Source organism: Ylistrum balloti, unplaced genomic scaffold (assembly GCF_031769215.1).
Source record: "Ylistrum balloti isolate Yb309-2 unplaced genomic scaffold, AGI_CSIRO_Ybal_v1 Utg370220, whole genome shotgun sequence".
NCBI classification, from domain to species: domain Eukaryota; kingdom Metazoa; phylum Mollusca; class Bivalvia; order Pectinida; family Pectinidae; genus Ylistrum; species Ylistrum balloti.
The window spans coordinates 38,570-177,342 of NW_026782185.1; the positions used below are offsets into that span (position 1 = coordinate 38,570).

General features: G+C 35.3%; 9 protein-coding genes across 10 annotated transcripts; 5 read left to right on the forward strand and 4 right to left on the reverse strand.

The window, feature by feature from the left end:
• Positions 1-9,887: 9,887 nt before the first annotated feature.
• Positions 9,888-12,893, reverse strand: LOC132551817 (uncharacterized). The gene is made up of 2 exons (XM_060215961.1): positions 12,822-12,893; positions 9,888-11,422 (listed from the first exon to the last, which is right to left on the reverse strand). Exons 1-2 carry the CDS (start codon positions 12,825-12,827, stop codon positions 10,466-10,468), a joined length of 963 nt encoding a protein of 320 aa, XP_060071944.1. The 5' UTR covers positions 12,828-12,893; the 3' UTR covers positions 9,888-10,465.
• A 1,208-nt stretch (positions 12,894-14,101) lies between these two features.
• On the reverse strand, positions 14,102-39,777 carry LOC132551813 (BTB/POZ domain-containing protein 7-like). 2 transcript variants are annotated; one of them, XM_060215957.1, is made up of 9 exons: positions 39,690-39,767; positions 34,974-35,173; positions 25,261-26,556; positions 24,709-24,917; positions 23,966-24,041; positions 23,441-23,751; positions 22,687-22,870; positions 20,666-21,042; positions 14,102-20,258 (listed from the first exon to the last, which is right to left on the reverse strand). In XM_060215957.1, exons 3-9 carry the CDS (start codon positions 26,408-26,410, stop codon positions 20,106-20,108), a joined length of 2,460 nt encoding a protein of 819 aa, XP_060071940.1. In that variant the 5' UTR covers positions 26,411-26,556; positions 34,974-35,173; positions 39,690-39,767; the 3' UTR covers positions 14,102-20,105. The 2 variants fall into 2 exon arrangements, with proteins under 2 accessions (XP_060071940.1, XP_060071941.1); XM_060215958.1 differs by lacking the exon at positions 34,974-35,173 and having other exon boundaries at positions 39,690-39,777.
• Positions 39,778-46,976: 7,199 nt separating this feature from the next.
• On the reverse strand, positions 46,977-51,335 carry LOC132551828 (coiled-coil domain-containing protein 97-like). The gene is made up of 5 exons (XM_060215974.1): positions 51,196-51,335; positions 50,254-50,883; positions 49,709-49,754; positions 49,159-49,276; positions 46,977-47,268 (listed from the first exon to the last, which is right to left on the reverse strand). Exons 2-5 carry the CDS (start codon positions 50,848-50,850, stop codon positions 46,998-47,000), a joined length of 1,032 nt encoding a protein of 343 aa, XP_060071957.1. The 5' UTR covers positions 50,851-50,883; positions 51,196-51,335; the 3' UTR covers positions 46,977-46,997.
• A 2,710-nt stretch (positions 51,336-54,045) lies between these two features.
• Positions 54,046-58,073, forward strand: LOC132551830 (uncharacterized). Its single transcript, XM_060215977.1, has 9 exons — positions 54,046-54,198; positions 54,487-54,604; positions 54,753-54,853; positions 55,235-55,376; positions 55,589-55,683; positions 55,988-56,093; positions 56,650-56,734; positions 56,935-57,139; positions 57,945-58,073. The coding sequence occupies exons 1-9, from the start codon at positions 54,046-54,048 to the stop codon at positions 58,071-58,073; spliced, it is 1,134 nt and encodes a 377-aa protein (XP_060071960.1).
• A 2,809-nt stretch (positions 58,074-60,882) lies between these two features.
• LOC132551812 (phytanoyl-CoA dioxygenase domain-containing protein 1-like) lies at positions 60,883-69,253 on the forward strand. The gene is made up of 9 exons (XM_060215956.1): positions 60,883-61,014; positions 64,661-64,778; positions 65,925-66,025; positions 66,238-66,379; positions 66,894-66,988; positions 67,521-67,626; positions 67,859-67,943; positions 68,115-68,316; positions 68,842-69,253. The coding sequence occupies exons 1-9, from the start codon at positions 60,883-60,885 to the stop codon at positions 68,974-68,976; spliced, it is 1,116 nt and encodes a 371-aa protein (XP_060071939.1). The 3' UTR covers positions 68,977-69,253.
• A 3,524-nt stretch (positions 69,254-72,777) lies between these two features.
• LOC132551834 (uncharacterized) lies at positions 72,778-77,835 on the forward strand. Its single transcript, XM_060215980.1, has 9 exons — positions 72,778-72,933; positions 73,255-73,372; positions 73,873-73,973; positions 74,368-74,509; positions 75,295-75,389; positions 75,660-75,765; positions 76,129-76,213; positions 76,998-77,190; positions 77,713-77,835. Exons 1-9 carry the CDS (start codon positions 72,778-72,780, stop codon positions 77,833-77,835), a joined length of 1,119 nt encoding a protein of 372 aa, XP_060071963.1.
• A 1,384-nt stretch (positions 77,836-79,219) lies between these two features.
• Positions 79,220-86,868, forward strand: LOC132551810 (uncharacterized). The gene is made up of 9 exons (XM_060215954.1): positions 79,220-79,369; positions 80,763-80,880; positions 81,508-81,608; positions 81,957-82,098; positions 84,111-84,205; positions 84,733-84,838; positions 85,105-85,189; positions 86,176-86,377; positions 86,752-86,868. The coding sequence occupies exons 1-9, from the start codon at positions 79,220-79,222 to the stop codon at positions 86,866-86,868; spliced, it is 1,116 nt and encodes a 371-aa protein (XP_060071937.1).
• Positions 86,869-88,471: 1,603 nt separating this feature from the next.
• LOC132551811 (cdc42 homolog) lies at positions 88,472-103,277 on the reverse strand. Its single transcript, XM_060215955.1, has 3 exons — positions 103,129-103,277; positions 94,777-94,835; positions 88,472-93,368 (listed from the first exon to the last, which is right to left on the reverse strand). Exons 1-3 carry the CDS (start codon positions 103,265-103,267, stop codon positions 92,961-92,963), a joined length of 606 nt encoding a protein of 201 aa, XP_060071938.1. The 5' UTR covers positions 103,268-103,277; the 3' UTR covers positions 88,472-92,960.
• A 12,410-nt stretch (positions 103,278-115,687) lies between these two features.
• Positions 115,688-131,257, forward strand: LOC132551845 (ribosyldihydronicotinamide dehydrogenase [quinone]-like). Its single transcript, XM_060215990.1, has 4 exons — positions 115,688-115,871; positions 128,179-128,426; positions 129,135-129,236; positions 130,941-131,257. The coding sequence occupies exons 1-4, from the start codon at positions 115,688-115,690 to the stop codon at positions 131,220-131,222; spliced, it is 816 nt and encodes a 271-aa protein (XP_060071973.1). The 3' UTR covers positions 131,223-131,257.
• Positions 131,258-138,773: the final 7,516 nt, after the last annotated feature.

Sequence of the window (138,773 nt, forward strand, 5' to 3'; positions counted from 1 at the left end):
TATATTCCCACTGTAACAACAAGACATATAGATACATATGTACTACGGTTGTATGAAAACACATACTTGCCATGGGTATGACAAAACTAGACACAAAACAGCTTCTGTATATCTGAATATCAGACATAGCTAGGATTTGAATATGGCAAACTAGGGGAAGCTAGCCTTTGTTTACAGGATATAACGGGGCACAACTAAAGGTTAGTCATAGTGGACATATGGAAACTAGACACAGCGACACAGCTAGTGGTGGACATATGGAAACTAGACACAGCTAGTGGTGGTCATATGGAAACTAGTCAGAGCTTGTTGTGGTGGACATATGGAAACTAGACACAGCTCGTGACTTGTTGACATATGGAAACTAGACACATCTTGTTGTGGTGGACATATGGAAACTAGGCGCAGCTAGTGGTGGACATATGGAAACTAGACACAGCTCTCTTGTGGTGGACATATGGTGTTGTGGTGGACATATGGACTAATGTTTGACATGGAAACTAGACACAAGTGGTGGACATAGTGGTGGACATATGGAAACTAGACACAGCTAATGGTGGACATATGGAAACTAGACACAGCTAGTGGTGGTGGACATATGGTAACTAGGCGCAGCTAGTGGTCGTGGACACATGGAAACTAGGCGTAGCTAGTGGTGGACACACGGAAACTAGACACAACAAGTGGTGGACATATGGAAACTAGACACAGCTAATGATGGACATATTGAATCTAGACATGTGGAACAGACACAGCCTGTTATGGTGGACATGAAATGGTGAACATATAGAATCTAGACACAGCTTGTTGTGGTAGACATATGGAAACTAGAAACAGCTTGTTGTGGTGGACATATGGAAACTAGACACAGCTAATGGTGGACATATGGAATCTAGACACAGCTAGCGGTGGTGGACATATGGTAACTAGGCGCAGCTAGTGGTGGTAACTGGACATAGTGGTGGACACATGGAAACTAGACACAGCTTGTTGTGGACATCTTCAAACTAGACACAACTAATGTTGGACATATGGAAACTAGACACAGCTAGTGGTGGACATATGGAAACTAGACACAACAAGTGGTGGACATATGGAAACTAGACACAGCTAATGGTGGACATATGGAATCTAGACATAACTACTGGTGGACATATGGAAACTAGACACAGCTAATGATGGACATATGGAATCTAGACACAGCTTCTGGTGGACATATGGAAACTAGACACAGCTAGTGGTGGTGGACATATGGTAACTAGGCGCAGCTAGTGGTCGTCGACACATGGAAACTAGACGCAGCTAGTGGTGGTGGACACATGGAAACTAGGCGCAGCTAGTGGTGGACACATGGCAACTAGCCGCAGCTAGATGTGGTGGACATATGGAAACTAGGCGCAGCTAGTGGTGGACATATGGAAACTAGACACAGCTTGTTGTGGTGGACATATGGAAACTAGACACAACTAATGTTGGACATATGGAAACTAGACACAGCCAGTGGTGGACATATGGAAACTAGACACAACAAGTGGTGGACATATGGAAACTAGACACAACTAATGTTGGACATATGGAAACTACACACAACAAGTGGTGGACATAAGGAAACTAGACACAGCTTGTTGTGGTGGACATATGGAAACTAGACACGGATAGTGATGAACGTATGGACACTATACACAGCTAGTGGTGGACAAAGGAAAACTAGATCCAACTAGCGGTGGACATATGGAAACTAGACACAGCTAATGATGGACATATGGAATCTAGACACAGCTTCTGGTGGACATATGGAAACTAGACACAGCTAGTGGTGGTGGACATATGGTACCTAGGCGCAGCTAGTGGTCGTCGACACATGGAAACTAGGTGCAGCTAGTGGTGGTGGACACATGGAAACTAGGCGCAGCTAGTGGTGAACGTATGGAAACTAGACACAGCTAGTGGTGGATAAAGGAAAACTAGATCCAACTAGTGGTGGACATTTTGAAACTAGACGTTACTAGTGGAGGAGATATGGAAACTAGACACAGCTAGTGGTGAACATGTGGAAACTAGACACGGCTTGTTGTGGTGGACATATGGAAACTAGGCGCAGCTAGTGGTGGACATATGGAAACTAGACACAGCTTGTTGTGGTGGACATATGAAAACAAGACACGGCTAATGGTGGACATATGGGAACTAGACACAGATTGTTGTGGTGGACATATGGAATCTAGACACAGCTAGTGATGGACATATGGAAACTAGACACAGCTTGTTGTGGTGGACATAAGGAAACTAGAAACAGCTTGTTGTGGTGGACATAAGGAAACTAGAAACAGCTTGTTGTGGTGGACATAAGGAAACTAGAAACAGCTTGTTGTGGTGGACATATGGAAACTAGACACAGCTTGTTGTGGTGGACATATGGAAACTAGACACAGCTAGTGGGGGACATATGGAGGCTAAACACAACTAGTGCTGGACAACAAATGGTGGACATATAAAACTAGACACAGCTAGTGGTGGACATATGGAAACTAGACACAGCTTGTTGTGGACATGTGGAAACTAGACACAGCTAGTGGTGGACATATGGAAACTAGACAGAGCTTGTTGTGGTGGACATATGGAAACTAGACACAACTAATGTTGGACATATGGAAACTAGACACAGCCAGTGGTGGACATATGGAAACTAGACACAACAAGTGGTGTACATATGGAAAGTAGACACAACTAATGTTGGACATATGGAAACTAGACACAACAAGTGGTGGACATAAGGAAACTAGACACAGCTTGTTGTGGTGGACATATGGAAACTAGACACGGATAGTGATGAACGTATGGACACTATACACAGCTAGTGGTGGACAAAGGAAAACTAGATCCAACTAGCGGTGGACATATGGAAACTAGACACAGATAGTGGTGAACGTATGGAAACTAGGCTCAGATAGTTGTGGATAAAGGAAAACTAGATCCAACTAGTGGTGGACATTTTGAAACTAGACGTTACTAGTGGAGGAGATATGGAAACTAGACACAGCTAGTGGTGAACATGTGGAAACTAGACACGGCTTGTTGTGGTGGACATATGGAAACCATGCGCAGCTTGTGGTGAACATGTGGAAACTAGACACAGCTTGTTGTGGTGGACATATGGAAACAAGACACGGCTAATAGTGGACATATGGAAACAAGACACAGATTGTTGTGGTGGACATATGGAATCTAGACACAGCTAGTGGTGGACATATGGAAACTAGACACAGCTTGTTGTGGTGGACATAAGGAAACTAGAAACAGCTTGTTGTGGTGGACATATGGAAACTAGACACAGCTTGTTGTGGTGGACATATGGAAACTAGACACAGCTAGTGGGGGACATATGGAAGCTAAACACAACTAGTGCTGGACAAATTGAAACTAGGCACAACAAATGGTGGACATATAAAACTAGACACAGCTAGTGGTGGACATATGGAAACTAGACACAGCTTGTTGTGGACATGTGGAAACTAGACACAGCTAGTGGTGGACATATGGAAACTAGACACAGCTTGTTGTGGTGGACATATGGAAACTAGACACAACTGATGTTGGACATATGGAAACTAGACACAACAAGTTGTGGACATATGGAAACTAGACACAACTAATGTTGGACATATGGAAACTAGACACAACAAGTGGTGGACATATGGAAACTAGACACGGATAGTGATGAACGTATGGACACTATACACAGCTAGTGGTGGACAAAGGAAAACTAGATCCAACTAGCGGTGGACATATGGACAATGGAAACTAGACACAGATAGTGGTGAACGTATGGAAACTAGGCTCAGATAGTTGTGGATAAAGGAAAACTAGATCCAACTAGTGGTGGACATTTTGAAACTAGACGTTACTAGTGGAGGAGATATGGAAACTAGACACAGCTAGTGGTGAACATGGGGAAACTAGGCGCAGCTAGTGGTCATATGGAAACTAGACACAACTAGTGGTGGACATATGGAAACTAGACACAGCTTGTTGTGGTGGACATATGGAAACTAGGCGCAGCTAGTGGTGGACATATGGAAAGTAGACACAGCTTGTTGTGGTGGACATATGAAAACAAGACACGGCTAATGGTGGACATATGGAAACAAGACACAGCTAGTGGTGGACATATGGAAACTAGACACAGATTGTTGTGGTGGACATATGGAATCTAGACACAGCTAGTGGTGGACATATGGAAACTAGACACAGCTTGTTGTTGTGGACATGAGGAAACTAGACACAGCTTGTTGTGTTGGACATATAGAAAATAGACACAACTAATGCTGGATATATGGAAACTAGACACAGCTAGTGGTGGACATATGGAAACTATACACAGCTTGTGGTAACATATGGAAACTAGACACAGCTAGTGGTGGACATATGGAAACTAGACACAGCTTGTGGTAACATATGGAAACTAGACACAGCTAGTGGTGGACATATGGAAAGTAGACACAGCTTGTTGAAATAGACATATGGAAACTAGACACAGCTTGTTGTGGTGGACATATGGAAACTAGGCGCAGCTAGTGGTGGACATATGGAAAGTAGACACAGCTTGTTGTGGTGGACATATGGAAACAAGACACGGCTAATGGTGGACATATGGAAACAAGACACAGCTAGTGGTGGACATATGGAAACTAGACACAGATTGTTGTGGTGGACATATGGAATCTAGACACAGCTAGTGGTGGACATATGGAAACTAGACACAGCTTGTTGTTGTGGACATGAGGAAACTAGACACAGCTTGTTGTGTTGGACATATAGAAAATAGACACAACTAATGCTGGATATATGGAAACTAGACACAGCTAGTGGTGGACATATGGAAACTATACACAGCTTGTGGTAACATATGGAAACTAGACACAGCTAGTGGTGGACATATGGAAACTAGACACAGCTTGTGGTAACATATGGAAACTAGACACAGCTAGTGGTGGACATATGGAAAGTAGACACAGCTTGTTGAAATAGACATATGGAAACTAGACACAGATTGTTGTGGTGGATATATGGAAACTAGACACGGCTAGTGGTGGACATATGGAAACTAGACACAGCTAGTGGTGGACATATGGAAACTAGACACAGATTGTTGTGGTAGACATATGGAAACTAGACACATATAGTGGTAGACATATGGAAACAAGACACAGCTAGTGGTGGACATATGGAAACTAGAGACAGATTGTTGTGGTGGACATATGGAAACTAGACACATATAGTGGTAGACATATGGAAACAAGACACAGCTAGTGGTGGACATATGGAAACTAGACACATATAGTGGTAGACATATGGAAACTTGATCCAACTAGTGGTGGACATATGGAAACTAAACACGGCTTGTTGTGATGGACGTTAGGACGTCGGTCATTTGGAAATTAGAACGTTATTACTTTGGTTGGTACTCGGTATGTCAACAAGGAAACGCAATATTTCTAAAAAGGGGAACATTCATTGATATGTGACCCAGGTAGACAGAATTTGTAAAAACACTTGCAGCAAATATATCATCTAAATAAATCATAAACTATGTTCATAAATAAGCAGGATTTTGCTGTTTAAACGTGTCATTTGTAACGACACATACAATCAACATACATACACACCATACCTGTGCTGGGTGTTGAATAAGTATGTGCAAGGAAAATGTCCCTTGTAGATTTATTTCATAGAAATTATTATTGTGGTGTTTTAGGAAGTTGATATAAACCTTGCACGTAGTAGGCTATTAAGGTAGAATAAATCTTAGTGCACCTCTTCAGATAAGGTTAAGTTGCCAAGCAGGCATCTATATAAAAATACAATATATAATCCAGCACGTTCTTTGTCACAGGTCGCTGTCTGGAAGCATGTTCAACAAGGCCATTTAAAAGTATCCCAAAGTTTTACCCGGGACGAGAGTACAGTCCTACATACTATTAGTGATAATATATTTATTGTCATATCTTGTATCACTGAAATGTCAATATCACTCTGTCGTTTATATGTAGCTATGTATACGTGTGTTTATTTACTTTTTACATACACAAATAAATATGTAGTATGTGTATTTATCAAAAATAATCGATTCTACTGCAGTTACAATCATCGAAGCAGACAGGTTCTTCGAGAGTGTTATAGGAAATTATGGTGTAATTCAGTGAAGCGTGAAGCATCTGTTAGGCAATATACTGTAATTATATCTATTAGAGATAAAATGACGTTTATAAGAAATCAATTTACAGGTTTTTAAAAACACCAATCTCTATATGTTATATCATCAGTATTTTGTCTGATGAGACCGGGAGTTTAATATCCGGAGATTTTATTATTTCCCTCCTATTTACCGTACTTTGAACATCACACTTTGAAGATATTAACAAACAATTAAATCATGTAAGAATTTTTATCTACTTACCATTATCGGTGAGAAGAATATGGATGTTCCTGGCTATCTTCGGTTGTTGGAATGACGGTTTATTATCGCTGAACTATTTGTTTTCAAACCATTAATTATTCAGTATCAAAGAATAAAAACCGGCTGGAAATAGTGAATCGGACACGTAGATTTTTAAATGTCATACACTGCCAGAGATTCAGTGACAGGATCTGATATTGACAGTCGTCAGTGGCTCATTAAGGACGCAAACTGGAATGCGATTATTTTCAGGCTGCAGATGTAATTAACCATATTTATAGTTTAATATCCTTGGTATAAACTCTTAATACTATTATACATCATGCGCATCGAGCAAATACAAAATTACGTCATGAAAATTAATAAAATAATGATTTCCCTTTTTTGTATACAAACAGACATATGTCACAAAGTTTACAAAAGATCTTCTTACCAATATGTTTGGTATTTTTTATTGTTAAACGAGAACGATAACCGGCTTAGTAGGGGTTGCTGCTTTACATGTAATGTCGTGAACCGAGATGGCGCATTGCGGCAAATTACCAAGAACATCAAAATAACCTTTCAGTATTATCTTACATTGGAATGGCTTGACCAGAGCGTGTGCTTATCTCTATATCTATACTTTTGCACGTATCTATACATTACAAAACAAATGACAACTGGTCAACCACCGTGTTTTACCGGGTACTGTAAATCACTTACATTTTGCGAATACTTTATTTCGTTGATTTACCTCTTCAGATATATTCGCGAAAACTTTATTTCGCGAATACTGATCTAGAAATGACTTTAATGCGCAAATGATGTGTTATTAGAGACATGGATTTAGAGTCAAAGTGGACACCATCCAGAGTTTATAATGATTTCGAGGATTTTAAATTCGCGATTGACTCTCCTCGAGTATTAACGCGAAAATAAATCTCAGCACTCCGAATGTTAGGACCCCGATGTACACTTTAATCAAGGCAAACAAAGATCAGCGATTTGAATTGATATTGTGTTTCAGGAAAATTATACAAACATTGTACAAAAAATGACACTAGTGAAAAGCACAATTTACATCAAAGTTAGAATTTGATGTTGTAGAACCTTAAACTGTATCGTACAGCTGTATCGTCCTTCTAGGACTCGTCAATGATGATAAGGGTCTAAACTTTAAAGCCTAGGAGGCGACTGAGGAAAATTAAAAGTAATTGAAAGAAAAATCAAAATCTACATAGTGAGAGGCACCAGCCTCTTAATCTACAAAAATCTGGACTTTTCATATATCTGATAATTTTAGAGTACATATTCTAAACCGTGTTACAATTTGAATTAATTGAAAAGAAATATGCATATATTTCACTGAAAACTAAAGTTGAGTTGATTGTCATAACATAATCATATAATAACTTACAGATTCAGTCATTATTTTTACAACTATCTATAAATAAATAATTTTTGACGCATTGCGCCGTTTCGCAATACGCTGCTGACATGTGTTCAATCCTATTATAAATTACAGAGCGGTGACATGCAAACAGATGTCGCCAACACGACAATATTACACAAGGAATCGTGATCTATGCAGAGCGACATACAAATGCCAAGTATCAAATTGCTCATATATTGTGGGAGATTCGAATTTCCATTTATTACTAGAACCTTTGAATAATTTGTGTATAGGGTACAATAAAAATATCTGTGTAAACTCACTGTGAATATTATAATTGTCTGTGTATACTTACTGTGATTATTACAATTGTCTGTGTATTCTTACTGTAAATATTACAATTGTTTGTGTATACTTACTGTAAATATTACAATTGTCTCTGTATACTAACTGTGATTATACTTGTCTGTATACTTACTGTGATTATACTTGTCTGTATACTTACTGTGATTATACTTGTCTGTATACTTACTTTGATTATACTTGTCTGTGTATACTAACTGTGATTATACTTGTCTGTGTATACTTAATGTAATACATAGCAGGCGGTAGACATTAAGCCTCCGAGGTTTGCCTTTACCTGCTTGCCACGTTTTAATTAACTTGAATAGAGTCAAGGTTAAGAAAATACATATGTACTTGATGCTTTTCTAAAATTATCTGATATTTAAAATTACAAAATTTATATAATTATGGGACTGCAGCACCTCCCCGTCTTGATTTTGACTTTTCTTTACTTTGGATTTCCCTCAGTCTCCTCTCAGGCTTAAAAGTTTTAGCATCACTGACGAGTCCTAGAAGGACGAAACAGCTGTATAATGCAGTTTAATTAATTGTTTGACTCTACTGTATCTCACTCTAAATTAAGAAAAACCGCATTCACTTGTGTGTCATTTGAACATTTATATATAACCAACTATAAAAGAAACTCACTATCATACCTTCTACGCGAGAGAGTTCCGACGAAAATAAATTGTTGCACTTGTTGGAACCTCTGGACAAATCGATACTCTGTTGTCCCTCCCTTTACTGGTAGATTTAAGAAATTGATATGATATAGAACAAATATTAACATAACATTACAAGTCGTCGATACTCTTAGAGCAAACTAGTTTTGAAGAATCTAAATTATTTATATAAAAAAAGTGTTAAAAAAATCAAGATCAATTGGTTAAAAAGTCAAGATCTGGTATTTCTTCAACGAAACCCAAATAAAAAGTAAGAAATGTAATGTTCTCAAACAAAGATATTGGACATTTTGAAACAAAACAGCATGATATCGTATGGACGACCATGGAAGTTGTGGCTTTTCTTCATTAGTCTGCCTATTTCGAAACCTAATGTTCTCTGTCTTTCAATTAGCTTTATTTACTAGTATCACGGGAAATATTGTACAAAACAAAAGCAAATCAATAAATAAAACATTCACATGAAAACGAAGACGCATCATCACAATTTGTGGTTTATTGATCGGTGTTATGTCCGTATATTAAAAATCTCTACAACTTCTGTCTAATGAGGACCATGCTTTATAGCGGATGAGGAATGAGTGTTTCTTGTGTAGAAATATTAAACTAATAAAATATAGTATATATCTTGATATGCGACGTATGAATTTCAACAACTCACAACATCAACCAATTAATTACACCAAAATCAAACATCAAACAATTAATTACACCAAACTTAAACATCAAACAATTAATTACACCAAAATTAAACATCAAACAATCAATTACACCAAAATTAAACATCAAACAATCAATTACACCAAAATTAAACATCAACCAATTAATTACACCAAAATTAAACATCAAACAATCAATTACACCAAAATTAAACATCAAACAATCAATTACACCAAAATTAAACATCAAACAATCAATTACACCAAAATTACACATCAAACAATCAATTACACCAAAATTAAACATCAAACAATCAAGTACACCAAAATTAAACATCAAACAATTAATTACACCAAAATTAACCAAAATTAAACATCAAACAATCAATTACACCAAAATTAAACATCAAACAATCAATTACACCAAAATTAAACATCAACCAATTAATTACACCAAAATTAAACATCAAACAATCAATTACACCAAAATTAAACATCAAACAATCAATTACACCAAATTAAACATCACACAATCAATTACACCAAAATTACACATCAAACAATCAATTACACCAAAATTAAACATCAATTGGGACCTATCAATATTTTTGCTGATTGATGTATAACAAGACAGTGGCTAAAACGTCACATACATTGTATATCAAAGTGACAGAGACAAAGAATTAACGATGGTATCCAAATCTGCATAATGGAAAAATGGTTATCCAATATATCAATAATCAATATTTATGCGCACATCGACTTGATACAAACAAAAAAAGCGTTAAATATTATAACTGTTCTGTATCTTCTTTTTCAAAATGCTGCCAATATTATTGTTTCTTTCTGAGAAAACAAATGTGATGAAATTTGTGAAGCGTTATCTGCTGAAAGTATTTTAAGTCGTCCATGTCCATATCCAAGAAAGCAGGTGGTCGTTTTGTTGTTACAGCTTGATAGACAGAAAATGGCTATCATTTAACCTTTCGTTGTTTATGTTGTTTCCTCCAAATACAAATACGCCATCTTTACCATTCAAATTACCAGGAGCGATATGCATCCATCCTCTCTCTTCGGGTGTTTCTCCTGTGCATTTAATCAACTCCCATCCGGTTTTGCAACTAACGTCCATTACATACCCGTCTTTAGAAAATCCCCCAGCTCCTAAATGTCCCTTATCGGATGGATCTACCTCCCCAAACCACACAATAATGAAAGTGGATACGGATGTGATTCCAAAGACGGACCTCGGGGGAAGGGCCTTGTCAGTGGTCAGTTTTGACCATGTTTTGGAGACAGTGTCGTACTTATGGACATCACTCATCTCTCGACCTGCAAAACCTGCAACGACAAACACGTCATTTCCAATGGCAATGAGACCAGCACCACCTCGTCCGTCGATGTCTTTGTTGATTGGCTCTTTCTGCCAGGTGTTTGCTTCTATATCATACGAATGCAGATCGTTTAAACGGCCCTCTTCTCCACACCCGCCAAACACGAAAAGACGATTTCCTATAACAGTCATGGCGTGGAAACTCCTAGGGGTAGGTGCGACGCCAGAAGGTTTCAAAAGAGTCCAAACATTGTTGCTGGTATCGAAAGCATACAGCTCATTGAAGCTTCCTTCGCCCATATTAATTCCAGTTCTTCCTCCAAACACGTACATCACGTGACCTACTGCGGTGGCGGTGTGTGCGTTTCTTGGTGCTGGAACATCTCCTGTCGTAGTAAGTTCAGACCAAGTGCACGTGTCCATGTCCAGACAATGGATAATGTTGCTAATTGGTACACGAGGGATGTTTTCACCGCCGAATATATACGCCTTTCTGCCTATAACCACTGTTGAATGGCTACTTCTACCAAGGGGCAATTCCCCCAAAGTCTTAAATGTTGTCCACTCGCACTACAAAACACATATCATATCTATAAAACACAAATCAGATCTATAAAACACATATCAGATCTATAAAACACATATCATATCTATAAAACACTAATCATATCTATAAAACACAAATCATATCTATAAAACACATATCAGATCTATAAAACACATATCATATCTATAAAACACATATCAGATCTATAAAACATTAACAATAAACGTATTAAGGCCGTAAAGAAACGAGATCTTGTTTTCAAATTAAAAAGCGTCATCTGTACGATTCCCCTATCGACCCTGCAAATCGATGTAAAACTAAATGATAATACCAGCATAAATATATATATATGTATACATATATACAGTACTTATATATATATATATATATATATATATAGAGAGAGAGAGAGAGAGAGAGAGAGAGAGAGAGAGAGAGAGAAGGTGGGGGGGAGAGTGGGTGTGTGTGTGTGTGGGGGGGGTGTGTTAACTATGCCATTGCTACTTGTCACGACGTCGGGAAAAAACTAAGCGTCGTGATCATAGTGTGTGTTTGAACACTTTTAGGTTAGTAAAACCTAGAATTCGAATAACTCGAAGACACCCTTTAATTCGAAGTACTTCGGCGGTCAAACTTCCACCAAACATTCAAAGTCACTTAAATCGCCTACTCGTATAACTTTTCCCACGGTCCATCCGACCTCGAACTAACAAGGTTCAACTATATCCAATGTATATATTCGTATGTACACCCTCCACTCTGGAAAAAAACTTACTAGTACGAAGATTGGAAAGCATTATTCAAGAAGTTATCACTCTGATAAGGTTATAAGGTTTCTGTAAGTTAAATCAGATTTCAAACTACAGTTTTTAATCCTTCATACACACCTGTTTTGTTTTGACTATTTAATTGATGGTTCCTTTTCATGGAATATCGCCTTGAATACTTTAGGTTTACTAGTGAACAACGAAGTACCAGATATTGTGTGAAAAGGACTTCGCATTGTAAGAATAGCAAGATAAATCTAGCAGGCGTTATGTGTACTACTCTGACCCCGCGATATGGCTGATCCACTCTTCCATAGAAATGTAGATCGACAATGGTGTGCTATAGTTTAGGACATATGTGTGTCTAGTACATGTGTGATTTACCCTCGATTTTCACATAAGTAATAATCTCTTTATCAGAATAGTTACCAGGCAGATACAAAAGTGGCTGCACCGGTGTTTATTTTTGTTGTTGTTGTCGGCAGACGAATAATATAGAACACTTTCTGACGACAGAATCTTACATTTGTGTGTCAAATGATTTGAACAAATCTACGTTGTCATCTTCAGATGAATTACACAGTGCATATGGCAGGTAAATAACACCAACCTTACTGCATTACAGAAGAAAACTAGGTTAAATAAAGTCAGTTACCTTCATGTTGCTGTCAGCCGGTGACTGTAACAGTATCTGTGTGAAGGTCGTTGGGGCGAATATCGGTGACGGTTTAGGGTACGGTAACTTCGACACGTCAAAGATGCCCTCGGTTCAATTATTAAACGTCTCGGGGTTCATTCTTTCGCTTTCTACTTTACAACATCGTTATATGACGAGATAAGAATAAACGCCTTTAGTGTTGTCTTAGTCGCTAGCTGTCTAGTTTTAGAAAAAAAAATGAAAATGTAGAGCACTTCTTCTTAAAGCTAACTTTGTGACAGCCGACCGTCACGTACATCGGTTTGGTCTCTGGTCTCATTCGTAGTCTTACTAAGTGCAAATGGAAATCGGGGCAATTTTGTAGCATCAACTAAAATGTTTGTCTTCAACAATTTCATGTAATTCTTTGTCACAAAATTAGGACTTATGAATCATGAATGTTTATTTATATATTTTAGCATTTTTCACCTAAAGGGGACATAACTCCCATCGTATAGTACTGGCACTTTCACACATAAAGTAAAATCAATGCCTTAGAATGAATGCATAGCCACAGTTCATTTTTCACACAAATGGACATGAGGGGGGGGGGGGGGGAACACAATTGAAAACTAAGAGAATGCATAGCTAGACGAATTTCACTAACAGAGAGCTGGGTGAACAGCCAGCAAGCTGATTCCATTGGACCAATCATGTCACTCCAATATGTTCTTGTCGAATACTGGCCCAATCATGACATTCCTGTAAATTCTTGTCCAATACTGGCCCAACCATGACGCTTCTTTTTATTCTTGTCCAATACTGGCCCAACCATGACACTTCTTTTTATTCTTGTCCAATACTGGCCCAACCATGACGCTTCTTTTTATTCTTGTCCATTGCTGGCCCAATCACGACATTCTTATTTTTCATGTCCCACCATGATACTCCTATCACTCAAATTTCTAAGAGGTAATAACTTTTGCTACATTTTCCCCTAGGAATAAGAAAGTGTAGGATACCCCATATTCCAGTGTATAACATATAAGTTGGTCACAAATATCTTTGTAAAATTTCATTTCTTTTTTTTAAAAGGAGCAGCTATGTACTACAATAGAAATTTATACCCAAGTCACAGTTGAAATTTATATCTAACAAGCTCTGTGGGAACTGTCGCTGAGCCCAACAGATGTTGGATAGAGAAGGGGACTGCTGGGGTTGCTGAAATTTTGATTATCTTCAACAATTTCCTTCACCAGCCCCATCACAAAGCAAATATCAAGAAATACAACTGTAAGTATTTGACAGTAGGTAAATTTATTCATCTTTTAAATACTGAAGAAATTTATACAAAAATAACACAGAGTGACATGCATTAATGATGCGACAGATAAAGCAATGATAAATAGGTTGATATGAGAATTACTACAAGGAAGTAGTAGAACAGTTATCACATCTGCTCCTCAGGAACCAGAGGCATAGAATATTTACATGTCAACTCAATAGTAATTTAAAAACATCAACATTATACAAATAAATTTAAGTATCTCTCACCTTGGGGAGGGGTTGGGGGTTGGGAAATGAAGAAGGGAGTAATGACGTAATGAAAAACAAACAATTTTAAGCACAAATGGGTCGGTCATGGATGACAATATAATACAAACGCAAGCTTAAAAACATCTTGCGTACAATACTGTATATGTAATATTATTAAAAGATTCATACGCCTGGAACATTTCTCAATATCTAAAATAGTTCTTTTTAAGCAAAATTGATTATTTTGAACATCTTCATATTACCTCTGTTTACAAAATTCACCAACTCACACAATACCATGCTCGGACATTACGTTTTTTCAAATTAACGGGTAAACCAGACCGACTTTTCATGTACATGAACCAGTCAAAATTCTTAATGGAGCTAATGTTTGGCTTAGATTGGTTCTAAAATAAAAATATCATTAACAGATACAATTAATGATGGTATCTAAACTATATGTTATTTCCTACTGAATGTAAATCCTAAACCTGGAAAAATTGTGATTTGTCTCCAGTGTAAAAACCAGAGATCTTCTTAGTCAGATAACTGCAATGAAACCTTAAAAAATATCACTTGTTCAGCGTTATAGTGAAAAATACTAGTTTGACAAATTTTCTCTTTTCAAAAATATCAATCACTGATAAAAACATACCAAATTGATGTATTCTGTCTTTTCATAATACAGAGTTATCTGCTCTTGGAAGCAGATCTTGATTGGTGAGTACCATTAAACAAAATTATAAATTTGTGATAAAATGACATAATATTTTAACTGCTCCCAAATGCAGATGACTGCATTTCAAAAAGACAAAATGATCATATCTAACATGAACTTTCTAGAAAGATGGAGGGTGGAGCAAACAAACCTGAGAACAACATACATATATCAGTTCTATATTCTCTGACTGGATTGTACAGGAAAGTTATCAGATTTGAGTGTAGTTTTTATTACTACTGGAAGCCAACAAAATGCAATCAACAACATAAATATCTCTCTTATTTATACAAAAATAGATGGATCTTTATTTTGAATATAAAGCCATCGTAGGTTACAGCATGACAAGCATCTTAAAATTGGCAATATCTAAAATAGAAGTACAGTACTTAACCTTGATTTTACATTACACAATACCCTTTTGTACATGTACATAAATGTTGTTCTAACAGATGTTTACATTTAAATAAATTGAAGTTAACACTATAATAATATATGTTATATGAACAAAATTTTTGATAGATTTTTCCTGTATCACTAATCCAGCTGAAATAATCAAATTACTTGAATGTACATTAATTGTGTAAAGTGAATCACTTCTGTGATCATTGTAAATCTATCAACATTGTGCTACTAGCATTCTCTTGTCTTATGGACCAAACTTTAATTTGAAGTATTCAAATAGTTTATCCATTTAGTGCTGCTTTCTTTTAATAGTCAAGATCAATTAATGATGTTCTAGATTTGGATGGTGGGGCAAAGCCAGAGTTCCCACAGAAAAACCACCGACCTACGGCCAGTACCTGGCCACATAGGTCTCAAACCTGCAACCCAGAGGTAGAGAAGTAGTGATAGAAATGGTCAGATGCCCTTACCACTTGGTCACCATTGCTCCTGACTCTAATGCATTGGTAGCGTGATAGATATAAAACACACTAGATTGAATTGTTCTTTTTTCAGTGTTCAAATTCATCCATGTCAGCATCTATAGATAGCTGGATTAATATTACAGAGATTTATAATGAGAAACTGAATACATTACAGTGTCTTTGACTATGAAAATTACTGAAGCCAAGAAACATTCAAACTTGACATATGTCATACAGATCAGTGCAGACAAATGAATTGTGAGAGATGGATAGAAACAACTAAGAGACTGCAATCTTTTCAAGATGCATTAACAAATTTCAAAACAGATAAAAATGTTTAAATAATCAACATCAACTAGCATTACAAAATCTTTATCTTGAAAATGTAGAAGCAACATATTACTTCCATAAATTTTAACTTGAACATAGTTTATAAGACAATGTCATGGATTGAAAGATTACCATTGCCCCCAAAAAATCAAATCATGCTATGGTGTGTGTCAAGAAAAGCACCAAGGACCATTATTAATATGGCTCTCTCCAGAGGACCATCATTAATCTGAAGCCTTCCCAAGGACCATTATTTATTTGGACCTCTCCTGGGAACCATTATTAATCAGAAGCCCTCTCATGAGGACAATTATCAATCTGGACCTCTCTCGAGGACCATTATTGATACGGACCTCTCCAGAGGACCATCATTAATCTGGACCTCTCCCAAGGACAATTATTAACCTGGACCTCACCCGAGGACCATTATCAATCTGGACCTCTTCCCAGGACTATTATTAATCTGGACCTCTACCGAGGACCATTATTAATCTGGACCTCTACCGAGGACCATTATTAATCTGCACCTCTACCAAGGACCATTATTAATCTGGACCTCTCCAGAGCACCATTATCAATCTGGACCTTTCCTGAGGTCCATTATTAACCTGAACTCTGTATTACCATAAGAGTATTAAGGTCCATTAATAATTTGGACCCTGCATATCTGGTGAAATTGTTTTCCCTGACTGTCACGTTCCACAATTTTTTTGTTTAAGCTTGTCTTACCATCACCTTCCATATAAATAATGTCCATTTGTGACCCTTCTGGATTAAACAAAAATTTCCAGATTAATGTAGATAAACTATACAGGGAAATGTTGAATGAATCACGATGGGTCATTTACAAGAAAGGTCATTACATAAAATTATTATCAATAGAACTGTGCAAATATTTCAAAATCTGAAATATTTTAGATAAAAACATCATTTAACATTCCGATTACATTTTAATCATTACTAAAATAACTTAATTACAGATATTCGACAAAAAGAAAGGTACAAACTAATTATGAAAATCACAGATTCAATCACAGCTCACTACTTCAATAGACACTGAACATTCTATTAAGAAAGGACACAGTGTAGAAGCCCAAGTTTTGAGAATAACTACAATTCATACCTTGACAAGTTTGGTTTTTATTCCTTAAAATAATCTAAAAATTTAACATTTTATGAGAAAAATGAGAATACAGTTTTGTAATTAAGTACCAACAACCATCACAAGGAGAGAAAATATATCACACAGAATTAGGTAAAATTCCATCTGTATCTTATAGATATCATCTGACCAAAATCACGTGTCGCATTCATCCTGCATTATCATAATGGTTAAGTTCATAGTTATTTGGGGAGAACAGGTTGCGAACAACACACAAACAGAATGTTTATTATAAAGCTATTACAGGTGTAATAGACGTCTTTGGGCTGTAATCTACACATTTAAAAATAAACTGGTAGGCATACCTGATAATAAATGTGATCGCTTTATTTGAATATACTTGAGGTAAGTTTTAAAATTGACAGATCACTGAGGTTTGTATATACAGTATTGTGTACATGTATACAGTAACACAACAATACCTGGACAGGTATTACTGTGATGATACCTGAACACCCTCGAACAATCTAGTTTACCTAAATCATAGGTCTCTGCCATTTTGTCAGTTCAACACATGCTTAATGGTTACAGATACAAGAACACGGTCAACATCAGAAATTTTCATATAGTCTCATAGTTCTTCTGTCACTTTTTGACTTTCGTACACTTTATTTAGAACAAATACGTTATTGTGTTTAATTTGAATGGTTTCAGAATCAACAATTTTTTAGAATTTTTTCTTCTCTTTTTTTCCCTCTGATGGACTAGGAATTAAAATATATAAAATGAAAGGCTTAAGTTGGCCTTCTTTCTAAAAAACAAAAATAGCATTAAACAGGAAAACCTGCAGATATTTGTACAGGCCTCCACAGACTTTGTCAAGATCCATAAGAAAGTAACATCGAATCAGTAAGGTCATCATTAATTTCAGAAACGATTTACCCTTGTCCATCTGTTCAAACTGATAAAACAAAACCAGCCAAAGTATAAACCTGGAAAAACTGTGGAAAACATACTTGTTCATTACAGCTTAGTCTATCATTGACTGATAAACCTTGACTGGAAATCCAGGCTTTGTTTACAATATTCTGTATAAATAAATAATCAACAAATCAAAAATATTTCTTTATCTGTAAATCTTGAACACAAACAGTAGATGCTACAACTTAATCACAACAGTATGTAAACTTATAATAATAATAATAAATATCTAGTCACAACACATGTCCCTAATCAAATTTCAATATGGCACAAATATCACTGACATTGTGACCACGACAAGGAGTCAAATTAGATTCATATCAATCATTTCACTATACCTAATTTAGATATTGCATTCCAACAGAAACAAAGACAAGATCTCAAAAGTATAATATGTCAACAGAACTTATTTTGGATACACTATACAGTTATTTACATACCTATACATACAGAGCTAAAATTGTGGATTTCATTCTTTTCTTGAAAAATAACTTTTTTTTCAAACTACTACAGAGTAATGTAAATTTGTGTTTATTTTGAGGTATATTTGTATAACGGTTGTAGTTCAATTTTGACTTTTTTGCAAAGTTCTTTTTAAAAGAGATTGGTGAATTTTGGCCTATATTGGGCGAGTATACATTTTTCACTTAAATATTTAACAATCAAGGAATTTCTGACACGATTCATACCTAGTGTCTGAAAACGCTGACATCTAGAAATTCTAACAAAGGGAAGTCTTCTACAACACTCAAATGAAAACTCTGAATTATTTCATTAATAGTTACTTGTCAGAGATTTAAAATCTTAAGTAACCTATTCTGAAAAAGATACAGTCTACAAAAGACATGTACTCTTTTCACAGCCACAAATGAAACTAAACATATTATATACAATTAACAAGAATTAGCTAGCTTTACACTTTAAATCACATACATTTTTTACCATCCATATTATTTAAGAGATGTTTTTCATTTGAATGTGTTTTTTTCATCTTACGCTAAGATACTTCAGACCAAATTTAGACAAAATAATTTAAACTAACAGAATGATTTTATATTCCTTTACTTCCCCTGTTGAACCTCACCCCTCTGGTCCAAAGGGGAGGAGGTGTTTATGACACTCTATTTATAAAAATCAAATGACCTTCACCAAAGGATGCTTCAGATCAAATATGGACAAAATCCAATCATTCCTACAAATTTTTTCTAAATCTCCCTTTGTGGGCCCCAGCCCCCCAAGTCCCTGGGGACCAAGGTTCATTATTTATACAAAATCTAAACCTTTTTCTCCAAGGATGCTTCAGACCACATCTTGTCCAAATCTACTTATGAAAAACAGTGATTTTTAGCAAAAAAATTGACATCAATAACTGCCACAGTATGGCATAAGCTCACCAGTCTACAGAAATATCTATACCTACAAACTGCATGTGCACTTACTCTAGAATAGAAAATGGAAAACTGTGAGCCAACAATTTTGTCCTTTCTTTCACTTCTTCTTTATCTGTAGGTTTATAAATATCTAAATATAATTCTGATGATTATTCACCTCTTTCACAACAAAACTGTTAAATGTGTGGACGTAACAGACCTGCATATCCCAGTACTGATTGATCACCAACAGCTCATGCAGTCACAACTAACACAACTCAATATGATCAAATACACAAGGAACCACCATGACTGTTGCCAATGGTTAATTTCACATTTTTCTAAATGATCATCAATGAGACATAACCATGGCAACAATTGCCATTGCTGACATGATCAGATGTACATGGTACCATGGTGACTATTGCCATCTCCAATGTCCAGTTCAAACTCCTCGTGAACACGCACTTGTCCCATAGAAGATGTTGCCATAGCAATATCTGGCATAATGTCACTTAAGGCACTGTCACTGCATGGACTAGTGTTGGACTGGAAAACAAGTATTACATCTCAATTAAGACACACCTTTTAATGAATGAATTCTTAATTCAACCTAAATTATTGAATTACAAATTCAATGCCAGGGAAATCATAAACTAGGAAATATTTAAGTATTTCTTTTTATTCATTGTCACATACAAAATTCTTGTTTTCAGATAAAAGTCAAACTTTGTTAACTCCAGTGGACAAGGAAACTTCCAATTATCCAAGTCAAAATGACCAGCAAAATGAAACTTTGGCAGAATGTCTTAATTCATAGTATGCTTGACTTCAATTTTCAAGTTCTTAATTTTTTTTCATACTTTGTTTGCATTAATAGAGAAAATTTCAATACCAACAGATAGTACATATGGTACATTTTCAACCTAAAACTTTAATTCTAGGACATGTCTTACCTCTTTAGACCTACTGGGCTGTGTGCGAGTGGGAGTGACCGGCACCACAGGCTTTGTCGGGCTACCTAACTTACAACTGTGACGACTGAGCGGTGGACTGGACTTCCGCCGCACTGGTGATGAGTGATAACGTCGACCATGTTTTAGCTGCAGAGATGCCGACGTCGACTCATTCTTACCATAATACATTGGACTGTTTTGTAATATTTCAATAGTGATGTCTGGGAGACCAAACTCTCGTACTGTTCTGAGCTGGACCTGACAGTTGATGGCTCGTCTGTCACTGTAAGGCAGACCATATGCACGCTGGCACAGCTTGCTACTCTGCAGCTCTGCTTCTCGCTGTAGCATCAGCTTCAGCGTGTTGGAGTCTGGTACTGCATAAACACACACAATTATTAAACAAATCAGAAGCTATAATAACTAGGCTTTAGATAAGTACAAATGAACATCTTTTAATCAAACCAAGACTTTTTGCTTGATGACTTGTATTATCCAGTCAGTATCTTTGGGATATTTCAAAACTGCAGCTGACATGACTTTCTTGCAGTCAACATAATTTGGTCCCTGCTGTATATGAATGTCAAATAAAAATAATATCACCCATCTACAACAGACATGGATTAAAAAACGACGACAATCCTAAAAAAACTTCATTGATATTACCAAAATGTTTTCTATATAAAGTAGTTACACCCTCTGCAGGGGTATATAACAGACTTCTGTATCAGGAAATTCATAATTTTAACCTTAGGATCTTTCACCCTATAAAGAGTATTTTGATTCTTCAATATCTGGGTGTTGAGAAGAAGAAATCTGACCCCTTTTGACCATGTCTCAGATCTCTAGAGAGTGAAGATCACATATTTTTGGTTTTTTAATTTAGGTTCATAATTGGCTCTGCAAACTTCATTGATTTTTTGGGGAAGTCAATTTTTTACAATGGATGACAGATAACCCTGGACAAGAAGTGATTCAAACAGGTTAAGTACCTTAAAATTTGCAAGAGAATCAGTGGAACTGATGAACGCTTTCCTAAAACAACTTTAATGGAGACTTTCCAGGAATTTTTATCTGGTCACATTAATAACATATATCTGTAAAAATATATTACAATGGAAAAAATAATAAGGAGTGAAAGTGTTACATATATATATGACATATGTTAATGTCACTGATTGTTACAAGTTCAAGCGTTTATGAATATTTTGGAAATGTAAATAGTGTGAGAAATAATTGAAAGTTTGCAGATTATGGGCTTTGAAACTATTTTAGAAAAATGTACTTGTTATAATAAGCTGGGAGTTTCATTGACATCAATTCCAAATTTAACAAAAGGCAATAACTCTATAATTAAGGGGTTGTTGGCCCTGGCTTTGGAACTTTGTTCATTATCTTAATATGACCAATGTATACACCAAGTTACTTTTTCTTAGTTTAAATCTTCAATTGGCTCTGAACGAAAAAAAAAAAGAATGATATATAGGGCAATAGCTCTGTAAACAAGAAGCTGTAGGCCTTGAATCCAGTATGATGCACATTGTCATAGTGTAACTGATCTACACTATATGCTAGCCTGATAATTTTCAGACAGCATAAAAATATGCAAATAGCACAAAATAAATTTTGTTTAAGATATTGTCTTTGATAACTTTGCATTAAATTAGGCAGCATAAAACCCTAAATATTTAAGTCAGCCACTAATGTTTGGAAATAAACAACCCCAGCTGTCTCATTGAAAGTTAAGTCTGTTATCCTTCGACCCGTCTAGTGAAATGACTGTATGCATGGGATCTCAAATTTGGAAGTGGTTTTAATGATCATTGAGGGGCAACTGGTTGTCTATTTCAAATTTAGGTGACATCATTCAAGTCACGAGTTATCACTTTATAATTTTTCACTTTTGTTACAGTACAAAAACATATGGTCAAGTAAAGCACTGAATCCATAGAATTGTTTGTTTTATACCAGGCTCTCCCTAAGCATGTCCCCTCTTCTAAGACCAATGTAGATACTTTTACCTGGAATGGTGCCAGCAATGATATCAACTGTTGAACTACTGGTCAAACCCTGGTGACCTAAAGTCTGAGGGTACTGTGCCTCATCCACCATATACAACGTGTCTGGGATAGCCGACATCTGAATCGTCCGTACGCGACTGGTGTCAGAATCTTGACCTTGTGACAGAAACTCATCACGCATGGACTACAGAACAAAAAATTTAAAATAGTATCAATTTAAAACATTCATCAACTCCATCAGCCCACATCAGATTTATCACTTCCATCTGATTATATCTGTTTAAAACCATTCCATTTAGATCCTTAAAACAATTTTCTAATTATTTTCATCAACACAAACAAATTCAAAAGCAATGCTTATAATTTGATACCACAAATATCATAAAGATAGATTCAAGACTATTCCAATAAAATACCTACCTGACCTCACAACTCAAAAATATTTTGTTTCTATCCATGGTCAGGTTTTCTACCTATTACTTAATAGCAAATTTTGAATTAATTTCTATGGGTCGCACCCCAAAACAAAACCTGGAGTTTGTGGGTGGGATAAATGTTTTCATGGAAGAGCACAAAAGAACCTGGAGTTCAGGGGTGTGATAAACGTTTTACTGTAATAGCCCTTTGACTATTAGTAAAACAAAGCATGAGGAAACGTAAAACCTTCAGTCATAATACAAAACAAAAATTTAGTTGTAATGTTGGGCAGCTTGAGGGTAAAATGATGTTTTCACGTTAATTACAGCTACTGTACCTTGGCTTCTTCAAAGTACGGAGTAAAGACGCGTGGCCTCATATACATGCCGTTGTGTTTACTTCTGATCCAGGCACAGACCCTTTGTCCCCCTGTAGCCTCGTCTCCCAACATGTGTGAGGGTGGCGTGCTCACCAAACCTCGTTTTATTGCACCACTTAACACTTCACTATTATAAGGAATGATATGATCCACGCGAATCAGGGGAAGTAACTCTGCTAAGATATCCCGCAATTCAATGTCGTTTAAATCTCTTTTCTTTACACCTTTCTTGCTTATGCTGTGTGTTGTGTGGCTCAGTAAGTTGGGTTCTGAAAAGAAAAGCCAAGTCTCATAATACATGTTTGGTCAACGATAGTGTAGTAACTTCCGAGTTCGAAGAACCAGCCATTCAAATCTGAGAAATATCCTTCTAACACTTCTAAAAAAAGTGATAGCAACTTTAATCAGTCAAAAACCAAGATGTCTTCCTTTCTTATCTCTCTCCTTCCAGAAATAAGTAAATACAAAACTGAATCAACTCACCTCTCTCCTCTATACGTCTTACTAACTGATGTTCTCCCCATTTCAGAACAGCTGTCAGTACATCTAACTCCCCTGCCTACAATATACAGAAAAAAATCAAAGAATGAACTTCTGAAAAGACATTTATAAAAATAGAACTAAATCATAAAGTAACTGTCAATCTGGAAAAGTTTAATTTATGTATCACAGAAAATGAATTCAGGTAAAATGCCATGTGTGACAATTACATCCACCTTTAGAATATCAATTAAAACATTATGTAAATATCTATGTAAATAAGGTTTATCAATATCTGAAACTCACAACATCCTTTAGAAATCTGATAAATATTCAATACTACAATAATTTGGAATCTTATGTGCTGAGTTTTATCACCATGCAAACAGCTGCTCTGGGTCATTATTTAGTGGGCATCTGTTGGCGCAGTTAGTTTAGGTGGCTATGTTACTGAACATTATACAGGAAGTCCATCCCAACCTATCAATAATTGGGGTGAAGTGTGCTTCCCTCTGACACAACCACTTAACGATCACTGCAGGATGGTTTCATGAGAAACTCAAACCCTCCAGATCAACCAGTACACACCTCAGATCTTCATCTCATTTGCATAAGCTGATGTTTTAACAATTGCACATATCTCCTTTTTTGCGTGGATCAATTTAAAATAACATTGTTATGTAAATTGCACTGTATATAAAATGTCATGCTAGATAACACACTGAATATTACCACTGGAGATTTACCTGTAAGAAATCTGAGCTGAGTGCCTCTATCAGGTACTCTTTGCTAAGATCCAGAAGTACAGGAGAATGGACAACCTGGAGGAACTCCTCCCTCAGGTAGTGGAGTGCCTGGCGATGGACCCACTGTGAACCGTGTGGCTCCGAACTCCAGCTGAGAATGTTGATCAGATTGTCTATACTGATGTGTTCTACAATGATGTCTTCACAACCTGTATAAAAACACATCATAAATGTTGAAAAATATTTCAGTTATCAGTAAGGCAGGTTTTTATTTTTTTTTTCGTCTAAATCCATCCATAAATCCAGCTGAATTTAATAATTGGTATTTAATTATGTGATTCAACTTTACTGGTATATGGGACAATGATGTGGTTTATGTTTTCTTTTAAAGGGTGTTTGGCTTGTAAAATGTCAATATAGGGAACCACTACTGCAAAATATACATGTCATGCAGAGTAGAAATTCACTTTATTTTTTTTTATACATCAAAATCTAAATTTAAAATATTTAATATTACACATCTATTCACCATCAGTTACGATGAAGACTTACCCTGTGATAATATTGGGAAGTCCAGGAACTGTCCTATTTGGTAAACTTCCATTGCCTCGTCCACTATTGTCATTTGTCCCTTGCCTGCCACGATTGCCTGCGCCTCACTCAAGCTACACATACTTGCACTTCCCCGTAGTATCAACGATAAATCAACAGTATCTTGGTATATTGCATTCAGTAACACTCTCGCATATCGCCTGGGAATCACGGATTCATCAAGCACAATTCTAGTAGGTGTATGTAAGGTACGATCAGTGATTTCCTCCCCTGACCGAGCTCTCCGTAACAGAAGGTTCCTAAAAAATGGTGATCGAGCAGCTAGAATTGCTTTATGGCAGTAGAGTTCATGCTGGGTGGTTTTACAGGTAAACTCATTGCTAGTGTATGATTCGGTCATAGATGCAGACATTGGATCTGGCATGTCTGCCACTAAGTCACATGAGAACACAAGCACAGCATCCCTATAGTCACCTGAATCTAGCAAATTCCTTAAATCCTGTTCTAAGGGATTTGGCATTCCGAACTCCTCCACCAATTTTATCAGCACTTTTTTGTGTTCATGCTTTAAATCCTCTGTCTTGATTGAATCAGTATAAAGGTAACGAAGAAGTGATGCAAACAAGGTCACATCCACACCCGCTGTTCTGAAATTGATGGGAACCTGCATGTTGTAATCTGGGTATCTGCTCAACAGATTCCTGAAATAAGGACTCCGCATGGACAGGAGTGCTCGATGGGCTGGGAAACAAGCCCCTCGATATACAAGGTCAACATCTGATGAGAATTTTTTATCAAACAAGTTAGACAAATCTTGACGAAAAGAACTAGCTGCAGGTCTTGCAAGGTTGGCAGCCAGAGCCAACTCTTTCAAAGAAGCTAATGCTTCGTACTCCTGAATCAAGGCCTTCACCTCAGCCAGGGACCAGGATGCAGTTAGGTCACGCAACGCCTTCCCATAATCCAGAGATCGGCTGTGTCGCCGAGCCCGTGTTAACTTTTTACGTAATGTTGCAAATTTTGATGCTTTCTTTTTCTTCTCACGAACATTTATGTCTGTGTCAGACACTGTATAAGCATGAGCGAGTCTAGAGAAAGCTGCTCGTGCCACCTGTTGGGAACTCTCCGGAAAGGAGGAGTTAGCTCCCATGGTGAAGCCGTTATGACAACCACGTGTATTTATCTGAGCAGTTAGTTACAGATCATCCTGATGGGCAATCAGCCATTCTATTCCTTTCTAGCACAGAAAATGACAGGGTCACTTTACATCTTGGTCACATGCATGTGTCATTGTATCTGAAATTATAAAAAAGTTCAAGAATTGAACAGTATGAAGAAATGTATTAGAATTTGGTATTTCCATACACTTGATAACTTTTGCACAACCTTGATAGGGCTTGGGACTTTTGCGTGCTTAAATCATCAAGCCTCAGAAAAAATTCTTTTCACAACCCGTTTTGAAACCTGGCTGACAATTTATAACTTATAAGAGAAACAACATTTTTTGGCAGCTCTTTTCTGAAGGTAACCTATTTTATAAAAAATAATTCAGAAAGTTTACAACTAATTCATGTCTTAAACAGGATATCAAAATAGGGAGTGTCCATTTTGATATTTCCGTCCTCATTTTCCAACATAAACATTTATATATTATATATAGTAACAGGAAGTTGTATACAATTAAAGTGACAAGTGATTTGTTACAGTTTCCATGTTGTTTATATATGCATGTAGCCTCAACTACCAGGTACTTATGTAATTAGCCATGGGCTGTGACTGACCTGTTATATTAATAACAATATTTATTTAATAATATGTACTTATAAAGGAATAACAAACCATTAACCGCACATATTGGCGTTCTAAAAAATTGATGTTATAGCTATTTTGTTGTCCAGTATAGGCATTGCAATCTGGACTTTGGTTAAAGAATTGTATAACAGCTGCTTGGACCTAATTGCCTGGCATTGTTGACATTGCAGCAAAAAATCTTTATGTGAGTTCAGAGTGTCTTGTACACATAGAAATTTAATGGGAGTCATATACTTTCTAAATTGCTTAAATCTTATAATGCGGGACCTATGGTGTTAAGCAATAAAGATGAAAAAGATGCAAGAAAATAAATGGTAGATTGATCAATGCTTTGGTTACATTGATGGTCTGTATACTGGCTCCCTGGCTTTCCTGGTACCCCGGACTTTGGTCAAAAATTACTGGCTTACATAATTATATTCCCAATCTGGCCTGCAACCTTCAGTTAATGATGAGCTTAAACATTAACATTCAGATCATGTACTTAGGATCTGAAGCAACACTCAATCAAATTTCTTCTTTCATGATAAAAATAAAGTAGTACAATGTCCATTTATGCTCAATTTCCAAGCATTCCAAGAACTTGAAGTGAAATTTGGAAGGAAAAATATTTGAATTAAACAAAAAAATATTTCAAGATGGCTGTCATGATTATGAATGATGGTCATCTTGAATACTTGACCTATCCTAAAAAACAATATAATCTAATGAAAAAGATCAGTGATGACTCATTATCATGTATGGATTGAGTTAACTACAATCACACAAAATCTATATAAAGCTTTATTTTAATGGAGCTGTGTCTATTTCTACCTGGTCTTCATAACAAGTGTAACTATAGTTGGATACACCAACAGATATTTAACTACATACTTAAATATGCAACATAAATTGACTGAGAAGCTCTGGATGAAGAAGAAGGTTAACACATTAACGTGTGTAAAATGATCAGGTACCGCATCCAATTTTATTTTGTTCCACTGACTCCGACACAAAATACACTTGCATGGTTGACTTGAATTGCTGGCATATAGATAAAGTCTATCTTTTCTTTTTATCCCTCTTTTAGGAATTCACAACAACATTAAACAAAAACAGGAAAGTATACATAATATGGCTGTATTTCACCTTAAACTTGTACCTACACAGGTTTAGATTTGTGTATCACCTTGTATCTACACCTGTCTGTATCTACACCTTGTATCTGCACCTGTCTGTATCTACACCTTGTATCTACACCTGTCTGTATATCACCTTGTATCTACACCTGTCTGTATCTACACCTATCTGTATATCACCTTGTACCTATACCTGTCTGTATATCACCTTGTATCTACACCTGTCTGTATCTACACCTGTCTGTATCTACACCTGTCTGTATCTACACCTTGTATCTACACCTGTCTGTATATCACCTTGTATCTACACCTGTCGGTATCTACACCTGTCTGTATATCACCTTTTATCTACACCTGTCTGTATCTACACCTATCTGTATATCACCTTGTATCTACACCTGTCTGTATCAACACCTGTCTGTATCTACACCTGTCTGTATCTACACCTGTCTGTATCTACACCTTGTATCTACACCTGTCTGTATATCGCCTTGTATCTACACCTGTCGGTATCTACACCTGTCTGTATATCACCTTGTATCTACACCTGTCTGTATCTACCCCTGTCTGTATCTACACCTTGTATCTACACCTGTCTGTATATCACCATGTATCTACACCTGTCTGTATATCAACGTGTATCTACACCTGTCTGTATCTACACCTGTCTGTATCTATACCTTGTATCTATACCTGTCTGTATATCACCTTGTATCTACACCTGTCTGTATACACCTGTCTGTATCTACACCTGTCTGTATCTATACCTTGTATCTACACCTGTCTGTATATCACCTTGTATCTACACCTGTCTGTATATCACCTTGTATCTACACCTGTCTGTATATCACCTTGTATCTATACCTGTCTGTATCTACACCTATCTGTATATCACCTTGTATCTACACCTTGTATCTACACCTGTCTGTATCTACATCTTGTATCTACACCTGTCTGTATCTATACCTTGTATCTACACCTGTCTGTATCTATACCGTGTATCTACACCTGTCTGTATCTATACCTTGTATCTACACCTGTCTGTATCTACACCTGTCTGTATCTACACCGTGTATCTAAACCTGTCTGTATCTACACCTGTCTGTATCTATAACTTGTATCTACACCTGTCTGTATATCACCTTGTATCTACACCTGTCTGTATATCACCTTGTATCTATACCTGTCTGTATCTACACCTATCTGTATATCATCTTGTATCTACACCGTGTATCTACACCTGTCTGTATCTACACCTGTCTGTATCTATACCTTGTATCTACACCTGTCTGTATATCACCTTGCATCTACACCTGTCTGTATCTACACCTTGTATCTACACCTGTCTGTATTTACACCTTGTATCTACACCTGTCTGTATCTACACCTTGTATCTATACCTGTCGGTATCTACACCTTGTATCTACACCCGTCTGTATATCACCTTGTATCTACACCTTGTATCTACACCTGTCTGTATGTCACCTTGTATCTACACCTGTCTGTATATCACCTTGTATCTACACCTTGTATCTACACCTGTCTGTATGTCACCTTGTATCTACACCTGGCTGTATATCGCCTTGTATCTACACCTTGTATCTACACCTGTCTGTATACCACCAGGAATCTACACCTGTCTGTATCTACACCTGTCTGTATATCACCTTGTATCTACACCTGTCTGTATACCACCAGGAATCTACACCTGTCTGTATCTACATCTTGTATCTACACCTGTCTGTATATCACCTTGTATCTACGCTTTGTATCTACATCTGTCTCTATCTACACCTTGTATCTACACCTGTCTGTATATCACCTTGTATCTACGCTTTGTATCTACATCTGTCTCTATCTACACCTTTTATCTACACCTGTCTGTATCTACACCTTTTATCTACACCTTGTATCTACACCTGTCTGTATGTCACCTTGTATCTACACCTGGCTGTATATCGCCTTGTATCTACACCTTGTATCAACACCTGTCTGTATACCACCAGGAATCTACACCTGTCTGTATCTACACCTGTCTGTATATCACCTTGTATCTACACCTGTCTGTATACCACCAGGAATCTACACCTGTCTGTATCTACATCTTGTATCTACACCTGTCAGTATATCACCGTGTATCTACACCTTGTATCTACACCTGTCTGTATCTACACCTTGTATCTACACCTGTCTGTATATCACCTTGTATCTACGCTTTGTATCTACATCTGTCTCTATCTACACCTTTTATCTACACCTGTCTGTATCTACACCTTTTATCTACACCTGTCTGTATATCACCTTGTATCTACACCTATCTGTATATCACCTTGTATCTACACCTTTCTGTATCTACACCTGTCTGTATCTACACCTGTCTGTTTACCACCTTGAATCTACACCTTTCTGTATCTACACCTTGTATCTACACCTGTCTGTTTACCACCTTGTATCTACACCTGTCTGTATCTACACCTTGTATCTACACCTGTCTGTATCTACACCTGTCTGTATACCACCTTGAATCTACACCTTTCTGTATCTACACCTTGTATCTACACCTGTCTGTATTTACACCTTGTATCTACACCTGTCTGTATCTACACCCTCGGTATCTACACCTTGTATCTACACCTGTCTGTATATCACCTTGTATCTACACCTTGTATCTACACCTGTCTGTATGTCACCTTGTATCTACACCTGTCTGTATATCACCTTGTATCTACACCTTGTATCTACACCTGTCTGTATGTCACCTTGTATCTACACCTGGCTGTATATCGCCTTGTATCTACACCTTGTATCTACACCTGTCTGTATACCACCAGGAATCTACACCTGTCTGTATCTACACCTGTCTGTATATCACCTTGTATCTACACCTGTCTGTATATAAATCTTGTATCTACACCTGTCAGTATATCACCGTGTATCTACACCTTGTATCTACACCTGTCTGTATCTACACCTTGTATCTACACCTATCTGTATCTACACCTTGTATCTACACCTGTCTGTATCTACACCTTGTATCTACACCTGTCTGTATCTACACCTGTCTGTATACCACCTTGAATCTACACCTTTCTGTATCTACACCTTGTATCTACACCTGTCTGTTTACCACCTTGTATCTACACCTGTCTGTATCTACACCTTGTATCTACACCTGTCTGTATCTACACCTGTCTGTATATACCACCTTGAATCTACACCTTTCTGTATCTACACCTTGTATCTACACCTGTCTGTATTTACACCTTGTATCTACACCTGTCTGTATCTACACCTGTCTGTATCTACACCGTGTATCTAAACCTGTCTGTATCTACACCTGTCTGTATGTCACCTTGTATCTACACCTGTCTGTATATCACCTTGTATCTACACCTTGTATCTACACCTGTCTGTATGTCACCTTGTATCTACACCTGTCTGTATATCACCTTGTATCTACACCTTGTATCTACACCTGTCTGTATGTCACCTTGTATCTACACCTGTCTGTATATCACCTTGTATATCACCTTGTATCTACACCTGTCTGTATACCACCAGGAATCTACACCTGTCTGTATCTACCTTGTATCTACACCTGTCTGTATACCACCAGGTATCTACACCTGTCTGTATCTACACCTTGTATCTACACCTGTCTGTATATCACCTGTATCTCCTTGTATCTACACCTGTCTGTATCTACACCTTGTATCTACACCTGTCTGTATATCACCTTGTATCTACGCTTTGTATCTACACTGTCTCTATCTACACCTTGTATCTACCTGTCTGTATATACCTTGTATCTACACCTGTCTGTATCTACACCTTGTATCTACACCTGTCTGTATATCACCTTGTATCTACACCTGTCTGTATACACCTGTGTGTATCTACACCTGTCTGTATCTACACCTGTCTGTACACCTGTCTGTATCTACACCTGTTGTATCTACACCCTGTACACCTTGTATCTACACCTGTCTGTTTACCACCTTGTATCTACACCTGTCTGTATCTACACCTTGTATCTACATCTGTATCTACACCTGTCTGTATACCACCTTGAATCTACACCTTTCTGTATCTACACCTTGTATCTACACCTGTCTGTATTTACACCTTGTATCTACACCTGTCTGTATCTACACCTTGTATCACCTGTCTGTATCTACACCTTGTATCTACACCTGTCTGTATATCACCTTGTATCTACACCTTGTATCTACACCTGTCTGTATGTCACCTTGTATCTACACCTGTCTGTATATCACCTTGTATCTACACCTTGTATCTACACCTGTCTGTATGTCACCTTGTATCTACACCTGGCTGTATATCGCCTTGTATCTACACCTTGTATCTACACCTGTCTGTATACCACCAGGAATCTACACCTGTCTGTATCTACACCTGTCTGTATATCACCTTGTATCTACACCTGTCTGTATACCACCAGGAATCTACACCTGTCTGTATCTACATCTTGTATCTACACCTGTCAGTATATCACCGTGTATCTACACCTTGTATCTACACCTGTCTGTATCTACACCTTGTATCTACACCTGTCTGTATCTACACCTTGTATCTACACCTGTCTGTTTACCACCTTGTATCTACACCTGTCTGTATCTACACCTTGTATCTACACCTGTCTGTATCTACACCTGTCTGTATACCACCTTGAATCTACACCTTTCTGTATCTACACCTTGTATCTACACCTGTCTGTTTACCACCTTGTATCTACACCTGTCTGTATCTACACCTTGTATCTACACCTGTCTGTATCTACACCTGTCTGTATACCACCTTGAATCTACACCTTTCTGTATCTACACCTTGTATCTACACCTGTCTGTATTTACACCTTGTATCTACACCTGTCTGTATCTACACCTTGTATCTATACCTGTCGGTATCTACACCTTGTATCTACACCCGTCTGTATATCACCTTGTATCTACACCTTGTATCTACACCTGTCTGTATGTCACCTTGTATCTACACCTGTCTGTATATCACCTTGTATCTACACCTTGTATCTACACCTGTCTGTATGTCACCTTGTATCTACACCTGGCTGTATATCGCCTTGTATCTACACCTTGTATCTACACCTGTCTGTATACCACCAGGAATCTACACCTGTCTGTATCTACACCTGTCTGTATATCACCTTGTATCTACACCTGTCTGTATACCACCAGGAATCTACACCTGTCTGTATCTACATCTTGTATCTACACCTGTCAGTATATCACCGTGTATCTACACCTTGTATCTACACCTGTCTGTATCTACACCTTGTATCTACACCTGTCTGTATATCACCTTGTATCTACGCTTTGTATCTACATCTGTCTCTATCTACACCTTGTATCTACACCTGTCTGTATATCACCTTGTATCTACACCTTTTATCTACACCTGTCTCTATCTACACCTTTTATCTACACCTGTCTGTATCTACACCTTTTATCTACACCTGTCTGTATATCACCTTGTATCTACACCTATCTGTATATCACCTTGTATCTACACCTTTCTGTATCTACACCTGTCTGTATCTACACCTGTCTGTTTACCACCTTGAATCTACACCTTTCTGTATCTACACCTTGTATCTACACCTGTCTGTTTACCACCTTGAATCTACACCTTTCTGTATCTACACCTTGTATCTACATCTGTCTGTATCTACACCTTGTATCTACACCTTGTATCTATACTTGTCGGTATCTACACCTTGTATCTACACCTGTCTGTATATCACCTTGTATCTACACCTTGTATCTATACCTGTCTGTATGTCACCTTGTATCTACACCTGTCTGTATCTACATCTTGTATCTACACCTTGTATCTATACCTGTCGGTATCTACACCTTGTATCTACACCTGTCTGTATATCACCTTGTATCTACACCTTGTATCTACACCTGTCTGTATCTACACCTGTCTGTATATCACCTTTTATCTACACCTGTCTGTATCTACACCTTTCGGTATATCACCTTGTATCTACACCTGTCTGTATCTACACCTGTCTTTATCTACACCTGTCTGTATCTACACCTGTCTGTATATCACCTTGTATCTACACCTGTCTGGATACAGGTTTCCATGTGTATTACCTTATGTTATCAGGGTATCACTTTTTGTCACTCCATCTATATTTAGCTGTCAGGTATATCATTATATAGGTAATTACTTACAAATGTGTAGCTCATGATAATGACACATGCATATAAAAAAGTAGAAAAAATAGGAAAGTAAACCAAACAGAAACGCTGAGAAATGAAATCTTCCCACTTACCATTTCACTGACCTATCAAAAAATATCCAATCACAGAAACTGTTACATAACGTATTTTCTCTTTACAGATATATGGTACTATTTATAAAACACACATTCAAGTGTCATTATAAATGTACTACACAATCTAATTTGATTAGGAAACTTTTGGCACGCTGTGTATAGATTGGCCCCTACAGGGCACATGATATCTACAGTTTTAAGCTACAACTTTAATGGCATTTTAATCTCCATAGCCATGAATTCGAAGCAGATTTTTTTTGTAAAGACTTGAATTTACATTATATTTATATCTAAGATGCATTTAATTAAGAATCAGTTTTCACATAGCATTCCCAGCATTAAGTCAGTATTTAGGTAAATATATATGTCATGATTAAAGCAAACGTGTAAAACAGTATGTTGTAGGAATTGGAACGCCTTGGTATTGTATAAATAAGTGTACATTGGAACATCACCCTGGCTTTCCTTGCCAGCCTCAGACTTCAAAGTGCCTGTGGAGATTCTCTGATTTATCAGCAAATGGGCTCCACCCCTCTCACAGATATAGACTGGAGACTCCCTTTCACTTCAGTAAAACTAAGACATGACCCAGGCTGCAACTGCTACTGTCTCATATTTCTTCAATTTATCAAACATGTCCAGATTAAGCTGGCTCCTGTAAATGATTTGATGGGCAAATTGTACACAACTTCAAAAACTGATGAGAGTGAGATTTATCTCAACACCAGAAATTCCATCAAAGTTAACTGTGGATGTTTTACACCAGAAAGCATATGGCTCTTAATTATAGAACATACAATATTGATGAAGATTTTAGTTTTAGACAAAATACTTGGTAAAGAGTCACCCAAAAAATGGTCTACAAAATTAAAGTAAATCTGGTACAACTGTGCTTTTGCTAGCTAGAGCTGTTGTACACATCAGCATTCATATACATGCAGGTAAACAGTGTAACATGATAATTTATTTTTTATTGAATTATATATCTAATTTTGAATTTCATTACTTAGCAATATTTTCTGTGGATATTGTATGCATTATCAATATGAAGTATGGTGTCTGTTTTGTGCTAATGTAACATTTTAAGATGCTAATTACAAAATGCAAAATTGTAGAGCTAAAATGTATAGTAAATAAATGTAGATAATAAATCTGTTTATGGAAAGTACAATAATTTCATACAAATTGAGCTGTAGTTTTCATATATCATACCAATGAGATTTCATTGCCCTGTAAATAAATAGTATATCATCCCCCACCCCCCCCCACCTTTGCCTTCCCATTCCCCCAACCCCTTTGACTCTTGTGAATTTATAGGTCTCCTCGGATTCATAATCATGATAATGACTTCCTTCTATTAACGACAAAAACTTAAGGTATTTGGTCACTTGTAAATATACATATAACACCGGTAAAAACAAAGATGCTATTCTAAACCTTGAATTTTCTACAGCTATGGTCCCAGATCACAGGAATCCTCCAGGATACACTTAAGTTAGCTGTAAATATTCTTCATGCATGACATTCCATTAATTAGCAGTCTTTTAATAAATCTCTTTATCCCAGTATATTTCCCTTTCAATGGAAGCAAAGAAATATGAATGGTCTATTACAATATTAAACAAGAGATCCCAGAGGGATCATGGCGCCCACCATTTGAGGATCTGTTTTCAGTTCTTGAAGATTTGTTTATTTTTTTTTGTGTGTTACAGGTGTTGTAAATGTTCATGAACTGGTCTTCATTGAATGTACTCAATGATGGCACAAGATATTTTTATTAAGCACCTATTAGCAAATATCATTTGAAAAAGATCCCAAAGTATTATTAGATAGCAGTCAGTTACAGGTGGATAATGCTGACAATCCAAGATGCTTGTGCCACCTTGATTTGTATCCAAAAAAGGTACAATGCACAACTAGGGACCAAGGGAAACCAATATCTATGAAATATCAGAAGGATCCATCCAGTATGGCTAACAAGCCTGGTGCCTGGCCACCAAAAAGATATTGATTTCATATGAAATAAGTCCAGTAAAGAAATAGCAGATATAATGCACAAAAAAGGTATAAACTAGGGACCAAGGGGAACCTGCATATGAAATTTGAGAAAGATCCATCCAGTACTTTCCAAGAAATAGCGATAACAAACTTTTACATCCAAAATCCATGATGGCCACCTGTCGGCCATCTTGAATTCGAATCAGTCCAAAAAAGGTACAATGCACAACTAGGGACCAAGGGGAACCTGCATATGAAATTTGAGAAAGATCCATCCAGTACTTTCTCCGAAATAGCGGTAACAAACTTTTACTTCCAAAATCCAAGATGGCCACCTGTCGGCCATCTTGAATTCAAATCAGTCCAAAAAAGGTACAATGCACAACTAGGGACCAAGGGGAAACTGCATATGAAATTTGAGAAAGATCCATCTAGTACTTTTCCATAAATAGCGGTAACAAACTTTTACTTCCAAAATCCAAGATGGCCACCTGTCGGCCATCTTGAATGCGAATCAGTTCAAAAAAGGTACAATGCACAACTAGGGACCAAGGGGAACCTGCATATGAAATTTGAGAAAGATCCATCCAGAACTTTTCCAGAAATAGCAGTAACAAGAATTGTTTACGGACGGACGGACGCCCGGACGGACGGACCACGGACGCAGGGCGATTTGAATAACCCACTATCTATTTGAATAGATGGTGGGCTAAAAAGCCTTCGATCTGGTTCAGCACAAGGATCTCTTATAGTCACAAACTTTAATGCTAGCTTTGGTATTTGCAGTTCATTATATAGCTTTTATGGTTTGAAGATTATCTTCAAAACCAGAAACAAAGAGTTGTTATTAATGGAAAAAGCTCAATTTGGTTTAACATTAATGCTGTGTTCCACAAGGTTCCATACTGGGTCTTCCTTTGTTTCTCATATTCATAAATGACCTTGTAAGAAATATTAGTTCTATTCCTTTGTTTTCTGAAGATGATTTATTTTTATATCTTTCATTAATACTCTTCTCATAGGTGTAGACATTTTAAATAGATATCTAAAAAATTCATGAATGATCAATGAAATCATTGGTCAATTTTAACCCGAACAAAACTGCAACCCTATTAAAAATTCATAATAACTGTTACCCCATATCTCAACCCCGCCTATGAATCTTACTAACATTAATACAGTCACATTCCACAAACATCTTCTTACTCTTATTTCAAGTATTTGGTGCTGAAAAGACAACGTTATTATTATCTAACGTAAAAAATGCATGGAAGGTAAACAGGACCACAGCACTCATGTTTGCGATAACTCATCCTATCACTTGTCACACAACTTTGTATAAATTCCATCATTGGCCTCTGTCTGGAACTTCCTACCTGACCAGATAGAGTGTGACCTTAATATAAATACCCACACTAAAAAAAGAATTCAAAGGGACTTACTATGAGAGTCAACTGATCTTTCTAATATTTAAAAAGACAAACTCTTTAAAAGAGTGTAGCATTTGCTAACTTGTGTATGTATACTTAATGAACAAGCTGAAACAAGACATTAACAAGGACCTAAGTAATATTTTCTGCTAGAGTTACCTTCCTTATATGAACATATCACAGATGTTGCGGTCGAGATGCAAACCAGCTTCACACATTCATTTCATTAAATCAAGATACAATTACATTCATCTATACAAGAATGTACTTTTCATTAGATAAAAAAATTACTTTATATAACTTGCATTTGACCAGAATAACAGAGTAAACTTTGCAAGCTGTATGCTGATCATGATAGGGATTTAAATGCTTTCACTACCAAAATACCTAGGTACCTGAGGAACAATTTACAATGCCTTTTTCCCACTCTTGCAGGAGTAGAACAAGATACGTAGCTCTACTTTCTACCTTTCCTTATAACAAACGTTATTGAAAACTAAAATTTAAATTTCAGATATCTAAGTGATACTAAATACATGTATATACCAAATCTGTATTTCTCAACATTTTTCCACTCAGTAAGATCAGTCATATTATATTCTACATACTAGACTAAGAAAGAGGTGCAGTTCTCTCCAATTTTACTTGTTTCAAAGACAAATACATTGACATCTTATGTGTTCAAAATTTAATGCTCACTCTTGTACTTGATTAAATGTGAATATTTTTCTGTACTAATGTATATCAGCATGGTTTTCTGTCAACTTTCATTCAACTGAATGAATTTTGTGAACACAACTCCAGATTTTCAACATCAAGCTGACAACAAAAATTACTCTTATTGATGTCAAAATATTTCAGTGGTATGCTTGGCAACTTCCCATTCCCTTTCATTACTACCTTTTCTATGTATACAATTTCGTCATGCCTCGCTCAAACGGTTATGTTTCGTAATGGAGATCGATTTTATGTGCAACACTTGTTTTTTAATCCAATTTTATCTCTTTTGCGGTAGGCTTATTGTTTATATTTCATAGGAATGAAATAAACTTTATAGTAACAGAATGAGGCATATGCAGTGAATGAAGAAGATTTTATGTTTCCATGCATTGTCTAACTACAGTAAACAGCTAATATCTTGTCAATGTATACATTTATCCTGCAACTGATACTGCCGTTGTCGGAATACATGTACACCTACCACATATATTTTTATTGTATTCAGCAGTGATGGAAAACAGTTGTATTTTAGCATGTGTATTAATTCAATAGAATTACATTCTGAATTTACGTTTTGAAATAGAAATAGTTGTTGAAATAAGCGATTTTACATGTTGTAATGAACAAGTTGATGTAGCAGGGGTAGATCACTATATATATGATATCTAAATATTGGTAAATATGGTTGAAATGTCCAGAACATATCTAAATCTTTCTCATTATAAATATCAAACTCAGAACCTGTCAAACGTGAATTACGGGTTTTGGGTACCGGCTATTATACGTTAAACTAGGATCGGACATGAACGGAGAATCGTTTGGAAGCCTTAGTTCTTTTGATCAGCCGACCAAATATACATGAACCCCGGGTCCGCAATCAATGCAAGACAAACCGTCACCTGTGAGGCTGTGTACACAACCGATAGTTGTTTACTGTTTAGAATGTTGAGAATAACAGCCACTAAGATACAATTCAACTATCTTCAGTATTAAAGACATAAAATATGTTTTCTAAGAACTCACCATGTCTGTTCTTGGTGGTAATAAAAATGATAAATCGTTGCAGAAAATGATTACATTCCTTTCACCTTTTCCTTCTCGTTCACATTCACTACAATTTCTCATGACGTTAAAACCGCAGCAAATGACATTAAATAAAATATACCAAAATGATCAATAGCCTAAATATTATCATTATTAATTTTGATATAAAAATCAAAATGAGAGGATAGTTCTATGATTAACATTTAGAAATATGGCGATAACTCTATAGATTTTATCATTTTCTGCGGACCGTGTACGGCCGCCATTATACACATTCACGATGGCAGGGGTTATGCGAGGCGTACTAGGCATTGGATCCAAAGTAGGATCCCCCTTAAAATCACAAGTTAGAGGCATGTTGAACCCTGGCCCTCCAGTAAACCCACTGACCAAGACAGTAAGTAAATGGAAGCTATGAAATATGGTTTATGACGACGGAAGTAAATAATTAGTAATCCTTATTCTGAGCAAATGAAGGGCAAAGAGGGCATATACCGTCTATTTTTTAAATTATGCATCGATTATCATGATGCATAAATGGATAATGTACGTGTGGCTAGTGAATGAACTCAAGAAAGATGAGTCCATTCCTCGTATCAATTCACAGAAATAAAACACTTTTAGACTCATACCGCCAAATTACAACAGAGTGTAAATGGAGAATTCAAACAACAGAATTAATCATGTGTTTACATGTTCAGTTGTCCGAATTATTCTGACGTTCCAAAGGACCATTGAGCTTATTCGATGTGTGGCATCCATGAACTGCTTGTCCGGAGTCTGGCGTTCATCTGTCAGTTTTTTTCTGATAATTGCTACTAGTCGTGAACGGCTAGTAATTCTTGACCAAACTTGGTCAGAAGCATCTCTTGGTGAAGCGGAGATCAATTTAGTGTAAATGGTGGGTTTCGGCTCCCTGAGGTGGGAAGGGAGGGGTCCAATAGGGGAAATAGAAGAAATATTTTGAATTCCTACTTCAGTGATTAGGTTTTGTCCAAATTTGGTCAGAAGAACATTTGAGTGATCTCATGAAGGGAAATCAATTTCATATAAACGGATCTGATGCATGTTTAGGTGCAGTGAAAACAGTTTTGTATAAATGTTGGGTCTTTGCCCCACTGGGAAGAAGTGGAAGGGCTCAATATGCAGAAATGGCTTATATCTGCGAAATGGCTTATATCTTTTAAACAGTAGGGATGCCCACCCTATATATTCATATATAGCATTGGTGGGCCTCAAGAGTTAAATTTAGTCATGATGTACAAATCAGTCCTGAGCTGTGGCCCTACACCCAGGGACTTAGTTTCTTAGTCATTTCTTTGAAACAGTCGAGATCCCCACCCAACAACCATATAACATTGTTAAGCATAAAGAAATAAACACATTCATGATGTCATGACTGGCGATGGGGTCTGGCCCCATCCCCAGGGACTTAGTTTGATAATAGTTTCCTTGTTATATCTTTGAAGCAATCAAAATCTCTACCCCAATATACATTTAGCAATGCTGGACATAAAGAGTTCAACACATTCATCATTTAAGTACTGCTCCTTTGGTGTTGCCCCACCCTTTGAACTTAATTTCTAGGTTATATCTTTGAAGCAGTTCAAATATCCACCCCATAACTATATCAATTGCTTGGCATCTGATGATCGAAGACATGAACATATTCATGATGTAGGAAATGATCCATGGGTGTAGCACACCTCTAGGGACTTAATTTCTTGGTATTATTTTTGAAACAGTTCCAAATCCAATAACCATATAAACTCTTACTGGGCATCAACAGAGAAAGTTATATAAGAATTAACCATTGGTCTTGCACAACCAAAACACTCAAATGACTTAGCTGTGAGTTTGAAATATTTGAAATACAAAACCCATTATACATGTAACCCATTGCTAGGTTTTAAGATCCAGATGAGTGATACAGGCCCTCTGAGCCTCTTGTTTTATGTAGGCCTAGATCTGGAGTTGATAAACAGGAGAATTTCATCCCTTTGAAAGTGAAGGAAATTAGTAACCCATACATGGGTTGACATTCAAACAATAATGGTGGAAATAAATTGTCATTTTCACATGAATATCACATATGAATCAAATGTTCTTTATATTATTTTCAAATATGACATGTCTCATAATACTAATACATTCACTGGATTTACATTTCCCCATTTGCAATCATACTCTGTTCTAATTTACGTTTGTGTTAGCCAATCCTCAACTATAGTCTTCCCCTGAGCAAATGCTTAGGCAATAAATACATTTTGCCCTTGATCTTCCATTTAACTTCTGTGCCATATCCCGTGGCGGCCATCTCCTGTTGAAGCAGATGATCAACCTCAATATTTGAGAAATGTATGATAATGACATGCTCAAATAGGTCATCGAAACATGAAGTGGAGAGTGTGATGATGATATGTAATCTTTGTGACATATTCCAATTTCCTTTTCTCCATTTAAATGAACTTATCAGTAATGTCAGAATGTCCACATGATATATGATAAACATTACAACTGGTAACATTAATATTCTCTGTTTGAAGTATATGCTTTCATTGACTTATGTGACTGGGCTATAAGTAATTCTAATATTCTTTATCATTTCAGGAGGCCTACTTAGGAGGGTTTTTGATCCAGGTAATAATCTATGCTGTTCCCACATATTTTCTGTCACAGTACCCAGTGTATGGAAGACATGAATACAGGGAAGACAGATTATAATCAGCCGAGGTGATAGTGATGTGTTTGTTGTACTGTGATGGATAGAAAACCGAGAGTTGAATTCATTTCAGCAGTGAGCTAATCAGGAAAAGATATATCTAGATTTACAGCATGCTTTAAAGACGAAAGGAAATTCCAGACCTATCGAAGTGGGATTGTTACCATGGTTTTAGAGATGGACAAGAAGTGGAGGTTGGACATGGACAATTTTCATTTAATTCTGTAGTTTTCTATCCATCTTTAAATGTTACAATAGTATTTGATTGAATAAATTGAAGAAATTGGAATTGATTTGTTTTATATTTGTATGTCATGGCCGATTTTCATTTTGATTTTAAGGTCACGATACCATCATCAGCCAGAAGGTATGAACACGAAATGTCACTAACATGGCAAGTTGACGATGTAATGGATTCACCTTGTACATAAAAAGAAGGCCAGGTCAGGCAAATGTATCCCTGTAGAAATATAACAGGGAAATATGACAAATATGACAAAATTATCAACTAAAAAGTGGTAAAAAAAGAAAAAAATAGCCATATATACATGTGTGAAGTATGAACTAAACACAACTACATATAGATAACTGGTAATGTAAATGGTAAAGTGTAATGTGGATTTTTTTTTTTTTAGCAACACTGACCTATATTTTGCCATTTATATAAAATTTGTTCAAGATTGTTTAAAAAAGATTTATCTGAAAAAATATGACAGTTCTATTTTGAGAAACAGTGACCTTTATTTTGGCATATGATAATCAATAGTGTGTAATAGTGGGAGTATCAAACATTTAAGGTCATTTCGTTTTAGTGCAGAATTTATTTCTTCTTCAGAAGTTTTCCACATGCCTCAAAAAGATTTTTTGACAGTATGTATATTAGTATGGAATTGTCTCACCATCCGTCCACCTTTGATATCTGTAGATCTCGTACTACAGTTTGTTAACTGATCTTTTTCTAACTTGGTAATCTTGATCGCCATGACATGTTTTTCTGAACAGCAGTCAGATTCAAAAGTATTCGGAGGAGTTATTGCCCTTTGTTGTTAGAATTGATGATCTCACATCACAACCAGCAGAAGATTAAAGATGACTACACGGTCATCTTCATCTGACAAATGAACAGTATGAAGCATGCTTGCACTGACTTACAATGTATGTAGTGTACTACTATGAGATGGTTAGGAATCAACCACTTTTTTGGGCAGAAGGCAGTACTATAATTTAATGTACAATGAGGTAGAAGAAAGTGTGACAGGATTGAAAAAAATTAGAATAAAGCACACAAGATAACAATGTACTGTAGTGGATTCAGCTAAACTCTTAAGGAAATGTCATGTACATATCTTACTTCCATAATGTTAATCTTGTGTAATAGGAAGGAGTAATGAAAAACACCTTGCCACCGCTAGGGTTCGAACTAGTGACCCCTCTGTGTCTAGCTGGACACTCTACCACTCAACGAAAGGGAAATTCTCACTATCTGAGGCTTGCAAGGTGACCTGTGCTCTCAACTTCTACACTACTCCCTCCTCCACAAAGTCAACAACAATCCATGTTCATTATCTCCAAGGAAACATCTCATTCTCCTGTAGCTTCTACCCTTGAAGTGGTCAACAGCACCAAATCTGTAATAGGAAGGAGTAATGAAAAACACTCTGCCATCACTGGGGTTGGAAGTAGCAACCCTTCGGTCTAGCCACCTAGCCGGACTCTCTACTGCTTGACTGAAGGGAAATTCCCACTAGCTGAGGCTAGTAAAGCAACCTGTACCCTCAACTTGTTCACTTGTACAGATTTCTCATGGTCATCAGTTTTCAACCATTTCTTCCAAACTTGGTATTCTTAATCACCATGACATTTGCATTTTAGTAACAATAGTCTGATTTGCCTGCACTAGAGTTGGGAAAAGGTACTGCTCATTGTTGTTTTCATAATGTCATGTCCAGTGATCTTCTCTCTCAGTTGTCAAAAAGTCTCTTTGAAGCTTGGTGGGCTTAATAACAATGCATGAAATTGTGTTCCCTACACAGCAGTTTGATTCAACTACATATGAAGGAGTTTTTTTCCCTTTTGGTTTTGTATTGTTTTCATTTTGTATGTACATAACCTTTCCGAAGTTTTCCACCATTTTCTCTGAAATGGTTGGCTTCATAACAATAGCATGCAATTGTGTTTTTCCTAATAACTGTGATTTTGAAATTTTTGAAATTTGTTCTTTTTTTTATAATTATATTCCAACTGGGCACATAGTAACTGGTGATTTCAACATCATTCAAACTATTAAGTTACAAGAGGTTTTCATGAAGGGTTGAAATTATCATGAAACTTCCTCCATTTATCAGACGATACTTCTGGATTCCATGGAAAATTGTAAGTGATCATTGGATTTACTTTCAGAGTGAATGTGGGTTAAATCTGTTTGGTCCATCATTCTTAGAGAATAAGCAGCTTGAAATCCAAAATGGATACAAAGCATGAGTCGCTGTTCCTCAAACCTAATGTTAAAACCACACTTTACATTTAAATTTACATGACAGGTATGCTATATTTATGCCTGCAGATAACTTGATCCTTGTCTGCTGACATTATTAAATTTGCTGTATACAAAAAGAACTGGGCTTGCTTTATATTGAAGGAAATTCCACCTTCCAAGGAGAAATACTGGCTAATCATGCTTCAGTATTACAACTATTTAGATGACCTATTGATGATAAGGATGCGGACATCCCCAGTTTAATTACTCATACCGTGATACTGTTTAATCAAGAATGGGATTAGTGGCATGTGGATTTTAAAGGACTCAAAAATAGCTTTTGACCAATCTTCAATACCCTCTTCTCAAAACAGTTCTTCTAAATGAACATTTGATTTTTCCATTCTGTACAACCCCATGTATCATCTGTAAGAAAACCTTCATTTTCTTGCCTTGAGAGTTTTATTTTTCAGTAGAAGTAAATGATGGTACAATATATATACATTATTACCATTCTCTTCCTATTTTCAGAGTCTTTGTATACCTTTCTTTTTTCATATTTTGCTCAGTTTTTAGCTCATCTGGTCCAAAGTAGAAAAAAATTGACAGACAACAGTCCGGCTGGTGAGCTTAAGCCATAGCTGTCAAATTTTTCTACAAAGAAAAGACATAAAGAATGAGCAGATTTTGACCTAATATTGGTCCAAAGCATCCTTGGGAGAAGCAGAGTAAAGTTGGTATAAAGGATGGGTCTTGGTCCCCCTTCGGCCTGAGGGGTGTGACCCAATATGGGAATTAGAGCAAATTCTTTAAAATCCTACTCGTGTAGGAATCATTTGAATTTGTCCGAATTTTGTCTGAATTATTCTTGGGTGAAGAGGAATCAATTCTGTATTAACAATTTGGCTTATTCCCCTGTGGCAAGAGAGGTAGGGCCCAACAGGGAAAATAGAACACATTCTTTAAAATCTAACCCCTTCTGTGTGAATGAATGAATTTTGCCCAAATATGATCTGAGACACTCTTGATTAAACTGAAATCAGTTCTGTCTAAATGGTGGATCTAAATCTATGTTCCTTGGAATGGAAGGGTTAGGGCCCATTTGAGGGGAAATAAACAGATAAAGAGGATTCTTCCAAAATCTTCGTCTCCTGTAGGCATGATTCAATTTTGCCCAAATTTGTCTAAAGCATTCATGGATGAAGGGGAATTAATTTTGTATAAATGTTGGATCTCTTGGGGGCAGAAGGGATGGGGCCCAATAAGGGAAATTGGGCAAATTCTTTACATCATACCACAATTTGGTATGAAGAATGAATTGTTTGGCTGACCCCTTAATGACAGAGGGGTGGGGCCAAATGGGAGAATAGCTATTGTGTGTGTTGTGTGCATAAAAATTTAGTTTTCTTTCCCCTTCAGTTTAGATGAAGCAATTTTGTCAAACCAGGGTGAGCAATTCAGGTACTATGAGCCTCTTGTATAGAATTTGACTTTGAATTGTGATTGTATTCAGATGTTGGTATTTTCTTATTTTGTTTTTAATTATTTTTAATTTTTTTCTAGATATATATCCTCCTTCAGGTTTTGACTAATTCTTTGAAACTTGATAGGCTTTCAAAATTCTTTGGCTTTAAATTCACAAAATGATATTGTCTTCTCAATAACATCATGTTGATACATAATTTTAAAAAGTCATTGCCCTTTGTTCTTTTCAGCATTTCAATCTTATCCAGATCTTTTACTGATTTTTCTCCCATCTCTTTTAAAGTTATCATCATCCTGAGCATTTTGGTTATTGCAATATAGTTAATTTTAACACTTGATTCCTATGACTTTGAAAATGGGTCAAGGTCATTCATTTGAACAAAGATGGTATCCCTTCATCCCAACATGCTTTTAGCCTGATATCAGTTCCCTTTGCCTATTGTTTGAATGGAAAGTTTATGCTTGGCGCACAATGACTGATGAAACTTGAAAAATATCATAAGAAGAGATTGGCACTAAATTCTTATAATATGATAAAAATATATATGTTAGGAAGTACATAAAAGACTAAACAAATCAGTAATAAAGTGTATTACAAGTATATTTATGTGACATTTTCTTCCAGGGAATTATCCCTTAAGTTTGTTTTCACTGTTTGTGTCCCTGAACCGGACATGCTAGTCACTGCTCCATCAATGTCTACACCGTCTTTGCTGTTTATGTGATCATCATTACTGTCTATTATCATTGTGTTGGCAAGATCTGTGATTTCAGGAACAGAAATTTCCTCAGGTTCTTCAGAATCAAAGTATCTCTCTTCTTCATCTTTGTCCAAAAGATCTAGGTCATCATAGTCTGTATTATTATCCACTTCACTACAAATAATGAAAGAAGCATATGTTAGCACATTTAAACATGTCCAATCAAGATATAAATTTAATAACTTGAAATTCTCTTTTGGGACAATTCTTGTTGAAGGAGAACACAGAAATGTACATGTGGGAGGTGTCCTTAAGTGAATTATCTGATAAATTAATTCTCTGCAAGCCCACTTCTGGTGCATCAGAGTTTACCTTAATTACTGAAACCCAAAAAAGAGTGACAAACCCTTAGTCCATAATTACTGGAATTGTTAAAGTCTAAAAGGTTTTGACTATCTAAACGAAATTTCATTTTTTACTTGGTTACAATTGATATCACAATGCCCCCCTCTAGAAAAGCAGGAAATTAAAATAACTAATGTATTGGTCTGGATTTTTTAAAAATCTTTTACAAGTGTACCATGTAATAATAACTGTCCAATTAAACATTTCTGTCTTACAGAAATGTCAAAGCTTTGACAATTGTAACCTAAATATATCAACTCATCTTTTCCGAAAACTAGACTTTCAAGCACATTAAGAGATGAGATTCCACTAAGCAGGTTTAAAACAACAGACAAATTTTATAGTGGCAGTCATTATCATAAAAGCTTGTGAGCCTTAATGGTTGTCTCAGCTCCCCTGGTTTAACTTAAGAAATTGAAAATGTGTTTCCAACAAAGTACACATACTGAATTTTGGACCATCTCATGACCATTTCAGGCAAGTTTCAGCTTAATATTACTGATGGAGCTTGAGAAGAAGTTGAAAGATTTGTGTTGCTCAAAGGAACCTGATGATTGCACAATCATATTACAAAATGGTCAATATGGCTGCCATACTGAACATTCAAAAATGTTGAAAAATAACAACACTTAGTTGCTTTCCTTTCCTTTATATTCCCACCAATTTTCAGCACACTGATACCAGTGGAACCTGATTAGAAGTTTTCAAGATGGTGGCCATCATGTATTATGGACTGACTCAAAAAAATAACATTTGGTTAGGACAATCTCAGAAACATTTCAGGCAAGTTTCAGCTGAATCCCACAGGTGGAATTTAAAAGAAGTTTGAAATGTAAAAAGTTTAAACACAGCACATGGTTCACAGCGACAGATGAACTATCATGGCCATAGGTCATATGTATCCTGATCCTTGGGTCCAAATAACCTAACAAGAGAATCATTGGCCAAACATACTACAGCCAACATATTATTGAGATGAAGTTGTTTGAATGGAAAGTTTATGCACATTGCAAGACAACAAGCAAAACACAATGACGATAGGTCATCCTTATCATCCTTTGGGTCAGGGGACCTAAAAATGAGTAATTACATCTATTGAACAGCTGTTAATGACTTTGAAACTTTTAAGTTAAATAGATAAACGTTTTATTTTTTCATCAAAATAGTATGTATATCTAAATATTAACATTACCTGAATGCCAACCCATGTATGGGTTGAAAAACTTCCTGTTTAATATAGAAAGCAATTCTTATTTTCTATCACTCCTAAGTCAAAGAATAAAGCTACAGATAGACAGTGAGAAAAGTTTGATCTCAATTCTTTACATTGTGTACTCTTTTATCTTTAAGGAAAGCAATTTGATTGTTATGCAATCAGAGTGAACAAGGCTGTAATTTTTCAGTAAAAATTATGTACAGATTTGTAAAATTGTATAAATCTGGGCATTCTTAGTCTAATGAAAGTCCAGAATGTAAGCAAAAAGAGATATCACCTTCATTATCAAACAGGGTATACATTCACTGTAACTTTTACCCACCCTTTGTTTATTATTTGGTTGTCATTCAATCGTTACTGCTTGTTATTTGACATTTGGACGTGATGGGAAATTTTAAAATGTGAAAAAAAATTATCACGCAAGAGCTAGAGTTAGTTTGTACCTGTAGTCAAACTGATGTTCCTGCCCTGATAGAAATCTCTCCTGCATAATTCTGTACATTTCCTCTCTCAATTCTAATTTCTTCTCATCTGAAATCTCCTCTTCTTCTTTTTCCATTTCTGTTAGAAATAAGTAATTTTATCAGATTTCAGAAGTGCATGTGGTTAATCAGTCAAAAACCACCTTTGTGATGGAAATACGGCTATTTCATGATGTTGGTAAAACATTTATTGTGAAATTGAAATGTCATCAACAGAGAAAACATTTATGTAGAAATGATGGTATGAGGATATGTAACATAGTAATATTGAAAGGCTATAAGAGAAGAATATATTTTGTGGTTACTCTTCATTAATAGTTTTATGTCGGAGATTTTCATTGTCTCGTCAAAGTTTAGCAGCATTGGTCAATCTAACATACATGTTTCTTTATCTTTTTCTCTCTTTCATTTTTTATGACATATATTTCAAAAAAAGGATAAAAAAGATCTTCTGGCACATACTATCAAAAGAGTATGTAATGTTTCCACATTGTCTATATAATATGATTACCTTCCTCTTCATCGCTATCTTCATCTTCTTCTTCAAACTGAGAGTCCTAAAGAAAAAAATTAAGTCATGAATTCCATTTCAAACTTGACTTTTTATACATATTTTACAGGATCAATACAGTATGTTGATATTTATGAAACAACTATAGTAGGCAGCAGGCCACATTGGATATCACCCTCTCTTGGTTGTGTTATTCAAATTATTTTGAACCAAGGACACCTGGTTGTGTTCTGCCTCTACTAAATTCAAGTTACTAGTGCCAGTGGCACCTACTTATATATACAGGAAAATCATTGAACTTTTAAACTGGTATCAGCCAGTAATTTTTTGTAGGATTTTTTCAGGCGAGTCAAGAACACCAATTCAAAATTATTGATGTGTTCCAAAACCAAGAGATGAAGTGGGTTCTCAAAAGTCCCACAAAAAGAGCAAAAGTCCAGGAATTGAATTCCTGAAACACAAAAATCAATGCACCACACATTCTTGCTTTTTCTTCTCAAGCCTTTCTCAGGAATGAATTTGGCACTTTAAATGTAAAGGATTACCTCGGTGTCCTTCTGTAATTTGAACACCTCATTCTCCTCAAGTTGATCCATATGTTTGAGAAGAATGGTTGAGAAACGGAGGTCAGACTTGTCGACCTGACCTTGAACTTCTTCATCTGTTAAATATTGACCAATCAGCTGCTCATACAGGTAGGGGTCACGATGCTTCATGGAATCTTCACTAAAATACTCTCCTCTCTCAATCAGCTGCTTCATAGCTTTATAGCGACGATTCTTAACCCTATTAGCAGAATAAGTTGTACTCCTCTCTTTCTTTATCTGTTTCAAGTAGAACTGTATTTCATAATCATCAGACTTGTCTCGGAAATATTCCAGATCATCTGCTCCAAGGTAAGCACCAAACCGTGCTAAGAACAACGAAGGACTTTTTTCTAGAATACTGATTGCAATCTCCTTCTTGTCTTCACAGGACAGGTCTGCCTCACCTCGTTGCTGGTGCTTAAAATGAGCTTCTGTCTGAGACAATCTGGTCAACATATTTTCTCTAATCTGGTTGACTGCCGGTTGAAGATCTGTCATTTCATCTGCTTCTGCTCCTAATATGGAGTGTGGATCATCCACGTGAACCTCATCCATTGAAGAACAAAGTTACTTACTGATATCAAGGACCTGTAGGCAAATAATGAAATGGCAAAATTAATTAAATTTAAGCTCAGATTACAGGTGGGTACATTGTCAATCTAGGTCATTAAATATAATATTGAAACATTATCTCTTTGACAACAATTGCAAATTAATATACAGCTTATATTAATTGCTCTTGTTGGCCTCCATGGAAGTGCATGGGGGTCTTATTGGGGAGGAAACAGGAGTACTCGTGGAAAATCCATGTGGTCGGGCAGGTGACCCCATACCTTTTCAAGTTCTTACCGGAACCCCCGGACGGCTAGGGTGTAAAAGTAGTGAGTTCATTGTACTTACGCCCTGTTAAATCATTGTGTCTGTCATGTGTTGTCAGAGTTCTGTTACGTCGCCGCCATGTTTGTTTACTAGGGATATTCCAGTTTGGGGATTCCCTTGGACTTTTATTATTTAGACGGCTCTGAAAGGCTAGTGTGTTACCACTGCACCATCTGACCATCCAATCTAATCTAAGTACATGTAGAAAAAACTATTGCTTTCTATGAATGTTTAATGTTGGTTTTACATGTGTAAATATAGAAAATGTAAACACAAGTATTACATCAACAAAAAAAATCGAACTTTTCGACTCTTTGTGGTAATTGTCTCCGCAAGAAATGGTGAAAATTATTTTTCTGTTTTTTTTTTTTTTTGTTCTTACTTTTCATTTATAAACTATTGGATTAACTTTAACTTGATAAGAAGGCGATTAGAATGAATAGTATATTCAAAGATTACGTACAGCGCTAGCTCGGACTGAAGTATCTACGTAAGCTTATATATCATAAATTTTGCAAAATTGTCGTGTGACATTTGAGGACAGAATGTAAGAATTTATGCAAGGGAAATATAAAGGCAAAAACAATACTTGATTCCTGTTTCCGTGTTACAATTACGTTGATGTGCAGGACAAACTGTAATTTGTAGGACTACTTTACCGTTCATGCGTCCGGAAGTAAACACGGCATTGGAAAATTGAATCCGAATTCGAATTTTCTTTTCCGGAAATATGAAACTGATCTGCATGGTTAACAAATACGTTAAATATCAAATAAGCTTAAGAGATGAATTATATTGAATAATAAAATGTGTTAGAGGCTGAATATAAATGATATAATGTATCTTTTGTTCACAGGCTGAAATATTTGTAATGTAATAGCATTTTTTTCCCATCGTTTATTTAATTTGTGCATAAAAAAAAATCGTTATTTTTAGGGAAGTCAGTAATTGTTGTATGGTTCAATATTGTACAAGAGACACACACTATGTAATGTGATAGCACCATTTCATACTTTAGATCGAATTAGATGTAAACAGCTGTTTCATCTTTCTACGACTCGTCCATACGGCCATAGATTCGGAAGAAACTTAAAAAAAAACTTTAAAATTTCATATGCGATATTTAGATACTCGTTACCGTCATCATAAGTGCTTTGGACCCTCAAAAACAAATCAAAATTGGGGATTAAGAATTTTATTTTAATGCCAAATAATGTATTTAACCCAGTTTACATGACGATAGTTGCATATGTGCAAATGTTTTGCTTGTATGCGCATACATGTATACAGATAAATTTGCAACTAATCCGGCTAGATGCAACGCATATTTTCACATGTGAAAAAAGATTTGGGAGTAAAAATGTGTGCAGATTTCGTCATATGAAGTGGCTAGCAAATTTGAATAACTGTGTATTTGTGTCAAGATTGATTTAGATAACAAACATTACAAACAACACCAAAGTACGCGGAAGGGATGTAACTCTGCAATACACAAACAGAAATATTATCTGACAGGTAAAGCAGAATTTTCATCACTGAACCAAGAAACAATGAATTGGGCATATATCTGTTTACTTTAGATATATCTCTGAAACCTGGTGACATAGGGGTTTACGAATATACAATGTCGCCATGAATCTTTTGGTCATATTGGTTGTCTCCTAGGTCGCTGTCGTCTACATAAACGTCTTTCTCATCGAATTCCCTTCCGAAGTCCTCTCCCCACTCTTCCACGTAATTCTCCAATAGGATTTCAAAATGTTGAATAACACAGGTGGTAACGACTGTACATGCAAAGTATACTCTATTAACATCGAATCTCTTCTATTCTAAGCATTCCAGCGCCCGTTCAGGTGTTCAAATTTCCGATAGTTTAGTGTTCTACTTGTCCTATTAGATTATGACGTCATCAACCACGATTTCGATAGATATGTAGAGTCAACCAGCAAGTCAACTGGCCCTGACGATTCACCGCCTGGTACAATGTATTATGCACCCGCGCAGGTCAAGCAAACTCATTGTCTCTGCGTTGTCTCTGAAGACATATTGAAATAATAATGTCATGTGATGCATCCTGGACAAATGTACGTAGTAGGAATCCGCCTGTTATCTATTGCTCCACCGCAATTAGGAAATCCCCAGCATTCCACCACATATCCTTATATGAATTCTAAAATGTCTTCTTTGAAAAAACAACAACATATTCCTTAAGTCGGGTTTTAACAAAAGCTTCACCAACTTTGTGAACACAGACATATGGTTGACATTTAAATACCAAATAAGTTACTCATTGTTCTGTATTCAGCATACAGGCAATGCATGGTACCAGCACCAAGCTTTTGGACGTCTATGTAAAACATCGTGCGACTCACTAGTGATAGTCTGTATCTTGCAATGTTTCATAGGTAATGTTAAACATTTCTTTTCGCATTTCAATTTTGATTATTTAAACTTAATGAGCTACTAAAGATCCACATGAGCAATCAGGCGAATGCCTTCATCGATTTTAATGATTTAGGCATCCTTGTTTTTGTTTTGTTTTTTTACTTTTTCGAACGATATTTTCAAGTTATCAACTATTTTGTTTTATTTCTGTTCCTTAAGACAGTATATTTAGATCACATTACGATGTAACCTGGCCAGGCTATCAGATCTTGACACTATCTTTACAGTGATGTTATACCACTACCTTGTTTGCTCTGATTACAACGATGACTTCGTTATCTCGAATCATCATCCTGATATTCTACATGTTACATAATGGTAGATAAAGTTATCAAAATCACATACACTCGTATCATCTGTAAATGTTATTTCGTGTCCGGTAGATACAAATTCTTGCATTGATCATTGATATATCAAAACAACAAGATGGCGGATGTTTCCCAACAACAAACAATACCGCATGGTTTCACCGGAGCAGCATACCCGGATGTGTTCAATCTAAATGCAATGCCAACTCAGTCAAATGAACTTAAGCCCGGTCAGCTTTCAGAAAGCAAGATACGACAGTTCTTTGAAGACGTAAGAGAATATAGATATATTCAATGATACCGATAAAGCGTGATATTACAAAGGTAATTAGGGTAGCCGACATATCTACAGGATTGCTGGCAAATCACAAAGGATTCTTCGCAAGTCATTGTTATTATCCTGTCAAAGCTTTATCAATGATGATATTTTTCTATATTTAGGACTTTCATTGTTAAACTATCAAAATGTATTGATCATGAATGTATGGAATCGGCATATAACGCCAGAAAATATTTATTCAACTCAAACTCTCCTACTAGAACTATCTTTTTATTATAGGGATACCTAATAGTGGACAACTTTTTCACACGTGAAGAATTGGACACGTGCAGAAACGCCGTCAATGAACAAGTGGAACACTTAGCACAGAAACTCTATAGGGCAGGCAAAATTAAGAGTAAGATTTCTCGTGGTTAAATTATCAACCATTCTATAGATATCTGATTTCAATCAAACGTGTGTTCTTCTCATTAATATGGTCCTCGATATTGACTCAGACGAGATATCATATGAAGGACTTCAGTTTTCGTCTTTTTTTTTCACAGGTTTGTATACCGAGTTTGGATTCTTTGACCGATTGAGTAAATTAGAAGAGGAATTCCCCGGGGCCAATATTATCCTTCACAAAGGCGATGGTTTACCAGAGGTTTGTTGATATATAAAATCTTCTCGATTTTCTAATTTTAGGATCTGAAGGCTACGAAACCAATCAAATCCAAATAAAAACCGATGAAATGAGGTCAAAATATGAAAATGGCGCATCGGGGATGAATTACTGATGATATAAAAAGTATCGAAGGATTGATCATATATAATAATCCCATTTCTGCGATGTTGCCGCTTTATATTTAAAATCAAGCAAAACCAGATAATTGGCAAATGCTCAAAGTTATTTTTTAGTGAAACTTGAAATTGAAGTTCCAAATTTTGCACATGTTTGCATGGACGTTGCTTGCTATTTCGTTCTATGAAAAACGACAAAAATCTCAATTTCGATATCGTCATAATAAATCTTTTCCTGTTTAAGGCATTTAGAAATTTGTGGACAAATGTACGCTTACTGAATGTAGTAGAACAGCTAATTGGTCCAGACATAGCCGGACATCCGGTCTGGAACTTGCGCACGAAAACACCTCAGAACGAGGCTACCACCGTGCCCTGGCATCAAGGTACACAATGGATATGTTTTGTCTGATATCGTTGGCCACCAACGTCTTGCTATTGGCAGATGGTCCGTATGATGCATAAATCCCTGATTCTCTGTGGGTTTAGATATCCTTCTTTAAGTTTTGAAGTTGAGTTCATAGATTTTCTCTGATACCTTCCTTGTGTTTTACCAATGTTATTATCAACATTATAAACATTGATTTTAAACCTTTAGACTCTGCCTACCTTGACAATGATTCCTACCAAGTGCTTCAACCTACGGCTTGGATCCCCCTTGTGGATGCTAATGAACAAAATGGATGTATGCAGGTAGACTTGAATGAACAATACTTTATGGTTTCCTTAAAATGTCGGCTTTGTATGATGTATTTTTAAATTTATTCTTTATTTTCCAAAAAATATAATCGAAAACGAAAATTTTAAAAAAATCTCGAAATAACAACATTTTTTTATCGAGAAACAAGTTTTTTTTTAAAATAATAGAAAACAAACAAGTTTTACAAAATAAATAGAAAATAGAAGATGCCCTTCACTATTGAAAAATCCGTTTGAGTTTCGGTTGATGGAGGTTTACTCGAAAAGAATCTTAACGTTAACTTTGCATGTTTTCAAGGTTATTCATAGAGGCCACAAAACGGGAATTGTGGGTAACCATCAATGTTGCTATGGTGGCACTTGGTATGTCATGCTCGAAGAAAAAGAAATGCTGAAAACTTTGGGTAAACTATAAATTGTATATTCATACTCGATATTGACAATTAACGAGTGCAGTTTAACCAATCATTTGGGCTCTACTGCATCTAATTCTGAATTTGTAATCAATAGTTACATACATTTGCGTTTATTTTGTGTAGTTATTGAAGCACGTATTTGGAGCTCTCGACTTTTCTTTTGATACATATCTATTAATTATCTTAATAACATAAGTGTTTCATAATGATTTTGCTGCCAGCTTCGACTCAATATTGAACTATTTAAGGCATTCTGCTTTATACATGTAATTTGTATCAGATTTACGGTGGTTTAGTGGTTAAGGCGCCTCAACGTCTTTATCACTGGCCCTCCACCTTTGGGTGGTGAGTTCGAGGGATACATTGGACAATCGCCAGGAACTGGCCGCAAGCTTTCCTCTACCACCCAAACTTAGTATGTTCTGAGCTGACCCTGGTTGTTGTTAGACGTAAAGGGAAAATTATAGTTGAATTTAAACACCGCATTTAACATTCTATATCTTTCCGTGATTACAATAAGGTAGATTTTTCGTGGAATATACAGGTGCAGAGATTCCAGACGACATACGGACATGTCCTGTTCTATATGGCGGCATGCTGCTTCTGAACAATGTAACCCCACATCGAAGGTACAACATGCCTTTTACTATATTATGATGACTAACTTGCCCTTAAATGACCTATCTTAAGTGATTGGTTCCTGTTCATGATCTTTATTGGAGTAAATCCTTAATTATATCAAAGATCTCGGTTTAGGAAATCTACCAAGGATCTCGGTAATGTTAATCCTCAGTTATATGTCAATTATATGGCAACATTTATGTTTTAGTTTACCAAACATGACACAGGAAATTCGTTGGAGTTTGGATCTTCGTTTCCAAAACCCAAATCTCCCTTTTGGATTTTATGGAATGAAGAAAGGAGTGGTCATGCGAAAATCAACCGATCCTGACTACAAGATCCCGTGGCAGGACTTCCTGAGCGTCGATAGACGGGCCAAGCAGAGACAGGCTGTCAAGGACTTGGTAGAAAATGTCTGTATATACTGTAATATGTTTGGGTTTTTTTTTATATTTCTTTTGATATGTATATGTATTCCTAGGGTTGTATATAAGTTAAAAATGTTGTCTCTTTACAAGATTGATGTACTTTCTTCTATACAATAAATCATCTTCCGTAGAAAACTAAAATGTATTATTATTATCATTATATTTCTTCAAACATATACACACGTTACATTTTCTAGAATATTTATGAAGAATACTTGAAAGTGATTTCAAAGTCCTTATTTACGTAGAAAAGATTTTTTTGAAAAAAAAATGTATGCACATATATATCATTGATGTCACCATAACATTAATCCAGGCAGTTGTTACGAATTTTCGAATATGTTTGTAATACATCCGTAGTGTTTTCGTGTGTTTATATCTTATAAAGTGTAACATGGACATTAAATTTGTTAAATTGTATATTGTTTTTTGTTTCCATTCGATTTTATTATGAACTTTCCATCAGGATGAGTAGTTTTCTCTACGCTAGAAATGACGATATATGTAAATCAAGAATATATGTCATTCCTGAATGATTCTCGTATAGCCGTATTTATCAGTGATTTAGAAACATGCCGTTTTATCTTGTTTTTTATGCGTAATCAAGTCTCAGTTAATCATCATTTTAATCAGAGTGATCTTCTGTATGTCGAACCCTCGACAATGTTTTGCGTATCATGTCATTTCTATTTGTTTGATTATTTCTTCCCTAACAAAAGATGACAAACATTAAACTGAAAGGCAATAAAGAAATAATTTCAGAATCTTATAAATCAAAATCTTATTCCAGGAATCGGACCAAGAGTTCAGCACCACTTTGGAAGGGCCTTGGATGAGGAAATGGGAAATTGTACACACAAACCAGCACACAAAACGGGCTGAAATAGAAAATAGCTCGTGGGAGGAATGCAAGGCTTGAGTTACGTTTGGGTGTATAATAAGCATACTAAGTGCTTGTAATAGAAAGTTTAGTGCTAATCACACGTGAAAGTTAATTTTTGATTTTAGTGGTGTGATAAATGAGAATTTCAATGTTTATCACTACTGATAAGCGTTCTACCAGGAGATCGATGTATAACTGATAATGATGAGTAACTCTAAATATTTTGCTTGTATCTGATACTGCTGGACTATTTGCTGATGGCAATAACTTTGATAACACAGGTATGGTCAGTCTCATGTTCGATATCAGTTTGTAGGTGATCTACATTCATCTTATTGTAACAGATTTTTCTTGTGTTGAAATAAGCATCGTTTTTGGATAATATTTATTGCCATTGTGTGATGGTGAGATACATCCTCTGACCATCAGTGTCTTTATCGTTTACTGTAAAAATTATATATCTTCATTATAAACCTTATTAAAACAACTGCAGCTGTTGCGATGGTATTATCTAATGAGAGTTGTAAATATTCAATATCACTGACCTAAATAACACTGTTTTGTAAGATGTCTGTACTGTACTTTTAAGACAAATGACACAGAATAAAGTCCAAAATCAATTATGCACAGTCATACATTTTGGTGTGCTTGACATCAAATAATAAGTATATCTCTAATACATAATGTAAAACTATTAATTTTCGTGGAGGAATTATTTTTATTAATTTCGTGGAACCTTAATCCAGAATTTTTAATACACTCGAACTGTGAAAATAAGTATACTTATATAGCTATATTTATCTAAAATCAAGTGTCCACGAGAAATTGTTTTGTTGCAAACCATGCAAACTGAGCCCCGCGAAAATATGCGGTTTTTCAGAAAGATAAGCACACTACAGACATACAAACAATACAGTAATACCAACTAAATCGTAGTGAGAATATCATAATGAAATAAGGTGTGTAAGAATTCTCCAGAATATATACGACACTATTACATTGGACGATAAACAATGGGAAAGGTCTTCTGTTTTAGTAACAACTAAGGCCAGGTGGACAATATTTAATTAATGCTGTTTTTAAAATGATCAATTTTGCTAGTTTTAAGAAAATTCATTCATTCATACTGATGGGTAGGTACTATGTTATCATGTCCCTGCGATGTTCTTCAACGCGGATGATTAATGATCTCTCGAACTCTCCTATATAAGAATCAGGGCAGGTAGCACATGGGATGTTGTATATCACTCCAACCATGTCCTCCCAGATTTGTCCTTGGGAGATACTAAGCGTTCCCGTAGACTGTTTCAAGTTTTAAAATGAAAACTGACACCTGGGGATCAGTTTGTTGCCGAAGACTGAATCTCTCTTCTTCTTTGATGAGTTCGTTCAATAAAATGTTCCTGCCGAGTGCTGATGTTGGCGTCCTTTATCTTCGTCTGTGTAGTCACTGATGGTTATGTTGGATTTCTGTTGGATTCCTACCACGTCTCGTTTGTGCTGGAATGGGTTTTGGGAGTCGAATGCTGAGTACCGGTCCGTGTGTGTAGCCTTCCGGTAAAGTGTTGTTTTAACCCAACTGTCTGGTGTCACATAAACCTGTACGCTTACATAGGGAGACTGGCATCCAATGACATTCCAAGGTAAACTTAATACGTATGACAACAACTCACTTTAATCGTCAATCTTACCCGTGCGTAATTGAAACTTACCTGGACACGGGTGTCGCTACCGGACACACGGCTGACTTCACTCAGGTGTGACGACAGCCCGAGGCTACTACGTTATAAGGTTATTAATTAGCACTGATATTCACCTGCGCGGATCCAAAAGCTGCTACGCTATAGACATTAATTCGTTATGTGAAATTCGTTATATATTTTGATTTTAACATATAAATGATAGGGCGATTGACGGGGAATGAAAATCACTACGTTATAACCATTAATTCGTTGTAAGCGTGTTCGTTATAAAAGTGTTTTACTGTAGGGGGATCCACGTTGTTGATGTGGTCTAAAAATCTACTGATCTCCGACGACAAAACCTTCACAATTTTATCATCTACTTATCTGAACCAGGCAGATGAGGGACCTGCAGTCTGTTCCTCACGGGCCTCCAGAAGGTTAGCCATCATTGGACAACCAGGTGATCACACGGTAGATCCGTCTTGTTGCTGATGTCCGCATTGAGACAGAACCCAAATAAAATGGAAGCCTGGTTTGCTCTCTCTCTCTCTCTCTCTCTCTCTCTCTCTCTCTCTCTCTCTCTCTCTCTCTCTCTCTCTCTCTCTCTCTCTCTCTCTCTCTCTCTCTCTCTCTCTCTCTCTGTGTGTGAGAGAGAGAGAGAGAGTTATATAAGGAACGTGACAAAGTTCGTGAACATCTGATTTTGTTGATGATACAGATCAATACATCTTGTGTACTATCGTTAACAGTTCATTGATGTATGAATGTATGGGAAAAGTGTACCTGCGATATCAACGACGACAAATACCACAGGAAGATTATTGATTTTGCAATGCAACACAGGTGGAGAAACTACTATCTTTCTGAATTCGACTTTGAATCATTATTGTATTGTTAGTGTCAAATATAAGTGAATAAAATAAATAAATGAAAAGATATTACATACAGTCTACACTTTCTATATCAATTTATTTACTGTTTGAATACTGTTGAATAAGTTATGCAGCATATGTTTCTCACGCAAACTGACCTCTCCGATAAAGACCCGCGACCACCCGTTGTATGTTATGAAGTGGGCCGGCGTACAGACGATAGTACCTTCGATCCTGTGTATATACATTGTATGCGTAAAGGGGTCAGCTATTTCCTCACATAGCATCATGGCGGCCTCAGTGAACGACAGAGATAATGGTAATCCAGAAATATTCAACATTGATGCTATGCCATCTCCTACTTCAAATAAGAAATTAGGCCAGCTACCAGATGACGTAATTAAGCAGTTTTTTATCAACGTAAGTAAGAGGTGTTATTGAGTCTTGACCATTTACTACATGCTCGGTATACAAACTACGCACAACGGTCGCTTGAAATTCGTGTGGATGGATGTTATTGAGATAGACAGTGAAAGTGTTGTTTATACATGTAATGCATAACACCTCCAATCTGTATACCACTTTACATCTTTGTCCATATGTCTATTTCATGTAAATACACGTATGCAAATTTGATACGTACACTCAAACTATTTTCTATGGAGCGTCATAGTTGTCATATATGTTGTATAGCATACGATATGAAATGATATTTTCATTATATCTATATCATTGGGATAGGATTCAGTTTTATTATATGATCCTATTTTATCGTTTTACTTCTTTAATTTTATAAAAATAGTTTATTTCATCAGTATTTACATGACGTCACTAATATATGATTTGGTTTTACGAATTTATCATTTGGTTGATCGTGATATGATTCGATATTTTTTTTATTAATGTTTAAATCTTGCCGTTATTTGCTGTAACTTTAGTATGTGCTTTTTCCATCGCATGGTATGGATATGACGTGAAATTCTGCTTTTAAAAGGAAAATGTGCTCTAACCGGAACCGGAAATCTGACTGATTTTTTTTAATGATAACTTACCTACAAAGATTAGCATTACCTTTAGTTATTCTAATACTGTAACGGCAACAACATATAATATAATAGCGAAGCCGAATGAAAAAACCAAGATAACATCAAAGCATGCAATAATGAAATAAAATGATATAACAATGAAAGTTATCAATAGAACAGTAGAAACAAATACCATGTGAACATAGTATGATGATATACATTAATATATATTTGATATCAAATTATATTTTGATGTATTTAGATTAAATAATGGCAACATCAAAATCAAATAATGTAATGACAAGATTTATAAATATACGAAAAAATCAAAAGTTATTGATGAAATCATATTTTGAAATTATCAATTTATACATATTTCTAGCATAAAATGCTTAATGCACATACATATATATCACGTATTTATCTTGGAACAAGCAAGTCAATGATAAGAATGTTCTTTTAAACATGAAGTAATACAGTTAACACACGACTATTCATTGAAAAAGCAATGGATACCAATATTTCTATTATTTTTGTGAGAATATCTTCATACTGATATTCAGTAGGGACGATATCTTACTTATAAATTATATTTTGTCAGATAGTGGTGCAAATGCATGGATTTAAGAAGTGACCATTAAATAATAATTTAAATCTATGTCATGAACTGTATATGGAAATTTTTATTATTCTTTTTTAGCCTTAATCTCAACTGAAGAATCTGTAATGTTTTGATTTCAGTTTGCAAATATTGAGACCTTGCTACAATATTCTTTTTACATTACATTTTGATTACACTTATTTTAAAAAATCAAATTTGCATGCAGAAAATCCACCGAAAATCATACTGGCGTAGACAAAAACTAGTATTCGTAAATTGATTATTATTATAATTACAAGCTAACCGGTAATAGCTTAGTTTCACTTGCATCTATGGCATCTATTATTTGTTAAACGGATTTTATGTCCGTTACTATTGCTTCTCGACCTGTCAGCGAAGAGAAGAGAGGAAATAGTTTGAATCGACGAGAGTGGGATAAAGAGCTGATGTAGAGTTGAGTAGTCTATACTACATGTCCTTAATTATAATCGTGAAAACGGCCCCCTTGGCCTAATTATAACTCTAATCTTAACCTTGATTAGGCACGAAGCAGCAAAAAGCCGATGTAGGACATAGAAGATAAAGATAATCCCTCACTGTATTGATTTTGATATGTTTATAATATTTTGGAGGGCCGTCAAAATTTCTTGATAATTAGTTACTATAACTAATCTAATCCTAACCTCTGGCCGGCGTTACAACGCCTGCTTTTTTCGAGAAAAAAAAAACAAAACTAACTAAACACAGATGGATCTTATTGTGCGAGTTGGGACCGCCACTTTAAGTCCCATCCAACGGATAGTGTTGAAAATGGTTTTAACTATGGTATTATGTAGAAGCTTATTTTAGAGCAGATGATACTAGTACATTTGCATACTTACACCACTTATTTTAATCAATACATAGAGATAATATCAATATCAATCTGAAGGGAATAATAGTATATTCTGGAAATATCTCGACACACTCACACGCATTATCAGTAATTTGATTATATTCGGTATTGAAAAACGGTTACTTTCGTTTTGTTAAAGGGAGATAACTTGAAAACGACTGGATATGGAATTTAAATAGCGTATAGTCTGCTCATATAATTCAGTCGAAATGTTCTCTTGTCAGTTGTTGTTTAGTCGCCACTGTCTTAAATATGCATTCAAATATCATTACTATTAATGATTTTCCAGCTTCGGTCTCACCTTATTGACTAATTTGCTTCATAATCTGAACATGAATATTGTATGATTTTCACACCTTCTATCTATTTTCCCAGACCACATCTTTATAAAACTTTGAGCTCGAAATACGATTTTAGATACACATAACGATTACAAAGTGTATAATATGAATTAAAAAAGGTTCAATAAAGGTTCAATAAAAATTGTCAAACCAAACTTACAGGTGGCAACATTGAAAAATCCGAAAGGGACGAAACAGCTGCATGATGCCGTTTCAATTATTGTTGTGCTTTACTGTATCTAGTTTTTAAAGGTGCTATTCACTATTGGCTTTTGTGTTATCATCGTACAATTGGCCGGAGATAATGTCATGCCTACGTGACAAATGACATGTTATCTTCTATTTTCTCGCATTGGCTTTAAACAACATAAAATGGCGGACACAGAAAGAAGCATAACGATATTAAATGGCTATACAGGAGAAACACATCCGCATATATATAATTTGGAAGCAAAGCCTCCTTCTTCTAATGTACAGAAGCCAGGACAATTACCCGAAGATGAAATCCGCACATTCTTCGAAGATGTATGGATATTATGTTTAATCTCTGATATGTTAACTCAATGTTTTGAAAAACATGATTTAGGTGAAGTATGAATTAAGTTTTGTTACAAATGCAAATTGAACATTACAGACACAATACATATGCTTTCCCTTTCTTTAAAATTGTTTTATTGTAATCCACATAAACAATTTGATTGAAATTTGTTAACAAAATATGCCATTCATTGTACAATATAAATTTTAGAAAGCGTTTGTGTTATGCGTCATATTCCTCTATTTTAAAAAAAATAATTGAATTGGAAACATTTCCGGATCATGGCTCTGAATATCAAATCATACTTCTATGTGTGTTTTTTATTTTTCATTTCTTGTTTTATTTCATAAAATAATGTTTATTTATTTTCATTTACTTTTTTCATTTGTGTTTTTATTGTTATTATCTGGTTGACAAGGCTATGCCAATGCTTAACTTCCAAATTCGCGTACTACATTTTCCTAACTGTGATAACTTTACATTGAGATTAACCTTACAAATACCTATATTCCGCTTTCACTAAAATGTCAATAATTCATGAATATCTCACATGTTAATTCTAAATATATGTCGAAAACGATATCTATATATGTTAAAGATTTCCAAAAGACACAAAAGTTTTTTTTTATGATTTTGAACAAAACTGATTTGTTTTTATTTTTATAGGGGTATGTCATCGTAGAAAATTTTTTCAAGCCAGAGGAACTGGATCCATGTAAAACTGCAATAAATGATATGTTGGATGAAATGGCACAACAGTTTTTAGCGAAAGGCAAAATTAAAGGTAAGTATGAACTGTTTCACAACTTTTATGATTTTTCCAAACAAAATAAGCATTTTCGTTATATTGATTCTGCTATATAATACTCAGTATTGTTATATCTAGTGCGTTGTTAGCTTGTGTAGGTAATTTCTGTCATTTGACTTTTAATTCGTTCAATTGCTATTTTTTTCTATTTCTGTCAATTTCTTTAGCCTAGCTTATCCCCCTTTATGCATTTACGACCTAGATTAGTATCTCCACTGAATTATCTATAACTCGGTTACCTAAATCAATACCCATCGTTAACGTCTCTGTCAGCCATTATCGCTGTCTTTACATATGCATAATCAACTTGATATGAGACGACGTACTCATTTCATTTATTCGACTTAATCAGAAAATACAACACGAAATATGAGACATGATTTTTTTGTTGTTTAATTGCATGATAATACTCAACTTTATGAGAAACACTGACAGTTATGTAACTATTTAACCTGTTCTGTTTACTTTTATCTGTTATTAAATTACCTTGTGCATAACCTAAATAAATTTCAAGATCATGTTTCCATGTTATAGGTCTGGTTTTATAGTTTGTAAATACAGTCGAACCTCCTTATCGCGAACTCGTATAATTCGGACCACCCGTTCACTTCGAAGTATATAGTTTGCCAAACATTTCATCAAACATTCAATATAATCTAAGTCGAATATTCGGATCACTCGAAGTTTTCCAACGGCCTCGCCGATTTCGAAATAACGAAGTTCAATTGTAGCTTACTCACTTAAAGGTATCTAAACTATGGTCATAAATATGGTTTCTGATAGAAAATGTTGCTCATTAAAACTATACTTACCGTGTAGCATCGCTCTACTTTAACTCCTAATATTAGTTAGCTTATTAGCTGTGTAGCAAGGTAAGTCATAAATTCATTGCACCCTCAAATATACCCCTCTAATCCATCCCAAACTATCTCATCCATCCCTAAAATATGTGAGCCTCCCTCTGTTTCAATGGTATGTTATATACGCAATTATTCATTGCTCTGCTTTTAATTATGATGATAATTGCAGGCATGAAAAAAAAGACAAATGTTATGTTAGGAACGCAAACGTTCATATTCAAATGGGCATACCAATATTGAATCTGTATATTTCCATTGACAGAACTGTACAAAGAATATGGTTTTTACGAAAGGCTTTCCATGATTGAGCGTGACTTCCCAGGGGCAAATATAGTGTTACATAAGCTTGGCAAACTTCCACAGGTATTTTAAAATATATGATCTCTCAAATCATTTTAGTTGTTGTCAGCTGATCACTTGTATTTCTTTCTTCTAAATGTTATAAAAGGAGATGTAAATGTGTGGATTTTCCATTATCTTAACTATAATGTATATTTATATATAATTAATTATTGTATATATTTCCTCATTTTGCCAGACACGCAAAAACTGATTGCATAACTATTCTATTCTAGGCTTTTAAAGACTTATGGACAAATGAACGCCTTTTGAACGTGGTTGAACAGTTAATTGGTCCAGATATTGCTGGACATCCGGTTTGGAATCTTCGAACGAAGACTCCTCAGAACGAAGCAACTACTGTGCCGTGGCATCAAGGTAGACAACTGTCAAAGTTATTTTTAACGACAGAAGATGCCAGCCTATTGGATATGATATTCCTCATATCTGTTTACGCTGATTATATCCGCATACTCTCTAGATTCTTCCTATCTGGACATTTTGATGTAAATGATAATGAAACCTTTTTTCTCTAGATTTTGCCTATCTAGATAATGTTGATGTATGGTGCTAATTTTTCAAACATATTCTTTCTAGATTCTGTCTATCTTTATATAACTGACATGTGTTGATAAGTATACAAACTAACTCTCTCTAGGTTGGATGATATTTCGACATGCTGATGATTTTACAACCCTACCCTTTCAAGAATCTACTTATCTGGAAAATGTTGAAGTATGGTGATAAGAATACAACCCTTCTCACTCTAGATTATGTATATTTGGATAATGCTGATGCATTGTGATGATTATACAAACCTGCTTTCTCTAGATTCTACCTATCTGAATTACATTGATGCATGATGATGATCATACAAACTTACCCTCCCTAGATTCCGCCTATCTGGATAATGACTCCTACAAGGTGTTACAACCAACAGCCTGGATACCTCTTATAGACGCTACAGAGCAAAATGGATGTATGCAGGTATATCTACACACGTGTCCAAAGGGATTTTCTTCAGTTTATATATATATACCACTCAATTTGAAATCAATGGGAGAATGGGAGAACAAAATATGCCTTTTAGATGATATAATCATAATAGAGACACTTATTCAGCTCGTTTCGTTTCTACAAACACACACACGGCGAAAAATCGTCCCCATTGTATCTTTTTTTATCTAAAATAATGTAAAACAATTTCCTGATATCATAACTATAACGCCTTCAATTAGTGTTTCAGTAACCAGTGTAATTAACAGTATATAGAAAAAATCCTTAAACTCGAGTTTAACGATTTATGCTTGAAATGTAACATTAATTACGTGGATTTTCAAAGATTAACATGGCGCGTGTCGTCGATAAATTTGACATATACCATCTAGGACATCTGAACTTCTTCTCCCTGCAGGAGTCTCCATGTTAATCTTTTTTATTAATATTTTGCCTTAGTTTCATCGAAAATGAATTTTTAAAATGGTGTTTTGATATAATTTCCTATCCTAATCTTTATTAGGTGGCTCATCGTGGTCACAAAACCGGAAAGGTTGCTACTCACCAGTGTTGCTATGGAGGCACATGGTATGTTATGCTTGAGGAGGACGAAATGGCGAAATCATTAGGTAGGTATTGATCTATGTCGCTGATTCGTCAGTAGTGATACAGATATGGCGTGTGTGATATACTGTATTTGTCAGATTTCATAAATTTAAATTTCATCTTCCGAACGGGTATTCGTAAAACAAATAAATCTAATCTTTTTGGCAGTATTAAATTTAGATAGAACAGTCGTGCTATTATCACGAAAGTCTTGATAATTCGGCAACGTTATTTGTACATTTTTTTAATTTTCAGATGTAAACATCGAGTCTGATATCAAGACGTGTCCTATTCCATACGGTGGCATGCTACTATTAAACAACATGATACCTCATAGAAGGTAACGCGAGGAATTTTGATATTATTATTTTTTAATACTATTGTATTAAAGACAGTATTTTGGTGACAGTTTTTACTTTAGCGGGTGCCCTATGAAAATGCCAAGTGTACTCTATTATCTTGTGAAGTATTAATTACAATGCAATTTGTTGTATTTATTTTTATTATGCAGCTTGCCAAATCTTTCTAAGCAAATTCGATGGAGTTTGGACCTGCGCTGGCAAAAACCTTCGCTTCCGTTTGGATTTTACAACATGAAGGAAGGCATTTTAATGCGAACATCTAAAGATCCTAACTACAAAGCCAACTGGGATGCATTTGAAGGTGTCGATCGCCATGATAAACAGAGGGAATCGGTCAAGGACATTCTTGAGGTATAATTATACAGTCAAATGTTCATTACGTTGTTACATATTGTCATTTAACGAATTTTAGGGTTTATGGAAGCCCAGGTTTCCACTGTAGTACCGTATGTAGAATACACAATCTCCATTCCTATGTCAAAGTTTGGTGTTCATTTTTCTGTTTTTCGATAGTTTAAGATATAGGTAAGGTATGTAATAGATATTGTATATAAATGCCGACAAAGAAATTTTATTTATTTACGGTCGTAAAGCTACCGAAATGCACAGTTTACAAAATACTGATATTTTATTAAATAGGCAAGTAAAAGTAAAAGAAAGTAAAACCTTCCAAAAAATCAAATTCCAGTGATCAAATACATGAATGCCTTTATAAAATTGAAGGCGGATTTGTTCGGGGTTAAGAACTGCATATATACGTTTGTTCAAATATTAATGTAGGAATATTTTGGCCTAATATCCTAATTTAACCAGAAAATAATGCATAATGCATTATTCTAGTTCTTGTTTGATAAACCTCTTTTTATATCCTTTCAGCCGTCCAGTGATCCTGATTACGATACCACAATACAAGGACCATGGATGAAGAAATGGGAAATTGTTCACATGAATCAACATACTGCTAAATTATCTGACGAGACTCTGAGCACTTGGCATGGCCACAAAGCATAACAAACACCATATAGTTTCAAATTAATGTTCAGTACACTATAGGCCAAATTTTTAAAATCGATCCTGAATGATGATATTGAAAATGATAAATTTTGTGATTTAAAGGTGCATACGCTGGTTAATAACAATTATTATTATCATTATTTTAATTCATCCTGAATGATAATATCTAAGATAATACATTTTGTAATGTAAAGGTGCTTGGGCTGATTTTGTTTAATGTTTTGTATGTACCTGTACCTATTATTGAGAAAGTATTAAAAATTCGTGAAATCAATGCCGTTGTAGTTATTTCAGATCTAAACAATATATGATAACATAAATAAAACTTTTTCTATGCTTATTTATCTTAGATAGTTATGACAAGAAGGTGAAATTCAATGGTAATATCTTCAGTACAGCTGCATATTCACAACGTTAGAACCAGACCACGTTCAATGTTTATGCATTTATCTAAACACTATTTAGACTACTTCGGGTGTACCCAATATAACATCATCAATTTTTTACTGTTATTTAAAACACAGGGCGCTCAAAACACAAAATATATGAAATATGTATAATTTATTAGTGGTACGCCTTGGTGCATTATCGGAAATATTACCGCTTCTTTGTGTTCGCGCTGTCATCCCATGCTAAAAATTGTAGTTTGTTATCCAAATTAATTGTCAATAAAAATGAGAGTAGAAATTATTTGTCTTAAGTTTCCATCTTAATTACGATTTGATTGCTCGAAACAATAAAACAATAAAATTCTTGAATGCAATTATAGTTATTTTTGTGAATCTTTTCAGACCTACGTCGTTGATATATAACATTGTTTTGATAGAATGTCACAGAAATCAAGGGAATACCAGCTAGCAACATAATCAAAATTTAAATTTAAAACCGGGGGCAAGTGATATCAAAACAAAGATTAACATGGATAGCCTTGGTGAAGTACGGGGTGAATCAGACCAGGTGTATATCAATGTGATTACAACAATGAAGCTACCAGGCATTTTAAGGAAATCGAAATAATGAAAAAAAAATAATCATCGCTTTACAAAATCCTATTTCTGTTGTGACGTAATGGCATGTACAAAAAGACACGAAGATATCATCTTGTTTTATTATTGTTTGGTAAACCAAAGCTCCAGTTACAATGAAGCCTGTGGTTGGTATCTTTAACATTGCTATCTAAATATCTGAGCTTGACCTTGGCAAAGGTGAGCAAACAGTCCACTTAATAGCGTGTCATCTTCTACGGGTATGATGGTCGATAGTACATGTTGTCGTTATCAAGAATCTAAGTGAAGCGTTTATATAATAGATAACGCTTTATATAAGCTTTGCAATAATGGGTTTGTTCAAACACGCTAAATATCTAAAATACGTAAACCTGATATCATATAAAAACTGTTAGATATTGCTCCAAAGCAAAAGGTCCTTTTCGCAAATAGAACCTTTACAAACAATTTCCATAATCACAATAAGACAAATACTCATTGTTAAGTTCATAATAGATTAAGGAAAGAATTAAAAACATTTTCTTGTTGGGTACAGTTCATATAAAATGCAATGATATCAGTTATACAATAAAGGACCAACTTGTTGTACTTGATATACTCAACAAAAAAAGAAAGGTTAACATGTTTCCTTGGCGAATACCTGTCAATGAGTGAAAACAAAATGACGTTTGTGCAATATTAGAAAATGGTAATGTTTTACATTACAAAATCCAAGAGGGTTACCAAAATCATTCAAGCGTGAAAGTCTGTATTAGCGAAAGAGCTGCACAAGGTTTTCTGCGACTAACTTGTATCTTCGCTTGAATTTCATAAACATTCAAACTGACAACTGTTCCTTAGATTCTTAGGACCTAGAAGTCACCGAATCTTGCTATCTATCAACTTTATCATTATGCCCCGGCTGTCACAAGCACAGAGAGAAAGGACTTTAGGCATGATCCAGGCTGGGGAGTCTCGCCGTCGAGTTGCACGGCATTTTGGTTGCAATGTTCAGACAATTTGCCAGTTGGTAAGTCGTTTAATCAAACTGGGTCAACATGCGATCGTCCCCGAAGCGGCCGACCCCGTAAAACGACCGCCAGGGATGACCGTCGTATACGATTGATACACTTGCGCAATCGATTCGTAACCGCAGTAGAGACTACAAGGACATTGTTTGGGCGTCGTGTGTCTCCCCAAACAGTCCGCAACAGGTTGAGGGCCTACCAATTGAAAGCGCGGCGTCCCTACACTGGACCCAATTTGTTGCGACGTCACCGTAATAATCGCCGTAACTGGACCTGTGTTCACCATCGTTGGGCCTTACGACAATGGAACAATGTTCTGTTTTCAGATGACTCCAGGTTTTGTCTGCAACACGGTGACGGAAGGCGCAGAGTGTGGAGGCGACGAAGGGAGCGTTTTGCGAACTGCTGCGTCGCAGAACGGGACCGCTTTGGCGGCGGAAGTGTAATGGTTTGGGGTGGTATTTGTGGGGGGACTCGTAACAGACTTGTTGTGTTAAATGGCAATTTGACCGGCATTCGATATCGGGACGAAATTTTAAGACCAGTGGTTCTGCCATTCTTAAGACGCCATGGTATTGGCGCCATTTTTCAACATGATAACGCACCAGCGCACACCAGTCGCGTCAGCAGAACTTTCTTGCAGCAGAATAACGTACAGGTGTTAGATTGGCCATCTAAATCACCTGATTTGTCACCGATTGAGCATGTCTGGGACGTTCTTGGGCGACGCGTGAGAGAACGTCAAAATCAGCCGTCAAACTTGCAGGAGATGGCCCAAGCCTTGATCGCTGAATGGAACAACATCTCTCCTCGAATTATCTGCCGGTTTACGAGTTCCATGCGCCGACGCTGCAATGCTGTTTACTTCGCAAACGGTGGCCATACCCGTTACTAATGGTGTTACCTTTGAATTTGACCCCAACGTCCTTTACAGTCGAATAAAAACAACTGAACGCAAAGTTTTATAATGAACCATGACTGCAGTATTATCAGAATTGATCAATTACTTTATTCGTACATGATTGGTAAGGATTTATGAAGGGGTTAATTAATTAATCACAGAATAAAGTAGTGTTACCTTTCTTTTTTTGTTTAGTATATAATACATATGTATATAGCTATATTACGATACATTCACTATTGCGACGATGAAAACTAATGAGAAATGCATATTTTAAACTATGATTGTACTATTTCTCAAACTCACGGTTAAAGTTATATATTTTAATCAGTTGTTTATCTCTTATCTGGGTGGTCGGGTGGCGAAGTGGTAACGCACTCACCTTTCACCTAGCCGACCGGGGTTCGGTAAAGGGTCACCTGCCCGACTACGTGGGTTTTCCCCGGGTACTCCGGTTTCCTCCCACAATAAGACCCCTCGCACGCTTACATCCGGGCCAACAAGAGTGATTAGTATAAGTTGACATAACTTGTTTCCCAATTGTTGTAAAATAAATAAAGTTTATATTATCTCTTATATCTTATCTAATGCTTATAGATCATTTCAAAACTAATCAACCGAAAGAAATGAGTGATCCTTAAAATTGAAAAAAAAAATATATATGTCATTTTTTGATGAACCAACTCATGGTAACTCGCCTTGCAATTTGCTCGAAAAAATGGATTTGAAAATCGTTCATTATAATATTATTATATATAATTGTTTAATATTTTAGCAGAAATATGTCAGAAGCACACTTATCGCGTACTTTTGATGTAGGTCAAACAACAGATAGCGCGCTGACCCCACATACATTACAAATATTATGAGATGAAACTCCAAGATGGCAGATGTGGCTGTTACTATACGTCCTATAGAGTACGGACTGGTTGGAGATGAACACCCCGAGTTGTTCGACATCCGGGCGATGCCTACTCCCAATAAAGACATGAAACCAGGACAACTTCCTAGTCACATGATCAAGCAGTTCTTTGAAGATGTACGCATGTATCAATGTATACCTTACACATTTGTAGTTTTTTTCAATTTTTTTTTTTTTTTCATATTTTAGCAAAATTCGAAATTAGCATACCTTAATCATTATCAACAGTAAATATTGTATTTTATGTCATAATGTTACGCTATATGGTATTCAAGTACCGGGGTAAGAAGCTTGATGTAACAAACAAATTATGTACACATTATTAGCAATATATGAAAACATTTTTTTATTTATTTCTCAATTTAATTCGCGTATTATGAACAAAAAATCTGTATTAGGGTATTGATAAAGTATAAGAACATTTGTTTATATTAACAGGGTTATGTCCTTGTAAAGGAATTCTTTTCCTCTTCTGAACTGGACCCCTGTAGAAAGGCTGTTGAAGATCAGGTAGAGAGGTTAGCTCAAAAACTGTTCCAAGCCGGAAAAATCAAAGGTAAATTAATTTGCACTGTTAGTTTTTTAAATGAAGATGTTTCTGTATCATATTACAGGTGAAACAATAATCGAAAAAGGATAATAAGTTAACAGTAAGGCATACCTTAATGTATTTCTGATGTAGAACATAAGTCTCGAAGTTGATATCTTTTGCCTTTTGTCTAGAATTGTTCGCCTTTTGCGAAGACATTGCATTGTCATGCAACAGGTTTTCAATAGCTGAAGAATATCATATAAAAAATTATGAGATGGTTTGCTGGACACAAGCATTACGAAGAACCCACTTTTGGACAAAAAATAGTATTCTGTTCAATCTTAATGCAAACCAATTACATCAACAGTCAACATGATATCATTTATATACATATTTCTTAATAGCATCATATCTCATAGTCGTTTCCATGTTAATAGGCGTTTATATTCCCTCAAAAAGTGATACAAACATTAACATACAAATGATAAACTTGTATAGGTATAATGTGTGCTGAATCATTTCAGATCTCTACAATGAATATGGCCTTTTTAAAAGATTAACCCATATTGAAAAAGATTTCCCAGGGGCGAATATCATTTTGCACAAATATCCGGAGCTAACTGAGGTAGGTTTACGCGACAATTGCCAATTTTAGTATCTCGTTATTTACGTATGCAAAGAGTGTTAAATTCCGTATAGACAAACATATATTCTTTCCTGCATGATGAATGTGAAACAATTTAACAAATACATACAAAAAATTTCAATAGATTATATACATAAGTCATTATCGTTCGTCACTTTAAAAGTAAAGCAAAAATAACTCATTTTTATGGATTTCCGAATGTATTGTGCATACACATTTTTATAACTTATTGGTCCGATTAGCAGTGCACCATATAAAAATTTAATTGATCCTTACAAATTAAAATTAAGATCCTTTTCATTTTCGAGATTTCAAATCAAGTTATCCTTTTTTAATGAGGAATTTGACAAAAAGACATTTGAAATGTATTTAGGCATTTAAAAACCTTTGGACCAATGAACGTCTCCTGAATGTCGTTGAACAACTCATTGGCCCAGAAATAGCCGGTCATCCATTATGGAACCTACGTACGAAAACTCCTCAGAACGAGGCTACAACAGTCCCATGGCATCAGGGTAAATGAAAGCAGGATGTTATTGTATATGTGTATCTGGTTGAAAGACTCACGACTTCTTTTTTTTAATTTTTAAGCATCCATTTTTTACGTTTCTTTTACAAAATTAACGGCATTAAAGTTCAATATGATATAGGAAGATTAAAATAGGTGAGACACGTTTAAGTTGGAATGTCACAACAACGTTCCTGCATCCCAAACACGGTGTTTACATATCTTAGTTGATGGACTAAATGTTCAAGCTCCTGTTCCAAATATTACTTTTTTTTGTGCGTGATGTCGTCAACTGCCAGACAAACACTTAACGCATGGGTTTCAAAAGATGCTATAAGTTAACGTAAATCATTGGGAAGTTTTACGGTCGTCATAATGATATCATCGATAGTTATTCTGTATTACCTGTTGGTTCCGAGGTTGTATACCTTGTTCTCATTTGAGAACGTGACATTTACTTGACCATGGCGATTGTCGTTGGTGAAGCAGAAGACGCATACTCGTGGTCTTCTCCTAATTCTTAATGGATCACCGTATATTTTGACCTAGTTTTATTGAATTTGAGTTTAATTATGATAATGTTCACAGGTTGGTATTTTTAGTCCAGTATTTGACTGACAAATAAGCAATACATTGATAGCTGTATGGTTTCCTTTACAAAAATAAACCTTCTCTGCCACATACGATGGTTTTCTACATGCTGTGTTTTAACTTTAACAATTTATCACATGAATGCATGCTGCGGTAATATTTAAGTTGGATATGTGTTCAATTTTAACGATCAAATCTTAGACTCTGCCTACCTGGACAATAAGTCTTACAAGGTCCTACAGCCCACAGCCTGGATACCTTTGTTGGATGCGACGGCTGACAATGGATGTATGCAGGTAAAGAGTAGATTTACTAGCGTACTAGGCATATCTGTGTACAAGACATAATAGCGTTTTATTTGAATATCAAAACTCATTGCACAGTTACAGTAAACAACAAATATAGTAACTATAATTATTTACCATACCATTGTTTAAATCGTCTTAAAATACCCATCCTCGACAAAGAAATGTATTCACAATTAACAAACTTATCCTACTTGAGCTTATCGATGGAATGTTCCTTTTTTATTATCATATTGCTTCAGTTTATTTCTAAATAAACAGGTAATACACCGAGGCCACAGAGCAGGGAAGGTAGCCACTCATCAATGTTGCCATGGAGGCACGTGGTATGTGATGGTGGATGAGGAGGAAATGGAGAAAAGTCTTGGTAAAATTTTGTTTGTCTTTAAGAAGTGTGGGGGTCTTAAAAACTTATTAAAGGTTTTCATAGTGTTATTCCTCTTATACAAATCAATATGTCGCCAATAGGACAAGTATATCAGAATAAGGATTTGTAAAAGGTGTTTTTCATATCACAAAACAACCCCCATCGCCAGCGTTGCAGCATTGCGTACATTAATGGTGTTGTGACATTATGTTCGATAGCACTTTGCGAAAACTTTATGATACCATGACGTCATATGCATTCTGACTCTTCGCAAGTGTCAAACGTATCTGATGAACAGAATCGGACATTCGTTTCCATTCCATATGTCATTAATGAAACATAAGTGTTGTTTTTGTTTTATAGGTATGAACCCAGCAACCGATATTGTCACGTGTGAAATACCATATGGTGGAATGTTACTGTTGAACAACATGATACCACACAGAAGGTAAATGTACAAATGCTTTTGTTTTTACAAAAATACATATCTAGTTAGATACCGTAAAGCTAATCACTGAATAATATTGCATCATACAGCTGTTTTCGAAAGAAATAGAAATGTCAGATACTAGATAGGGAGGTGCGCTCAGCCTACTATTCGATAGTTTTCGTAATTTTCATACATATCTGATTATTTCAGGGGGCGTCAAGTACATGTGTATTTTCTGAATCGTGTCATTTTTCAAATAAATTTAAATTTGACCGATACCCCTTAAGATTTTAACCATTGTAGACATTGATGGTGGTACATATTGATATAAACACTTACTAAATCTGTTGAGAGATTCATGATATATCCTGTCAGATTTTTCATTTCAAAGGTGGTTTAGTGTCAACCTTAAGCAGTTAATCTAGACTGACTACCACCGAAATCTAATGAGGTGTATAATCTGATGATGTGATATCATTGAATGTATAATTCTCTTGAAAGGTTAATGAAATATTACGTACACACTTTCGTTTTATTTTAAAAAGTGACAAGTTGGGCATTTGACCCTTTTATCTTGATCGATGACAACACAAAAGCTAATCTTGATTGTATGATATCATGGTGTCATATGGTACACAAGATAGGTATAACGGTCGCTCAGACGAGCAAAGCGATTCCAATGTGCCACACTGTATTAAACGGAAATTTGCATGCTAGTTCCTATCTCTGTTGAAAAGTCAACATTTAGCATCATGTAAGAAACCACCCTTACTAATTCTTCACATTTGCTTACTTCATGAAGCCTACCAAATGTTTCCGGGGATATACGTTGGAGCCTTGACCTACGCTGGCAGAAACCTGACCTACCTTTTGGCTTTTATGATTTGAAACAAGGCGTTCTCATGAGGACTGCTAAAGATCCTAATTTCAAAATGTCGTGGGATGTCTTTGATAGTACCGTTCGACATTCGCTTTTGAGGGAGGCGACTGTCGAGGTTAGTAAATAAGACCAGCAATCTGGTCTCAGATGCCATTCGGATTTCATGTCGTTTAACCTTACTCATGATTATAATCAGTTCATGTTTTACAGTGACAATATTCAATCGTCCATAACTATAGAAAAATTGATCACTAACATTGATTAGTGTATAGATATTTAAGATAGTTGCAACTCGCACTTTGGCTGGAATAAGGAGTGTGATGCGTTTACTTTGAATGTTTGTTCGTTTCAAATATATTGTTTGGTTATATTTTGTTTGAAATGTAAATTATTTGATTTATGTTTAAAGTTATTTTCGTAAATGTGATATTTCTGTATTGCGTTGCTCTACATTGCAAAACCTCGTTACTGAAATCTTATTGTTTAAGAAAATGGAACGAAAGCAGGGTCAATATCCAAATACAGCTGCTCGTTGTCTGTGATATGACAAAAAAGAAACAAAAACAAAACAAAGTATAATTTTTTTACCGGATTTTGATCTCTTTCACATGATTTTGTAACTTTTCCTTTTTGTTAGAATACAAATGAGGACGAATTCGACACGACTATTCAGGGACCATGGATGAAAAAATGGGAAATTGTGCATGTGAACCGACATGTTGAAAGCTACAGAGAGGATCGCGTTGCAGACAAGTCCTAACTTTTAAATCACCGACTGAAGACTTGATAGCTTCACTTTGTTTTGCATCATAGAATATTCAGATTTGTCGTCGGAGTTCGTAATTTAAATTTCAAGAAGTTCTAACTCTAGTTAAGAAAGTTTATTTATAATTGTACATACTTTTTTCAACACTTTTACATTTTTATGCTTGTCATGTTAAGCTCACTTGCGAAAGTTGTAATAAACATATCAAACTCTCCCTTGTTCTAGTATTAATCACAATGCATACTGTGCGATGCAATTTCTGTTCCCTATAAGAATAGGACAGTATACCATACTTATCACAATATGTAAGTAACGTTTAAGTACAAGTGAATGAAAAGTATTAAAAGGAATGATTGATTTTTATACATTTGACTTTGCAACGCAAAGCCTGAATTTTTCATCTCTCCTCCTGGGCCAATTAGAAATCCATGAGCTTAGCTTTCACCCTGAACACTGGTAGGTGTCACTCGTACACATCAAAAATATACATAATGAAAACACGATGGGCTTTATAAAATATACGGAAAATGAAATAAACCCGATATCCTTTCTAAATAGTCAATATAAAATGTAATATTGTAGCAGTGGAATGAAGGCGAGTGATGTCAGCAACTTATTGATCAAGGACTTAATCAATGGCTCTCCAACCCCAGCGGCCTCACTGAAAATATGTACATGCTGAATATCAGAAAATATAGAGATTTGCTGAATAAATAAAAAAAATGTTTATCTTTTACAAAAAGAAAATGTTATAAACCCGACATCAACTTTTAGTTTTGTTACAATAACTAGTTCAAATTATCCTGTTAAGTATACGTGCAATGATATTACGATATCTCTTGTGTCTGTGATAATCTCCATTATTGTTATATTAAGTAAACGTTATATTTGAACACATGAAATAGGAGCAAGTCACAACATGTCTTCACATAGTAGGGCTCTCATTTAACACATATCATCTACACTGTCAACAATCGTTCGTACACATATCATGATACATATGTACTTCATATACACATGTTCATACACTATAGATCAACCTAATTTAGTATTATATTTAATTTACATAGACACGATTTCCACAACCTTTTCTCTCACGGTTCTTTTTATAATAGAATTCTACAAAATGACAAAAAGAATATCTTTTCTGATAAAAAAAATTATCAAGGTAAAATAATCTTGCCCTTATAGGAAACCAGGGAACGAACAAGTTTTCGTAATGTTACATACAGAAAAATACTTATACAGAAAAATATAATATGAATACAGGTAGTCAAGAATAGACTTTTCTGTTTACACGAGGTGATGTTTCGTCACCGATTCCCCTGTGTATACACTCCGCTATTGCAGCTGATAGGACGAAGGAGAATTAATGAACATGGCGAATGTGTTCATCGAGCCTGTCCTTGCGGGGTACACCGGAGAGGAACATGCTGAGGTCTTTGACCTACGAGCAATTCCAAAACCTACAAAAGAACGGAGAGTGGGGCAACTATCGGAGGACGAAGTGCGGAGGTTCTTTCTAGAGGTGAATACGCTCATTTTGAGTTTCATTTAGTGATTTGTCTTATATATCTTGACTACATCCAAATTGATATTGTGTGTGACCGTAATAACAACACTCATCGCTGATTTACGTCAAATCCAAAATATACCATTGTTTGAAATATTCATTGTAAACGGAAAAATGTCGTCTCATCACAAGAAGGGAGAAAAACAAAAAAAATAAGCTTATTTTTGATATTATAGATGCAGATGGGTGTAGACTAATGTTTACACCTAGTACACTTATACCTCACAAGATAAAGACTAGGTTTACACGATGTTTATACTACTGGTAAACTATTTACACAGTAGACCTGGCACAGGTGATGGAGCTATCTCCCCAAAAAAAGTAATGGACAATAATTTTTACCTGTGTAATATTTAAAGTTCTTACCTGTATAGTATCCTACTGTTATGTCAATGACCTCGTTTTTATTCTTATGTAATTTTTGTACAGTATGTGCACACTAGGAGTTGATTAACAATGTTTTACTGATTAGTTATTTGCTCTTTGGTTTGGTAAAGAAGACCAGGTGGTAATTTTTACATGTATTTACCTGCATTGTAGTTATTACTATTAATATGAGCTGGTAAAAACAGGACTCCATTTAGGGTTTTGCTGCAAGAAATTGTGGGGGGGGGGAAGAAGGGGGACGCAAGCAACCGCTGACGCAGGATCCTCCAACGAAATGAAGCATTTGCTGTTAATATTTGAACGTTGAATTACGAGGAGAGAGTGTGAGGAATGTGAAAAAGCAAATGATTAATATTAATCTCAAAATATATCTGTTAAACAAATAATCTAACATTCCAAAATAAGCCTGTTTTGCCATCATAAATATTAACGACAGTGGACAGTATGTTACATAGACTTTTATTTTTTAAGTCGTATCTTATATAATTAATTGTGATATTTTTATTTTGTCAGTAAAAGGACTTTCATGATCATGAATAACATTTTTTAAATTTAAAACATTTACCTTTTATTGTGATTAATATACATCTTTTAATATTTACTGAATACGTTTAATTATATTGTACCAAACAGGTAGTATTGTAATATAAGGAATCTCTAGAACCATACAGGTAAAAACCAAACGTTGCCTTGACTTTTTACCTGTGTCTACTCCTAGTTTACATGTAATCTGTTTCTTGTAAACTAGAAGTCTTTTTATCGTGCATAACCAATGAAGTAGGGTGTAAAGAGTAGTCTATGTATATCATATTCAATACATGATTCAATCAATATTTGTTAATATTTCAAACATCCCCCCTCCCCCTTTCGGTACAGAAATACGTTTGCTAGCTAAATAGGATGTAAGAATACGTTAAATATCAATATAAGTCAACTTTAATGTAAACCATATTTTGAACAGGGATATGTACTTGTGAAGGATGTCTTCCGAAAAGAAACATTGGAAACCTGCAAAACGGCTATAAATGAAATGGTTGATGAACTGGCTCAAAAATTATACAAGGCAGGCAAAATTACAGGTAACGCTACCTTAATGTTTGCCCCTTTCATTCTTTATGTTTTCTATCTCTCAATTCTAATTTCTGTCAACCGATATTTTAATGATAACGTGCAGAGCGTTTGGGATTTAAGATTTCCATCATGCGTTTGTTCAGTAACAAAATTGTCAGTTGTGTAATAAGTGCGGAACAACTTTTTCAAATTTATTTTGATTTGAATTTCTTCACTTATGTGTCTTTTGTACAAGCAGATGGTAGACATTGCTTGTGGACTTCATGTCCACGAGGATTGTCGTACCATGCATGTTTTAATTCATTCAAATAGTGGCATGGTTCAGAATATACACATATATTTGAAGCTGTTCAAAAATTTCTAATATATGAAAGTTACGAAATGTATTTTATACTAGGGCTGCTTCACCTCCCCGTCTGGAATTTGACTGTTCATTCGATCACTTTGGATTTCCTTCAGTCGTCTCCTTGGCTTAGCGTCACTGACGAGTCCTAGAAGGACGAAACAGCCGTATGATGTAGTTTAATTTATTGTTTGGCTCTACATTATTGCATGTCTCTTGTATAATCTTCTGTAATTGTCCTACGATTACCCATTCAGATCACATTGAAATAAAGTAACTTTTTCATTAACAGATCTATGCACGAACTTTGGATTCTCCGATAGATTGATCCGTCTGGAAAAGCAGTTTCCGGGAGCAAATGTTCTCTTTATAAAACAAGCGCGATTAACTCAAGTTAGTATGCGTCTTAACATTATTTAAGACATGTCGTCAGAGCGGAAAGCAAGAGCAACGAAAAACAAGAAACAAAACAATAAAAATTAATAATAATGATATTAATCGAAAGAAAAGTATGATTATTCACGATTACCTAGTATGACTTGAACATTATTAAAAAATATAATAATTTTTTTTCCATTATGCAGATGATTATGAACTGTTTGGATTTTGTGGTCCTTTCTTGGCACGTCTATACAATTTCTAAAAAGACAAAGCACATCAATATTTTGTCTCAATATATAAATGATTTTGTACATTTTATATCAAACAAACTTCCTTCTTCCTATTCACATATTTCACAAGGCTTTTAAGGACCTCTGGACAGATGAAGCCTTATTGAACATTATTGAACAGTTGATAGGACCAGATATAGCCGGACATCCAGTTTGGAACCTGCGTGCAAAAATACCACGTGATGAGGCTACAACAGTGCCTTGGCATCAAGGTATCGATAGAAAATATTCAAACTATTCCTCCCTGATCCAAACTAATCGTTAAAAATATCTGATGTTTTCACTTACTCAGACAAAAAAATAACATAAGATTCATCTTAAATTATAATCGAATATTGTAAGGATTTTACGGTCAATTATATCTTTGTAAGCTACATAATTTCATTTAATCCATTTTTGTCTGTTTCTAAAAAGATCTTCAAGTTTATCATTCATAAACAATTCACGATCTGCTAGATATACAACATAAAAATATAGCTCAATATCAGATTGCCTGTCTCTATAGTAAACATAGTATGTATGCATCAATTCATCTCCCCGTTTGATGTTTCATAAGATCCATATAAGTGATAAAGGTCAGCAAGCACATCAAGAAAATACCAACATGACAACATAATCATAATCCAAACTCAAATTCCATAGAATTAGGGCAGAATAGGAACAAAAGTACAAGAAGAATAAGACCAAGTGTTCCGAAAGCGTAAGCGTCTCCTGTTTCACCTACGACACCTGCCATGTAAAACAATGGGCATTGGAACTGCATTCCTCATGCTAGACGTTGATAACTATTATATGCAACAATATATATATAACAAGCATTCATTATCTATTTTACTATATTTTCTATGAGAAGTTTTTTTATCATACAATCAAACACCTTTACAGTTAAGTTGAATGCCATCCAATAGTGGTTCCTTTTTTAATGTATCTATATTTTCAAAACTCTAAATTAAAATGATAAAAATCAGTATGATAAAAAATGAGATAAATGTATTGTGTGAAGCAAATGTACATTCTAACAATTATAATTTAAAAAGTGAATATCCAAGCGACTCTCCTACTTAACCATATCATAATTTACACGAGAACATCATACAGTATAACAATATATAAAGACTTATTTTATATATGCATTTAGTTTCATACACAGTAGGGCTATATTGCCATTTTCAAGTCAATATTACGGGCGTGCATTAATATCCGAATGAGTAAACTGATTTTGTTTTATCATATTATTTTATGATATAGACAATATTGTTTCTGATCTAAGGGGATTGGTAAGTATGAAGGAGACCATGACATATCATTGCATAACTTTAAGATTAGTAATTAATGTTAATAAAATATTCGATTGAGTTTTATGTCAATTGACCACATCCAACCACCATAGGTGCAAACTCTTAGTATTGACAACAGTGAAAGATTTACTATAACTCTGTTTTTTCTTGTCTTCATACGTTAAGACAAATTGGTGTACAGCAATGTCGACAAGACATCAATTTCTAAGTATTTTATACATCTATGAATGTTATTTACTAATAATGTCATCTGTCCTTATAATGCTTTTTCATCCTCGATACTCCAGGGGTTACAATCATTTGCGCCATCTCTGCGCCACTGGAACATTTAATGGCATAATTGAAGGTTTCTTGTGCGACACCTTATGAACAAGACAAAAAGATTTTTTTTGATCCTTTGATGTACATCAAATGAATCTAGAGGTCGCAAAACAGTGTATTGTGATGGCTTTGAAGTTGATTGTCGCTCCTTTGTAGTCTTCAAAAGGAATGCATCAGCCTGTAATTGGTCAGTTTGTTATTTCCTGGAACCAATCAGACTACTTTGCTTGTGCCTTCAATTTTGCCATGACATGTTCCAGGGATGCAAAGAGCCAAAGTGATCATCCTAACTCCTGGAGTATCGAGAGTAAAGTTTTATCGGCAATATTATAAAATTATCATTTTCAAAATCGGCTATATTGATCGACTGAAATTCACCAAGTTGCAATTTTCATTGTAGCTTTGAACACGTGTATTAGAGATGATACGCGCATTTGGACAGCATTATGCATGTAGCCATATAATTTATTTCAAGCATGTTCATGTAAACATAAGTTACTTAACTTAATGTAATATATTTTAACGATAATTTGTAGTAACATCCACTCTAGATAGCTGTAAAATGCGTTATATTTAACTTTTCAAAATAAATGTAATGGTTTCAGATAGTGGATACCTAGACACAAATAGTTATCGTGTGTTACAACCAACGGCGTGGATTCCGTTTGTGGACGCTACCGAAACTAACGGCTGTTTACAGGTGCGTATATCTACATTCTAAATGGTCGAAGAAACCGATGGTTGTCATACAGCAACATCTTTAAAAGTAATAATTTCTTTCATATTTCATTACATTTTGTGAAAATTGTTTTTATGTCATCCATAAAAAAATAGCTTAATATCAAACAGTCTAGTGTTCATATGGTGAGAAATAAATCACATGTTTGTCGTTCAATATTTAGAAAGAAACAGAAAACAGTAGCTTTACAGCATGAACTTCTGCTAACTTTGTTGTGAGAAAAGCCAAATAGCATGTACAGGTAGTAATACAAAATGAAGCTTCATGATGTTTAAAGATCTCTCGACTCTGATGAAATCATATTGTGACAGAGAAAATGACAAAAAAGTTATAGAAAGAAACAGGACACGAGATTCAAAGTCTCACGGCTCAGAATATACACATGTACTTGACATTGTCCGAAAATTATTGGGTATTTGAAAACATGCTATAAATGTGTTCGTCATTTGTACAATTAAGGAGAAATTACTTGTCTCTGTAATTGATAGATTATGCAAGGCGGTCACAAATCAGGAAAAGTTGCTACTCATCAGTGTTGTCATGGTGGCACGTGGTACGTCATGTTAGAAGAAGACGAGATGGAGAAAACACTAGGTAACACAATCCTTTAATAAATACTTGAATTGGTTTGAAATATTTCTTATTCTTTACACAGAAATTGTTTCCTTTTGTCTTTAACGAGGTGTTTCATGTTAACAAGTCAAATGTTATCATAGCCTTCATCAGACACGGACATATGTCTTTAGAATTGTGACAGGATATTACACGACAATTAAAACTGTTTGAATATTTATATATTTGTGATGATCATTGCAGAAGAATTTGTTTTGATACATAAAGGGACATTTTGATGTGTTTAGGTATCAATGTAAAGACAGACATCAGGACGTGCCCAGTTCCGTTAGGGAGTATTATTCTATTCAACAATTTAATTCCTCATAGAAGGTATGTACATGTACGTCACTAAATACATATTCAGTACCTGCTTGTTTCATTTTGCGTAACATTCTTCGTTTGTAATTATCTTTACAATCGGTAGACGAAAATATTAATTAACATTGTAAGCCTACATTAAATTGCTTAATTTGAATGGTGCAGTGTTCAGAACTCAATTTATACCTATGTACTTTACGTTCATCTGACATCACCCAACACTGAAACGTATTGAATTACAGGTCAGCTTCACCTACTCAACGTTAAATCCGGTCAATTTAATTTGCCTTATTTGCCTCCTATGTTTTGGTTCTTAAATTTCCTATCATCATTGACGTATCCTACAAGGACGAAACAGCTGTACTGTATCGTATTATAATCATAAATTTGTATTGAACATTGTTATTCATTTGGGTGTCGTTTGTACATTGTTTTGTATATCAATTTGCTGAAGCATTTTAGGCAAGACCAACTTACTTTGAAATATTTTTTATAGCAAAGTTCGCCCAAGAAATAGTTAACAAATATCAAAGACGGTTGAATTTAATACAAAATGTAATGGTAAGGAACGAAATCAGTTTCTTTGCACTGCAAAGATGTCAAAGTCATGTATTTTTCACATTCCCGCAGCTTCCTTTTGCAAACTAAAATTATATAAACAGAGTGTCATAAAATTTGAAGTAAAAAACACTAAACGGATTAAAACAATGTAAGGGAGATAACTTTGAACCGCTCATGTTGTCAAAATTACACTAAAGTAAAAAAGCATAATTCATTGATTATTTATGTCCCTCTTACGATCTTTCAATTGAAATCCTTATTATTGAGAAGCTAAAAAAGCATAAATATTTGTTTATATTTTTGTTGTGACAATATCAATGATTCTATATTTTCATTTTGTTCCTAGTGTCCCCAGACGGCTCTTCTCATGTTGAAATGGTATCCAGTTAATTCTCTTGTTTATTGTGATATTTCTTTTCATTCTATTCCTAATCAAGTTTGAATAACGTATCAGACCATGTCCGGTGGAGTGTTGACCTGCGCTGGCAGAATCCGGGTTACCCTTATGGGTATTATGACCTCAAAGAAGGGGTCATATTTCGGACAAAGGACAACCCTAACCCCGTGGTGGATTGGGACACGTTTGAAGGGGTTGATCGGTTCCAGATCAGTGCTGACGCTGTTAAAGAAAAAACGCAGGTGAATATGATTGCTTCTGAAAAAAGAATATTTTGACGGTAAACGAAATAATTTTTGCTAACGGTAGGTAGTATTTTCACAGTAAATGAAGTTAGATATATTAAGCAGGTAAAGTTGTTTTCCTTTCAATATAATTCACTGAAACAACATCCACTGAACAATGTTCATCGGAATACATTTTCGGATTTCGATCGAATTTACCACAGCATGATACATTCTCTGTGCTTCCTTTAGTCTAAAAAACCTATAGGAACTTCCATTATTCCGTTTTTTAAAAACTTCATCAGAAAATATTTTCATTGCTGTTTGATAAAATTTATGTTCTTGCTATAAACTGAACCATAGATATTTATAGATATTGTTTATGTTCGCAGGATGAAGAGGCAGTTGAATTTGATACCTCTATTCAAGGACCTTGGATGAAGAAATGGGAAATCGTCCATATCAATCAGCATGTGCTTAAAATGCAGAGTGAAGAAAAATCATCTTAACAGTTCTATTTCTGCTTATTTTATTGACAATTCAAATTTCATAGATTTAAGTCGATCAAATAACATTTACAACAGTATTGAAGCCCTGGTAAATACTAGCCACAATATACCACTCGGCTAGACAGAACTTCTCTTAAGCACCAAAGGTCTCGAGTTCCTAGCGGAGACATTGAAATAAAAGATAACCTCTGTTACAGTAAGAAAATTGTTTAAGAAGTTTACCGCACAAACCACACATTAACCGACTGTAGGATAAGAACAGCTTCAGAAGCAAGACTGGTTTGTTGTTTTTTAATCTTCGTTGTTTGCAATTCGTTGTTAACTATCTGGATGTTCTACTAAAACTATTGCATGACCATCACCTACAGCATTGCTTTAGTACGAAGTTCCACGATGGTTGCATTCGTCAGGTAATGTAGATGTTTAAAATTATCCGGTCAATATCTGCATGATTGCAATTAATGTTAATTGGCGTATAACTAGCTCTTTTTGTGTAAGTACGGTAATTGTTTTCTAACTTTGATAGATTGCTGTCTGTTTGTTTGTTTGCTTTTTTTTTTTTTTTTTTTTACAATTTCTATTTTCCTTTTCGGATATGTATATAATTCCATATATTACTACATTTACGTATCAAAATATCTCAGTGTCGAAGATTACAGATTACAGTGAAGTAAATCAATGCAAATACTTGTACTTTATATCATGCCGTTGACAGTATAGGACACTTCGGCAGGTAAGGGGACATAACTCGTGTGTATTTGGCTTAAAATACCATGCCTAATGTAACATATCTGTGCTGATTCAGGAAGCGGACTATTTTACTGTAAATAACATGTTATTATGTCTGAGCATTAGATGCTGGTGTAGAAATGAAATACGATACCGAAATGCTTTTAATGTTTAATAAATGTTTCGGGTATCAATGGAACCATGTCAGTCCCCCCTCCCCTAAGCATCGAGAATACACAAATAAGTGTTTTACTCTGAAGTTACTGTAACTACCATGGTGGTCTGGACAAATACATCCTGTTGTTGTCAGTATCCTTATAAATATATTCTGAGCTCCCACAGTTACTTCCCTTCGTTTCATACTGTCAGTCTGGATGGTAAGCGATAAACTTGACAGCTGATTGGTGGATGCCGATAATGAATTAATCCGCCTTGGCCTGTTCGAGCTGTCAAAATCAGAATTTAGTGAAGGAGACAACTTAATTAGCGACACACGGAAACCACTAACCATTACAGAGTACCCATGAACTTCCAATGTTCTTCATATTGACGATGTGTAATTTGTGATGTCAACATGACTATGTCCGAAAGGTTTTAATATGGACTCTTTACAACGTGTACTTAACAGTTTAGTGACGTAATAGGCACTGAATGTAACGTAGAAAGAAAACCTGTCCACCGTAATGCAAATTCATAAACTCAAGGAACGCCACGAAACAATTTGTCTTCATTTTTTTCAACAGCTGATCGAATATTTTGACAATCTGAAGTTATATTCTGCAATCACAACTGTATGTTATTAATTTTTGTAATTCAACACAAGTATGTCTGATATTGTTGTTATTCATCCTGAAACAAAAAAGAGAACAACATGAGGATTTTGTTTCCTTTTTATTTACTCAATTAGATCTGAATCGTTTAAAAATAACACAATTAAAATAAATCCATGTGTTATATATAGTCAACAATTGATTCGTAACATAATCTGTAATTCTCTTTTCTGTCATATATTGTTTTTGAATCCATTGTCTATGATACTGTCGATATATTTACATACGTTATCTGGTACTTCCTGTAAAACAAGGTCAGTTAAATATAATATCAACGCATGACCAACCGGATAACAATGAGAGACATATATGTTTTATATTTCAATATATTAACAGAATATATTTTTAAACGTTTCATATGATAAAAGTAACATTCTAACGGAAGTATTGATAAAATATCTATGATTAGGTTATCTAAGATATTTTTTAAGTTCAGAAAGGGCGATTTAAAATGATCGTTTTCGTCTGAGTAAGAATATACCATCTTCATAAGGAAGATATCTCTAAAACGGAAGACAGGAAAGGAGAAAAATCAAACATTACTACACCAAAATCGTATACTTGTCAGCATATTTACTGACAAAACGTCACACATACCCTTAAAATTGTCTTAATGTTAAAAATAGTCCCGGAGAGATATAAAAAAATCATACGTCAATAGGTCATTATAAGATAACCTATTGATCACTTAAAGGTCACGGAAAACATTTCAAATGGATACGGTGGCTTTCATTGTAAATGATGTATTATAATTCTCTTGACAGTAAAAAAAATGCAGAACGAAAAAATACATGTAAGATAAATAATGAAATACTTACATATATAAATCCTACAAGTGACAAGACAAATTTGGATAAAAATTCCACAGATCTGAATTTTACGATCATTTTAAAACATTCTTTGTAATCAGAAGGAAAAATATATCTTACGAATTTGCAAAAATATACAACATTTGCTAATACGTTACTGGTATTATTTGTTCATAAAATAGGTGTGTGTGACAACAATAATAATTTGAGATAGAAAACAAAATCGTTTAGTAACGTGTCCGGAACAGAAAAATTCACAATGTTTATCTATTTTGATGCGGTTTTTTTCCCTTCATCACAATGACGATTTCTATCATGAGTCAGGAGTACGTACTTATCACTCATATAGAATGATAAAAACAATACACTTTTGATCTCAATGACTTCTACTTACATACAGTTATGTCGTCTATTTATAATTCTTGAGAAGTCTCGTTATGAACTGTACTACATGTGTAGTACGCCCTGGGAAGATATTGATAAGAAGCATCGAATAAAACTACAAATATGTTTTATAATGATCAAATAAAGAACTTTTTGTTTACACGATTTTACATATAAAGTATTCGCTTTAATTGTGATTTTTTCTATTGGCTAATTCACAAATATTTCTTTCCTGACTGGTTTTTGTGTCCTTTACATTTGTTTCACAATAGCATATACAATGTTAGTTATCGACCAAGCATCGCTTAAAATTATGCCCAAAAAACTATTTTTCCTTTAAAAATCGATGTTTTTATAGATCTAAAGGCACTGATAAATAAACAGTGTCAATTATGAACATTAATAAATCCAGTGTAATGTTTAACCTTACTAAATATATCGATCGAATAATGATATCATAATGACATTCTACCATGTTAACACTGAGGTATTCGAACTCTGAGCGGATATTATATAAAAATCGATATTGACCGTGGTATTCGGCGATGAATATTGTCGTTTTGATATATATATAATATGTTATGTTATGTAATTGACGTTCGGAGGGCATTCTCAGCTTTGTGACGTCATCACCAGAGGTTATATCGTAGAAGTGAACGTTCTTTCGTTTTAACTTATGATAATTCAAGGTGATATTGTCTAAGATTTTCTATGAATCACGAATACTTTTATGATATATACACTGTATTTCATATCAGAATTATCTAAACGTAAGCAAAATATGATTTCTAAATTTAACAACCGAAAAAGCTTTTATTTCAAACCCGAAATTTTTATTAAACAGCAAAACGTCGTGCAAGTGCTATGAGTAATTCTACAGACTGGCTTGCTAAGTTTACTAAATGCAGAAACTGTAAACTAGGGCATGTACAAAAGTAAAAAGATTTTTGTTTACAAAATTGAATACTGCAATATTATTGTACATAAAAATCTTTAAAATGTGTCATAGAAAAACAACTTTTTTAATTTAATACAAAACCGAGACGTTCGTTTTAAGGACTAGTATGGTATATATTCTGTTGAAGATCAAGTTTCTTAGAATTAAAAACGTAAAGTACAATTCTCAATAACACAGACTTATAACTAAACAAATGGTGAATGATTCAAATGTGATTTTTAAAACATGAAAAACGCAACGAATATATTTCTAAAAATACATTTTTGACAGTTTCGTGTCCGTTGATCTAACCAAGTTCTAGTTCACCAATATCTGTAGTGTTCAGATTTTAGTATCAAAGTATATTCCACCTTGTCAAAATACTTAGTCCGGCCAATGAGAACATTGATGATGACCATGCGATATACTAAAAACGATGATGCCTGACTTTTGAATCTTCACCACGAGGATAACCTCATCATGCCCATGAGAGTGTATTATTATTTGTGCTTCAGATAATCAATTTCCACAAAACACTTTAACTGATCAAAAACGCTTGGTTAACGATTTGAGTATAAATCTGGACATTAGTCTTGTCATTACAAAATATAGCTAGTTTTGTTTATTGTTGCTTTGCGTCCTATTAACAGCCAGAGACATTTAAGGAAGTGCCAAGTTTGGGTGGAGGAGGAAATACGAAGTTCCCGAGAGAAAAAAACACCAACCTAAGGCCAGTGCCTGGAGAATGCCCCACGTAGGTCTCGAACCCGCAACCCAGAAGTAGAGCACTTAACCAATCTACCACCGCGGCTCACAAAACATCGCATCTGACTAACTCGCCAGATCCCGTAAATCGTGATAGGTGTCTGAATTCCAGATTATCACCATGATTCTTATTTTTACCTTAATCTGATTAAAATTACATATATTTATATCTAAATCCAAACGTATAATATATCTGTAGCGAGTGAAATATCTTTGATTCGATCACTACATCTACTTCTAGAATAACTATTCAAACTGTCTTCCGTTTTCTTGATTAATAAAAAATACTTACAACACTATCATTACATGGCATACTGTATACTCTCAAAGGGTACTATTATTTTGCACGATTGCTAAAATGCATTTCCAAATTGTCTTGAAATATATGTCTACAAACATTTCTTATCATTTCGTATAGAAAATAAAAATCACGCCACGCTGAATTCACATATATGGATTTGTAACATTCCGTCTTCAATAAGATATCTTTCACTGAATTTGCGAACACAAATCACTAAGAACACATAGTATGTAATAAAATTATAAAATATAATTTCAAATGGTCTATTTATATATGTGACGTTTATCAAGTGACATAAGAAATGGTATTAAGTATCTATTGTTGAAAGAAATAGAATAGGAAATGTTTAAATATTTGACCACGTAAAATCTAATCAGCGCAATATTCAGGTAAGACAAAAAGAGTGACTCGTGACACTGCTCACCACAAGGTCAACTCCTGGTACGACTGCACCAATCTATTCCGATATTCTTCCAGGAAATGTGGCGGTCTGACGTTCAGTATACAATTTTAATGTAATTTTCTGTACAGACACAGACTTGTGGTAAAGTCTTTTTCTTCCAGTGCTGATGGGGAGGTGGATCAGTGCAATAGGCAACGCATGAAAAGAATATTTAAGCGAGTCGGGATTTAATTTTAGCACCAAGGTGACATGAACGTTTGAAATCAATATAAACATCTCAACATGACCAAAGCACCATTATGACCAGGATTGTTCATGATTATTTAAGACGAAGGAATGAAGTTGTATTGCACACATGAATGAAATATATGAGGAATGTTTTGTATTTAAAGATGAAAGTATATCTCGGTTTTTATACACCATATTCGTTGCTATGATAAACTTATGAACATGGGATTGTAAGAATACCAATATTTGATTATTGAAACAAGTTATAAATAGGTTGTTGTAATCTTTTCAAATCTGAACAAAAGATATGTGGATGATTATAAGAATAATGCTGATATTCAGGCTGCTACCAAAGTGTACAGAATATTCCATATCGCTCCTCGATCTGTGATAAAATTCTCCTGAAAGATATATAAAACTGGGTATTATGCTTGCATCACATTTCGTTTTACTGGACAGCTCCAGAAATCCGTCTTCCTGCCAGTGAGGAAATAACAGTGTGCTTTAACCGGACGTTGGCCATAGTTCGATCACCTGCATCTCCTTAATGGTGATCGTCCAACGGCTATTACGTACACACTAGAGCTATCCTAACCTCTGGGGTCAGATAAGTTAATATCCGGCTATAAACTGACCACACAATGGGTTTGTTGACCAGTGGATCAGAGGGATAATATTAACAACTGGACAAAGACACATCGGTAGCTCACAATATAACACATTTCAGGCGCCGTTTTTTCGGCGGTCGTCTCTGTTTCTTTGGGTCCAGTACAGCGATCATTGCCTCATCGAAGACATCTTTCAGTCCTTGTCTTGTGAGGGCCGAACACTCGGCATAACAGTCCGCATCCACACGTTTGGCAAATCGTTGCCCCTCCTCAATTGTTACAGGTTTTTGTCTCCGTTTTTGTAATTTCTGTTTGATGTCTTCGTCATCTCTCAGATCTACCTGGGTACCCACTATAAGGTAAGCAGCCGGCGGAAGTGTCTGTAGTATTTCAGGAAGCCATTTTAGTTCTATATTCCGAAGTGATTCCGGCATCACTACAGAAAATGCCAGAAGGAATACATGTGTTCCGGGGTATGCTAATTTTCGGAGCCCTTCATACTCTTCCTGCAAAGAAAAAGTCATAAATAGCCAAACATAATGACAGTCCTGTTGTAACAGATTTCGCCAACTTGTATCTTATATATGGCGAGAAATGTTATACGCGTAGGTTTTTTTTTAATATTTAGTGAGTCTATGACCTTCAGTTCTATACCGACCATAAGATCTACCCGAGACCTGTTGATTTGAATCAGAACTTCAGTAAACCTGGTCTCAAATACTGTACAAAAAACTACAGTTTGTGTCAAATCCTAACAGCTCTAATAAGAAAAGTAAATGCCAACATGTGAACAGACACAATTTTTTTCAAAAAATTTTAGAGCAAAAATTGAAGAAAAGAATAATTTCCACGGAAACTCCTGTAAATGTTCAAGGAGAATAAGACAAGATGTTCCTGAACAGTAAGCGGTTTTAACTTCATCGCCGACATCTGCCAGGTAAAGTTTGGTCAATCCAAGTAAGTAATGTCACCTTCTCAAATGAGAATAAGGTATACCAACGACACCAACAGGTAAATTAACCAGCATCATACACGTCCAGATCATAGGTTTCCTGGCTAAACTAACTTGTACCAAGTTGTCTTTCTCGTAGACAAATAACAAACAAACGGACATACAAAGTAATAAACACGTTCAATTTCAAATATGACATACATAATACACAGACCAAGTTTATGAATCATCCGTGAAATAGATAGCCAAATCTATTGCAATACTATAAACAAAAAGCCCTTGTTGAAATCCGGCACGAAAACAACTGCATGAACGTTTAATGCGTGTTTTAAAACATCCAAAAATGTGTCTTACATATTTAAAGAACAATATGTCTACTGACACAAGAAACACAAAGAACAATAAAATTTGAGAACATCTTTTAATCAAGCCTGCTTATCATCCATTTTTATTACAGTTAACCGGTAATAAGTATATTTGTATTTAGATATGACCACACTATCTAAAATACCGCCTTGTCTACGAAACGCTGATAATCTACTTTGGAAGTCCCAATATTTGTGGTCCCGTGACGTATGATACGCGGTGTGAAACACTTTACAGAAATAAACGCGATCGCTAAGAAGCTTTGGAATATTGACTGTTTCAAACGTGCGTTTGACTGTGCTTTCAACCAATATGGCGATGGAATGAAACAGACGATATTAACTGTATATTAAAGTATATTTCGTTAAGTAAACATTGTACAACGTTCACGTGTAGTCAGACCATCCAATTTAGTAAAGATGTATTCAGATCAGCTGTTTAGTCGCTGCGATCATTAACATACAAACTAATATTTTTATGTAAACTTAGTTAATCATCATTTTCAAATTGTTGAAACTTATTTTTTTTAATAAAATTCCTGTTTTAATAGGGAAACTGTCTAGTCCCTTACAACATCCAGTGATGACGTCACTCACCTGTCCTGCAGTATCGAAAAGTCCCAGTTGGTATTGTTGGTCTTTGATGGCCACCGTCACTGAAACAGGAAATTTGAATAGATATTAATTTTCTCATAATTTTCTCATAATTTTCTCATTTGCTGAGTGTAGTCATAATTTTCCTTTTTATCGTCACTCAAGTTGGAAGACGTATAATATATGACAAGCCAATTTATATTTATTTTGATAAATATTAAGTTGTAGAAAAGCAGGTAAATATATCCTATTTTCATTCAATAAGGTGTCTATATATGATCAATGAAGTAATAGCAACAGTACGGACAAGCGAATGGGCAATTTTTTAAGGAAACCTGTCCCTTTATCAAGGCACAAATATTACATAAATTACAACATATACATAAAACATAAAACAAATACAAAGTTAGGGACGATACGGGCACAAACAAAGACACAAAGACAGAAAAAACAGACGAACAATAATTTGGATATACTGGATCACAACATAGGTTACAATACGTATTACTCAGTGTGAAAGATAGGATCTAGTAATGTCGACGGTCCACACCAATAATAGCATCCAGCATCAATATTGGACCTTACCGTCCATGTATATATATAACCAATATACAAGAGGTCTGTACGCCTTAGCGGTCGTCCCACTACAAAAGCACATATACATGGCATCTAAAGTGGTTGTGTGAACAAAAACAATCGTTATTTCAGCAGTTCAGTTAACGAAAATAACAGTTTTTTCAGTTCAGTTCTCCCTATAGAATAGCTTTGAAATGTGTTTTTTCAAGAAAATGGCCATATCAGGATGATTTCAAGCAAAGTCGTCCTGAATCTCCCCGATACTTGGGAAGAGGTTTTAATAGGTGGTGTTCGAGAGAACCATGCTTGCGAAATTATCTTACAAATGGCCAACTTGGCTTCTATGTTGAACTCCTCAGGATTAGAGCGATAAAATTAAGAACACTTATCGGCTTCATTTCCTTAACATTCCACAAACTTTCAATACAATGGCAGCAGTAGAAGTTGAAATGAAGAGTTAAAATATATTTTTCAAGAAGGCGGACATGTCGGCCAGATTGGATTCAGTACAAATGAGAACACTTGGTCAGCACCACCTAATGATCATTATTGGCAGGGTATAACCGCATCCTACCAGTGAAAATCAAGTTCGAATTTGCATTTGATAAATGTTAAGTTGTCTTGTAGCATTAACTCATAGAAGAAGAAAATATTTTTCAGGCAACAGAGGGATCTGTGAGATGTCTGCTTAACACAGACGTGCCTTGTAGTGTATGTATGACACAAGCAGATAAATTCTAATCCCGATAATCACGTGACCTTTCCAGTTTGTTGGCCCTTGACCTATCGGTAGTGCTGTATCACCTCGGATGATCATCCAGTCAAGATTCCGTTAAATATAAGTCATACTTTCAATATATTCATGCGAAGTTTACCGACTTAACTGAAAGTAGGTAGGGCAAATGTTGTGCAACAAAATTTCCGGAGATAGAAACTAACCGCGAAAACGACTCCGGATATGGCTAACTCAAAGGTCAGTTCTTGAGATGTAGTAAGTGTGACTTTTCAAAACTATTTTTAGTGTAAAGATGAATTCTGGGGCAAAGATAAACAAATATATTAAGTGTATGTATTCTGTTGAAGCACTTGTCACAACCCTTTATATTCGAAGGTACTGAATGCAACTCAACATATTTCCAATACATGTTTTTTAGGTGTGTAGGTCATAATCTGTCGTCATTGTACATTTCTGTTTTCCCCATATGTTTTGTAGAGTAGTTGAGACCCAGACTGTCTTACTGCCAAAATTGTTATCAGTGTATGTTTTCCCGGTTTTATCAGTCAACTTTCCGGATTCGTGAGATGTGCGATGTGAAATATCGATATGAAATTCCCCAATGATGTAATATTTCTTAAAACTTACATCTATCAAACCGCAAGTTACCTTCAACATTTTGAAGCACGTCTTAGAATATAAATAAAAAAAACTGATCTCGAGTACACGTTGTCTAACACTTCTCGCTGCCAACATACACAGACTCATCAGGTATGATAACATTAACTTTAGCAGGATAGTCTACTTTGACTCCGCCACCAGCTGTTGGCACGCGCATTGCTAAGTGGGGAGGAGGAAGGCGCTTCAGGTGGCCGATTATGTGGCACGTGTACGAGACGCGTAACACGTGACTACAAGGTTGAGAGAAAATCATCATTGTATGTAACAGATGGCAGGAGTAAATGTTAGTGTTGTCAAATACGTTCATCCATATATGAACAGATACACGGTGGACTTCCACGTAGACGGCTGAGGTTCGATTCCTCTGTACAACTGTTAAACAGCTGATATCCTCGCTACCGACTTGGTCACACGTGTCGCAATCGATTAAAACCAGTTTTCTTATAAGATAAAAAATATCACCGACTGCAGCGCTAGATTCCGTAGTTGTAGCCGTAAAGCAGCTACACATCTTTATCTTGTATTTTATGAGATTTAGAAAAAAATTCAGGGACGGACACAAAATCGTCCCTTGTTTAAACGATAGAGTTATCTTCTGACAATATGCCTGAACGTGTTTCGGAAGATCGATAAAATCCGACACGTAAAAAAAACTATTTGTTACTGTAGACTGACTTTGCCATTATCTAATAAAGTGGATGGCTTAGTTGGCAGTGCGATGGCCTAATGACCGGTAGGTCGAAGGTTTGGACAGCCACAGACGTGGGAATATTGTTGTATCTCCGTGTAAGACACTGTAGTTACTGCTCATGCTTAGAAGGAGAAAAGTGTTATAAGAGGTTGGTGGTGTTATTTATTTGTTGTAGATTCCACGTGGTATGACAATGGCGTTATAAATGCGGTCCCAGAACAAGACGAACGCCAATCGTACACACGCTCTCGCTCACACATGAAATCTCCCGGCTGAGATCTACTTGAGTCGGGATGGTCCCACACTTCACTGGTCTTTTTTTATGTCATCCGCTGAATTTTAAGCTTCTTACACAGTGATTACTAGCTCCAGATTACAGAGCGCTTTGTAAATACTGTATACTAATAATTTTTGTTATCTGTTTCGGAAATCAAACTTGTGTTGCGATTACAAAGCTGACAGCTGGTGATTTGGCGGCGAAGAACACAGGGACATGAGAATATTTATCACCGTATTGTGTTTAAACATCTTTTGATGTACGAGGATATGATAACACGTTTAAGGGTTCAAATCAGCCAAAAATTTTCTTTTTAATTTTACGTCTACAAATATCGCCCTTAGTGACGGCTGTTTGCAAAATAAAAATCTAAATTCCCAATCCATCTTACAGCACGCACTTCTAATGCACCAGGAGCTGATCAAACTGCAATCTGTGGAAAATGTTCCAAGCCCCTGTGACGCTAACCACTAAGACTTTATTATCAGTAACACCTGGGTAATTTATAAATAATACGTAATTACATGCAGGGACACAGTTCAAAATCGATTTTCATTTGTAGAGTATATATATGTGGACATAGTGAAGTACTCTACATCGCGTCCATGGTAACGAGATAATCAGCCATTGTTTTCCTTAATTACACCACATCACTCCATGGCCCCGTGAACGCAGCCTGGCTAACAGGTTAACTTCTAAAGAACTCCTGGTATACACAGAAAGCCTGTATATCCCATCGGTTACCAATTTGGCTGCAACAATAAACAGATGCAAGCGCCCACGTGCTGTTGGGTTACTGCAGACACAGGGATATGGTACAATCCTTACCACCGCCCGTATAACATTTATAAATATTTTATGTAATTTTTTTTTAAAAATGAATTTAGTACTGTTACATACACATATGTACGAACCATGGGTTAGGAAACTGTGTCTTGTAAGCAATATTGCACAAACACGTATACACAAGGACCGCGGAATAGGGACTATGTGAAATCCTGGTATTGCAAACTGGCTAGAGGAGGCGAACGCATTACGTAATAAGAACACTGTGTTATATTTGATAACGTCTCAAGTCCCTGTGATTTATGGCTTGTAGTGACCGCAGTTTTGTAACAATAAACATATCCTTTATTCCCCGTATCGGAATTACGTACAGTGCACACCCAGCCGTATATATACACACATGTAACCTCTTCCTCGTTAGTTTTCACATCTGACCTTCGACATACATTGACACGTGAATAGATTTATATCGTAACAAAAAGCACGTATTTTATCATCATTAATAAGAAAAATACTTCAAATATTTGTGAGAACACTTATCAATCCCGTAAATTTCATATTATACAAAAATTTTGAGCTATGCAGGTTGTTATCCAAAACATCGGAATTCGCTGCATTTTTTTTTCTAAATGCCTTCTGCTATCTATACTAGAAAGATTAATGACGTTGGCGCGTTCCAAGTTTTCTCTCAAATCCTTAGATTGTTACACAATGAGTTCACGATATTTGTTTTGTAAGGACGATAACATTTGAGCCGACTTGTACACTATACAGACATTTGATAACAATGTTCATTTTCCTCTCTTTCATCTGACAGCACCAGTGATCGTCTGGCAGGCGATGTGGAAAACTGGTACTGTTGATACAACAGATCAGCTTTGTATTCCAGACTACACGAACACTTTAATTGTGGGTGTAAGGAATACGGTGGAATGGAAAGAAATGTTTATTAACAAGCCAACAATAACTCACATCTCTATCAGACAGAACGCACCGGGGTTTCTTCATAACTTTGACAGAACTGAATAGCAACTTACATGAAACATTCTTTATCACTGTCGTGTCCCTTTCTTGTGACAATTTCACTTGTCCATTTCAAATGTCTATCACACTCATTTCTGTTGTCCATTTCAAATGTCTATCACACTCATTTCTGTTGTCCAATTTAAATGTCTATCACACTCATTTCTGTTGTCCGTTTCAAATGTCTATCACACTCATTTCTGTTGTCCAATTTAAATGTCTATCACACTCATTTCTGTTGTCCAATTTAAATGTCTATCACACTCATTTCTGTTGTCCAATTTAAATGTCTATCACACTCATTTCTGTTGTCCAATTTAAATGTCTATCACACTCATTTCTGTTGTCCATTTCAAATGTCTATCACACTCATTTCTGTTGTCCGTTTCAAATGTCTATCACACTCATTTCTGTTGTCCATTTCAAATGTCTATCACACTCATTTCTGTTGTCCATTTCAAATGTCTATCACACTCATTTCTGTTGTCCGTTTCAAATGTCTATCACACTCATTTCTGTTGTCCAATTTAAATGTCTATCACACTTATTTCTGTTGTCCAATTTAAATGTCTATCACACTCATTTCTGTTGTCCGTTTCAAATGTCTATCACACTCATTTCTGTTGTCCAATTTAAATGTCTATCACACTCATTTCTGTTGTCCATTCCAAATGTCTATCACACTCATTTCTGTTGTCCAATTTAAATGTCTATCACACTCATTTCTGTTGTCCAATTTAAATGTCTATCACACTCATTTCTGTTGTCCAATTTAAATGTCTATCACACTCATTTCTGTTGTCCGTTTCAAATGTCTATCACACTCATTTCTGTTGTCCAATTTAAATGTCTATCACACTCATTTCTGTTGTCCATTTCAAATGTCTATCACACTCATTTCTGTTGTCCATTTCAAATGTCTATCACACTCATTTCTGTTGTCCGTTTCAAATGTCTATCACACTCATTTCTGTTGTCCAATTTAAATGTCTATCACACTTATTTCTGTTGTCCAATTTAAATGTCTATCACACTCATTTCTGTTGTCCGTTTCAAATGTCTATCACACTCATTTCTGTTGTCCAATTTAAATGTCTATCACACTCATTTCTGTTGTCCATTCCAAATGTCTATCACACTCATTTCTGTTGTCCGTTTCAAATGTCTATATGTCTATCACACTCATTTCTGTTGTCCAATTTAAATGTCTATCACACTCATTTCTGTTGTCCGTTTCAAATGTCTATCACACTCATTTCTGTTGTCCAATTTAAATGTCTATTACACTCATTTCTGTTGTCCATTTCACATATCTATAACATTCATTTTCACCCGTTTTATCCTCTATATTTGAATTTCACTTTCATGTTTAGATATAAGCATGTATGTAAATTTCGATAAAATGCCTTACCACAGGGACCTAATAATACCCCCTAACAACAGAAGAGATTAAAACGTACATTCTCATGTCATCTCTGAACACAGGAACATTACTACACGAACATTTCCTGGTGATAAGATCTAGATAAAACCGTCCATCACACCAAAATTGTACTGAAATATACATCTTGTCTTACCCTCTGTCGTCGTTGTCAATATTTTAGGGCCAAATACAAGTAGAAAGAAGACATATAAGGTCGTACAGCATATATATGTACTGCTCAAGCTTAAGTCATATACGAAGGTTCTGTTTGTGTTTTTACTTCAATCTACAACATCATCTTTCTGCAACATCATACTCTAAAATCAAAGTATCGAAGGCCTGTTAATATTTTTCACGTAGAGAGGACGGAAAGAAGAACGGATCTGACACCGATGTTACTGACTGTTCTGTGTATATTTAATATGTTAATCATATATACCATAGACGTATATATATGTGTGTGTGTATGTAAATAACGTCAATCAAAGTCAGGGCTGCCTGTCAATATTACGTATTGAGATCAAACAGAAAAAAAGTGTAAAGGACAAGGAAGATAGTTGTGTTGTAAATTATAGAAAATTGTATTTCGCTTAGGGATAAGTGATGAAACATAAAATATAGGGGTCCTTAATATTTTATATAAATCCTAACTAGATTCCTAAACATTCCGTGAATTTTGACATGTGTGCACTTGTAATTGCTTATCATTCTCGACGGCAATTGACCCAAAGCATTCTCTAAGTCTGTCGATAAAACAATTTACTTGTCAAATATGCAGTTCCGCCCTGAGGGATAATATATATATATATAATCTGCACTTGATGTAGTTTGTAGTTATGTTGTCACATTATAACTGAAGTAGCGTTAGAGGGCTAGATCAGGACATCGCCAGGCCATTCACTTTATCCCTAACATTCCCACGTTTTGTGTTACTGTCCTCGACTTCCGGTCTGACTCACCCCCACTCCTGTCAAGTCTTAATTAGTGACAACTAACTCTAACTATGAGTTCACGACAGCACAAGCACAATGAAACACGACAGTAGATATATATATCTCTATATTTATATATGCAAAACCAAACCGAATCGGAATTCCAAATGAAATCAGACACCGGTAAAGTTTACCCAGTCCTATTTAGGCAAACATAAATAATTATTTGTTTCAAAACATGACCTTGTTGTCTTTTTGATTTTTGGATGTAAGGGACTCAAGTTTTGATAATTATTTGTTTAAAAAAGCATTTCCAATGTAAAATGTGTTGTCTACCTTTCAACGACAGTTTATTGTCATATAATTAGCAGGTGATGTTTACATGTATGAAAAATGCATTGACTCATAACAATGACAACTATGCGATTTTTATTTATGTCAGTGAAAAATACAACCCTAATTTTTAAAGTCATACAGCATTCCTTAACAGGTACGTCAGTTCACGGCTAATTATCATAACATGCCAAAACCCTATCTGACTATCTGAAGAGAAGAAAGATGGCTTTGTTCGTTTCAATTGAGTATTTAGTGATAAGCGTGTTGCTTAATGTCTTCGCCCTGCACTGACAACAAACTTGACCTAGGATGACCTCGGTTTATAGGCGTCTCTTATCATCAATCACAATTCCCTATATTTCATCAAACTGCCTGTATACAGACGTTATACTTCTGTTCTAAACTTCGAGACAGGATAAAAACAGCGTCACATTTCTAATTATATTTCCAGATATTCAGACACTTTCCGGTATGTCCAGGTAAATTATTGAGACCTCAATTCTAAATAAGATCTGTTGTCCTTGAGGCGTTTTCACTGGTCATACAGGTGTGTGTGGATGGTTAGATACAGTTCACCTGACATCCCTGACCAGTCCAGTTGTAAATAATGACCAGAAGTTCCCTCCGGCCAATACATGTATATAATCAATCAAATGATCATTTCATCCGTTAAACTCGAGCCGAGAAGTGAATGCAACACTTCCGGGTGTGTTGCAACGTACATGCTGTCAATCAAGACCTGTAATTAACACATCATAAATGTATTTTATCTGAAACATCAAACATATCTTACACGTGTAAAATACTGATGTGTATTAGCATTTTAGTGTCCCAACTCTGTACCCCAAAGTCACACCTGAGCATCAGTATTACACACCTGTCTGAGCCCCTGTACGGGACGGGTGTGTTGCTTACCTGCGTAATTATCAAATACAGTTGGTACATATTCCGTGGGGAACTTGTTGGTAGCGTAACTCATCAACATACATGTCTTTCCAATGGCACCATCACCACATACAACACATTTGATGAATTTCGGGCCGTCCTCCGACATGCTGTTTGGCACACGATAGCGTTCATGTATGTATACATATAGGATTGCATATGTGTACCACTCTCACTCAACAGCCACTAAGTATGACATCATTTTTCACCGCCCATATCGGACCAATCAACTACGTTTTATTTATAGTAAAGGAAACCAACCTTTTTTGTTGATGCGGGGATACCAGACAGTTCGGTTTAACAAGAAAACAACACGTAATATGGGCACGTCCACAGGAAGTTGATCAATGTACCCAGAACCTCAACAATGTCACTGTATCATTAGGCATAAAAATCTCCCGGATACAAGATCATTATGTTCTGTATACATCTTTCTAAATCTTATTTTTCATTTATTTTTAAGACAGGAGGCGATTAAATGTATTTGATAGATACAATACATTATCAAGCCATCAGATTTAAATAAATAATAGGTCTGTGTTTATATTTAGATATGTTTAAAGTTATATTTGAAAAAAAGTATTTAATATTTCTTACAAATAAATTACGGAAAGTGTACTTAATTTAGCAGAATCAAATGTTACCGCATTATCATCCTTCAGCAAATTAGCACAACTCGCGCATCATTTACATTTGTTTGATACAAACAATACACGGAAGTGACCATTATCGCTGTCATATTTTAGCGCAATACTTTCAGCGAGAAAATCGCTCAAATAAGAATACCGCTAATTTTTTTTATTTTTACATTATAACACAACACTACTTACTGAATATAAAAATAATGCAAATTGTCCGTTAAGAATTTACTCCTCTGAAGGAAAAAAATCTGTTGTCCTGATGATTATTATTTCCAAAGGTTAGGTTATAGAAAGTAATTTAAAAGTGAAAAAATTAAACAAAAACAAATAAAAAAAACAAAACAAACAAAAAATGAAACAATAAAAAAATCAATATTTTGCTGCACTTCTTCTCCCGACAGAAGCGTCAGAATATACGGTGCAACAGGAAATGAAGCACTTTCTCACGTTGTCGTTAACCGAACGACATATTTGTTATTTTCACAACAGCGTGTTTGAATCGATTTTCCCCTTTCATTATGATAGAAAACAAAATGCGAAAATGTTAAAATTTATTTGATTTAAGGACCTTAAAACTGCATAGCAACAAAAATTAAAAGTTTGAAAAAATATTTTAATCCTTTTTTTATCATCTTCTAGCAATGTGCGTGGATAGAGAAACTTTCGCGGATAGTTTTCATGTTTGAAACAGAGGGGGTTCCTGTGCTTTAGTTTTTGCAATTATCGCCCAAATAACAAGTTTTTTAAGATCACGAAACAAGCTGAATTATTCTCTTTTTACCGAATCACTCCGTTAACTGTGACGTCAAATAAGTCGTCCACTTGCGAGATTTCTCAGACACGTTTTATAAAGCACCACTTGTCATGTTTTAAGTACAAGGAAAATTAACAAAGTATACAAGTCCTAAATACGAACTTGAACTATATCCTACTTCTGGTCAAACATTAGAGGAGTAGATATTTTATAGTTTAAACCAGCGCGTATCGTTACATAATGGTTATCAAATGTTATCGTTATCATTGAATGGACTGTGTTTCCTTGTATTATAGAAAGACTTCCTTACATTCAACATACTTCCTTCATTATTATATACGTCCTTGTGTATATCAGAAATACGTTTCAACACACTGTGTCTGATATATTGTACGCTAACAATGTTTTATCTCATCATCCGCCTTGTAAATATAAACCATATATAAATATAAGTCATGTAACGTCCTCAAAGTAAGAACAATGTCAGCAATAACAAATCAATAAAAAAAATTATTATGTTCTAAAAAGACCCTGTTTTGGCAACTGAATGAAAGCTAAAGAAATATTAGCAAGACAAACTAACGAAAACTATATCTCTCAGGACGAGAGCTAAAGTAACATTAGCAAGGCATACTAACGAACATTACATCTCTCAGGACGAGAGCTAAAGTAACATTAGCAAGGCGTTCTAACGAAAATTACATCTCTCAGGACGAGAGCTAAAGTAACATTAGCAAGGCATACTAACGAACATTACATCTCTCAGGATGAGAGCTAAAGAAATATTAGCAAGGCATACTAACGAACATTACATCTCTCAGGATGAGAGCTAAAGAAATATTAGCAAGGCATACTAACGAACATTACATCTCTCAGGATGAGAGCTTAAGTAATATCAGCAAGGCATACTAACGAACATTACATCTCTCAGGATGAGAGCTAAAGTAACATTAGCAAGGCATACTAACGAACATTACATCTCTCAGGCTGAGAGCTAAAGTAATATTAGCAAGACATACTAACGAACGTTACATCTCTCAGGATGAGAGCTAAAGTAATATTAGCAAGGCATACTAACGAACATTACATCTCTCAGGATGAGAGCTAAAGAAATATTAGCAAGGCGTTCTAACGAAAATTACATCTCTCAGGACGAGAGCTAAAGTAACATTAGCAAGGCATACTAACGAACATTGAACCTCGTGTAGCAGCAGAATTTATAACACTTTTCTCAGAAAAATATTTTTGCTGCTAAAGTGTACCATCCAGTCGATATTATTTGAAAGTGAAATCATAGTCTCTGTAACCTGTCTTGATGGACTCTGTGATATCTAAGGATTGAAAAGTAAAAGAGAGACATAGCTCCTCTACTTTCCTGGGTTTACCAGTAATCTATTGTAAGATCTTGTTTGTTAGCTTTCGTGATTCCGTTACAGGAATCGCTCAACTTGATTGTGAATTATCGTTTGACATTTCCGGGATAGAGTGTTCTCGAAAACAAACAGAAATAACGCACTGTTTCAGTTTAGAATAGAATACTGTAGAGGACTGAAGGACGAATCCGAACGAAAAATTTACAGTTATTGGAAACAAAACCTGGCATGTCTGCGAAAAGTAAGCGGAAGAGTATTAACAAAGTTTAGGCAGAATAATTACTAGGACTACGACATGCATTGGGAAATTCTGCCTCCTACGTATTGAAATAGTCTTTCAAATCTTATTTACATACTGATATGAATATTTTTTGTTTTGTTTTACATTTTTGTTTTGTTTTGTTTCTTTTTTTTTTTTACATTTTTGTTGTTTTTTTTCATCTTTTTTCATGTGATACCTGTTACATGACTGTAATTCATATCATTCCGCCTGTACGAGTTACCTCCCATGCTATATGTAATTTCTATATGTGAAATGACTTGTCCTAAAACATTCACAATCGTTTATTTAGATTAGTGGTAGTGCGATTTTCACCTGGGGCCGAGGATGCAAAATCTTATTCGAATTGCATATAAGCATGTTGATGCGACTGGACGCCTGTTTGTCATAAGTTTTTCATATATTTATTCACAATAACGGTTAAATTTACACCGCTTTATTTTTCTTTTCATTGCTTGATAAAATATTAAATTACATAGGTTTAATTTATAAATTAATCTCCGAAAAAGACAACTCATTTCCCTTCAGAGACATTGTATACCGCTGATTGTTTATCCGGTTTTTCGCAGCTCAGAATTGAAACGCCCGGCATACTCTCTTAATTTGGCACAGCAAGATGAAAGCTTTTAAAAGGCATTGCAGAACAGCGAAAATTGAAGTGAAAAACACTGTCTGTTCTACAATACTTTCCCCACCAGTGGTCATGTAAAAACCATTCTTATTACAGCTTCTGTCTTTGAACGGAAAATGAGAAAATAAAAGTTGGTGAGTTGGGGAGTGGGGAGTGGGGGGGGGGGGGAGGAGACGTACAGTTAGTGTGTTTGCTGGGTTTATTGTCCCAAGAACAGCGAGAGACATTTCGGAGCGGGGTTCATTTAGGTAGCTGGTGACAATCTCATTGAACAACATTCGAGAGGCCCGGCGGATGCCATCCCGAGTAATAGGTGTAAAGTTACATGCCCAATGCCACAATCACGACAGCACAGACCGCAGTTTTTCAGCTTCTGGATAAATACCAGGCGTCATAGAGGAGAGACTCGAACCACGCACTTCTTATTATCACGTCCGGTTAACGATCTGCCGACTGAAATAACAGAATCATTCTTGTAGTCCACTTTTTGTATAGTCGTCCCGCATCTCTGTCTTTTGTTGTTATTGTTTTTGTCTGCATTCATGTAGTATAGTTGTATGTGTAAGGGTTATAAATATGTGTTACCACTGTGCCACATAATCACCGCCTGATGATGACGATGATGACGATGACGACGACGACGACGACGATGATGATGATGATGATGATGATGATGATGATGATGATAGCTATTAGGCAGTTACTCGAGTCCAACATATTTTAATTATTGCTTTTCATACAGAAAGATATATTCCTTGTAACAGATATGTGATTTCCTTTATTTTCATAAACCTATAGCCGGAACAGTCTGTCGCGATGTGTGTTTAATTGTGCTAGTATACAGAACGATTTCGGGGCCTAATAATGCCTTATCCTAACTCTAGCAGTCTGAAACATGTCCAGAAGAGGACGTGAAGGATTAGGGGCTTACATAGATTTCGTTTATGTTAGATTTCTTTTTTTTTGAAATCCGCCAAATTCCTTTAAAAATCTATATGATCTAACGCTATCCCTACACCCCTTGACCGATATATTCACGCCTGCTCTTTTTCGATAAGCCACAGAGAGCTTTCTAGCGTGCGGGTATGGACAGTCTAACATATATCGTTTATACTCAAAATTCTATCGTGTAGATAGGTATCTTTGGTCATTTTGAAGATTTTTAAAAGTATGTTTCAAAATAATTTCAGTTGAAGAACATGTATCAACTTCACACAACTCGGATACAATGAAGATTTTCGTTGCTGAATTCCAAGAAAAGTTTCAGAGAGTGAGATTTAACGTGAGGTGAGATCACTTTCAAGCAATCACAAATAACGAGAGTTCTTGTAAAATTCTTTATTATAAAGGAGCAACTTTGGCCGAAACAGACGGCCTTTTTAACACAAAGCTGACCCTGATGATCCGCAAATCTCGATAGACACGCGAAAGAAATGGTGTAATATCTTCATGTTTTCATATATTGACTGTTGAAATATCATTTATCGCTATCACTGGCCAGCTCTTTTCTCAACCAATGGTGAATGGTTTTGCGTCCGTTTAACAGAACTAGATTAAATCTTTTACGGTCAACTACCAGCACGTGCTGTCAAAATATGTTAAAAAACTTTTCGCAGATTTTAGCGCAGTGCACGAATTAGCACAGTAAAAATAGCGCAAAAAGAGCCAAAACTAATCTACCGTTAAAATAAATAAGTATACAGTATACATCGGAAATACTTTACATTACTGAATGTTACATCATACATATATGTAACAATTGTCTTCATATTTGATAGGATTAATGTATAATAAAAATGTTCTTCCAGGGCCCGTGGATTAGCGGCAGTTGTCTAGATTTTTAGCCCCAAAGTCTTTCTTCCCGCTGATGAATCAGGTGTAAATACCAAACAGTTCCACTACAATTTGTGGCCGCCATCTTTGTTTTATAGTTTTATGTGTGGAGATTCTTATTAACGGGCATAACTGTTACTTCACCTTCACTTTTCCGTATTTCTCTAACACAGGATTTGGAGTGGTATGACTTAGCCTTTACAGTATAGGACCAACAGGAACAGTATAATGGACACCAAATTAACCCTCTTAAAAGTGTTTGACCAGATTTTTCCAACGTTGTCATTTCCACAAAGGACCAAACTTGTTTGTCTCCACTTGCGCCTTGCGAACCTGAACAATCTCCGAAACTGATGTCCAACATTCGAGATTGCGCGCTGCACACATCCCCTTTCTCTGAATAGTGGGGTGAAGGATGGGCCTGGTTCAAGGTCAGATAAATCGCCAATTTCCTCTAGTTCAAACGCATTTCTTCTCGGGAAAGAATGTCGCGCTGGTGAGGGACTTAATGGGAGATCCGAGAGATCGTCTTCATCCTCGTCATCGTCTTCATCTTCGATGACCGCCTTTAGAATGCAAAAAATTAAACGATTCACTAAAAGGATTTTAGTGACGTAAATAATGGAACTAGTTATATACATATGTAAATCAAATCCATTTCCAAAGAGGATATCCCGATTTATGTCAAACACAATAATTAACCATGTTTCTTTTTCAGAAGGCAATTTAACTGTGTATCCTATACGAAACAAATATTTCCCAGTATGCATTGTAAAGGTGTCTGATTGGCATCCAAATTTTCAACGTTAGTTCAATGACAAGAAAACGCTTGAACATTCGAACGAGGAGAATAAATCAGTATGCTCTGGAGTGGCCAGAATGACTTTATAGGTGCCAATCGTTGAGTAAAATCTATATCAATGTTAAGTTCTCAAAGGGAGCGCTGGGGTGATAACAATAAAACGTATTTGTGTGTAGATCTACGTGTATTCATGAATTACCTTCAATCCTGGTATGTATCCATGTCTAGAATAAGTCATTTCTTCTCTTGACATAATGGTTCTTTGCCTTTTCTTTCACAAAATAACATAAATGTCGTTTATCTGATAATATCATGCAACACTGTTGCAACAATACATGTCACGTGGCTTAGAACAATGGGCGTCACATGACAAAATAGGTTGTCTCCCCTGATAACATTTAATGCCGTTTGGCGTTATTTTAACTCTCAAATATGTAACAACATTTCCAGGTTGTATGATTTTTTTCAGACAAGATATCAACATCAGTGTACCATACAGAACGATGCCCATTTGAATGGAAGCATTTTATAGTGTTGTTACACTGAAATGTAATGTGTTGCAAAAAGCAGGGTCAAGATATTTCCCATAGTCCATTACTTATACCTATACATATATATTTACCTATACACATATTTCACACCTAAGTAGACTAAAGGAGTTGGCCGAGATGATTTAATTAATCAACCAAGATACTAAATTATAACTTGTGTATATTGCATATATATGAAGAAAAATAGAACCTCATGATTCTTTTATATTTTCGAGAAATCAATAACTACAGAAATATTTTATCTAAATCCGTGATAAGATTTAGTATCTCATATATATATATGTGTGTGTGTGTACTGTAAAATAAAATAACATTTTTAATCGTCGACCTAACATAAGGAATACACAACGACGTTAATACATCATTATAAATATATTATATCATACATCTTATCATTAGTCAAAAACAGCAGACACCAATGTTGAAGCTATTTTGAAAATACTGACACATTTCTGTATTTTGGACCGCAGTGGGACCACCGTATATAATTTTGGAATATAGAAATTCTGGCACAAAATATGGCAAATTTTGAATCTAAGAAATTGTATACAATGTGTCATAGGCTTGGCTTTGTTATGTCGTTTCTTTAGATCCAATCAAGCTTACCAGTAAAACATGTTTCGTATACTTGTGGATACCATTGTGAAAAACGTCTTTCACTACTTTTAATCTTCGTAACAATTAACGGAATATTTTGGTCTACGGTTTAATTACTTTGAATGTTGCGTTTCATTTGGACACATTTTTGTCTGGGAATCCTAACCTTATTTTAATTCAATCACTGATTTTGATTTTTAAGTAATACTTATTGTAGATATATGCATGTTTCCATGAGAGTACTTGCTTTTCATATGTAAAGATATATAACTGGTGCCTCATCCTTTGTTTTAAGGCCGACAACAAATCTGTTTGAATTGGTCATTTCTGGCAAATTCCATATAGCTGTTTGCTGTTTACATAATGTTATCGTCAGAATTATCTTATTCCTCGCAACTAAAGAACACTAGCTTGCAAACCAATATGTTGTACATCATAGCTGCTCTCGATCTCGCCTATTCTTTCGGTAACGACAGCTACCAGTCGTTGGACTTTTGACGTCACCTTTTGGCTGATTATTACAGTGAAGTAGAAGGACAGGTGAACATCGTACACTTTACACTTCAATATCTGTGTTTGGGCTGACCAGGTTTGATGCAATTTTCAAACTTTTTTTTATTTTGGATCATTAAAAAAAATATTATATTGGTTTTTTTTTTAATTTTTACTCGGGGTACACTTTAATAACTTTATATAGTCTACAGGAATTCCTGGTAAAGATAAAGAATATTTCCCATACTTTCGAACAACGTAAGCAAATAGAGGTGTCTATTCTATTTATTCGTATTTTCAATTTTCATAATTTAAATGACACGATTTATAAACACATTGCAGTTTTGAAGCATGTTTCTACACCTACACTTTTTGTAGTACTAATGGGTAGATACATGACTTGATATAATCTTGGACATTTACGAGTAATTGTATAGGTAAGAGTCGTGTTCAATTATATTTCAGACCAGATGGAAGTGTTAATTCCAGCTCAATTTTAGTATCATGTACCAGATTCATATTTTGTTTCAATGTCTCCTCTAGGATTCGAACCCGGTACTTATTGTTTTCTAGTCTGACAGTCAACCGGTTGAGCTAATGAGAAGCTCACTCTAACCGAGCGGTATATTGCTGTTAGTATTTACCACAATCACAATTTAGGATTTGAACCCGGGACCTATTGTTTACTGTCTAATGCTCAAATAATAAATAAAAATAGTTATACACATTGATTATCAACAAAGATATAACATGGCAACTAAGAAAAATAACAATAAAAAATATCAACCAATATTTGTTAGGAGTTGAGAGTATCACCTAACTAGCCTCGGCTAATAGGGGTCCGGCAAGGGATCGAAGAGTCACTAGCTCAAATCAATCTTATCTGAATAAATACAGATTAGACTTGATCATTCTGAACTATGTCGTTAGGTACCTGCAATCCTGTTAAGTTTCCATATCTGGAATACGTCTTCTCTTGGCATTATAGATTTTCGGAGCTTTTCAATAAATACTCTGTCTTCTCTGTTTTACTGCTCAGTATCGCGCATCACTGTTGCAACAGTAAATGTCACGTGACTTGGAACAATGGAGGTCACATGACATCGACGAGGTATTAGATTACCTCCCCTGACGACATTAAAAATGTCGTGAAGAATGTCAGTCTTGCCTAGAAACGTTGCGGTACTCCAAAAACTCTGAGACTGTTAAGGAATGGCACCTCTGATAGACATCGGATGAAGATGGGACCTAATACGTTAGTGGAAAAAAAACCTACATGCATTGATATGTATATATTTTCCAGACAACTTGTGTTTCAGGATTAAGATGATTACATGATCGGACTATAGCGCAAACAATTATAGTATATAGATGATTTACCATTGTATGGAAGGTCTTCAGAGAAAAACTAACTATGTTTCATTTTCAGTAACACATTTCATGATTTAATATCAGAATACAGTGTAAAGAAACTGGCAACAAGTACATAGTCTCCATCTTCACCAAAGACATAGAAGCCATAAGTAAAACCCAGACCCAGACCACAGATTCAAAAGCTATATTTGGTGGTTTTAAAATCTATTTTGGGTGAGAAAAAAAACTGTGAATAACTCTATGATTTATTTTGAACTTGGTCGTTTTCCATATTATATACATCGAAGGATTTCTATCATTAAATACTGGATACAACTACTGAAGACTGACAATTGTATGTTGCGGACATGTTATAATGAATTATTAGAACTTAATACAAAAAAAAACCTAATTGTCAGTCAAATTTGATTTTTCATTTGAAACATTTATGTTCATCGGGTTTCGGTGATGTATGGATGGCACAGCATGTGCCTAATGAAAAATATTTTTTGTTACTATATAAACAACGGATAAATGATATGTATAATCAAGACCTGAGAAATAGTTTTGAAAATTCTTCGAAGTGTATTATATATAAACTTATTGTTGACCAGTTTGTTACACAGGTCTATCTCAACAAACCATTGACTTTACAAATGAAACGTATCCTATCTAAGTACAGGTTAAATGCACACTTGTTGAATGTTGAAACTGGTACCATGGTATTCCCAGATCTCAAAGACTATGTACTCTATGTGATGGTAATGAGGTTGAAGAGGTGACTCATTTTGTATCATTATGTCCAACTCTTTTAGAATTCAGAGACCATCGGTATACAAAATGACAGAACTGTTTTCTCGCAATAATGTAAAATCCCTAAGGAATTTTGGAAGATATTTAATTCATGCTACTGCTAAAAGAAAATTACTTTTAAACAGTTAACCTATTGTTTCTAATATTGTTGTTTACAAATACAGCATGCTGGTGAAAAGCTATGAAAAAGCTTTCAATTTGATATGGATATTCTACGTGTAATAGTACATTAGTAATCTCTTTGGCACCATTGATTGAAAAAACCTAGAAAACAGATTTCCGCGGTTTCAAACCTGAGGTTTTCAGAAATTTTCATGATGACGTCATAATATTATGACGTAGATAGTGGTATTGTCTTTTATTATTGTTCGAATAATGTTGGCTCTGTTCTCCACCATCTTAGTTCAAATATGATATAATATGTATGTATATTGTAATCCTATATGCTGTTGCATACGGAATAAAATAAAATTTAACTAAAATTGTATAATATTTACCAGACTAAAGCAAATAGGCGGGACCAGCTTTGGCGGTCGTCTGACTCGGCGCCGAGAGAGACAAGATCCCGCGGTCTACTATTGTATAATCAAAGACTGAACTGAAGATTTATGGCAAATCGTGGCCAAAACTTTGTAATGTGATGCGAAGATATAGATTTACTTTGACTGTAGAAAACGTAGAAAACTCAAACTTATATACAAAATATATAACAAGTTGACTTGGGATTATTTGAACGACCTCCTCCTACATACTGTAGCAGTAACTAGTACCTCCCTAGAAATCACAATATATAGTTCCTCGATTTCCGTTTTCTCCTCAAACCTCTACTCTCTACTTCCCACTCGTCGTAACTAGAACACGTGAGATCTACTTGTAAAAAAGGCAATATGAATATTTTTTCAAAAAGTTAAGTAGGACATATTTTTGCTTCTGAAATGAAATCTTTACACACCTGTATAGAATTTAAGTGACACTATAAACCCTGTTACATGATATACCTGTTATGCATTTTCTACATTCACATGCACTATAAGAACAAAGGATTTCGTCACATTTGTATGTAGGTATGATCAGATTGCATTACCTAAGCATATAACCAGCAACTGAATAATAAATGAATTATTTAAGTTGGCAATGGATCACCAGACAAGAAAAAAGAATGTTTTACCAGTACAATTTCACCTTACCCCGAGACAGGTAACCAAATATAGTAAGGTCAAATGTTATCAGGCCGCCGCAGTTTGAGTATTTCAATATTTCTTAAGTGCAAGAAATGAAAAACCTCACTTAGGGATTGACCTGCACCACGTAAAAGAGACCCATTGGGCCTGTATTGCTCACCTGGCTTTGTGTGCTGAAATGGCTTCGTCCAAACCCAAGAAAAATAAATTTCTTAAACACACAGAACACAATAGAGCTATTTCACCTATTGGATCTCATTCCTCTGTCCACGGCTCACCCAAACAATTCATGCTTCATTCTAAGCTGGGACATAAGCTTACCGGTCCTTTGGACCAGGTGAGCTAAAAAGAAGCCTGCTCGTATGATGACTGATATGACGAATATCAGCCATATCGCTTTCCCACTTCTTGCTCAAAACCATTGCCTTTTCGCATCTAATGACATTACCAACACTAAAATATCGAGCAATTTCTAACTTGTAACTTTTGTAAAAGATCAGGGAAAACACATTCCTGTCGAGTGCCACGACCTCGCCTTTTCATCTCATATTGCCGCCATCTTTGCTACTAACATACACACGTTACTTCAAAAATAATTCATAACAGGCATACAATAATGTTGATGTACCGTCCATATCCCTTGAGTTATAAAATAACACTGGCATATATGGAATGGCCTGGTATCATACTAACACAGGCGTCGTGACCGTGCATACAACCACGTGACTGCTGACTAAGGCGACAATTCGATAAATTCGAAAAGGCAATCACGGAAACATCAGGAAGATAAAGCAAGTATTGGCAAATATTTATTAATAATTATCATCAACTTAAACCCGACATTTCTGACACCATTAAAGTAAACCGTTAGGAGTTAACATGATTTGGCACATGGCTCATAATGGAAACCAGTCGCAACACATCACCGCTGTAACTGACCAGGTCAGGAGAAGCCCAGTAATATAGCGAACGTCTATTACATCCAGATCAAATAACCTGTTACGATGTCAGGTTTACTAAGATAACTGTCACTGGTTAGAAAGTAGAGTAAAATTCTGTCTTTAACTAGAAGCAGGAGGCTGGCCCACACGTATACCTTTCGGCAGCCATATGCGTGAAGAGTGAGTTTGCTCGGTGACGGGGCCGACTTCTACCCGGCACGGGCTAGTTCACCGTTGACGCTTATCTAGTATATACACCAGGTGAACCACCCGCGCCACATATCAATATGGCTCTGCGAACGACATCAAAAACCGCCCTTATAGTGTATGCCCACCAGGAACCGAAATCCTTTAATGCAGCACTGAAGGATGCGGCTGTGAATTCCCTGGAAAAAGCTGGATATTCTGTTGAGGTTTCCGATCTCTACGCTCAAGGCTTCGACCCTCGAGCCACCGTAGATGACTTCACAGGTATGTGCAGTTTTATCAAACTTTTAAACGAAAATGTTGTTAGCATAACCTATTAGATTATCTGTCTCGTCTACAGTTTGATGCTCAACTAAACTTGAACTTCATTGAACATTTAATAAAAAATACGAATATGATAATCTATTAGCTTATTGTTGAACTGACTATGTCAGTCAGTTTATAAAAAAAATCAAAATCTAGTTTTGAAAAGATGGTATGAAAGTATTGCTTATGGTAGTTAAACTCAGTGATATAAAATGATGATTCATGTACAAAAATACCTATTTGGTTCAATAACAAAATCAAAGTATCAAATGAAGTATTTTTGTATGAGAATTAGTACAACAGTGGTGTGAGTAGTACAACAGTGGTGTGAGTAGTACAACAATGGTGTGAGGATCATTTTTTCTATCCTTTATAGATTTAAAATCTGATACAAGATGTAAATCTCTTCAATACCAGGGCATTATATTTGTTATCTCGCAAGGTCAACAAAAATTTTAAAAGTAAGAGAGTGAGAGATAGTGCTTGTACTCTGAAGTAATCCTTCGTAAACCACCAAGTATTGAAATATTTCCTGGGTAGTAAAAAGGTATTTAGGATATCTACAAAATACTTAGTGAAAACATTTTTAAAATACAGGATAGAAGAAGTAAGACATGGAATAATATAGATAAAGATAGTATCCCTGAAATCTAAACTATATTGGTTTCAGTTTAGTATTGACCATCACATTCTTACAACCAATTCAGTTCTGTATAAAATTGACCTAGTGAATGAGCCATGCTGTAAACGGTGTCCAGCTACCACTAAACATGCTGTCTAGGATTGTCTCATGGTACAGATAATTTTACACAATTTTGAAAATTATTTAATCAATTCAACATCCACTTCCATTAAATAAAGTGAAATTCCTTTTTGGAATACTATCCGATGAAAATAGCACGGATGACACAATACGATAATCGTTATGGTGAAATATTACATTTACTAAACAAAATAATTGAAAATAACGTACATATAAAAGTAATGATATAAAACCCTGAAACACATAACAACAGTATGAAATGGAGAATTTTCAAAATCAATGGGACAAATTTTCACCTGTCATGGTAACACCCTGACGTCATACAACTTATATATATATATACACATATATGATCGACTTTCCTGTCACACAGAAATGTTAATCAGTGTTTCTTTTCTCTCAAGAAAACTGCTGTCGTTATGATATCATTAATAATAAGTTACAAACTTAGCCTAACATTAATTGACTTTACTACAGCACATACATTTGTCCTATATTACTACAGTACATTTTGATCTAGGAAACCGTATACAATATATACGTCCGAAATATGTGCATATAAATGTTGTGTGAGTCGTGCCTTGTAGAAGTGATTTAGTAGGTACTAGTAGGTGTATATGTGTGAGGGAAGGTGTGTATGTATATATATAAATGTGTGTGACACGTTTAAGTACCATGTCAATCGTCTGAAATAACAATGATATTCTTTCTATTCTTTTTTAATGGAAAATCAAAAAAATTATGCTTCTTAAGTGAAGCAGCGTGTTGTAAGAGGAGTGACCCCCAGAGCTCCCAACCATGGAATTTCACTGACCTTATGCTGGGACATTAAAGTAAATTTGTTTAAAGAAATATACTACTATACTACCTAAAGGAAGTATTCGCCTTATTCATGTCTTATCTTCTGCCGTTTGTGCCTATGTCCAAAATATACTGAGCCAACAAATATATTTTGAAATAGGTATTATATTTTGCCTCAATGTGTACATGTACATATAATTGTTTTCTATTTCTTGATATATTACAGATATAGATATAAGTGTTTATGTCAACAGTTAATTTTTTTATTCATAATAATGATAATTATTATGTTTTGTTTTTTTAGTATTTTTATTAATTTTTATTTGTTTTGATATCCATACAAAGTGTTTCTTAATAGATACTACTCAACTGAAGAATGTTTTATCTTATTAATCTTATCAAACGGATGTTTTCTCTGAAAGTTTTTGAATATTTTAAATTTGTCAAATAATGGTTTTATTAGGACATTTAAATCAACAAAGACTATTAATTCTATTACAGCCTGATAAGATATATGTATATATAGTGTCATTTATGTGATGGACCTACACAGGCATGTCTCCCCATGTATATGAGGTAGCCCACCGGTACCAGCCTCGTTTGTTAACACGCTCGTTCTCTATTTACCCAGCGAAATGACATAATTTCGGGAAACTTGTGACGGTCACTTTGCGTCTGAATAAACGGACAAATATTTCTCTTGACTTTGGTATATGATTCAGTGTAAAGCATGCCCTAAAACTGTCGCCAGACTTCATCAAACATGTTCAGTTGCCATATTTAAGTTATTTGGACTCGCATCTGACAGCGGGTACTTGTGAGTAGCCACTCAATATTGCTCGTGCTCTGGATCTTCAATGAATGGGTTAGCACACAGTGGTGGACGTTTTAATGTTGCTCTGATACAACTGATATCTAGAGTAGGAGCGATCATAACAGACTAATTATTATCATAATAGGATTTATCTAATACATTTAATATTTTCTATTTGTCCTACTGTAAGTTGGTTCAAACTGTATCATTTGTATCATTGTTAAATATTTTTTTGATAAGCATGGGAATGCGCATTTATGCATAATTATATCTTATTAATTTACTCAGCATTTTGATTACACACGTGCAAAACCTGCCCCCTCGGCCCCTGTATATGCATTCTTGAGTCTACAGAATTTTGTTCTGTGATTTGTTACATTCAATACCCCTCTGCTCTTATTATGACATTTTTAACAGCTTTTCAACACATATAAGGTCATTAGAGCCATCAACCGAGAAAACACACAGCGATCCTAAAAGGAAATAACATCAAACAAACTAAAAGGTTATAGACAAATGATAAAATCTTAAATTGGTATATTATCATAAGATATTAAAATAGTACGTCATAATCTATTATATAGACCAACATCTTTCAAAAAACTAATATTTTACTAATATCAACAGTTTCAAAAACGGTCTTTAGACTTGTAATGTTACGATAAAAAAGTTCTCGTGTTAGACAAATACAGTCCAATAAAAAATGTTTCGTACCTCTATGTGTCTGACGAATAAATAAAGATAAAAATACAGTGTAGTTCTATATCATCCTTGATTGCACAAAATGGATACATTCTCGTTATCTTAATTCCATATAATATGATTCGGTGGCAAGATATATGGGTTTTTTGTGACAAGATATCATCAGGCTCGGCAGGATATTTGTTTAAGGAGAAGATATATTATTGACGCATTCATGCGATAATGCATTGACTGAAGAATTTTGTTCCTGAGATCAATGTTACAACGTTTTTAAACATTTTTTACGAGTGTGCTCCCTTGTTCGGTTGTTGTTGTATATCATGAAAATGTCCGCTGTGACCCTGCTGTCGAAGAAACTGTACAAGATAGGCGCTATTGATTCGTTGGAATCAAGTTTCAACCTTTGTAAACATTCCTTATTAGCTTGGTATCTCGCCTCTGAATGGTATACCCTTGACATGTTCTCCAATTCAGGCTGTTAGAGGTTTTAAAAAGTAATTCAGTCGAACATTGTTATCTCGAAGACGTCGAAACTGAGGGGAAACTCCGACTTAAACTAGTATATGATTTAAAGGGACATCGAGACAAAAGAAACAGAAATGTTATTGGATAACTCTAAGCCAGTTCAGAATTACGAATTACATAACCTTAATTGCAAACATTGTCGCGACTGATTCAGGTGTGTGTATACGTTGTCATCAGTCAAAAATGTCTTTCATTTTTAAATTGCTAAAAAACGAGTTTTAACCAGTACTTCAATACCCTCAGGAATAAGGAAGATACACGACTTTCCTAACACCAACCTGAATGCATTGTTCTGAGTTTTGTATGAACGGTGGGTCTCCGTCCCGAGGGACAGGAGGGCGAAGTAAAATAGAGAAAAGTCTGTAAAATCCTTCTTCAGGACTGTTAGGATTCTGTTCCAATTTGGTCTGAAACATCCTAGGGTGAAGAGGTATTAAATGTTCGGTCCCGGCCCTCTGGTTTTTTAAAATAAAGATGACAGGATTCTATCCTTACCTAGTTTGAAAAAATGGTTGATTAACTGATTCTTGTATAAATAGTTTGGCTGACAAAATAAAGCACAGGGATGAGGATCATTGGAGAAATATAAAGAAATAGAATTAATTTTCCTTTTGTTTAGAGAAACAAAGTTCAGTCAAACTAAGTCAAGTGACCTATACAAGCAAGATGGAACTCTTTTTTTCTCCCATGTGCAGAATTTAAAAAAAAAATCACTGCATACGCAATTGGCCAAGAAGAAACACAACGATTCCATTTATGATTTGTCAAAAAGAAACTGTATTGATAATACACATTGTTACATGTACATCAGCTCCAGTGGAAACCACTACATTCACACGCACTACATATGCACTAAACACGCACTATACACGCAATTTCTTCACATGCGTGTATTGTCAAATTGTGCCATTGGGACACATAGCGAGCAACTCGGTTATACGTTTTTCTCAATAATCTGACAATGTATCACCAGACCAGGCCCTAGGATATCGAAACTTCAGAAAGATTCTCAACTGCCCCATTCTTAATTTTAAGTTGAGAATTGACCCAAAATTTGAGAATGGCCATGAGTATGCTTAACTATTTAAGAACATTCTCAAAGATGGCTAATTTGCACAGGTGAAGCCTGTTTCACATCAGCCGTGCGATTTTTTCGTCGTACGATTTCCGCCGCAAACACAATCGCTACCTATTCGCACCCGTCGCACATACTGCAAATTTGCAAAGCGATCTCCGTACGTTGTTCGCACGGTAAACTCACTAACCGTACGGTGTTCGCAGGTTGAGCGTACGAAAAAAAAAACAAAAACAAAGCGACGGGTTCGCACGGCTGTCATGCGGTTATCGCGACCACCGCACGGCAAGCACGAATTTACAAGACAGCTATACGGTGTTCGTGCGATCACCATTATGAGGAGGAATTATTTCCTTTTGTCCAGACTTTTTTGTTAAAACCGGAACCTTCCCCTTTCCCTTCTGAGATCTTTGATTTGGAGGCATGGCCTTCTCTTCCTGAAATCTCGACAGCGACTGATGACGAACAATACAGACAAACTTTTTAAAAGCCGCAAGATGTTCGTACGATCACCGTGTAGCCTTCGCAGGACAAACGCAAGCATAAAATCGTACGATTGACGCGAGATGGTCTCAAGGTAGCCGTACGGCTGCCGTGTGGCAACCGTAAAGTTGCCGTGCTATCTCCAAAAATCGCAAAGAAATCGCAAAGAAAATGAACATGTTTCAAAATTAGCTGGCGACGTCTACAGCGTTGCGAATTTGTACGTCAGTCTTACGGAGTCCGCACGAAGTCCTGCGATTTGCCAAAAAATGTTCCCTTACGGCTGTCGTAAGGCTTTATGATATTTATAGCTACATTGCATTGTATGAATTTGCTTTTCAATAAAAAAAGGTAGTTTTTTTATTTAAACATATATGAAGAGAAGTGAGAGGAAAGGTGAGTACAGTTACAAAAGATCACGAAGATAGTTCATCAATGACTTTGGTCTCTTTGTTCTTGTATCGGTACATTTTCTTGTCTAATTCATGCTTTAAACCAGCTGGAAAATATATTCTTATTCAAATAAGTGAGATTGTAACACAATGAATAAACACCTCTTGTTTTATGAGTTAATGGAAAGACAGGTGTACACAGGTGTAACCTGTGATAAATCGGTCAAACGACAGCATATGCCAGCACATGATCAGACTCAAATAATATGCGAAGACAGCTTACATATTTACTCATTTGTACATGTGTAATGCTCCATCATGTGCAAATAACTTATGAAAATAGTTTTGTATTTCCTCTATGTCTGTTTCACCTAGGATTTCCTAATGTTCCTAATGCAGGCTGTATTGATGGAGTGTTCATCAGAAGTTCTCTCTAGCCGAGTGGTACACTACAATTCATCCTCATAGGATCGTTCTCCACCATCCACCGTGGGGTGCTCTAGCGTGGAGGAAATCAACACTCCACGCTACACCGTGGAGCTCTCCACCACGACTCCACGCTCCACGGAGAAACGTGGAGAAGCGTGGAGGTCGATGCAAGCCTCGATCCGTTTATGGGCGACCTCCACGCTCCACCGGCACGTTCCCTTCTCCACCGTGGCGTCATAACATGTAGCTAAGTTCCTTCAGGGTATGTGAACGAAGTCTAGTGCTAGTGCAAAGGGAAATTACTCTGTAAAGCCTATGCGTACGGCAACGAAATGGCTACTTACCGAGTTACATGTACTGCCCTATTTTTTTTTATTTCGGTCGACAACCGCCACAATATGCCGTCAATGTAATATTTTAAAACGTGTATCCATCTCGTTCATAAAGAATTTTATATAGCAAACATAAGTATTAATTTTATGACACAATTAAGACGAGGTCAAGCTGAAATAATTATCGGCTGATATGCCTTTTGCATTTCTCAAGGTGCATCGGCATATAAGAAAAATTGGCAATTTGATCTAATAACATCGGGTTTGAAACTTTGCAAGCTGTGCGCATGCTTGCACTACAAAAAACACCCCAGCTTGAGTATTTTTTCTAGTATCTGCATGGGCAGGTTTTCAAAAGAAAAAATCTTTGTTTCATTGTGTGCGTAATATTAGGCCGATTTCCAATTCTAATAGTCGACACTGAGACAGCGGCGATTTTGTGGGCACATTGCAGGGAAAATATGGACAATCTAATGTAAATGTAATCATGTTTAGTTACTCTCGTATATAAGCTTTCATATTATGTAAAATTGCCGTGTGGAAAACTGCATGGTCATCTTCAAAAACAAAACAAAAAAAAACAAAAAAAATTGGGGGATCGTAATGTATAGAGAAAAGTTTAATTTGACAGTGAATTAGGCTTAATGAAGCAGATAAAATTGATAACAAATACAAAATATTATGACGTCTACCAGTATTTAAAGTCATAAAGTTGTAAGCTGTTTTAGATTGATACAGAAGTGAAACTGGACCTTAATAGCATTTGGACATCTTAAATGTGAAGAAACAATATGAATTCAAACAAAAGCAGTAGTAAATGTATTCTAGGTGACGGGAATTGTGCCATAATATGACATAATTTTGGAGGTGTAAAAGTTACAGGAACTGCATTTTGATCCACGAAGACCCAAGTTCAAAGCCTTCTGCCTGATTCTACGCTAACTGTCTGCATCCACTTGCGTTCATACCAACGTAAACGTAATACAAACTTAAATGCTTATATAGCTTCTTTTGTTGTTGTGTAAAGGACTTCGTACTAATTCGTTTGTTTTCATTATATATAGCCTTGCTTTTTATCGCATACGATACCTTTGACATTTTGACCCAAAATAATCCCAAGCAAGCCTGTTTGTTAAGGAACCACTGTATGAAGTTTGAACTCATGGAGTTCTTGCGAAAAAAAAACCTATGCGCGGACATCGCCGCCTATATGGCGACACAAAAACTAGCATTATAAATTTTTCAAACGGCAAATATGGAAGGAGTCAATTAGAATCACGAAAAATGACTGGCTTTATAAAATTTAAAAAAAAAACAAACAAAAAAAACAATGAAATTAGGTAGTTTACAAGTTTATTAATAAAATTAACTGAAATCACTTCTGAATTCGTCCCGTCCAAGAGCCGAATCAGATGACGGAATATCGTTTAAAATGTCCTGCATAATCGTGTTGGAACCTGAAGTTGAGTTATCCCTCCTTTCCGCCCATTGTGGCCGTCTGAGGCCTTCGTTTATCTTGGGGACCACTCTCTCCCGAAAGGATGCCTTTTCGGTTGTTTCCGGGTAATAGAGCTGTACGCATCTCTCTATAGTTGATTTGCGTTCCCTGTCCAGCTCTTTCTTCCCTCTTACCCCAAACCAATTGTATTCAGATCGAAGACTTCCTGGTCCAAAAAGATCGGGGAAGAGTTGAATAGTCAACTTCAATCCGAAGTTACCCGGACCCGTGGCCTCTTCTCTCAGGCTGGCTACGACTGCTGCATCGATCTCGTCGGGTGCCGATGCAAATAAGGCCTCTGTGTCATCTGGGGTGTTTCTGTTTGTTGTGTTTCTGTCTATCCTCATTACCAGAGTCTCGATGTTTTTGTCTATGGTCGATATTCTTCTTGTCGTTGTGGCATGGTAAGTCTCCAGCTTACGCTCTAGGTCAGAGATTTTTGAGACAAGTCTATCAATAATATGACTCTGGTTCAGAACTTTTGTTGTTAATGCGGATGCTTCCGTTGAGGTTGTTGTTGTCGTTGTTGAGGGTGTTGTTGTAGTTGTCGAGGGTGATGTTGCTAGTGATGGTGTTGTATTCGGAGTTTCAGCTGTCCCTGCGGGGGCCCGCGATATCACCCTTGCAAGTTTCTGAAAAAAAAACAGCTTTCGGTAAATCGATGTTAGGAATAACGGACTATTGATATCGTGGTACGAGTATGTCTATTGATATCGTGATACGAATATGTTTATTGATATCGTGATACAAATGTCACTATTGATATCGTAATACGAATATGACTATTGATATCGTGCAGGAGTCCCGTCGCAATAAGGGTAAAATGTCTTGCCCAAGGACACAACGAACGACAGCACAGACCGGTCAGCCCTCGGCTTCCCGAGAAACACAAACCGACAATACATCACATAAAACAACATGCAAGTTGAATGGGAACCATTACAGAAGCCCCCCTCCCCCCCCCCTCCGAAACAACCCCGCAATGGAATATGATATTTCCTTTTATACAAAGTATAAGTGTCTGACCTACCTACCAATTTTCATCAAAATTTGGCAATATCTTATCAATCAATCATAGGCTAAAAAAAGTGCTGCTATTTGGTTCAAATTGGAAATAAATTTAACCATTATCTTCAGAATGTAATACCTATAAACAAACTCTCGCAAAAAAATACAAACAAACAAACAAAACAAAAACAAAAACAAAAAAAATCGGACTATATCTTAATTTCGCCTTATCAGAGGATAGCAACCTGAAACTGAGATCACCATGACGTTCGGAATGTCATGAAGTACCTATATACGAATTTTCCACAAAATCAGATAATATATCATTTTCAACCAATCAAAAGACTCCGTATGGTCGTATTTTATTGAAACCGGAAATAAACATCACGGCGTTATCCATTGTGTGATAATGTGCTTAGAAACTAAATTTCATCGAAATCGGACATTTAAATTTCAACGAATCACAGGCCAGCAAATGACAGCCAGTTTGTTGGTTCCGGATATGAGCAACATTATCGCATTCATGATATGATGATATATAATTATTCAATAATTTAGAACTAATTGTAGTAAAGAAATGGAGGCCTAAAGTTAGCCCTATTATAGTTCATAGTACCTACTTTATTTTTGGAAAAACGAAACTGGGAAATGGAACTGGGAACCAGTTTGGGGTATTACATCACGCCTCCTTAGAAATGTATATTGTGACTAGTATTTTCCCAGGGGTTACATCGATAATAGAATGGACAGCGATAATAATGACTTTACAGTCACTATGATAATAATCATGCTGTTGCTGCTGGATGATGATGATGATGATGATGATGACATTAACGACAACGACTCCATCAGCTTGAGTCAAAGTCAATCCTTCCCATGAGTGTATCTAAAACTTTAATATAAAAATTGAAAATAACTTGACTACTAACCCCGTCAATTTGCTTTTTTAACACAGATATCTATAGATATTTCAAAAAATATTGTATCTGTATATTTGTTGCCAGTCGCCTCTTGTTAGTATGGTAACTTTTTAAGCAAAAAGTAAAAACTTAAAACAAGTTATACACCTCCCATTACAACCACCTCATCCCTCTCCACCAAAATTTACTAAATTTCAAATTACTTTGTAAACGATGGTTGTATTGAGGTGTCTACTATGTCGGGCCTTTTATCAGGGGATATGTAAGGCTGAATATGGGCTCCATTCCCAATCGGATTTATTTCAAAATATGGCCAAATTTGAGAAAGCTAGATTTTACTCCTAAACATTTCCTTTCTGATTGATCAGTTTCTCCCTAAAATGAAATGATAAGCCCATTCCCAAATGAATGTAAAAAATATCTGTATGTAGTCTAGTTATATGCAAAGATTGGTCTAGTTGAATTTTTTAAGAACAGATCTATATGCAGAACTTTACGGCAGAATGTTGCCATTGCCATCTGCCTAAAATATAACACCATAGCCTCACTTCCATGACTTTTTCATGCACACAAGACAAAAATAAGACAAGAAAACAGAATGAGGTGTTGGAGAGAAAACCAATTATTGCATCAAGTAAAGTATAACATAGGTAGTTAAGGCACATTTCAAAGTAAATAAGTGACACAAAAATATCACCGACCAGAACAAAAACAACAAGAAAATACCAACATGTCAACATAATCACAATCCGCACTCAAATTCAATAATATGAATAGCAACATATGAACAATACAAAGATTTACTCCTGAAAAAGCACAAGTAGAATCAGACAAGGTGTTCCGGAAGAGTAAGAGTCTTCTGCTTCACAGACGGTAACTGTCTAGTAAACATAAGTCAATCCAAGTAAGTAATGCCATGTTTCCAAAGGAGAACACAGTAAACAACAACGGAACCAACAGGTATACTAACTAGAATCCGACACGTTCGCACAAAGTCACTTATATTGACAATGGTAACTTTCTTTGTAGGAATTTAAGCGTATACGACAATGTATTTGTGAGTGATAAATCCTTAATAATGATCTTTATGTAATCTATTACCAATTGACAGTGAATGTAATGCGTACAACTATTGGTTTGTCAACCATATCATACTTTGTTAAAGATATGCATTGTGCTGTAACCAAATTGACATATATTGTGGTGAAATAAGGCTTCCTTGCAGTATGCCCCTGTAGTATTCTTGGGTTCCGTTTGAGCGACTTGTCCTGAGGATCTCGAGAAGAAGACCGTACTTGCGTAATATTGTAACATATTGTCCGCTGTGTCAGCCATATGGAAGTTTCGAGGAGCTAAGAAAGACTTCATTTCTTAATCATTTTCCTCCACTTTTAGCTGAATAGCAACAGTAGGCCTATGGGGAAAATTCAAAATGTGATGGTGTCCAGAATTTTTTTTTAAAAGGAAATATGCTAGCTATAGGTCACCCTAACCCTTGACTTAAAACCAGTTTTAAATGTCATAATCATATAGTCACAGAACTTTACTGGATAGTTGTTTTCAAAACTATAATGATGAGTATATGGGATTCTGTTGGTATTGATGAATCAGTGTAATAGGTATTCACGTGGGTTTTTCTCCGACCTTTACCGTTAGATCATTGCATAGCAGGGCAGGATGTAGAGTAGCCATACAAGTGTATATTGATCTTATGATGTTGTCAGATATGTTAGGCACTAGACAATATACGACCCACGCATTGATATTATCTACGAAACGAAGTCCTGTTCACTACGTGACAAGATGTTGGTGACCATCTGTTTTTATAGAGACTTCACACTGGTTTCAACAAGCATATCGCCTTCCAGATTTTCCGGGAAGTAAATAATACATGAAGTCTTGTAATTCCGTCATTTCGTCCGTTCCGCCGGCCGTCCGTCCGTAGGCAAACATATGTGTATCGTTGATCGACATAGCTCTACTGAGGCAAGTTTCTAATGAATTTCTGTTCTGATTGAAAACTAATTCAAACGGAATTCGCGTTTCGGAAATCAACTCCGGTAACTTGTCATGATTATATATAATAGGAATAGAATTTGATAACCATTGCTGTACACACTGTGAAATAAACATAATAAACTGCATGGCACATGACAGTGTTATCAAACTGCAAGATAAACCGCAAAAGCTTCATCAAAATCAGCGGTTTGCTGGTCAAAATTATGGATTTCACTTTCCATTCCGAGGAAAGGTGCTTAAACCGAGGAAAGGTTGTTTCAAGTTAAATACAGTATCAATTTGCAGAACATCAAAGTTACAAGATCAATTGTCACGCTCGAAAGTGTGAGATGTTCTCTTTCTTATCTCGATGTGTTTAATTGCCTTTCGCCTCTGAATGTATTTCATTTGAGTTAGTTTTACTAATCATTTGACCTTGTCGTGCTGTGTAGTAGAATCATTTTTGACAAATCCATTTTACCAGTGTAGAAAGTTGCTAGAAGGATTCATCTTATTACTTCCTAGGTACGTTGTCCAACCCAAACCACTTGCGATACAACGAGGAGGCAAAGAATGCATATAAGACGTCTACAATGTGTGCCCAGACCAAAGCCGAGGTTGAAAAAGTTAGAAGAGCTGACGTCATCGTGTTTCAATTTCCGGTGTACTGGCTGTCTGTTCCTGCCATTTTGAAGGGTTGGTTCGATAAAGTGCTAGTAGCTGGATTTGCCTTTGATTTTCCAAACCATCTTTATGACAATGGTCTGTTGAAGGTACGTTTTGAACCAACGAAGTTTAAGGAACGCGTCTCATGTTAGTTTAAAAATAAACAAACAAACAAAAAATACATAAACAGAAAAAAACGAAACATAAAAACAAAAAATATATTATACGAAGAATTAGTTATGAAAAGTATTTTTTAAATTTCCATTTTTAAGTATTTTCATGTAATTTGATCAGCTCCATTTATGGCTGAAATCAGTGCGACTGGTGTCGGTACACTGGATTTTTTAACCTGGATTCGCTTGCTGTGACTATAAATTTCATTCCCGATTGACCGATTGTATGATGCACTTTGTCATTATGAAGATAATGAAATGTAAAGAAAGATTTGGTACGAAATGTAACAAATAATTTGGCGGATATGTGCAGAAATTGAACAGTCGACATTTTGTTCCATTGCTAAACATAATTGCATGTTAGAGCAAAACAAACTTGAATTTGAATATCAGCAATTTTTCTCGGCGATTTTTAAGGCACATTTTACGAAACCTTATTTATCTTCCTAGAATAAGACTGGCAATATTTACTATCTTTCAAATACCACTAAGAGCTTTTGGTTTGGTATTACGAGTTATCATCAAAGTCCGTTTCTCTAGTCAATTGGCCTTTGAGGTCGAACTCAACGTGACCCTAGCAACTATTGCTTAGTGCAGGGTACACTCATAGAAACGCAATCAAATGTATTTGTTTATTTGCAGGGTAAAAAGGCAATTCTCTCCGTGACAACGGGGTCAACAGAGATAATGAATTCAGACCGCGGCGTTTCTGGTGATATCAATATATCTTTATGGCCGATACAGGTTGGTACGAAATATTAAATAGTTTTCTCACATTCCAGAAAATTCAAATAACTACGTATTGCTTCTAGTTTTCACAAAAAAAAAACCATATAAATGCAACGCATATTGAAGGGAGGTAACTCTGTGCAGTGTCTGATCTTGATTGCAAAGCTCTACTTTGTTCTTTGATTTAAATCTTCTAACGTCCAACTCAGAACAAAAATTATATTGATTTAATTCAGTCAAAAAATTAATAATTACGGGACACAGTATGAACTGAAAATATCTATACAAAATGTAACCCCGTTTTAATGCCCAAATGTACACATCTTACAGAAAATTTACGATATTCAGAAAATTCCTAACAAAAATCGTTTGATAATTATCCAAAGATAAGATTAAAAATACTTAACCTGGGTAGTATTGATCAATAAACGCTTCAAGGGATTATCAAAACAAATAAACAGTAATAAAAGGGGACCCACTTAAGATACAAACCATGTTACACGAAGTTAAAAAAAAAACACGTGACTAATCTGCAGACTTAAAATTAGAGGTGACGTGCGATATTGCACGTACAGCTCGCTTTCTATGACATCTTATCTCAGGTAGAATGCATTTGTATTATCATTCGAGGGCTCGGTGTGTAGTCTGAATATGTCGTATGCGTATTGCAATGCCGAACTCATAGAAACACAAATATGGTAGCGTGTTGTATATTTTTTTCTGCTATACAATTTTCATTCAACAATTACAAAAATAAAAATCAAATACGTCCAGGCTTTAATTATAGCAAATATGTAACAATTACCTAAGTGTTTGCTTCTCGCGATAGTATCGCGGGGAAGAAAGCAGGTAACGTAAAGGTGAGAGCCTAAATTGTCCAATGAATTAGCTAAAACTTCTACCGAATAAATAACTTCACTCGATGAAATTATTCCAATTATAGTTAAGGACACAAACAAATGAAAGTTAATTAACGATAACAGTCACCGACTAGGATATGGTAATTACCGATCTCTCATAGGAAAAATGTCTAACACTAAAAAAAGATTTAATAGTAATGACAGCACGAAAACCAAAACCTTATACACGATTTAAAACATATTGGAATAACGAATGGAAATCACTTAATTAACATGGTACTCGAACCTGTGAAAATTATCTGCGTAATTCTATTCCGAGTAATCAATAAACCACTTTCTCGCAAAAAAATGGGGGAAAATGTCGCATACACTCAAGTTGTATGATAAATTTTCACCATATTTAACTACCATGTATCCCGAAGCTATGGTGTTTCCATATCGTAGCTGATTTGATATTTAAGAGACTGTTCTCAATATCACGATTTTCGCTCAAGATGTCGTCATAACACATTTTGAGAGATACATGTCGATGGAGATTAACAAATTTACGAGGTCGTAGGGGTCAAAATTAACCGATGCATAACAGTACTGAAATGGCTACACTAAGATTTAAGACATTCTAACAGTTTTTTTCCATATATATATATATATATATAGACAATGTTTATATATCAATCAAGGTGGTTAAAAACATCGTTAAATTCGGACTAAGAAATGGCTGATCGGCTTCGAATTGGTAGGAAAAGGATTTTGTTTACGTTGTACAAATTTGTCCAATTTTGGTTGTTATCGAAAGGCAAAATGCATTATGTCAAGTTAAATCAAATGATTCAGGATGTGTTTGTTTTTCCCAATACAGTACGGCACGTTACGGTTCTGTGGATTCGACGTCATGCGACCACATATATGTTTCTGTCCCGGTTATACTCCAGACGATAGAAGGAAAGAAATATTGGAAGAATGGAAGAATAGATTGCAGGATTTACATACAGAAACTCCAATAGACTTTGTTTCTGTAAACAATTTTGATCCAGAGAAATGGTTTATCATGAAAGAAGACTGCCTAGAGGAGGCGTTAAAAAGTGACACAGCTTTATCTGTTGGCCACCATCTAGGAAAGAAGCTACCATCTGTAAAATAATTAATAAGGGTATAGTTCAACCACTTTCGGTCCCCATCGGCTGTTAAATTTATCGACTGAAACGAAGGGCAGTAACTCTGGAAGATCATAATGTTCACAGTTAACTCCCTTGGGTACATTATCGCAGAGTGTTTTATTTTCCCTCAGATTCTCTAGTATTTGTTTTCATTACAATTAAAACAACGCTGTGAGTTTTATGTTTTTCTTTTCTGTTTATTTTCACGCGTTTACAATTATAACGTGTCCAACATGAGATCAGTAAACATGTATGTACATGTAAATTGATCAGATAACGGCTGCTAACCATTGAAACTCCCAATCCTGTATTTCAAGCAACCATTCGATCAGAACCTTTGATTATAAATCACATAAAAGTTGCATAAAAATTTCTGAGAAAAAAATCAACACAAACAGAAAAAAAGAATATTAAAATAATTATAGAAGTTTCCATATTTCAACAAGAGATCCCGAGTGATCTTGTCGTCCACCTGAGGATTGCTGGATATTTATTTGTTCTGTAAAAGTCGGACTTTTGTATCCTGTCCTCTGTTCCTGCTTTTAGTTACACGAACTTTAAAATTCCTCTAAGAAATAGAAGTAATAGCTTTGTCAAATCCCAGATGGTCAACTTTTGGCTATTTCGACTTTCATTATCAGTTCATAAATCCGAAGGGCACAGAGATGTAAAGACCATGGGAAACCTACACGTGAAGTTGAGAAAGATTCATCATGTAATTCACACTTAAAATCAGTAATATTTCAAAGTCGAAATCCAAGATGGCCACGAAAGATCCATGACGTACTTCTCAAGAAATAGCAATAACACGAATTAGTTAGACAGATGGTGTACATGGGGCGATTTGACCAGCCAACGTTAATAACTTGAAGTCAGAAACAGTGTTTGAGTGGAAGTCATATAGTATGGCCATGATGATAATCCTGACATCGAACTGATGTCAATGTTATTTTTCCATATAACATAAAGTGCACAATATACCAAGAAATATGTATAGGATATACACAACCCTCCAAAATCTTCATGATATATGATTTTGTCTTGCTGGTAAAAGCATTTAAAGAGTCAAAACTGTTGCAATGAATATGTCAATTACAATGCCAAATAATGTACTTTAAAATAAAGACCTTCCCTTCAAGGTTACAGTTAAGGTCAAAGGTAAACCATATTTCCAGGAAAATGCTAAATAAAATGTATGACCTATTTAATACAATGGAGAAAAGTGATACATTATTATTTGTTTCAATAAATCAGAAATATTTTTTCTTAAAATGTGTTGAGTGCAAGCTAAAGGATAGTATACACTTCCATAACATTGTGTTTCTTCACTTACATTTGACAAGCTAACCCAAACTTAAGTAATTAATGTTCTAGATCTGAAGTGGATGGAAAATTGTATCACCATTACAAACGCCTGTGATACATGTTTGGTACAATGATTCTGATGACAATAGCTTGTCACTTTAACCACTAGCACAAAAATAACTTCAATGTAAAAGTAAACAAACCAGAGAATATAACAATGTATTTACATCTGTGTGTACTATCTGTTCCACAGAACACCCACAGCAGTTGAAATATCTCACACTCAATCACCTTCCTAGGTCAAAAACTGTTACAGTATCATGTTATTTTTACTACTTTTCATTAATACATTAAACCATCCCAATATACACAATAAGTCTTGCTACCAACCCTCTGACTCAAACCCAGAGGTCGGGCTTATTACAGCACATAGGAATAACATTTGTTTGTTATTCTACTAAACAATAATACACATTTGGATGGGCTTATTACCAGGCACAGACTTATTGTTGGACAGAAATGAAAAAAAAAAACAGGAAAAAATTCTAGTTATCTACTCACTCACATTGCATCTTGTGATCTGGTTCACTCAACTTTCTTAAACATGACAAATTTATCATAATTCAGAAATAAGATGTGGTATGGACAGATTTGTGTTAGTATTCTACATAGACCTTATTAAGTTTTCCTCTATTTAACAAATATTTGATTATGCAGAACTGAATACAAACAACCCACAATTACTTTTATATTTAAAACACTATGTATGTATGTATGTAGATTACATAATATAAATCTAACACCACTTTTAAAAACCCTCATCAAATATATAAATAATGTGTGAACTTATAAAGTGTAAAATAACCTCCTAGTTAATGGCCAAGGTGGGCCTCATTATCAGCTACATTTCTAAATACATGCAAGTAGTTGGATCATTTTCCACTTTGGTACTTATTTCTGAAAAAAAATCATGTCCAATCTCAACCACACCAACCAGATTGAGCCAATTTTTATTTCTCTTCAACAAATAATTTATATATAAATATATAAAAAAAACCCAAATTTTTTTTCAAACCTCAAGAAATGTACATAAGACTATTTTGTATATGAAGATCGTCCATACTTAGGAAAAACAATGACATACAACATAAAACAGTTGGATTTCAACAAATATGGATAAGTTTTTAGGTCCATCACATTGACCTGTCAATGTAACAAACCCAACAGCATCAAATTTAAATAACATACAACCATTCAGCTACATATACACATGTAAATGGAGAAGTGCGTAATTATCATACATCATGTATACCACACAGTATCACATTGTACAAGAGTTATCAAACAACACAGGTAAGAACATATAAACAATTCTGTAATCTGAGACATAGAAAAGGGTGTAGACGAAACAGCCGAACTACTGCCCGGAACACCAATTTATTGGGAAGGAAGGCAACTCTTGAAAAAAAAATTATTGACTGTAAATAATTTTTAGCATTGCTAAAATATGCTGTGAAGCTGTCAAGGAATTTTCCAGATTTGGATATTTTACTGCAAAATTACCAGCACATCAACATCAAACAAAATTAACACTAGACAACATGATTTGTATGGTATATATATGTATCTGTTTCCACACTAGAGAAATAAGATTTCATATGTGTGAGTAGAAATAGATCTATCTATACACCATCAATATGTGTTGCTCTTACATGGATGTGTAAATGAAAAACCTTGAAATGAAATTATCAAAACAGTATTAGAAATAACAATAACTAAATCCAAGGGAATATTAAAGTAAAACTATGTTATAAGTCATGGCTCTGTACTACACAGGAAATTGTGTGTGATCAACATTCCCTCTTCATAGAAAACGGAGTTATTGCCCTTAATTATATTCCATTAAAATACATTTTTCACTAAGCTTGAAAGAATTCATGTCATCTTATTTCAGGTTAATCTCCTATGTTTATTAGCAAAAACATTTAAATGCAATTTTACATAAAATCAGAAAAGTTCATCCAATAACTGTACTGTGAATAGAAAGAAACTTGTATAAACCTTTCTGAACCCTGAGATTTGATTTTTTGATTTTTCCTTTATAAATAACAGCAGATGAATATATCTACCCTTCTGGTGCTTCTTAAATTGCATTATTTATAATGGTAAACCTACTTGCCAATTCTCTACACTTATTCCAGTACATTTACCAAGTCATTCAGAAATATTATTCCAATAGTGATTAAAACAACATACAGTCAAACATGTCCATCAAGGCCACTCATTGGAGAAAAGTGGCCTTTATACACAGGTGATCTTTATATAGAGGTTTACTAAATATACATTGTATTACATAGGAAACCACAAAAGTGGCCTTTATAGACAGGTGGCCTTATGACAAGTTTGACTGTATGGATTATTCATACCAATTAGTACTTTTAGAAACAAATTGTTTATTCAATAGTTTGAAATTAATAACTGTATCAATTTATTTTCCTTTCATTTTACACTAGTGAGGCTATTATTTATAATTAAGCTTAAGCTCTCCTTTCCTTTTTCATTTTTTTTTTTAATCTCACATCTGTTTTCGACAACCTTTAAGACTATACATTAATATTCCACACCATAATTTTATGGTTACTTTCAGTTAGTGATCAGGCCACACACATTTTGAAATGCCTTCAACAGCTAGACTTGCAGAGTATTGGGATTCACCATTGAACGAGTTGTTTCTAGTAGCCTTCCTCTCTATACATGTAGACACATCTCAACCTTAACACACACAGCAATTCTTTCATTTTGAGTATTTTAGTGCCACAATCTTCTCTATATTGAAGGAACGCCATTATGATCAAATAAATAAAATCTCATTAGGTAACTCTGGCTCTATCTGAATTTTATCTCCTGGTTATTGATGTGTCATCACCTCATGATTACTATCTACTACCCACGCAAAACCAAAAACACTACCAAATTACACACACTTGTATGTGTATCCCAATACATAGATACATCTAACACAGTATAATTAAGTCTTCCCAAGTGACTCAAAATTTTTACCGATCTGCGAACAGGTCCAGTCGACAGCCTGAAGAAACTGTGTAATTGATCTTGAGACATACTTCATAGCATTATATATCAAGGGAGGTAACAAGGTTAGGTATCAAAATTGTGTACCAAATCACTTACTTAGTGTTTTTGTTACCTTAATACAAAATCTCTGTGACTAATAGAGAATACAAACAGAAAGAACCAAGAATATCTAGACATTCTTTACAAGAATAAGCAGCGTACTTTTCTGGAAAGTCAACAAAAAGCATGTTACCTATGAATCCTTTATAAAAAACATAAAATTGTCCAAACTAGATCACTTCTCAGATTTTACAACCACAATGAAAGTAATTTATAGAATTATAGAAAAGGGAAAAAAAGGAAAAAGAAGTATACACATTCAGGTTTCTACCAATATTTTTCATACAAATATGGTATCATATATTGGGCTACATCTTGTGGGATTTTAACAACAGGGACATTGGTAGGTACCATGTTACTGCCTACCTTCAATCACAGACACCAGCATGTGTATGATACTCCTTCAATTGAAGTAACCATACCACCAAACATCTTGAACTCGGATGACCAAGACAGACAGTAACAATCTGAATTTAGCTCTTAGTGAGCTGTCACGACCGTTGTGAATTTAAATGTTTTTCAATTTTACATTTACAAAGTAGCATCATTATTCATTTAACACATATTGATAGTACCAGAAAGTTCTCGTTTTGTTAAAAACATTCAGTGGGTAAGAAAAAGCTAAGACACATGGATATGACATCAGCTATCTTAACTTAAATACCAGTATAAATAAGCTCCCCTCCCCCGATGAATGAATATTGACAAAACGTAGAGGATGGGCTTATTGGTGAGCACAAGAGTCCACTATCTTAGATTATGATTAAATAAACATATGTTTTTAAACATTTTAAAATTTCTGGTGTTTGGTCTTATTGTATATAACCCTCCTATTCCTGGAAGTAAACAAAAAGTAGGGTTTTACATGTACACTGTAGTTGCCGGAACAGGCTTATTTGCTGTAAGTAAATCTGATACCTCTACTGATTCAGCATTAGGAACTCTATAAATATATGAACATCTAGACAAATTATAACTGAAAATGCTTACCACATAAAAATTTAATCTTTTTACTAAAGTTAGAGAAATTATTATTTATAATCAGAATAAATTAAAACTGTTTGTTTTCCAATCTTGAAACTTCTTTCAAATTGAAAATCCACAAAACAAATAAAGCCACTTAATTTGTACAAAAACAAAAAGTAAAGGACTTTTGAAAAAAAATTTAGAATTCAAAATGCATGGTTTTATGAAATACATTATAACATTTTAAAAATTTAGAATTCAAAATGCGTTATTTTATCAAATACATTTTTTGTTTACAATTTTGAAACTATGTACTAACCAAAAAATTATAATCCATGTACACCATTGTATACGGCAAAACTTCAAATATAATCATACGAGAGCTCGAGAATCTGAGAAAAATAAACTTAATTTTGGGCGAAACCAACTGATACAACTTAAAAGCAAATACATTATAGTATTCTATTTTGTATCAGACATGTCTATAATTCCCAGCCATTTACATTAAACCTTCCATACATAAATATCATTATCACTTCTATAGTATCATTACTGATACAGAACATAACAGCGTAATTCATACTTAATTGATTGTAGTTTGAGAGAGCACATTCCTACCAATACTTTGCAAAAAATGGTGTTTGATATCAAAATCCATTGCACTGAAGTCAGTTTGGAATTCTGATATCTAAACAATAAAAACATGAGTAGTTCATGCAGTATTTAAAATACTGATATATTTTCCAGTAATAAATACCCATGCAGATTATCACTGAAACATTATTTTCTGTGTGTACTTATACAATATACAAACGATGAAATCTACAACATTGTGATAGTCATCTGATTTGCCAAAAAATTTAACAAAATACCTCCTTATTAGGAAGCAGGATAACATTATGTACAGTGAAACAAAAAATCTCAAATTTTGTCACTCAATGCATTGTATCAATGGCACAAATTTGTATTTAATCACTACAATTGTGAATTTAACTTGTCATATGACATGTACATATATACATACACTTTTAAAATGAAATATGATTTAATAACGTAGTACATATTTGATTTTGATTTGTTGACTTTGACAAAAGATATACACCCAGTTTAACAATAATCATGGCTTTTTCAAGATCTGTCACAGCTGGTATATACAACTAAATGAAATATAAAACGCTATTTTCATGAATGATTTAAGTTTATAACATACACACTCTATTTTTCCCCCAAACTTCACACTCACACTGCCAACTTTGCTAGGATTAACTGTATTTCAAGCTTTGGCACTTTTGTTCAGAAATACCATAACTTTAACAGTAGGATTGTATCACTGCTTTACATATATATGGAGCATTACCTAATTGTAATAGGTTACTCTATACTGGGAATCTTAAGCTCATGTTTGACTTTTGCCCTTACATAATTTGTCCTTTAACATAAAGGATGATAGTAAAAGGTGGGCTATTTGATGTAACACTGAGCAAAATTGAAAGTTTTATTTGCTGGCAGAAACAGTCTCGGACAAATGTTTCCTTTTTTACAGTAACTCAATCAATCATAAGGCCAAACAAAAAAATATATACGTTTTGAAAGCACCTTTCACAATCATCATTCTACACTTCAATTGTGTTACAATTACAATTTCCTCTGTCTACAAAACACAGTGGTGATCAATTATTTTACTCTGACAATGCTACCAGAAGAATTGCGAAACTAGACATATGACAACAGTAGACTGTCCAGAGTAGTAAATTATTAAAATTACATTCATGATAAAACCATGAAATAAAAACTGATCGCAGCAATCTATCTTAATTCCAAGTCAATGTCAAGTCTCGTATAATATTATATTACTTCCTTGTAACTTGAAAAATAAAAGAAAGAAAAATTGCAAACATCCATGTTACTTTGTTCAGTAACATTGACATTTATATGTAAATGTCTTGTCATAGCAGAAAATTGCAAAACATTCAAATCTCATTCAGCCTGTGTCCTGATTATTTTTATCATAAACTGGGAGATATGTATCAAAATAACATTGATTTTGTCTTTATATTTACACATCAGACACA

What these genes read in the sequence shown, in the direction of transcription:
- LOC132551834 (XM_060215980.1), top strand. Translation starts at nt 72,778, where the DNA reads ATGGCAGATGTGGCTGTTACTATACGTCCTATAGAGTACGGACTGGTT. An exon ending in AATATCCGGAGCTAACTGAG is followed by an intron (nt 73,974 to 74,367) that starts GTAGGTTTACGC and finishes AAATGTATTTAG; the next exon opens with GCATTTAAAAACCTTTGGAC. An exon ending in CTGACAATGGATGTATGCAG is followed by an intron (nt 75,390 to 75,659) that starts GTAAAGAGTAGA and finishes CTAAATAAACAG; the next exon opens with GTAATACACCGAGGCCACAG.
- LOC132551828 (XM_060215974.1), bottom strand. Translation starts at nt 50,850, where the DNA reads ATGGATGAGGTTCACGTGGATGATCCACACTCCATATTAGGAGCAGAA. An exon ending in AATTACAGAAGGACACCGAG is followed by an intron (nt 49,755 to 50,253) that starts GTAATCCTTTAC and finishes TTTTTTCTTTAG; the next exon opens with GACTCTCAGTTTGAAGAAGA. An exon ending in AGATAGCGATGAAGAGGAAG is followed by an intron (nt 49,277 to 49,708) that starts GTAATCATATTA and finishes TATTTCTAACAG; the next exon opens with AAATGGAAAAAGAAGAAGAG.
- LOC132551811 (XM_060215955.1), bottom strand. Translation starts at nt 103,267, where the DNA reads ATGTCGGAGGACGGCCCGAAATTCATCAAATGTGTTGTATGTGGTGAT. An exon ending in TGTATTTGATAATTACGCAG is followed by an intron (nt 94,836 to 103,128) that starts GTAAGCAACACA and finishes TTCCTGTTTCAG; the next exon opens with TGACGGTGGCCATCAAAGAC. An exon ending in TTTTCGATACTGCAGGACAG is followed by an intron (nt 93,369 to 94,776) that starts GTGAGTGACGTC and finishes TTTTCTTTGCAG; the next exon opens with GAAGAGTATGAAGGGCTCCG.
- LOC132551810 (XM_060215954.1), top strand. Translation starts at nt 79,220, where the DNA reads ATGGCGAATGTGTTCATCGAGCCTGTCCTTGCGGGGTACACCGGAGAG. An exon ending in AACAAGCGCGATTAACTCAA is followed by an intron (nt 81,609 to 81,956) that starts GTTAGTATGCGT and finishes ATATTTCACAAG; the next exon opens with GCTTTTAAGGACCTCTGGAC. An exon ending in CTGTTAAAGAAAAAACGCAG is followed by an intron (nt 86,378 to 86,751) that starts GTGAATATGATT and finishes TTATGTTCGCAG; the next exon opens with GATGAAGAGGCAGTTGAATT.
- LOC132551812 (XM_060215956.1), top strand. Translation starts at nt 60,883, where the DNA reads ATGGCGGCCTCAGTGAACGACAGAGATAATGGTAATCCAGAAATATTC. An exon ending in AGCGAAAGGCAAAATTAAAG is followed by an intron (nt 64,779 to 65,924) that starts GTAAGTATGAAC and finishes TTCCATTGACAG; the next exon opens with AACTGTACAAAGAATATGGT. An exon ending in TACTGTGCCGTGGCATCAAG is followed by an intron (nt 66,380 to 66,893) that starts GTAGACAACTGT and finishes TACCCTCCCTAG; the next exon opens with ATTCCGCCTATCTGGATAAT.
- LOC132551813 (XM_060215958.1), bottom strand. Translation starts at nt 26,410, where the DNA reads ATGGGAGCTAACTCCTCCTTTCCGGAGAGTTCCCAACAGGTGGCACGA. An exon ending in CTTCCCAATATTATCACAGG is followed by an intron (nt 24,918 to 25,260) that starts GTAAGTCTTCAT and finishes GTTTTTATACAG; the next exon opens with GTTGTGAAGACATCATTGTA. An exon ending in TCAGCTCAGATTTCTTACAG is followed by an intron (nt 24,042 to 24,708) that starts GTAAATCTCCAG and finishes TGTATATTGTAG; the next exon opens with GCAGGGGAGTTAGATGTACT.
- LOC132551845 (XM_060215990.1), top strand. Translation starts at nt 115,688, where the DNA reads ATGGCTCTGCGAACGACATCAAAAACCGCCCTTATAGTGTATGCCCAC. An exon ending in ATGACAATGGTCTGTTGAAG is followed by an intron (nt 128,427 to 129,134) that starts GTACGTTTTGAA and finishes GTTTATTTGCAG; the next exon opens with GGTAAAAAGGCAATTCTCTC. An exon ending in TATCTTTATGGCCGATACAG is followed by an intron (nt 129,237 to 130,940) that starts GTTGGTACGAAA and finishes TTCCCAATACAG; the next exon opens with TACGGCACGTTACGGTTCTG.
- LOC132551830 (XM_060215977.1), top strand. Translation starts at nt 54,046, where the DNA reads ATGGCGGATGTTTCCCAACAACAAACAATACCGCATGGTTTCACCGGA. An exon ending in TACGACAGTTCTTTGAAGAC is followed by an intron (nt 54,199 to 54,486) that starts GTAAGAGAATAT and finishes TTTTTATTATAG; the next exon opens with GGATACCTAATAGTGGACAA. An exon ending in CACCGTGCCCTGGCATCAAG is followed by an intron (nt 55,377 to 55,588) that starts GTACACAATGGA and finishes TTAAACCTTTAG; the next exon opens with ACTCTGCCTACCTTGACAAT.